The 128,115-nt window shown below is 43.5% G+C and overlaps 4 protein-coding genes across 5 annotated transcripts; 3 read left to right on the top strand and 1 right to left on the bottom strand.

Moving 5' to 3' along the window:
• Positions 1-2,728: 2,728 nt before the first annotated feature.
• On the top strand, positions 2,729-56,101 carry ELMO3 (engulfment and cell motility 3). The gene is made up of 21 exons (XM_067471044.1): positions 2,729-3,009; positions 6,384-6,498; positions 10,791-10,831; positions 13,135-13,207; positions 16,254-16,304; positions 18,254-18,423; positions 21,518-21,617; positions 23,924-24,075; positions 26,811-26,889; positions 27,551-27,601; positions 28,537-28,659; positions 28,800-28,931; positions 32,235-32,339; positions 34,916-35,024; positions 37,208-37,344; positions 41,601-41,764; positions 43,733-43,845; positions 45,492-45,596; positions 47,608-47,690; positions 48,935-49,012; positions 50,779-56,101. The coding sequence occupies exons 1-21, from the start codon at positions 2,744-2,746 to the stop codon at positions 50,989-50,991; spliced, it is 2,460 nt and encodes an 819-aa protein (XP_067327145.1). The 5' UTR covers positions 2,729-2,743; the 3' UTR covers positions 50,992-56,101.
• A 2,948-nt stretch (positions 56,102-59,049) lies between these two features.
• On the bottom strand, positions 59,050-82,273 carry LOC132783284 (uncharacterized). Its single transcript, XM_060788410.2, has 7 exons — positions 82,180-82,273; positions 69,914-70,015; positions 66,733-67,716; positions 65,029-65,244; positions 63,943-64,155; positions 60,788-61,005; positions 59,050-59,687 (listed from the first exon to the last, which is right to left on the bottom strand). Exons 1-7 carry the CDS (start codon positions 82,204-82,206, stop codon positions 59,513-59,515), a joined length of 1,935 nt encoding a protein of 644 aa, XP_060644393.2. The 5' UTR covers positions 82,207-82,273; the 3' UTR covers positions 59,050-59,512.
• Positions 82,274-82,338: 65 nt separating this feature from the next.
• TMEM208 (transmembrane protein 208) lies at positions 82,339-94,595 on the top strand. Of its 2 annotated transcripts, XM_060788346.2 has the most exons (6): positions 82,339-82,440; positions 85,120-85,215; positions 87,488-87,547; positions 89,364-89,500; positions 90,733-90,817; positions 94,149-94,595. In XM_060788346.2, exons 1-6 carry the CDS (start codon positions 82,435-82,437, stop codon positions 94,284-94,286), a joined length of 522 nt encoding a protein of 173 aa, XP_060644329.2. In that variant the 5' UTR covers positions 82,339-82,434; the 3' UTR covers positions 94,287-94,595. The 2 variants fall into 2 exon arrangements, with proteins under 2 accessions (XP_060644329.2, XP_060644330.1); XM_060788347.2 differs by lacking the exon at positions 82,339-82,440 and having other exon boundaries at positions 85,131-85,215; positions 89,381-89,500.
• A 3,979-nt stretch (positions 94,596-98,574) lies between these two features.
• Positions 98,575-126,931, top strand: ZDHHC1 (zinc finger DHHC-type containing 1). Its single transcript, XM_060788050.2, has 12 exons — positions 98,575-98,764; positions 102,627-102,726; positions 106,139-106,357; positions 108,079-108,254; positions 110,880-110,981; positions 114,299-114,423; positions 114,741-114,899; positions 118,288-118,400; positions 118,907-118,992; positions 120,775-120,868; positions 123,535-123,658; positions 126,305-126,931. Exons 3-12 carry the CDS (start codon positions 106,139-106,141, stop codon positions 126,841-126,843), a joined length of 1,737 nt encoding a protein of 578 aa, XP_060644033.2. The 5' UTR covers positions 98,575-98,764; positions 102,627-102,726; the 3' UTR covers positions 126,844-126,931.
• The last annotated feature ends 1,184 nt before the right edge of the window (positions 126,932-128,115 follow it).

Here is a 128,115-nt window from a genome sequence, read left to right as displayed (position 1 = left end):
AGCTCCCTGTTGGCCGTTACCACCCCCAGCTCCTTCAAGGTCAGTCCAGTCACTTCAAGGATGCCACCCATCCATCTTGCCCTTGGTCGACCCCTCTTCCTTTGCCTTCCACTTTCCCCAGCATAATTGTCTTCTCCAGGCTTTCCTGTCTCCTCATGATGTGGCCAAAGTACTTCAACTTTGTCTCTAGTCTCCTTCCCTCCAGTGAGCAGTCGGGCTTTATTTCCTGGAGGATGGACTGGTTGGATCTTCTCGCAGTCCAAGGCACTCTCAGAACTTTCCTCCAACACCACAGCTCAAAAGCATCGATCTTCCTTCGCTCAGCCTTCCCTGTGATTGTAGGTGAACTATAAATCCCAGCAACTACAACTCCCAAATGTCAAGATTCTATTTTCCCCCAAACTCCACCAGTGTTCACATTTGGGCATATGGAGTATTCGTGTAGAGTTTGGTCCAGATCCATCATTGTTTGAGTCCACAGTGCTCTCTGGATGTGGGTGAACTACACTTCCCAAACTCAAGGTCAGTGCTCACCAAACCCTTCCAGTATTTTCTGTTGGTGGGAGTCCAGTGTGCCAAGTTTGGTTCAATTCCATTGTTGATAGCGTTCAGAATGCTCTTTGATTGTAGGTAAACTATAAATCCCAGCAACGACAATTCCCAAATGACAAAATCATTTTTTTGAGTGGAGGACATACATTGGGTTGTTAGGTGTCTTGTGTCCAAATTTGGTGTCAATTCCCCCAGTGGTTTTTGAGTTCTGATGGTAGCACGAAGTAACATTACATTTTTATTTATATAGATGGTCACTCCTTGGATTAGTCCAAATTTGGTGTCAATTCCCCCAGTGGTTCCTGAGTTCTGTTAATCCCACAAACAAACATTACATTTTTATTTATACAGATTATTATTATCTAGAGTTTTATTATTATTATTATTTTATTATAACCCTGGTGGCGCAGTGGGTTAAACCCCTGTGCCGGCAGGACTGAAGACCGACAGGTCGCAGGTTTGAATCCGGGGAGAGGCGGATGAGCTCCCTCTATCAGCTCCAGCTCCTCATGCGGGGACATGAGAGAAGCCTCCCACAAGGATGATAAAACATCAAATCATCTGGGTGTCCCCTGGACAATGTCCTTGCAGATGGCCAATTCTCTCACACCAGAAGTGACTTGCAAATTCTCAAGTCTCTCCTGATGCGACAAAAAAATTATTAGGTTCTTGTGGGTTTTTTCGGGCTATAGAGCCATGTTCTAGAGGCATTTCTCCTGACGTTTCGCCTGCATCTATGGCAAGCATCCTCAGAGGTTGTGAGGTCTGTTGGAAGTAGGAAAAATGGGTTTATATATCTGTGGAATGGCTGGGGTGGGGCAAGGAGCTCTTCCCTGCTGCAGTTAGGTGTGAATGTTTAGCTGATCACCTTCATTAGCATTTGAAGGCCTGCCTGAGCCTGGGAAAACCTGTTGCTGGGAGGTGTTAATCTGTGCCCCAGCCATTCCACAGATATATAAACCCATTTTTCCTACTTCCAACAGACCTCACAACCTCTGAGGATACTTGCCATAGATGCAGGCGAAACGTCAGGAGAAATGCCTCTAGAACATGGCTCCATAGCCCGAAAAAACCCACAAGAACCTAGTGATTCCAGCCATGAAAGCCTTCGACAAAAAATTATTATTATTATTATTATTATTATTATTATTATCATCATCAAGCTGGCCCATTGCTGCATTCACACCTGCCTCCAACAGACAAGAGTTCTTTCTCCCACCCTGGACATTATTCCATATAGAGAAACCCCACTTGGGTTGTTTCCAACAGCTGTCACAACCTCTGAGGATGCTGGCCAGAGGTGCAGGCGAAATGTCAGGAGAGAGTGCTTCTGGGACATGGCCACACAGCCCGGAAAACTCACAGCCATCCAGAGATTCATTCCTTGCAGACGGCCAATTCTCTCACATCAGAAGTGACTTGCAAATTCTCAAGTCTCTCCTGATGCAACAAAAAAATATATTATTATTATTATTATTATTATTATTATTATCATCATCATCAAGCTGGCCCATTGCTGCATTCACACCTGCCTCCAACAGACAAGAGTTCTTTCTCCCACCCTGGGCATTATTCCAGATAGAGAAACCCCACTTGGGTAGTATCCAACAGCTGTCACAACCTCTGAGGATGCTGGCCAGAGGTGCAGGCGAAACGTCAGGAGAGAGTGCTTCTGGGACATGGCCACACAGCTAGGAAAACTCACCGACAGGTCGCAGGTTTGAATCTGGGGAGAGGCGGATGAGCTCCCTCTATCAGCTCCAGCTCCTCATGCGGGGACATGAGAGAAGCCTCCCACAAGGATGATAAAACATCAAATCATCTGGGCGTCCCCTGGACAATGTCCTTGCAGATGGCCAATTCTCTCACACCAGAAGTGACTTGCAAATTCTCAAGTCTCTCCTGACGCGACAAAAATTATTATTATTATTATTATTATTATTATTATTATTATTATTATTATCATCAAGCTGCCCCATTGCAGCATTCACACCTGCCTCCAACAGACAAGAGTTCTTTCTCCCACCCTGGGCATTATTCCATATAGAGAAACCCCACTTGGGTTGTTTCCAACAGCTGTCACAACCTTTGAGGATGCTGGCCAGAGGTGCAGGCGAAATGTCAGGAGAGAGTGCTTCTGGGACATGGCCACACAGCTAGGAAAACTCACAGCCAGCCAGAGATTCTGGCCATGAAAGCCTTGAACAACACAGTGCAGAGCCCTTTGAGTTTTGTGCAGAATTGTGGACAGGAATGCAAAGCAGATCCTGTTCCTGTTCTTCCTTCCTTCCTTCCTTGGGGCGGGGCGGGCCTCTTCCTCCGCGCCCTTCCCGGGAGAGGAAGCCCAGCAGAGCCCGCCGCCCCGGAACTGGCCTTGGAGGAAGAGGAGGAGGAGGAGGCGCAGAGGAAGCAAGCCTGGGCGGCCAGGTCCAGCCAGGAAGCCCACTCACTGGACAGGTAAGGCGCCCTCTCCTACTCCTCTGGTCCTGGAGGGAGGGAAGAAGGAAGGAAGAGGAGGAGAGAGGGAGCGGAAGGCCAGGAGAGAAAGTCGGATGGGGAGCGGGCTTTGGAGACCCCCAAAGGCCAGGCAGAGGCCAAGCCCACCCCCTTCCCAAAGAGTTCTCCTCCTTCTCCTCTTCTTCCTTGGAGAAGGACTCCTTCCACTTGCTTCCAGCTCCACCTCCACTTCCCCAAACTCCACCAGTGTTCACATTTGGGCATATTGATTGAGTATGAGTGCCAAGTCTGCTCCAGATCTATCATTGTTTGAGTCCAACAATGGAAGTGGAGGTGGAGCTCCACCACCCCCATTGCCAACCACAACCACCATCACCAACAGTGGTCACAACCACCACCACCATCAACACAATCACCTCCTCCTCTGCTTCTCCACTCTCCCAAATGCCCTGAGGCTGAGCTTCCTCTTTGAGGCCTGGGCTGCCCTGAATCATAGAGTCATGGAGTTGGAAAAGACGCTGTGAAGTTGGACGAGACCTTATCCTGCCATGCAGGAAAGGTGCAATCAAAGCACCCCCGACAGATGACCATCCAGCCTCTGTTTAAAAGTTTCCAAGGAAAGAGTTTCCACCACACTGCGAGGCAAACAGTTCACACTGCGAGGCAAACAGGTCATCCCTCCTCAGGCCCGTAGCCAGGATTTCGTTTCGTGGGGGCACAACCACCACCACCATCACCACCATCACCTCCTCCTCTGCTTCTCCATTCTCCCAACTGCCCTGAGGCTGAGCCTGGCACAGCTTCCTCTTTGAGGCCTGGGCTGCCCTGAATCATAGAGTCGTGGAGTTGCCTTGCAGGAAAAGCACAATCAAAGCACCCCCGACAGATGGCCATCCAGCCTCTGTTTGAAAGTTTCCAAGGAAAGAGTTTCCAAGGCAAGGCAAACAGTTCTGCTGCTGAACAGTCATAGAATCGTTGAGTTTGGAAGAGACTTCATGGGCCATCTAGTCCAGTCCTTTACTTACTTAGGCGATCCCTCGTTGGACAAGTAAGATGGTCTTCGGGTTGTTGTAGGTTTTTCCGGGCTATATGGCCATGTTCTGGAGGCAGTTTTTCTCCTGACGTTTTGCCTGCATCTATGGCAAGCATCCTCAGACCTGTAGCCAGGATTTCGTTTCGGGGGGGGGGGGGGGGGCACAACCACCACCACCATCACCACCATCACCTCCTCCTCTGCTTCTCCACTCTCCCAAATGCCCTGAGGCTGAGCCTGGCACATCTTCCTCTTTGAGGCCTGGGCTGCCCTGAATCATAGAGTCGTGGAGTTGCCATGCAGGAAAAGCACAATCAAAGCACCCCCGACAGATGGCCATCCAGCCTCTGTTTGAAAGTTTCCAAGGAAAGAGTTTCCAAGACAAGGCAAACAGTTCTGCTGCTGAACAGTCATAGAATCGTTGAGTTTGGAAGAGACTTCATGGGCCATCTAGTCCAATCCTTTACTTACTTAGGCGATCCCTCGTTGGACAAGTAAGATAGTCTTCGGGTTGTTGTAGGTTTTTCCGGGCTATATGGCCATGTTCTGGAGGCAATTTTTCTCCTGACGTTTCGCCTGCATCTATGGCAAGCATCCTCAGAGATGCAGGCGAAACGTCAGGAGAAAAATTGCCTCCAGAACATGGCCATATAGCCCGGAAAAACCTACAACAACCCATGGATTCCGGCCATGAAAGCCTTCAACAATACAAGATGGTCTTCCATGATGGGTTTCCTTGTGGATTTGTAGGTGGCTGTGGAGCCCTATTCTTGACCCGCATCTTCTCCCACAGTGAGGGCATTGGTTTCCAGGTGGAAGGAGGTCCCGGTCGGGGTTGGCTTGACGCGCCTTCCTCCTGGCACATTTCTCTCTTTAACCCTCCACTCGTGCCTCCTCGAATTCTGCAGCACTGCTGGTCACAGCTGACCTCTACCTGCAGCGCTCAAGGGCCAGGGCTTCCCAGTTCTCAGTGTCTATGCCAGAGATTTTAAGGTTGGCTTTGAGGCCATCTTTAAATCTCTTTTCCTGTCCACCAACGTTCCGTTTTCCGTTCTTAAGAAGAAGAAGTTCCAATCCCATGCCATGTAGGAAAAGTACTATCAAAGCACCCCCGACAGATGGCCATCCAGCCTCTGTTTAAAGGTTTCCAAGGAAAGAGTTTCCATCATGCTGCGAGGCAAACAGTTTTACTGCTGAATAGTCATAGAATCATTGAGTTGGAAGAGACTTCATGGGCCATCGAGTCCAATCCCATGCCATGTAGGAAAAGCACTATCAAAGCACCCCCGACAGATGACCATCCAGCCTCTGTTTAAAAGTTTCCAAGGAAAGCGTTTCCACCACACTGCGAGGCAAACAGTTCTACTGCTGAACAGTCATAGAATCATTGAGTTTGGAAGAGACTTCATGGGCCATCGAGTCCAATCCCATGCCATGTAGGAAAAGCACTATCAAAGCACCCCCGACAGATGACCATCCAGCCTCTGTTTAAAAGTTTCCAAGGAAAGAGTTTCCACCACACTGCGAGGCAAACAGTTCTACTGCTGAACAGTCATAGAATCATAGAGTTTGGAAGAGACTTCATGGGCCATCTAGTCCAATCCCATGCCATGTAGGAAAAGTACTATCAAAGCACCCCTGACAGATGGCCACCCAGCCTCTGTTTAAGAAGCTTCCAAGGAAGGCGCTTCCACCACACTCTGAGGCAGACAGTTCTACTGCTGAACAGTCATAGAATCATAGAGTTGGAAGAGACTTTGTGGGCCATCTAGTCCAACCTATACCATGCAGGTAAAGCATAATCAAAGCACCCCCGACAGATGGCCATCCAGCCTCTGTGTAAGAAGCATCCAAGGAAGGCGCTTCCACCACACACCGAGGCAGACAGTTCTACTGCTGAACAGTCATAGAATCATAGAGTTGGAAGAGACCTTGTGGGCCATCTAGTCCAACCCATACCATGCAGGTAAAGCATAATCAAAGCACCCCCGACAGATGGCCATCCAGCCTCTGTGTAAGAAGCATCCAAGGAAGGAGCTTCCACCACACTCCGAGGCAAACAGTTCTACTGCTGAACAGACATAGAATCATAGAGTTGGAATAATAATAATAATAATACACGAATGTATACCAACACCTTGCCTTCTACAAAGACTCCCCATTTCCGAACCCACTTTTATTATACATCATCATCATTCGTGTATTGGGTACTGTTTGGACTTGTTGCTACATCTGGAGGGCCGAAGTTTGCCCATGCCTGGTCTGTAAGGAAAGATAACCTCAACCGTACAGTTCTCATCCCTCTGTCTCACTTTGGTCTTTTTAATGTGTTCCATTTCAGGAGCTGCTCTCAAGTGGAAGCGCGAGGGGTGGGCACCATGCCTCCCTCAAAAGACGTTGTGAAAATTGCGGTCCAAATGATGGGAGCAATCCCTCAGCTCATAGAACTCAACCAGGTATGTGCCTTCTTCCACCTGCCCTCATCCTGTGCCTGATGCTTGGAAACGTTTACCTGCCGAACTCTTAGGTTGAATATACTTTGTGTAAGGGATTTTGTAATACCTTTGAGACTAATGGAGACAATGACGTTTGTAGCATAAGCTTTGGTAGATTGGTCCCACATCATCAGGCCTAGGGCCTGTCTATAGGGGCAAAATACGGTTTTGTCCAGATCCGTAATAGGTGGTGGTCACAGTGTCTCTGGATGTAAGTGAACGACAACTTCCAGAAACGAAGGCCAGTTCCCCCCTGTGCAGAAGTCATTGATACTATGTATGTGTTTAACTGTTAGAGTATATTTTTGTGTTTGTAACAGTAGCAAGACTAGAGTTATCTGGTTTGAATCTACAGTGAGCGTTGCCAAGGAGACCAGGCAGGCTAGCTCAGGAGAGTGAGAGGTGGGCGGAGCCAAGCAGGAAAAGTTTTGTGTGTTTTAAAGAGAACAGGTAGTTAGAGGCTTGAAGGGGCCTGACTGTGGAGGCTTGAAAAGCCTGGGAGAGAGGTGTGTGTGAGCAGCTGGAGGTTTTTCAGTCTAGAAGGGCTGAAGAGAGAAACCTGGCTAGTTTCTTTAGTCAAGGAAGACTCAAGGAAGCTTGTTGGGATCCCTAGTCAGGGAAGGACTAGAGATCGAAGATTTGATCAAGGAAGGATCAAATTGGAAGGCTAGTTATATTGGGAAACATTGTTCACTACACAGCCTCCCCTCAGTAAAGTTAGCCACGAGCTGTGTTATTTGGAAGAGTGGACTGTATTACAAACCAAGTGATATTCAAAGTTCTATAAGTTATTTAACAGCCTGCAACCATACGCTTTGTACACAAAAAACTTGTTATCTTTTGTTAAAAACCGTTTCATCTCATCTAACCTGCGTCTGTAGAGCCAGATCTCATCGGTGATAGCTCAAATACCTCACGTTGGTGGCAGTTACCTTAATTTGCAACTAATAATTGGCCTCCTCTATAATATATTCTTATACACAATTGAGGCCTGAGATTAATTCCCTCCATAATCATCCACACCTGCACAATTGGTTCGCGCATCTTCTCAATTGGTGGCAGCGGTGGGATTAAAAGGTGCCTGAGGTAAAGTACCTCCATTATTAGGCCCTGCCGTTGCCAACCTCAGCAACGCACCTTTGTACAATTGGCTCGCATCTTCTCACCCCCAAACCGCTCCAATATTTTCAGCTGGTCATCGTGGTTCTGTGTGCCAACTTAGGTCCAGGACCATCATCAGTGGAGTTCAGAGTGCTCTTTGATTGCAGGTGAACGATAAATCCCAGTACCTACAAAGGTGAATTCCCCTCCAAACATCTCCAGTATTTTTCTTAAGTCATGGGGCCAAATGTGATCCAGGTCCATGTGCCAAATGTGGTCTAGGTCCATTGTCAGTGGAGGACACAGTGCTCTGACTTGATGTAGGGTGAACTACAACTTTCATCATATGGAGTTAATCCCCCAAACGCCTCCAGTAGGTTTACTTTCTGATTAGTTCTGCTCTGTTTGTTGTGCAGGCAGAGTTGAAAAGAGTAGGAAAGGGTTAAAGGAGAGGCAGTGGGCGGGATCATGCAAATATAGTAATCTTAATGTGGAATTATGTGCAATTGATCATGGAATAGCTTTAGATCAGTGGTTCTCAACCTGTGAGTTCCCAGATGTTTTGGCCTTCAGCTCCCAGAAATCCTAACAGCTGGTAAACTGGCTGAGATTTCTGGGAGTTGTAGGCCAAAATATCTGGGGACCCACAGGTTGAGACCACTGCTTTAGACCTTGAACGCTGGATGGTGTGTTTTAACCTTGAATGTATTTTAATCATGTTTATTATATTGTAATTTTAATTCAAACCATTTTAGGTGAATTTTGTATGTGTTGAGGCATTGTGTAGGTGTCGGAATCACAGACGCATTAAGGGGCCAGACTCAGAGTTAGTTCCATTTGTTTATTAAAGCAAAGGAAAAAGATTCAGAGGCACTTAACTCAATGCCTCTGGTCAAAACTCAAAGCTAAAACCAGTCCTAGTTCAAAAGAGTGAACAAGAGTATAATCCGGGTTATCCGGACAAAAGAACCAAAACAAACACAGTACTCCAAAGTCACACAAAAAGGTTAACAAAGCAGAGAAGCCGCAGGGAGGAAAGTGTAGTCAAACGAAGTCCAGGGTCGTAGCAAGAGGAATCCAAAGTAGCAAAGTTCCAAAGTCCACAGAAGCAGCGTTGTAGTCAAACCGGTCCAAGGTCAAGGAAGGGAGAAATCCACACTCACGAGAATCCAAGTCGAAAGTACACACGGACAGGAGCTGCAACCTGCAGATCCCAAACCCAATGCCGAACACGAACAGGTAGCAACAAGTCCAAACAGTACCCAATACACGAATGTATACCAACACCTTGCCTTCTGCAAAGACTCCCCATTTCCAAACCCACTTTTATTATACATCATCATCATCATCAGAAGATGAACTGACCACCGCCCCATGATCATCCCTTGCAGCTGCTCCCAACTCTTCACGTGAGGTTCCACGCCCATCCCTCCATCTTCTCCATCTCCTGTCAAGACTTAGATCCCCCCAAGACTCAGCTGTATTCCCTGATTGCCAATCTTCACTTCCAGAGAATCCCATAAATGTATCACTAGATGTTGGCTCCGCACAAATAGCTTGCACTTCCTTTACCTTAGTCCAATCCACAGTGTCTTCCCCGTTTTCCCCACTCTGTGACCCATCATCCCCAGAGAAACCCTCAAATGATTCCTCATCCGTAGGTGCTGTAAGTATATCTCTGATCCTCTTCCTTTGTCACTCCTCATCCGATTCTTGCTCGCGAGTAACCCTCTTTGTTCCCCTATTCCCATCCATTGTGTCTCCCTCCTCTCCTTCACTCATTGACCCATCATTCCCAGAGAACCACTCAAATGAGCCCTCATCTGTAGGTGCCATAAGTATATCCCGAATCCTTTTCCTCTGTTGTTCCTCATCTGACTCCTGCTCGCGAGTAACCCTTTCCCCCCTTCTGGCACCCATACTACTGCTTGCAACGTTACTTACAGGCTCTACTACAACAGTAGGTGCCATTTGTAAGGCACCTCAAGCCCCCCCCCCCCCAGAGTAGAGAAAGTAAGGGTATAAATAAGGTAAATAAATGAAAAAATAAATAAATCATTCCACACCAATGGAGAGAGTAAGTAACACTGGGATGTCTGTGGTGGAGGAAAAATGTAAAATCTAGGATGAAATTGTCCCCAAATGAAAGCATCCCTTGGGTGGCGGGCAGTATTGTGTTTGGGGAGGACACTGGCAGGGATTGGGCTATATGTTTATGGCGCTCGCTATAACCTGAAATGTCATTGGAGGGAGGGCTTTTGGTGGCTCCTCAGCTGTTTGTGGAAGTGGGAGCCTGTCTGTGGAATTGGGCAGCCCAACCACATACACACATACATATTTTCACTTTTCTTAGGCATATATCTCACACCAGAAGCGGCTTGTTGCTCAAGTCGCTTCTGACACACACAAAAATTTATGCATATAGATATAGGTGAAATATAGATATAGATATAGATATAGATATAAATAAAACCTCATGAATGGGAAAATTACTTTTTTAGTTACTGGAGCCCCTGGTGGCTCAGTGGGTTAAACCCCTGTGCTGGCAGGACTGAAGACCGACAGGTCGCAGGTTCGAATCTGGGGAGAGGCAGATGAGCTCCCTCTATCAGCTCCAGCTTCTCATGCAGGGACATGAGAGAAGCCTCCCACAAGAATGATAAAAACATCAAATCATCCAGGCGTCCCCTGGGCAATGTCCTTGCAGACGGTTAATTCTCTCACACCAGAAGCGACTTGCAGTTTCTCAAGTCACTCCTGACACGACAAAAACAACTTTGTTAGTTAATGAAATATAAACAGTAAGGAAACCTGAAAAAAATGCATTCAAGCTTGTACCACTTAGCAATCATAAATTTATCCTGCTAATCATGAGAATTTTAAATAATTAGAGTTAGGAAATTCATACCCAGACAACACCGGGCACATAAGCATTGCCTATGGGCCTTCGCTTGGGGACTTCTGCTTTAATGTGATATACCACCTGTACTCATTTCTTGCCCTGACGTTTCCAGGAAAATCCGGTCTGTTGCTGTGTTTTGTGAGGTGTGTACAATTTCGGGGGCTGAAGTGGATTTGGCTCTCTCCTCTTCCCAGATCTGGTGCTCAACTCATTGTCGAAGTATCCACATGCTGTTTGCTTTTACTTGCAGGCCAAACCATTGTCTGCGGTTGTGAAAGAGGTGTGCGATGTGTGAGTAACTGTTCCTTTTCTCCATCTTTGGGCCTCAAAAGAATGATTCTCATTTCAGAAGCACTTTTAGATAGCATGTAATGTCCTGCACATATATGCAGAAATTTACCATAGTTGGAGTAGATGGGTACTTGATGTCTTCAGTCCTGTTGTAATATTTCTGAGACCATATGTATTTGCACCCATGGAAATTTTGCATAAGTGGTTTTGTAAAGCAATATGCTTCTTAGATTCATAAATGCAGAATTGAAAATTTACATTTAAATAGCAGGGACTTGCTCTGTTACCATAAATCCATTGCATAAATACCGTATATACTGGAGTATAAGCTGACCCGAATATAAGCCGAGGCAGCAAATTTTACCAAAAAACCTGGGAAATCGTATTGACTCGAGTATAAGCCGAGGGTGGGAAATGCAGCAGTTACTGGTAAATTTCAAAATAAAAATAGATACCAATAAAATTATATTAATTTAGGCATTAGTAGGTTAAATGTTTTTGAATATTTACATAAACTGTAATTCAAGGTAAGGCTGTCTAACTTTGATTAAACCATTATTCTAACCACCTTCAATGTAAATATGCTTACATGTCCTCCAATAATAATAAATAGAGTAAAATAATAATAACAATAGAGTAAAATAATAAATGTAACAATAACAATAATAAATAGAGTAAAATAATAAATGTAATAATAACAACAATAATAAAATAATAAATGTAACAACAACAACAACAAAGTAAAATAATAAATAATATTGACTCGAGTATAAGCTGGGGGAGACTTTTTCAGCCTAAAAAAAGGACTGAAAAACTAGGCTTATACTCGAGTATATACAGTAATTTTCTTTAACACGTATCAATAAATTCTTTAAATATATTTGAGCCCATAATTGTACCCAATCCGCTTCTTTTATTCCAATCCCTAGGTCTTCCTCCCATATCTCTCTTAATGTTACGTCCTTTATTCCCCCCCTCCCCTTAATATCAGTTATTATCTTATACAGTTTGCTGGTTATTCCTTTCAGTTTATGGTATCCTCCCGTAGCTCTTTCTTTTTGTATCATTTGTTCAACTTGCGTAAATTTGCCTCCTTTCCCATTATCTTAATCCAATTCTTGAACCATTGCTCTAACTGTAAAGTGCGTAAGTGGGTACGACAATTCAAAGATGGCCGTGACAATATCCATGATGAGGGCCGCTCCGGTCGCCCTTCTTACAGACGATTTGATTTGATCGCACACTCAAATCTTTGGTTTTTGTGGTCCTCTGTTAGGAGTTTCGGGACCCAACGGGAGCACAGTTTCCTAAACTTTAGGTGTTCAGAAACAATGTTGTAAAGCACTGATCTCGACACGTCAGGAAATTCGTTTGAGAGACCTGTTATTGTGAAGCGCCTGTTCTCACGGATCCTCACTTCAACTGAAGCCACCAAATCGTCTGTAATCAAAGAAGGGCGACCGGAGCGGTCCTCATCATGGACATTGTCATTGCCATCTTTGAATTGTCATACCCACTTACGCACTTTGCTTTCACTCATAAAAGTATCACCGTACACTTCACAAATCTGTCGATGAATTTCTGCAGCAGGCAGGTTCCTTGCTGACAAAAACCGTATCACTGAGCGAACCTCACATGCGAAGGGTGAGTTGATAGTCTTAAACATTTTTAAAGCACAGAACAGAACTGTACAGGTTAGCTACAGAGCGGAAACTGAGCACACGTTCATTGCGGTATGCACGTGAAGTACTATTGTCTATAACAAAACGGACCTTACTTAAAAAATACCCCTCGTAATTTTATTGGCATCTATTTTTATTTTGAAATTTACCAGTAGTCGCTGCATTTCCCACCCTCAGCTTATACTTGAGTCAATGTGTTTTCCCAGTTTTTTGTGGTAAAATTAGGTGCCTCGGCTTATAGTTGGGTCGGCTTTTATCCAATCTCCAATTTTATCTATATTCTTCTCTCTTAATTTTTTATCTAATATGTTTGTTTTTTTTTAATTTGGGGGGGGGGGGATTTTCTATCCATTATTATTGGTGTTAGAGTTGAACTTTCTGATAATAATATTTCCTTGTATCTATTCCAAATTTCTAGCACATTTCTCAACATTGGGTTTTTTATTCTCTTAATTTCTTTCCTTTTTATATCCTTAAAAATATATATTCCAAATTTGTTCCTCTACTTCTTCTGAATCTTCCTCCAACCATTGATTGTGCTTTCCCTTGCATGGCAGAAAGGGGTTGGACATGGATGGCTCATGAGGTCTTTTCCAACTCTATTATTCTATGATTCTATAGGTGGAACCTGAATAATTCCGAGCGTTATGCCCTTCAGTACGTGGACGGCCAGCAAGCATACATCACAGAATCGGTGTGTTTGGTATATTGTCTAGTGTTGTCTTGCTACCTTGCGCCTCTAGAGAGGCAAGGGTGGGCTGGTGGACGAGAAACTGAAACTTCTGTCACAGAGAGGAGGGAGCAAGCTTGTTTTCTGCTTCCTTGGAGACTAGGAGGCAGAACAATGGCTTCAAACTACAAGAGAGGAGATTCCATCTGAACATGAGGAAGAACTTCCTGACTGTGAGAGCCGTTCAGCAGTGGAACTCTCTGCCCCGGAGTGTGGTGGAGGCTCCTTCTTTGGAAGCTTTTAAACAGAGGCTGGATAGCCATCTGTCAGGGGTGATTTGAATGCAATCTTCCTGCTTCTTGGCAGGGGGTTGGACTGGATGGCCCATGAGGTCTCTTCCAACTCTTTGATTCTATGATTCTATGATCCTCACTGGCTATTAGTAGTAGTAGTAGTAGTAGTAGTAGTAGTAGTAGTATCCCACTCTGTCTCTAAAAAAGAGACTCAAAGTAGCTCATAATAAAACCAATACAATATAATTTCAAACCTAAAAATATACAAACATTTACTGATACCATTGACTGTGGTATCATTCTGAGCTGCATTTCTGGGATGGGAATTGGGGGCATGGCTATGAAGGGGTTTCAGGCCCCTTCTATACTGCCATGTAATCCAGATTATCAAAGCAGACAATCCACATTATCTGCTTTGATAATGCTTTTATATGAGTCTACACTGCCATATAATCCAGTTTAAAACAGATCAGCTGGATTTTATATTTATTTATTATTTATTTATTAATCAATTGTATATACCGCCACTCCCCAAAGGCTCGGGTTGGTTTACAATATACATATGTGATACATTACATTTAAAATCAAAGAAAATTTTCAATCAGCAAGATTCAAATGAATAAATAAGTTTTACAAGCTCCACGAAAAGATAGTAAATCTCAGAGAGCTCGTGTTTCCGCTGGCAAGGCATTCCACAGGTAAGGAGCCACTACTGTGAATGTTCTACGCCTAGTAGACATCAGGTGAAAGGTCCTAAAATTGGGAACTTCAAGGAGATCCTGATCGTCTGAACAGAGTGATCTCGGGGGTTGGTAGGGGGTGAGGCGGTACTCCGGCCCCAGGCCATATAAGGCCTTAAAGCTAAGAATCAGCACTTTGAAGGTAATCTGGTGCTCAGTTGGCAACCAGTGCAGTTGCTGCAAGATTGACATCTTGCTGGGACCCCTGCAAGAAGCCGAGCAGCAGCATTTTGCTCTAGTTTAAGTTTCCGGATCACCGATAGAGGCAGGCCTATGTAGAGGGCCTTACAGTAGTCCAACCTTGAGATGACCAAAGATCACAGTGGCCAGGTCGTCCCTGGACAGAGAGGGAGCCAGACGCCTAGCCTGACGCAGATGGAAAAATGCGTCTCTGCTCACAGCGGAGGCCTGGGCCTCCGTCAGCAGAGGGTCTAAAAGGACTCCCAGACTCTTTACCAAAGATGATGGGCATAATGTCACGCCATCCAGGGTAGGCAAACCGGATCACTCCTCTGTCCGGGTGACCCAACCAAAGGATCTCTGTCTTTGCTGGATTCACCCTAAACCTGCTGGCACGCAACCATCCAGTAATGGCCTCAAGGCATTGATGGAAATTATCGGGTATGGAGTCTGGTCGGCTTTCCATCCTCAGAATGAGTTGAGTGTCATCAGCATACTGATAGCACTCAAGCCCAAAGCCGCGCACCAGCTGGGCAAGTGGTAGCATCTAGATGTTAAACAACGGGGGAAAGGACAGCCCCCTGAGGGACCCCACATTCGAGAGGGGCCCTCTTAGAGACCGACCCTTCCCTCTCCACACGTTGGCCAAGAAACAGGAATATTGCATTTAAATCACCCCTGACAGATGGCCATCCAGCCTCTGTTTAAAAGCTTCCAAAGAAGGAGCCTCCACCACACTCCGGGGCAGAGAGTTCCACTGCTGAACGGCTCTCACAGTCAGGAAGTTCTTCCTCATGTTCAGATGGAATCTTCTTTCTTGTAGTTTGAAGCCATTGTTTTGCGCCCTAGTCTCCAGGGAAGCAGAAAACAAGCTTGCTCCCTCCTCCCTATGACTTCCTCTCACATATTTGTAAATGGCTATCATATCTCCTCTCAGCCTTCTCTTCTTCAAGCTAAACATGCCCAGCATGTTTTTAATGTCCTGTTTTCAGAAGGCACCTCGGGTCCAGTATTGGGAGAAAGGCAGCATAATGAATTAATAAATTAAATAAATAATAAATAAATCAATAATAATAATAATTCCTTTTTTTATTCATGAGTTGGTTACATTTCTTCTTAAGAGGTACTGTATATTCTGGGGTGCTAGGCGACTTTTTAGGCATGTAAAACCTTATAAAATTTTGGGGGTCGTCTAGTACCCCGGGTATAAAATTAAAATAATAATAAAATTACCGGTAGAGCCTCTTGGTGTGGATGGCCTTGGCCATGGGCTCCCCTCCTCCTCCTCCGCCTCCTCCTCTGCTGCCTTGGCTCATGGTAGCCTCCCAGGCAGGCTCCCCGTCCTTCCTCTCTTCTTGGCTGCCGCGCTGGTCAAGCCGCTCTCCTTCTTCCTGGCCAGGCCTCGCGAGAAGCACCTCTTCACCCGTGAGACAACTTTGTGTCGCAGGAGAAGAGGCGCTTCTCGCGAGGCTTGATGGGGCTGGAAGGCAGAGATGGAGAAGGAGAGCAGCCTGAGCAGCGTGGAAGGCCCTTCTGGAGGCGGCGCAGGAAGCAGCCCAGAGGCCCATGGTCAACCACACGCGAGGCGCAGAGGACAGAAACTACCTGGCGTAGAGGACTGAAATTGCGGAGTCGTCTTATCGCCCCAGTCATGTAATACCCCGGAATATATGGTAGATTAGATGGGAAAAAATAGTAACAGGACCAGGCTAACTCATTAGGTTTCATAGCTCATTGGGCACTAGAACCTTGGTTTTATCAAGTTAAACATTCTACCTATTATAGTACAATGGCTGTTTGCACACTATACCAGATGCAGAGTTTTAATAATGCTGTCATCATGTTTTATTTCTGTAGAATCGTGGAGAAATCAAGAATGGGAGCATCCTGCAACTGACCACTGCTCCAGTAAGTTACACTGTAGAGTTGTAAGAGCAAAAATTACTCCAATCTGTCACTACTCTGCTTAAAACCCATATCCATTCACATATTTTTCAATCCGTTTGAATTCTTTGTCCAGGTATTGTTGTTAAAGTAACAAAATTCTGCTACCTTACCTGATTATTATTTTATTACCTAATTATTATTTATTATTATTATTATTTGATACACAACATGATTTGAGTACCTAGTGGCGCAGTGAGACCGAGACTACCTTCCACCTGGAAACCAATGCCCTCACTGCGGAAGAAGATGCAGAGCAAGAATAGGGCTCCACAGCCACATACGGACCCACAAGAACACTGGAAGACAATCATCCTCGGAAAGCGAGGGATCGCCTAACGTAACGTCGCCTAACGGTGCAGTGGGTTAAAGCACTGAGCTTGTTGTGGATGAGCCTCTGAGTAGTAGTAACACTTCCCAGCGGAGTGGAAATCATCTATCTGACAGATGGCAAGCTGTTTAACCTCAGCAGACCGAAAGCCAAAACCAAGGTTACAACAACATCTGTTGTAGAACTCCAGTATGCTGATGACAACATCATCTGTGCGCATTCAGATGAAGATCTACAAGCCACTCTAAACACCTTTGCAGAAGCATACGAGAAGCTCGGCCTGTCATTGAACATCGAGAAAACCAAAGTGTTGTTCCAGTAGACACCAGCCAACCCCTCTCCAATGCCAGCGCTACAGCTTAATGGTGTAACATTAGAATATGTTGATCATTTCCACTACCTTGGCAGCCACCTCTCCACCAAAGTCAACATCAACACCGAAATACAATACTGCCTGAGCTCTGTGAGTGCAGCATTTTTCCGAATGAAGCAGAGAGTGTTTGAGGATCGGGACATCCATAGGAATACCAAGGTGCTTGTCTATAAAGCTATTGTCCTCCCAACCCTGCTCTATGCCTGCGAAGCATGGACTGTCTACAGGCGTCATATGCAACTCCTGGAACGATTCCATCAGCGCTGCCTCCGGAAAATCCTGCAAATCTCTTGGGAAGACAAGCGGACAAATGTCAGCGTGCTGGAAGAAGCAAAGACCACCAGCATCGAAGCAATGGTCCTCCATCATCAACTCCGCTGGACCGGCCACGTTGTCCGGATGCCCAACCACCGTCTCCCAAAGCAGTTGCTCTACTCCGAACTCTACTCCATTGGCAATACAAAGGCTTAAATGCAAAGACAAAGTTCCCAAGATCCAAAGGCAAAAACATGAAGCATAATCCCTTAGCAATGGTCAAACAAGAGTCTATGGAAAACAGTTGAGAACAAGATCCAAATCCTAGACTCAGGAAGCCAGAAGCGTGCTGCTAAATGCCAAAGTTAATCCAGAGAAGTTTGCATGGGAAGAGCTATGTTAGACTGACAACCCCTGCTTGTCAGCTACAAGGCTAAATTCCCTTTGCAGACATGAACACATTGCGTTGACCTTTGGCACCCTTGGCTTCTTGCTTGGTGTACTTCTCCGGAGCCTTAATTGCAGACTATCTTGTCTCCTCATTAATTCATTATCATCAAGGCTATGCAACCCCTTATCTTGGTCCAACTGGACCGGATCACTGTGGGAAGGCAAAGACGTCTCTACCTGGCCGTGTGGGATTTCACTCTCATTATCAGTCTCACTAACATTCCTTTCCCCTGGGAACTGACTTGCTGTTTCCCCTTCAGCAACCCTACTGTCAGCCCTGTCTGAAGCATGTACAGAAATCTGTAACCCATCATCCTCATCATCATCCTGTAGGAATTCCGGCTCAGAAGGCCCACAGAGCTCAGCTGAGTCACAACACTTTTCTTCTGTTTTAAAAATATCCTTTTCAGCTCTTTGAAATTGGCTTTGAAATGTAGGTGGTCAGGACTGTACACGGCGTTATTGTGAATGTGTAGGCTCATCTTTACGACTCTTCCTTCATAGGATCAAGAGGCTGCAAAGTTGCATGGTGGGATTCAAAGCAACAACTTCGATGTCAAATCCGACTCTCTGAAGAAGCTGTCGTTTCTCTCTCGGGATGTTGCCTTTGCTCAGGAGTTCATTAGCAGGAATGGTCTCAACCAGCTTTTTCTTATTGTGGAAGAGGATAAAATGTGAGTATTAGAGGAAAGGAAGCTTCAGAAGCACCAGTCTCTGGGAAGGAAGTGTTGGATTATGTCCTTTGTCTTCCAAAGGGATTGCCTACTCCATCCTATTGAGAGCCTATAGGGAATTGCCAGATAAGGTGGCCAAATATACTAGTCACTGGTGTAAATAAATAAATAAATAATAAATAAATAAATTAGCTGGCCTTGATTATTTCATGTCAGGAATTCCCCTGTTTTTGAGTGTTCCTCTTTATTTACTGTCCTGATTTTAGAGTTTGGTAGCCAGATTTTGTTCAAGGTTCACATGCTTGTGGATTTCAATGGCTTCTCTGTGTAGTTTGACATGGTGGTTCTTAGCGTGGTCCAGCATTTCTGTGTTCTCAAATAATATGCTGTGTCCAGGTTGGTTCATCAGGTGCTCTGCTATGGCTGACTTCTCTGGTTGAATTAGTCTGGCGTGCCTTTTATGTTCAGGACAGTAAATAATGAGGAACACTAAAAATATAGGGGAATTCCTGATATGAAACAATCAGGACCAGCTTACACCTCCCAACAAAGGATTCCTCCAGGCAGGAAGCAGCCAAGCTTTGAAGCTGCAAGGCCATTCAATGTTAATAATACAATATAATAATTATATATTTCATATTATGTGTAATATTACTCATAATATTACAGTGTAGTGGCATAGTACAGTATTGGAATGTATGGTACTAATATTGTTCTATGCTAACAATATATTGTGTTGTTGTAAGTTTTTCTGGGCTATATGGCCATGTTCTAGAGGCATTTTCTCCTGACGTTTTGCTGCATCTATGGCAAGCATCCTCACAGGTAGTGAGGTCCGTTGGAAGTAGGAAAATGGGTTTATATATCTGTGGAATGACCAGGGTGAGACAAATGACTTTTGTCTGCTGGAGCTAGGTGTGAATGTTTCAGCTGATCACCTTGATTAGCATTTAATGGCTTGGAAGTGCCTGGGGGGAATCTTTTGTTGAGAGTGATTTGATGTGCCTGATTGTTTCCCCTCTGTTGTTTTGCTGTTGTAATTTTTGAGTTTTTTAATACTGGTAGCCAGATTTTGTTCATTTTCATGGTTTCTTCCTTTCTATTGAAATTGTTCACATGCTTGTGGATTTCAATGGCATCTCTGTGTAGTCTGACATGGTGGTTGTGAGTAGTCTGCAGTGCCTTCCTTCATTTTCTTTTTCCATGGTGAATTGGATGTTTGGGTGGATGCTGTTAAGATGTTCCAGGAACCTATTTAGTTCTTCTTCTCCATGGCTCCAAATAGTGAAGGTGTCATCCACATATCTGAACCATATCGTGGGCTGTTTCAAGGGCTTGTTTTTCAAAGTGTTCCATGTAGAAATTAACTATGACCGGGCTGATAGGGCTCCCCATAGCTACTCCATCTTTCTGTTCGTAGAATTCATTGTTTCACCATTGCCTCACCACCAGCTACTTTCAGTGGGACAATGAAGTCTATGAAGGAAGACTGCCTTTTCTAGATGTCCTAGTCATCTGCAAGCCAGATCAACAATTGGGTCACACCGTTTACAGAAAACCCACACACACAGATAGATATCTACATAAAAACTCCAACCATCACCAAAGTCAAAAAAAGAAGCACAATTAAAGCCTTGTCAGACCGTGCAAGAAGAATCTGCGAACCCCACCTCCTTCAAGATGAACTGAACCACCTCAACTGGGCTCTACAGGCCAATGGAGGCTCCACCTCGGACATCAGAAGAGCTGCAAGACCGAGAACAAGCCATGAGAGTAAAGACGAAGATCCACCCAGAGGAAAAGTGTTCTTACCATACATCAAGGGAACCACTGACCGCAGAGGGAAGCAAAGGACAAGAGGAATCCTCACACTTCTGCAGGGGTCTACCATATACCATGCAGCTGTGGACAAGTCTACATAGGGACCACCAAACGCAGCAAGGCCCAAACACGAATCAAGGAACATGAAAGGCACTGCAGACTACTCCAACCAGAGAAGTCAGCCATAGCAGAGCACCTGATGAACCAGCCTGGACACAGCATATTATTTGAGAACACAGAAATGCTGGACCACTCTCACAACCACCATGTCAGACTACACAATGAAGCCATTGAAATACACAAGCATGTGGACAATTTCAACAGAAAGGAAGAAACCATGAAAATGAACAAAATCTGGCTACCAGTATTAAAAAACTCAGCAAAACAACAGAGAGTAAACAATCAGGCACATCAAATCACTCTCAACAAAAGATTCCCCCCAGGCACTTCCAAGCCATTAAATGCTAATCAAGGTGGTCAGCTGAAACATTCACACCTAGTTCCAGCAGACAAAGGTCCTTTGTCTCACCCTGGATATTCCACAGATATATAAACCCATTTTCCTACTTCCAACAGACCTCACTACCTCTGAGGATGCTTGCCATAGATGTAGGCAAAACGTCAGGAGAAAATGCCTCTAGAACATGGCCATATAGCCCGGAAAAACCTACAACAACCCAGTGATTCCGGCCATTAAAGCCTTCGACAATGCATAATATATTGTATTTACATATAACTTGTAAGCTGCTTTGAATCCCCTTTGAGGTAAGAAGGGCAGCATATAAATGTCATAAGCAAGCAAATAAATAAATAAATAATCAAGGTGGCCCATTGCAACATTCACACTTGCCTCAGATATATGGCACAATGTTTCCTATTGTATTGTTTATAACTTGTGGACTGCCTCTAAAATTGTGTAAATATATGGCACAATATTTCCTATTGTATTCACATGCCAAATGTAAAAAAAAAAAATTCTTACCAAGCAAAATTCTATGCCTTCTGTTTTTCTGAAACCTTTCTTTGTCTTTTCTGGGAATTTCAATTCATACAGAAACTTCCTTTTTCTCCACTGCTCTTCCTTTTCCTCCCTCCTTCTCTTTTTCTTTTCCTCTTTCCCCCTCTTCTTTCGTTCTCTTCCCCACTCTCTTTTCTAGGTATGTCTAATGCACCATCCCTGCGGTTTCTGGCTGTCTTGGTCAGAGCTGCATTTTGACCTTCAAGGGTGGCATGTTTGGGCCTCTCTTACTCTGTTTGCTGTCTGTTGCTCCAGGATAGGAGAGATTCTGGCCTATGCTTTGAAGGCCTTTGTGGAGCTGATGGAGCACGATTTTGTGTCCTGGGAGACTCTCAGTCCAGCTTTCATCAAAAAGGTAAACACTCCCTTGGGATACAGTTCTGAATAGACCGTACAGCATGCCTGGGCAAACTTGGGCCCTCCTTATGTTTTTTTAAATTATAATTTTTATTCTGAAGGGGAAAAAAATCTGTAGTGATGCATTAAAAGAAGGTAAACATTTCTGTGTGCCAAATTTGGTTCAATTCCATCCTTGCTGGTGTTCAGAATGCTCTTTGATTGTAGGTGGACTCTAAATCCCAGCAACTACAACTCACAAATGACAAAATCAACCCTCTCCTCAACCCCACCAGTATTCAAATTTGGGTGTATCAGGGCTTTGCTGAGCGGCAGAAACAGCCAGAGGGTGAAAACTCTACCTTAAAACTCTTGCCTTTCCAAACATACTGGGCGTGGCCCCAGAGGCGGCCCTAGGTAATTTTCAACGGTAAGCAAATAGTATTTTGGCGCCCCCCAACCAATCATTGATATATATTTTCTGTTCGTCGTGGGAGTTCTGTGTGCCATATTTGGTTCAATTCCATCATTGGTGGAGTTCAGAATGCTCTTTGATTGTAGGTGAACTATACATCCCAGTAACTACACTTGCCGCACTTGCTCCCTTGCCTGGCCCGTTTTGGGTCCGGAGGCGTGCCTGAAGACCCCAGCGTGTGCACCAAAAGTCACCTCTTCTCCTGACTTTCTCCTCAGCCATTGGGACCAAGAGAGAGAGAGAGAGAGGTGGAGATGCCCACCTTTCCTGAAGGTAGGCGCAAAAGCAAAGGAGGGAGCGGAGGTGGGAGATACCTCCAGCCAGAGGGGCACTCTCTCTCTCTCTCTCTCTCTCGGTCCCAATGGCTGAAGAGAAAGTCAGGAGAAGAGGCGACTTTTGGTGCGCACGCTGGGGTCTTTAGACACGTCTCCGGACCATGAAAATGAACAAAATCTGGCTACCAGTATTAAAAAACTCTAAAATTACAACAGCAAAACAGCAGAGAGGAAACAACCAGGCACATCTTAATACCTCTCAACAAAAGATTTTCCCAGACTCAGCCAGGCCTTCAAATGCTAATGAAGGTGGTCAGTTGAAACATTCTCACCTAGCTCCAGCAGAGAAGAGCTCTTTACCCCACCCCAGCCATTCCACAGATATATAAACCCATTGTCCTATTTCCAACAGACCTCACTACCTCTGAGGATGCTTGCCAAGCGAAACGTCAGGAGAAATGCCTCTAGAACATGGCCCCATAGCCCGAAAAAACCCACAAGAACCTAATTCTACAGCTGCTTGGCTGCTTGGCAGATATCAGATACTCCAGTGGTTCTCAACCTGGGGTCCCCAGATGTTTTTGGCCTTCAACTCCCAGAAATCCTAACAGCTGGTAAACTGGCTGGGATTTCTGGGAGTTGTAGGCCAAAAGCATCTGGGGACCCCAGGTTGAGAACCACTGGGATACTCCCTAATTTCTCTCACAACTCAGCTCAGAGAGTGTCTCAGGGCTACTATCTCACAGCCTCAAACATAAACATACATCATAGCAATACAGTCTTGTGGCATCCATATTACAACTACATGAAATTACATTTAAAACACATTACATACTTTAACATATTCTGACAATGGGCGGTATAGAAATAAAGGTTATTATTATTATTATTATTATTATTATTATTATTTGTGCCTAATTTGGTCCATTGAATGAAAATACATCCTGCATATCAGATATTGACATTACAATTCAAAACAGTAGCAAAACGACAATGATGAAGTAGCAACGAAAATAACGTTATGGTTGGGGGTCACCACAACATGAGGAACTGTATTAAGGGGTCAGGGCATTAGGAAGGTTGAGAAACACTGCTATAGAGTATCAGTGGCTTGAAGTAACTTTGGGCTATGGGTAGTTAGCAGCGAGGTCATGGCACGGTAGTGGGAAATGGTGGCGATGGTAGAGCGGCTCTGCCACACCAATCTCTCCATGTCGATGCTGGGCAGTGTAGGGAAGGCCGAGTGGAGCGCAGCTCGGGGAATTGAGTTGCTATCGCTGGTGGTCGGGTTTGTGTGTGGACCATAGGCGTCCTGATGGAATCAGGCCCTCAGTAGAATGCTAGTCAGCTGGGCAATCGATGGAAAAGGCCGCCCCGGAGCAGTTAAAGATGGTGGGAGGGCCTCTCAGCAGCTGCTGAAGAGTACCTGGTTGGTAGGCTGGCTCCTTCCCACTCAGCGGGTGGTGGAATGGCCTCTCAATGGTTGTTGGAGAGTGCCTGGTTGGTAGGCTGTAACTTTGGGCAATGCTTTGATCCCTTCTCCCTTTGTTTGTGAATTTGCGTCCCTTGTTACAGATTGTTGGCTATGTCAACGTGGTTCCAATGGATGCCTCCATCCAGCAGATTTCGCTGGCCATTTTGGAGAACATGGTGCCAACCAGCCATTCCCTCTTTGAACTGGTCAAGCAACAGGTGACCCTCGAGCGACTCATCTCCCTTCTGCAAGTGTAAGCACTCATCTGCAGTCCTTTTTCCAGATATCATGTTTGCTTCTATTTCTATCCTTATTATTATTATTATTATTATTATTATTATTATTTATGGCATTTATATGCTGCCCTTCTCACTCCGAAGGGGACTCAGAGCGGCTTACAATATATATTTTCATACAATATATTATATTATTAGCATAGTACAATATCAGTATATATTACTATATTGCACTATACCAGTGATGGGCAACCTTTTTGAGCTTGGCGTGTCAAAACTCGCCAAAAAACTGAGCATAACTCAGGCGAGGTGTCACTTCGAGAGAAAAAAGATATAACAAAAATATATTATTGTAATATATATCTGTATTTAATAAACCAAAAAACTAATTATTTAACTTACCTGCTTTTTCTATAATGTCATATATCTTGGCATTATAGAAAAATGCTGGTGCAGGAGCCGAGGATGAAATGTTCTTCTCGGGATGCGGCCCCATTCTTCTGTGTATGTGGCTGCATGTCATCGAAAATGGCTACGCGTGTCAGTGCTGACACACGTGTCATAGGTCCGCCATCATGGCACTATACCATTATATTGTAATATTATTAGTATTATTAGGATCCCCCAGTGGCGCAGTGGGTTAAAGCACTGAGCTGCTGAGCTTGTTGATCGAAAGGTTGCAGGTTCGATTCCGGGGAGCGGCGTGAGCTTCCGCTGTCAGCCCTAGCTTCTGCCAACCTAGCAGTTCGAAAACATGCAAATGTGAGTAGATCAATAGGTACCGCTCCGGCGGGAAGGTAACGGTGCTCCATGCAGTCATGCCGGCCACATGACCTTGGAGGTGTCTACGGACAACGCTGGCTCTTCGGCTTAGAAATGGAGATGAGCACCACACCCCAGAGTCAGACATGACTGGACTTAATGTCAGGGGACTACCTTTACCTTTACCTATTACATGTAATGTAAATATATAATTATAATTATAATATTGTATTATTATTACTAGTATTATATTGTGTTACATTATAATATTATAAATATTATATGTATATACAATATACTATATTATATTATTAGTAAAGACAAGATGGAAATGTCTTCTGCTCCCCTCTGTCTTCGCTCTGTCCAGAGCAGCAGTTGGTGCTACAGTGGGGAGGGGCCTCTCAACTGATAAGTTTAATTGCTTTAATTGATGTAGGAGTAAGCATAGGTGCCTTCACAGTGTCCAGGTCTGCAGTATCTATGTGTATGCCTCGATAGGGTGGAGGAACCTGTGGCCTTCCAGGTATGGAATCCAGACACTCCATTCTAGAACATAGTGCTCCGTCGTTCCCCTGCAATCTGTCAGTATTCTTTGGTGGTCCAAGACACTTTCAGTCATCTTTGGGCTGTTATAGCTCCCTTTAAGGCCACTTCTACACAACCATATAAAATCCGCACTGAACTGGGTTATATGGTAGTGTGGACTCAGATAATCCAGTTCAAAGCAGATATTATGGATTATCTGCCTTGATATTCTGAGTTATATGGCTGTGGAAGGGCCCGAAGGGTGTTTGTCCCACTAGGTTTGGGGACTTCTCCATACCTTCCAGAAGACTGCTGATAACCACCTTTTTGGTGGCAATGGACTAAAGCAGCTGTAACGCTATCTGAACACTTTAAACCAGGGGTCCTCAAACTTTTTAAACCGGGGGCCAGTTCATTGTCCCTCAGAACATTGGAGGGCCGGACTATAGTTTTTTTGAAAAAAAAATCAATTAAAAAATTCCTATGCACATTGCACATATCTTATTTTGCTGTGTGGAAGTGCCCTTAGAGGGGGTTCTTTCTAGCCCTCTTTAGGCAGTAATTCCAGGAGCAGAGAATGGGAAATCTTCCTATTTCTAGTCTGAACAAAATCTGGCTACCAGTATTTAAAAAACTCTGAAATTATAACTGTAAATAAAGAACAACACTCAAACACAGGGGAACTCCAGACAAGAAACAATCAGGGCCAGCTAATCACCTCTCCCTAAAAACTGTCAGGCTATGAAATGTTAATCAAGGTGGCCAATTGAAACATTCATACCTACCTCCAACAGACAAGGGTTCTTTCTCCCACCCTGGATCTTCCACAATTTTCCTGGTTAAAGGTTTTCCTCTGACATGAAGTCCAGTCGTGTCTGACTCTGGGGTGTTGTGCTCATCTGCATTTCTAAGTCGAAGAGCCGGCGTTGTCCGTAGACACCTCCAAGGTCATGTGGCCGGCATGACTGCATGGAGCGCCGGGGCAGCCTCCCCAATGGGCAGCGTGAACCTGCCAAGGGAGGAGCAACACCGCGCAGCCTACTTTTGCGATGGCCCGATGGGCAGCATGAGCCTGCCAAGGGAGGAGCAGCACCGCGCAGCCTCCTTGCGCCTAAAGCACCTCGCGAGGTGCTTTACGCGCGAGTAGGCCGCGTGGAGCAGCTGCCCTTGGCTGGTTCACACTGCCCATCGGGCCTGACGGATAGTGTGAGCCAGCCAAGGGAGGGGCACTGTGAGGGGGGGGCGCTCCTCCTCCGCGGGCCGGATAAGTGCCCTTGGTGGGCCAGAAGTGGCCCGCGGGTCGTAGTTAGGAGACCCCTACTTTAAACCAAGGAAATTACAATTGGCCTTGCAAACTTTGGTTCTATTTGGCTTTGACCTTCAGAATCCTGACTGAAGGGCAGAAGTGAGGCAACCCAACCTTTCTGATCATAATATGCTTCCCTGCTTTTTTCTTTCCTTATAGAATGAACCAGCAGCTGCAGCTAAAAGCGATGGCTCTTCTTATCGCTCTCCTTCTTAATGCCAGCGAGTCAGAAAGGAGGGTAAGGGGGATCTTTCGGGTGAAGCCTGGCTTGACAACATTTCCATGTAAAAGCAACCTTGGAGTCTTAGAGCACAACAAGTTGAACATGAGCCAACAATGTCATGTAACTTCTCAAGAAGCCAATGGAGCTTTGGGCTGCATCCAAAAGAGTCTAGTGTCAAGATCGAGGGAAGTCATGTTGCCTCTTTATTCTGCTTTGGTCAGACCTCACTTGGAGTCACACTGTGTCCAATTCTGGGCACCACAATTCAACAGAGATATTTCCTTACTGTTAGAGCTGTTCAACAATAGAACTCTCTGCCTCGTAGTGTGGTGGAAGCTCCTTCTTTGGAGGCTTTTAAACAGGGGCTGGATGGCCATCTGTCAAGGGGGCTTTGATTGTGCTTTTCCTGCCTTTCAGAAGGAGATTGGACTGGATGATCCATGTGGTCTCTTCCAACTCCTATTATGCTATTCTATTATGCTATGAATCAACTCCTATTATGCTATGGGCATCAAATTGTGCCGCTTTGGGCTGAGAATGGCGGTATAGAAGCATAGTAAATAAATAAATAAATTCTGTAATTCTATGATTGGCAGTATAGAAGCATAGTAAATAAATAAATAAATTCTGTAATTCTATGATTGGACCCATCTCATTGCCTCCTTCCAATTTCTAGGACATGATGGAGTATCTAGGGGAGAAGAACCTCAGGCAGTTTATCCACAAGGTGGGCATGAAGGTGGCATCGGGGGTGGGGGTGAGGGTCCTTGGCATGCATGTTGTGTCCCAGTGTCTTTATTACCTAATCCTGGGCCTTTGCTTCTAATGCTGTGAGTGGCTCCTCTAGCCTCAGTGTATCCTTCCATGACAAGGTGGAATGTGTCCAGAGGAGGGCGACTAAAATTATCAAGGGTCTGGAGAACAAGCCCTATGAGGAGCGGCTTAAAGAGCCGGGCATGTTTGGCCTGAAGAAGAGAAGACTGAGAGGAGATATGATAGCCATGTATAAATATGTGAGAGGAAGCCACAGGGAGGAGGGAGCAAGCTTGTTTTCTGCTTCCCTGGAGACTAGGATGTGAAACAATGGCTTCAAACTACAAGAAAGGAGATTCCATCTGAACATGAGAAAGAACTTCCTGACTGTGTGAGCCGTTCAGCAGTGGAACTCTCTGCCCCAATGTGTGGTGGAGGCGCCTTCTTTGGAAGCTTTTCAACAGAGGCTAGATGGCCATCTGTCGGGGCTGCTTTGAATGCAATATTACTGCTTCCTAGCAGGGGGTTGGACTGGATGGCCCATGAGGTCCCTTCCAACTCTAGGATTCTATGAGCACCGTTACCTTCCCACTGGAGCAGTACCTATTGATCTACTCATATTTGCATATTTTCAAAGTTCTAGGTTGGCAAAAACAGGGGCTAACAGTGGGAGCTCACCCCGTTCCCCTGATTCGAACCACCAGCTGTTTGGTCAGCAAGTTCAGCAGCTCAGTAGTTTAACCCACTGTGCTACCGAGGGGGGGGGGGGGGAGTTTTTGAGGAGACTAAAACTTCCTGAATTCCCCAGCCACATAGCAACTAGACAACATGCAACAGGGAGGGATATTCTGGATGCTATTATCTTTTTAAAAAAGTCAATTTTCTAAGCTGTGAAATGTGTGCTTCTAGAACATTGTCCATGCCTCAGAGCCGATTGGAGATGAGATGGCCCATTATCTCTATGTGCTGCAATCCCTCACATTGACCTTATTGGAGTGCAGGATGAGGACCCCAATGGATCCCTACTCACTGGTGAGTTTCCCCTTGACTCACTTTTCAATAGTTTTGTTACCTCTTAGCTCCATTTCCTTTCCCTTTTTATAAATGTATACGATGTGTGGGGTGGTTGTGTGTATGCACTAAGTTTTCTATATGTTGGTTTGTTTGCACAGGAACAAAGGGACCTGCTTCATTCCTTGCGCCACGCAGCCTTTGTGTCTGAGAATGAATCTTCACCTGGCAACTCAAACTCTGAACGCCGCCATTCCCTTTGCTCCAAGGAGTTCCGCAAGCTAGGCTTTATGGTGAGCTTTATACGGATTGCAATGTGCCTTGAGAAAACAGAGCAGCACGTTCAGCTGATAAGGGATGCTGGGGTCTTAGCATCTCAGCTGGATCTACACTGAGCCCTTAGTAATAATAATAATTTACAAAGTGTCTGGGTTAGTACTGTGAGTAGGTTGAAGAAGACTGATGTTGAGGGCAGAGAAGAGGTAAGTTACTTCAGTGGGTAGCCTTCATGGTAGATAAAGACACATGAGGTATAATAATGTCCAACTCTGTCACTCCTTCCCACCTGCTACTAAGGAGGCTGTCGAGGTCCTGAACCGGTGCCTGGCCGCTGTAACGGTCTGGATGAGGGCGAACAAACTGAAATTAAATCCAGACAAGACAGAGGTACTCCTGGTCAGTCGCAAGGCCGAACGGGGTATAGGGTTACAGCCTGTGCTGGATGGGGTCGCACTCCCCTTGAAGGCGCAGGTTCGCAGCTTGGGTGTGACCCTGGACTCATCGTTGAGCCTGGATCCCCAGGTGTCAGCGGTGACCAGGGGAGCATTTGCACAGCTCAGGCTCGTGCGCCAGCTGCGCCCGTATCTCGGGAAGTCTGACTTGGCCACGGTGGTACACGCTCTGGTCACATCCCTCCTTGACTACTGCAACGCTCTCTACGTGGGGCTGCCCTTGAAGACGGCCCGGAAGCTTCAGCTGGTTCAGCGTGCGGCAGCCATGTTACTAACTGGAGCGGGTGGCAGGGAGCGTACAACGCCCTTGTTGTCCCAGCTCCATTGGCTGCCGATTTGCTACCGGACCCAATTTAAGGTGCTGGTTTTGGCCTACAAAGCCCTAAACGGTTCCGGCCCAAAATACCTTTCGGACCGCATCTTGGCCTACGAGCCCACGAGGACCTTGAGATCGTCTGGGGAGGCCCTTCTCTCAATCCCGCCTGCCTCACAGGCACGTTTGGCGGGGACGAGGGAGAGGGCCTTCTCGGTGGTGGCCCCCCGGCTGTGGAACACTCTCCCTGCAGACATCAGACAGGCGCCCTCCCTCATGTCCTTCCGAAAAAGCCTCAAGACATGGCTGTTCGAGAAGGCATTTAATTAAGTGCTATAACAATGTGGTAAAGATGACTGGAATGGAACAAGGAATATGAGATTGGTTATGATTCCACTATGAGACGAAGCGGATTTTTAGTGTAGTTTTTGTAATTGTTATGTAGTTTATATGTTGTTGTAATTGCCTCTTTGTAAATTGTCTTTTATATGTGTGTACACCGCCATGAGTCGCCCTAAAGGGCTGAGAATGGCGGTTAATAAATGCATCAAATAAATAAATAAATAAATAAATAATAACTAGCCATCCCCTGCCACGCGTTGCTTTGGCACAGTCTGGGGATCTGGAAAATAAAGTAATGGTTTCTAATATATGTAATTCCTTTATGTATTCCTTGTTGTTTTTATGCCAGTGTTGATGTGGAGATTGCCTAGTTTGCCTACTCTGGAACATGCAACATATAATTGTCCTTCTTTAGGGGTCCCTTTCAGATCTATGAGGCTATATCTCTCTGTGTATGAATTATATCTCTATCTATATCTATATCTATCTATCCATCTATGGCTGGATGGCTCTTTGTCAGGAGGACTTTGATTACGTTTTTAATTGCGTCATTGTGTGTTGTTAATGTTATTGGATAATGGAGAAAGGCAGGGAGTTTCAGAAAAACATCTACTTCTGCTTCATTGACTATTCTAAAGCCTTTGACTGTGTGGATCATAATAAATTGCGGCAAGTTCTTGGTGGGATGGGCATACCAAGCCACCTTGTCTCTCTCCTGAGGAATCTGTACAAGGACCAAGTAGCAACAGTCAGAACTGACCACGGAACAACAGACTGGTTCAAGATTGGGAAAGGCGTACGGCAAGGCTGCATCCTCTCACCCAACCTTTTAAACTTGTATGCAGAACACATCATGCGATGTGCGGGGCTGGATGAATGCAAAGCTGGGGTGAAAATTGCTGGAAGAAACATTAACAACCTCAGATATGCAGATGACACCACTCTGATGGCCAAAAGCGAGGAGGAGCTGAGGAGCCTTCTAATCAAGGTGAAAGAAGAAAGCGCAAAAGCCGGGTTGCAGCTAAACGTCAAAAAAACCAAGATTATGGCAACAAGAATGATTGACAACTGGAAAATAGAGGGAGAAACCGTGGAGGCCGTGACAGACTTTGTATTTCTAGGTGCAAAGATTACTGCAGATGCAGACTGTGGCCAGGAAATCAGAAGACGCTTACTTCTTGGGAGGAGAGCAATGTCCAGTCTCGATAAAATAGTGAAGAGTAGAGACATCAGACTGGCAACAAAGATCCGCCTAGTCAAAGCCATGGTATTCCCTGTAGTCACCTACGGATGTGAGAGCTGGACCTTAGGGAAGGCTGAGTGAAGGAAGATAGATGCTTTTGAACTGTGGTGTTGGAGGAAAGTTCTGAGAGTGCCTTGGACTGCGAGAAGATCCAACCAGTCCATCCTCCAGGAAATAAAGCCCAACTGCTCATTGGAGGGAAAGATACTAGAGACAAAGTTGAAGTACTTTGGCCACATCATGAGGAGACAGCAAAGCCTAGAGAAGACAATTATGCTGGGGAAAGTGGAAGGCAAAAGGAAGAGGGGCCGACCAAGGGCAAGATGGATGGATGGCATCCTTGAAGTGACTGGACTGACCTTGAAGGAGCTGGGGGTGGTAACGGCCGACAGGGAGCTCTGGCGTAGGCTGGTCCATGAGGTCACGAAGAGTCGGAGATGACTGAACGAATGAACAACAACAACAACAATGTTATTGCTTTGTTTTTTATTTATTTTGCTGTATTATTGTTGTTGTTGAAGGGTCTATATTGCTGTTTTCAATCTGCTAGGTGAGCAAAAGTTTGGGCTGACAGCAGGAGCTCACCCTAACCTGGGCTTGAATTACCAAACTTTTGATTGGCAAGATTTTCTGCAGCTTAGCGGTTTAACCTGCTGTTCTAAGCCTGGCACCGATCTACATTTGCTCTTTAGTATTTCCTGTGTATATCTACAATTTTAAGGACTAGGAGCATTTCTTTCTAAAACAAACAAAATGCTCTTTTCAGGATTCTCTGTCATTTGTCAAGATCTGCAACATAACATGCAGGCAGAAGTGCATTAATTTTTTGTCCCTCAATGAGCTCAGCTAATGCTTCCAGATGCATTCTGTGATGTTGCTTTGAGGGGTTTTCTGCCCTTTGTTGTTTTGCTTCCTTTTTTGTTCTAAGCCCCAAAGACATAAAGATGCTTTTCTCTTTTCCTTTCAGAATAATAGTAATCCTGCAATGGATCTTCACCGGATTCCTCCTGGACTGCTCGCCTTAGACTGCATGGTCTATTTTTCCAGACACTTCCCCAGTGCCTACAGCAGGGTAACTCAAAGGCCTGTCTATATTCTTGTGAGGATGTATGTTCCCATTTCCCACTTATTGCAATCTGGGTTTATGCTTTGACAATCAGTTTCTTCCCATTAGAAAATCAGATTGTAATATTAACATGCTGGAATTTTTATTTCTGCTTGCCATTTAAAAGGAGTAGTCTACACTTGACAGAATAATAGTGTGACTGTTCATTTCCAACCATGGAAATGAACAAAATCTGGCTACCGGTATTAAAAAAAACTCTAAAATTACAACAGCAAAACAGCAGAGGGGAAACAATCAGGGAGAGCTAATCACCTCTCAACAAAAGATTGCTCCAGGCACTACCAGGCCATCAAATGCTAATCAAGGTGGTCAGTTGAAACATTCACACCTAGCTCCAACAGACAAGAGTTCTTTGTCCCACCCTGGTCATTCCACAGATATATAAACCCATTTTCCTAGTTCCAACAGACCTCACTACCTCTGAGGATGCTTGCCATAGATGCAGGCGAAACGTCAGAAGAAAATGCCTCTAGAAGATGGCCATATAGCCCGGAAAAAACCTACAACAACCCAGTGATTCCAACCATGAAAGCCTTCGACAATACATTGTGACTGTTATTAGTCCAAACTAGAGGAGAGTCATTGCACCAATAGAACATACATATATCATAGAATCATAGAATCAAAGAGTAGGAAGAGACCTCATGAGCCATGCAGTCCAACCCCCTGCCAAGAAGCAGGAATATTGCATTCAAAGCACCCCTGACAGATGGCCATCCAGCCTCTGTTTAAAAGCTTCCAAAGAAGGAGCCTCCACCACACTCCGGGGCAAAGAGTTCCACTGCTGAATGGCTCTCACAGTCAGGAAGTTCTTCCTCATGTTCAGATGGAATCTCCTTTCTTGTAGTTTGAAGCCATTGTTCTGCGTCCTAGTCTCCAGAGCAGCAGAAAACAAGCTTGCTCCCTCCTCCCTGTGGCTTCCTCTCACATATTTATACATGGCTATCCTATCTCCTCTCAGTCTTCTCTTCTTCAGGCTAAACATGCCCAGCTCCTTAAGCCGCTCCTCATAGGGCTTGTTCTCCAGAACCTTGATCATTTTACTCGCCCTCCTCTGGACACATTCCAGCTTGTCAATATCTCTATTGAATTGTGGTGCCCAGAATTGGACACAATATTCCAGGTGTGGTCTAACCGGAGCAGAATAGAAGGGTAGCATGACTTCCCTAGATCTAGACACTATGCTCCTATTGATGCAGGCCAAAATCCCATTGGCTTTTTTTGCCGCCACATCACATTGTTGGCTCATGTTTAACTTGTTGTCCACAAGGACTCCAAGATCTTTTTCACACATACTTTTTCACACGTATATACTTTAGCTTCTAGATGATACTATTTACGTTGGGGCTAATTCAAGCCTATATTCCTAATATTGTTGTATTTGTGCATACCAGTGAACACATTCTCCAAGTTTGGATTATTATGTAGCCAAAATGACAACATCCAAGTACATTTCTCTCTGAGAAATGTTAGAGAATATGAAACTAGTCCGAAGGCTTCCAATATGTAAGAGACAACAACAACAACAACAACAACAACAACAACAACAACAATATTTTATTTGTACCCCAAGGGACTCCGATCAGCTAACAAAGCACTCCAAAGTGCTGCACATAAAGTAAAACAATTACATAGACATAAAAGCAATAAAAACATGAGCACATATTCATAAAATATTACATAATGAAATTAAAATTTTAAATTAGCACAGCAGGTTAATTACAAACTGTAGCTGCAGTAAATCCTGCCAAAAGGTTGACAGTTGAAAGTCGGGTCAGGGTGAGCTCCTGACCTTCAGCCCAGCTCCCTCGCCCTCCTATCTTATGGAAGTAGATGTGAGTAGATGACTAGGAACAGCACTAAGCGGGGCGGCGTTTTAGGGAAGTCGTCAGGCTAACCTTGAGACAAGACTGGACAATGGCAACCTGTTCTCAAACATGTTGTTTCAAGCAGTTGCTGTTGTGACGCATCATGGTTGGGTCATTTTCTGAGGCTTCTGGTGGCCAGAGAATTTATTTATTTATTTATTTACTGTATTTATATTCCGCCCTTTTCACCCCGCAGGTGACTCAGGGCGGATTACAATGTACACATATATGGCAAACATTCAATGTCAAAGACACACAAGACAGACAGTCAGAGGCTATTTAACATTCCACTTTTCTGGCCGCCAGGGGAGTTGTCGCTTTCATCGTCCATTTGTGACACTGATGAAGTACTTCCGCATTTCCCGCATGCTTTTGCTGGAGTGCTTTTCTGGAGTCTTTTTTGTGGTCTTGTAAATTAGTTAAATTAGCTTCCTCACACATAGGTGGTACCTAATTTTCCTACTTGACAGATGCAACTGTCTTTCGGGTTGCAAAGGTCAACAACAAGCTACATAATTGGTCGGAAGCTCACTCTGACCCGGGCTGGCTTTGAACTCATAACCTTTTAGTCAGAAGTGATCTTAATGCAGCTGTCATCCAGCCAGCTGCGCCACAGTCCCGGTGAAGGCACTAATATTGATTTCTCTCTCTCAGTTCATTCTTGAGAATAGCAGCCGAGAAGATAAACACGAATGCCCATTTGCCCGGAGTAGCATCCAGCTTGCCTTCACACTCTGTGAGATCCTTCATGTGGGAGAGCCTTGTAAGTGTTTTCTGTTTCTCTGCAACCCATAATGCTTTGTTTCGCAGACTCAGCATTGTTGCGCACCGTGCACTATTGAGTCCTTCTTTTATGAGCAGAAGCCATGTGCTGTAGAGTAAGGCCCCATCTACACTACCATATCCAGTTTTTGATGCCAGATTATCTGCTTTGTGTTGGGTTTCAGCTCCACACTGCCCAAGTTTCAAGTCCTCAATGAGGAACAGTTTGGTTAGCTTAGGGCCTGAGGCTGTTAGAAATTGTGGGAGCTGAAGTCCAAAGGAGCTCCAATGGCTGCCGTTCATTTTCCGGTCCCAATTCAAGGTGCAGGTTCTTACCTTCAAAGCCCTGAACGGTTTGGGACCCGCCTACTTGTGTGACCGCATTTCTGTGTATGAACCCACATGATCTCTTCAATCATCTTAAGAGGCCCTGCTCACGCTCCCACCTCCTTTGCAAGCATGATTGGTGGGGACGAGGGAGATGGCCTTCTCTGTGGTGGCCCCCCGACTCTGGAACTCACTTCCCAGGGACATCAGACATGCCCCAACATTGGCAGTCTTTAGGAGGAGCCTGAAAACGTGGTTGTTCCAGTGTGCTTTCCCAGAATAAGGAGAACTCTCAGCGATATGTCCTCACAATGCACTTTAATACTGACTTAGGATAGACTGTGCTCCCTCATTTCTCTCCAAAAAATCCTATCCTAGTTATATTTTACCTTGTTCACATCAGCATAATTTCAATTTTAATCTATTACATTTGGCACAGCCATTTTAAAAAATTGTTTAAGTCACTATTGATTTTTTTTGTTTATAATTTATATGATTTGTATTTTATTGATTGTTTATTGATGTTGTGTTTATTGATGTTTTGTTTGATGTACTTTGGGCTTGGCCTCATGTAAGCCGCACCGAGTCCCTTGGGGAGATGGTAGCGGGGTACAAATAAAGATTATTATTATTATTTGTGCTGTCGCACGCTGGGCCTGTGCATAAGACTGTAGACAGGACATAAATTCTGTGTGCCCAATGGGACGCCGGGGCTGCCTCAGATTAAAGGCCCTTGGATTTCCTTAAAACAGAGTCTTTAGATTGCTTAAAGGTTCAACAAAGTTCTTTATTATTGAAAACAAACAGGTACTTTAAGGCTTTCTTAATAGTCTATTGGCTCTCTCAGTCTTGTCCACAGGGAACAGGCACTATCTTCATAAACTGTATTTCAACTAATGGGGAAATCCTTAACCTCTAATTTGGACAGTCTGTCTTCGCCTCTCTTGGCGTGGAGCCCCTACACCCGGTACCAACTGCTTCTGGCTTCCGCGAGTGACCCTTACCAAGCAGAGCTTTGTAGACTTCCAGGGGAAAAGAAGGAGTTCAGGTTTCAGTGATGGCTGGCTGAAGTGCTGTGGGACCGGATTCCCTCAGCAAAGGAGCTGTAAGGCTGTAAAAGCCTCAGCCAAGCAGTGAGGCCTTTTCTCCCCAGCCAAGCTGTGGGTTGCATATCTCCCCGGCCAAGCCGTAGAAGACGAAGCTTTCTACAGGAGCTCTTGGTATTATGTCCTGCATGAAAGGCTTCTCTGTGTGGACTGAACCCAAACTGGCTCCTATTCCCTCCAAAACCCCAAAAGGGGACGGGACCAGGGAACCTAACTATAATTGACAGGTGGCTTGCCCTATGATTGCAGCCAAAAGAAGCCACCTATCAGCAGAGTCCCTGAAACTTAGGACTACAACAAACATTCAGTGCAAAGCAAACAAAATTGGAGCTCCTGGTACAGTTGTACCTGCATATTATTATTATTATTATTATTATTATTATTATAAAACACCTGGAGGGCCAAAGTTTGCCCATGCCTGATTAAAAGCCTCAAGATTGTGCAGGAGACAGCCACAGGATTTCATATGGGTTTTATAAGCTATGGAGGCTAGAAAAATATTCCCTCTGACTTTCCAGGAAGTTAAGATTCAAATACACGGTTCACTACAAAGGAGCCATCTAATATTCTCATCTTCAGTCATGAAAACTTCAAGTGTCTGATTTTCTAAATACTATGGGGTTTATTGAAGAGCAGAGTCATCTGGGCTGTTTGCTTTACTTTTATACTTGGAAGTGTAGAAATGAATTGCGGAGGAAGAAGAAAGAAAAGGCACGTCATGTTCAGGCGTCATGTTGCTCTTTTACTCCAGGCTCTGAGACCGCCCAGGCCTTCTACCCCATGTTCTTTGGACAAGAACATTTTTTTGAGGAACTGTTCTGCATCTGCATCCAGCTGTTAAACAAGACCTGGAAGGAGATGCGTGCTACACAGGAGGATTTTGACAAGGTGAGGCCCAGCCATTAATGTCAGTATGTTTTTTAAAAAGTGTAGATGGTTATTTTGTCTTATATCTGTAAAGCTGTCAAATATGTCAGATAACTGATGTTTTACTGGCCTCCTTAGATTTCACTGGCCAACACAAATTTTGGTGCCTCAGATGTTAGCCCTGTTTTGGGGTATATTTCACCTGCTGATTCCAAAAATAACACCAGTTTTCTTCCATCACTTTTCCTCCATGTGGTGCTCCATTTACAGGGGAAAAGTGCAGACCTGGCCCCCTTAACTACAGGTTTTAGAAGGCTTGTGCCATCACACCCAGACACTATAAAGTTAAAACTAAGATATGCTTCTCTCTTTATCTGGGTGAACTGCGAGTGCCTTACTTAGAAGCTCAGAATTCCCAGCAACTGAGGCCAGTCCAGATTTGAACATCAAACAGAACATTTATTTCTCAAAGTCCTTGACAGACTTGGCACAGCTTGATGGAGTTACAAACACAAACAGTCAACTTGTGAAACCATATAGATGTTCTTTCCTTCCCTTTTTCTTCAGCTGCTGAATTAACTTTCCCCAACGGTAGAAAAATCCTGGGATCTTTTACCCTAACCCTGAACTGCTATCTTTTAGAAAGAGTAGGTCTTCCCCTATCCAAGCTCAAGGTTAGTTTGGGGATGAAACTAGATGAAATGAGCCTCTCCCAATGGCAGAGAAATCCTGAGATATTATCTGCCCCAGCACTGAGCTACTATCTTTTAGAAAGAGCAGGTCTTCCCCTATCTGAGCTCAGCACCAGTTTCTAAGGCAAGAGGGTAACCGTACTCACAATGGCCTGTCCAAGCTGCCTAGCTTGGCCACCAGCACATCTGAGGCTTTTTGTATACTAAAGAAGGCAAGAGAGCTTCTCCAAAATGGAGATCTGATCCCCAGGAAAAAGGGCGGTCTCTGGACCAAGGAGATACTTTATTAAGCCAATAGCTGCAAAAGGCTTGCAGGCTGGCTTCCAGCCTCTGTTAATGTTTGACTATTAGGGTGTTGCTCAGACTGTAGCAACCCTGGGGGAAATGCAAAGGGATACTATTCCAAGCAACTAAGGGGCAATGCAAACCAAGCTCCTGGAAGACAGAACAGGGCTAAAGTCTGACACAACGTAGTCCAAACTGGAGTAAAGCAAGAATAAGGCATGTAGTTACAGAGCCTCACTTTTCTGGGTTGGCTTTCAAGGATGATGAGGAGATGCTGGTGGATAACTCAGCAGTCAAGCTGAAGCCCAGCAGAGTCCAGCAGCTCTCCCATCCAAGAAGAACCCATAGAAGGAACTACTAATCTGAGGATCAATCCTGACAAGACAGAGGTCCTCCAGGTCAATTGTAGACCGGATCGAGGTATAGGGTGCCAACCTGTGCTTGATGGCGTTGCACTCCCCCTGAAATCGCAGGTCCGCAGCTTGGGTGTCCTCCTAGATTTGGTGCTGACGCTTGAAGCTCAGGCGTTGGCTGTGGCTGGGAGGGCATTCGCACAATTGAAGCTCGTGCACCAGCTGTGACCGTACTTCGTGAAGTCGGATTTGGCCATGGTGGTCCACGCCTTAGTTACCTCTAGATTGGACTATTGCAATGCTCTCTACGTGGGGCTGCCCTTGAAGACAGCCCAGAAACTCCAACTGGTCCAACGGGCAGCAGCCAGACTATTAAGTGGAGCGAATTACAGAGAGCGGTCAACCCTCCTGTTTAAGGAGCTCCATTGGCTGCCGTTTATCTACCAGGCCCAATTCAAGGTGCAGGCCTTGACCTATAAAGCCCTGAATGGTTTGGGACCCTCCTACCTGCGAGACCGTATTTCCATCTATGAACCCACGCGATCCCTTCGATCCTCTGGAGAGGCCCTTTAGGAGGAATTTGAAATCCTCGTTATCCAATGTGTCTTCAGTGATTGAATGTAAGATTCTCCCTGACCACACTTTGCACAAAATGTCCTTAGACGCACCTTATTTTATGGTTTGTGCAGTGAAATCCTTCCTCATTCTTGGAGCTTCATCCTTATAAGTTACACTGTCCTATCTCCCAGTGTTTTTTAAAAAAATTATAATTTTATCCATGCATCTGGCCCTGCTTAGTGAAATTCCCTGTGTTTTTAATGTTGGATTTTATATTGTTGTGTTGTATATTATTTTGATTTTGCATTTTATGTATTTTGCTCATTTTATTGTGTTTTGTGTTATATTGTTTGTATTGTATTGATGGTCGTGGCCTCATGTAAGCCGCACCGAGTCCCCTTGGGGGAAATGGAGCGGGGTATAAATAAAGTTTTATTATTATTATTATTATTTATTACTACTTCTCAGCCTGCAAAGCAAGTGCAAGCGAGTTCCTTTGAGCCAGCTGAGGTAGACCACCACACAACACAAGAGTCCAGGAATATAAGCAAACAGTTTATTGTAAAAACATATAAAAAGCATATGAAAAATCAGGAATAAACAGAAGATATATAATCCAAAAAGGTTTAGAAACAGGTGATAACCAGACAATAATTCAAATGTCTCATAAAGTTCCAGAGGTGACAAAGTCCAAGAACAGCCAGAAATCACAGATACAGCATAAGTCCACAATCCAGAAGGTATAACTAGTAAAACTTGAACAGGAGTACATGAACAGGAACATTAAAAACTTCCAGGATATATTAAATCCGAAATCAAAGCTTGACTTGAACCAGGAACAAGAGAACTCAGGCTTAGAACTGACCTTATGGTAAACAACTTTTAGTCTAATAGACATCCATGAAATCATTCCGTTTCCTGTGAATTTCCTTTGCAACTTTCCCACATAATCTCTCTGAACAATGCAAATTATTTTTGGCTCGAATTTATAAACAAAAACTTTGGTTGATCTCCGTAGCTACAGGTGGGTTCTCATGGGAACTCTCTTTATCACTCAGCTCTTCACTTGATTTCTTATCTGCTGTTGCTACTTCTGACTCCGCTGAATGCTCTTGAGGCCCTGCATTTTCTGAGCCAGTTTCCTCACAGAAAGAACAATTATTTCCCAGACTTACCATATATACTCGAATATAAACCAACCCGAATATAAGCTGAGGCACCTAATTTTACCACAAAAAACAGAGAAAACGGATTGACTTGAGTATAAGCCGAGGGTGGGAAATGCAGCAGCTACTGGTAAATTGCAAAATAAAAATAAATGCCAATTACATTACATTAATTGAGGAATCAGTAGGTTATTTGTTTTTGAATACTTACAAAAATGTTAATTTAAGATAAGACTGTCGAACTCTGATTAAATTATTATTTACCTTCTTCAATGTAAATGTGCTTAAGCATCCTTCCAATAATAATAAAGAGAGCAACATAACAAATGTAATAATAACAATAATAAAAAGAGTAAAATAATAAATGTAGCAATAACAACAATTATACAGTAAAATAATAAATGTATAATAATAGAGTAAAATTATAAATGTAATAATAATAAATAGAATAAAATAATAAATGAGATGATGATGATGATGATGATGATGATAATAATAATAATAATAATAATAATAATAATAATAATAGAGTAAAATTATAAATAACCTTGACTCGAGTATAAGCCGAGGGGGACTTTTTCAACCTAAAAAAGGGCTGAAAAACTAGGCTTATATTCGAGTATATACAATATATTTTCCAGACATGAGAGCCCATCACTTTATGCCACAGGAAAGCTCACAATCCTTTCTAAATCATCAGTTAAACCATCAGCCTCTGGTTGATCTACAACAGAACTTCTGACTCTTGCTATCTTATATTCCTGAATTCCGGATTTTGGCTTATGGATCTTGATATAACCTTGTTCTTTGGACTCTAGTATTTGGCTTATAACCCTGGAATGGATACTCGCCTTCTCTGTTGTGTTTTCCTGCTATTGTTTGCCTCTTGGTTGGACTATTGGCTTGACCTCAGACTTAACGCTTTGTTGGTATTTTGGGGACAAGTCTTTTGACACCAGTTTTAGGACTGAGCTTAAGCTGCCAATGTGCATGTTGACATAGAAGTGTTTACCATAGTTCACCGCATAATGGTTGCATTTTTATTTATTTTTTTCAAAAAGAGGATGGTGCGACCATTATACAAAAATACCACCCCCGTTTCCCGAGTCTGTACCCAGAGTCATGATTGTATTAGTGCTGAAAAAAGGTCTTTGGGGCATGTGGTGTGGGCAGAGGAGGAGACCCTGGTATCTCCTGATGGGATGACCCTGTGACTCCTGCAGGTGATGCAAGTGGTCCGTGAACAGATTACCAGAACCCTGGCTTTAAGGCCCACTTCGCTGGAGCTCTTCAAAAGCCGAGTGAATGCCCTCAATTACAGTGAGATCCTGCGTCTCCGGCAGACAGAACGGATGCACCAGGAGGAGATCCTTGCAGCGCCAGTCCTGTGAGTAAGGAAGGAGACTTGCAGTTTTGTGAATACATGTGTGACAAGAGCAAATGCTGAACTCTTGTGCAGTGAGTGTTTACTCTATTCAGGCATTCACTGCAGGTACGGGACCAGAAAGTGGGTGTCAATTCGTCCAGTGGTTTTTGACGAAGTTTGCCCCAATTCTGTCGTTAGTGGGGTTCAGAATGCTCTTTGATTGTAGGTGAACTATAAATCCCAGTATGTTTGTGGAGATCTGTCCACACTTGTGTACCCCTCTAGAATTCTTTCAGTGAAGATATTTATGTAATATTTTAAATGAAAATATACATTAATGTCTGTTTATAAATCAGAGCAGAAAATAAATCCCTCAAGTCACTCCTGACAACAACAAAAAATTAAAATATTAATGGTATAGTTGGAGCAAATGCCAAAATCCTCTTCCAGCTCTATGAGTTTATTATTTGACTAGCCGTCCCCTGCCATGCGTTGCTGTGGCCCACAGGGGGGTTGTGTGTGGGAGGTTTGGCCCAATTCTATTGTTGGTCGGGTTCAGAATGCTCTGTGATTGCAGGTGAACTACAAATCCCAGGAACTACAACTCCCAAATGTCAAGATTCTATTTTCCCCAAACTCCACCAGTGTTCACATTTGGGCATATTGAGTATTCATGTAGAGTTTGGTCCAGATCCATCATTTTTGGAGTCCACAGTGCTCTCTGGATGTAGGTGAACTACAACTCCAAAACCAAAGAATACTGCCCACCACACCCTTTCAGTATTTTCTGTTGGTCATGGGAGAACTGTGTGCCAAGTTTGGTTCAATTCCATCGTTGGTGGGGTTCAGAATGCTCTTTGATTGTAGGTGAATTACAAATCCCAGCAACTACAACTCCCAAATGACAAAATCAATTTTTTTTAGTGAAGAACATACATTGGGTTGTTAGGTGTATCGTGTCCAAATTTGGTGCCAATTGCCCCAGTGGTTTTTGAGTTCTATTAATACCACAAACGAACATTACATTTTTATTTATATAGATTGGCCTAAATTGACACATTTTGGTAACTTTGCTGTGTGAGTCTTTCCCTCAACTATAGAAAATCCAAAACCATTTGGAACAGGTCCTAATTACTAGAGGTTTGTGTCCAATTGGATTTTATAGTTTTTAAAAAATGTCTGGTCAAAGTCCCTTTTTTTGGTCAAAACCTTTTATTATTTAAAAATTCCAACACATTTCAGCCTTTATCACAAGGGCTAATCTAAAAATAAAGGGAAACACATTTAATATTTGTACAGTATTTACAACATCTTATAAACAACTCTTAAGATGTTGGTCAAAGTCTTAACATCCTTCATTTTTTACACAAAACTGCACTTACTGTATACATTAATTACTTAAATTTACCTGGTTTGTCAATGGTGCCCATTTTGCCTCCTTGAAAGCGTAGCCTTGGCTCCAAAGTGTTATGCTATGGGTTAACAGGCATGAGCAACCTTTGGCCCTCCAGGTATTTTGGACTTTGACTCCCACAATTCCCAACAGTTGGTAGGATGTTAGGAATTGTGGGAGCTAAAGTCCAAAATACCTAGAGGGCTGAAGTTTGCCAATACCTGGGTTATTCTATATGTCACTTTGAGTTTTTTCTATACAGTGATGGTAAGGCAGGAAAAGGGAAATTCCAGCACATTATTGTAACAGGATGAAACAGAGGAGAATCCATTCCTTACGGTGGGTTCACCTTCCCCCATTTTTATCTATGTATTAGTCACTTTTGTATCCTGCATTTTATCCAGTGAGCTCAAGGCAGCATACATGGTTTTCATCCTCTCCTCTTTGTCAACGCAAAAACCCTGTGAAGCGGGTCAGTGGCCAAAGATCACTCAGTTTTATGGGCTTCAATTTGCAGTGTAGCCCAACACTCTTAACTAGTTCACACCACTATACAACATACTGTCTCTTTTTTTTCTATTGTGTTTTTGACCTAGGGAACTCAGAGAGCGGCTGAAACCCGAGCTCCTCAAGCTAATCCAACAGCAGAGGCTCCTGCACCTCTGCGAAGGGACGCTGTTCCGCAAGATTAGCAGCCGGCGCAGACAGGGTACGTTGCAGCCTTTGTGGCAGTATTTACATTCCTACAACAAAAAATACCACTTATACGTAAAGTAAACAATAATAGAATTCAGCAAGCAGTTATATAGACATGTTGTACTGTTCAACTTTACAGTGATGTCAAACAATATTTGTGCAGAAGTTATTAATACTTTGCATGTTTTAAACTGTATATATATGTGTTTGGGTTAGCTACAGTAACACTGGAGCAGCCTATTTCAGAGATCCTCAGTCAGCGTTACCATGGAGACCAAGGCAAGCTGGCAAAAGGAGGAGTGGGAGGAGCCAAGTTGAGAGAGTTTTGAAAACAGACAGTTGGAGAGTCAGTTAGAAGTTGATTTTGTATCTGAGAGGAGTAAAAGAGTGGAAGTGAAGAGTAGAGTGGAAGATTGAAGTGTGAAGCAAAGAATTGTGGCCTTGGGGAAGCCTGAATAGCTACTGGAGGTTTCTCAGTCTAAGAAGGTTGAAAGGAGAAACATAGCCAGTTTTCTTTAGCCAAGGGAAAGGCTAAAGGATAAGCTTGTTAATTTATTTGATCAAGGAAAGATCAAATAGGGAAGATATTCCTGTACTGAAACATTGTTTAGTAACAAGAGCTTCACCTCAGTAAGATACTGTGTAACCTGGAAGAGTGAAATGTTTAACTAACCAAGTATTATTCAAAGTTCTATAAAATAAGTTACAACGCTTTGTACTCAATAAACCAGTTATCTTTCGTTGAAGACAGTCTAATTTCCATCCATTCTGCGTCTGTATTGCCATATCTCACAGTAATACCTCATATCTCACGTTGGTGGCAGTTACCATAGATTACATATAACAATTGGCCTCCACTATACCAGTTGGTGGCAGAATTCAGAGAAATAAACAATAAACCTCCTTCTACTCTCCTGTCACACGACAGCACATGTGCTTTCTCCCCTCTCTGAATCACCTCCTTGCAATATTATATAAATTTTGGTACAGTCTCTTTAGAATAATATCAATGTCATATCTTCTTATGTTGAGTAGCTTATAAATCAGTCGCCCACGACCGGTTTCAGCCTTACTTCAGGCCTTCTTCTGGTGGACTGAAATTAATGTATAAATCAATATTTTGCTACAGTTACATACATATTAAATATCTTATACTAGAATGCATTCAAAGAAACTTGCTAAGTCTTCACACTTGTTATTACAACAATATTTGTTGAACATATCCATTAAACACACATTTAAGTTACTTACAAAGTTATACACTTGAGAATTTGTTCTCCTTGGGAGATACAGGTTTTTGGCTCAGTGGTATCTAAATCAAAGGAACGAAATGTGGCTATGAGTGTTTGAAAATTACTATGTTAAAAATGATTATTTTGTAAAAATATTAAAGTGTTTTACAAATTAGGAGGGTACTCACATGATACTCTGCTCTGTGTTGAGTTCTGGTTGTAATAACAAGTGTGAAGACTTAGCAAGTTTCTTTGAATGCATTCAAGAACTTGCTCCTCACACTTTGTTCTTGGAGTGCAGAATCTGATGAAAGTTTTATAAAGTCAGCCGTACAAGATGCAGGCAAGGAATGCAGTTTGGATTTCCCGTTAGAGAAGCTGTTGTGTCCATAACCTTTATGACGGTGGTCTTGTTTTGCTTTGGCAGATAAGCTCTGGTACTGCCGCCTTTCACCTAACCACAAATTTCTGCATTATGGAGATGTCGAAGAAGGCATAGAAAGCGTGCCCATTGAGAACCTGCCTGAGAAAGGTACATGACCCCATCCCTTGTGTTTTCAGGAAGTGGAGCCATAGAAGATGTTCCCAAGTGAATTTACAGTTGTTAGAGTCCTCTTTTCATCTTGAAATTTAAAAATATCGTAATAACAGATTAAGTAACTAAGAAATTTCTGCCCTATCATTACATCCCAAACTCACTGCCTCATGCAGCCATATTGTTGTTGTTATTATTACCAATATTATTATGTTTATTTATATGCCACGTTTTCTCTCCAAAAAGGAGACACCAAGCGACTTCCTTTAAAAACATTTCAATACAATTTAAAATCCAAAATATACAAACATTAAAACAGAATTTAACATTATTGGTATTTGTGGTGAAGTGTAAATTTTTAACTTGCAGTTATGTATAATTATAGATAGATGTTTTAAAGGGTAAGTATTTAAAGTTGCATGACTAAGGGGGATGGTAGCCAGCTCAGCTCATGTTGAGCTGGGTTACCATGGAAACAGGGCGGAGCCAACTGCCACTTGGCAGGGCAGCCATTTTAAAATAGTCAGTCTACAGTCTGTGAACTGTAGGAGTGGCTGGTTCTGTTGAGTAGTGAGAACCAGGAAAGTAATCTGTAGTTTAAAAACTACAGGTAAAGGCTGATTCTATAGTAGAGAGAATCAGGAAGGTTTTGGCTTTTAGCCTGAGTAGTTTAAATAAGTCGAGTTGACTTAATTATATTAATAGTTAGTGTATGGGAGAAAGGGTGAGAGAAACCCAGTGAGGATCTCTATTGCAACAGAAACATCACAAAGGAAGAATAAGTTTGTAACTGAAGTAACCTATTAAGGAAAGAAACACAGTTTAAAGACAAATAAGTTTGAAACCTGTTTAGTGGAAGGAAGAGTCCTTCCCAGAGTTGTTTAAGGAATGTTATAAATGTAACCTTTGAAGATTTGTGCCTGTAAGAGTTAAGTTACATTGAAACCATCATGCTCCTTCTACATTTCAATAAATTTGTTACTGTTTTTCCTAAAGCCTTGTCTCTGATACAATTCCTTTCCAAGTTAAGTCACACTACATAGAAGAAAGACCAAATCAATATTATTGTTAAATAATATGCTATCAATTTAATAAGCACTTACAGAGTGGTGGCTCCTTTACAAACGTTTACAAATTGGTGGCCTCATCACAAATTAGTGGCATCTTCGCGAATCATCGCAGTATTAATTTTAAAATATTGTTCTGCCTTATGACAGAGCCGGTCTTGTTAGCTTTACCACTTCTGGAACAATTGTCAAGATTGCTTTTATCCTCTGGGGTTCCAATTGCAAGAAAAAAGCCAAAAGAAGGGAGATACATCAATGTAGGAATGGAAAGAGAATCTGCAAAGGGGGTTAAAATGATAATTTCTTAAATCTGGAAGGTTTTAATTAAAATCTTTATTCAGTTAGTAAAGACTGTATGTAGAGCAAATAGTGCTTGTTCAGGTTGGTGTGAATAAATTATAATTAGAAATTATGAGTACTTCCCAAAAGTGTCGAAATGTATCTCATTATTGGTGAACCGAATAAGGGACTTTGACTAGTAACTCTTGTCCCAAAGAAAATTTGCCACCTTCTTGAACTAAATGGACCATAGCTGCTGCAGCACCCTTAATCTCAGGGTTGTGGGTTCATGCCCCATGTTGGGGACCAGTGGCACATGTCCTGCTCTTAACAACATCACTTTGGTACGGGGCTTGGAAAATTGCATTTTATAGCAAAAGGATGCATTTCCTCAATTCTTGTAAAATGTATTCATGTGGCTTTGGCACCTTTTGGAAACAAGCTCCACATATATTCTCTGACAAGCACACATCCTGTTTCAGCTATTTGTGGAGGCTCGAGGCAGAAATAAAATCAGTCAGACCCTTTTGTCTCCTTGTGAAACCAGCCTAGGTTTCTTTGGGTTCCTTTTTTAGGATTTAGTGCAGGAAGAAGCATATATGCCAGTTCTGTATTTGTTTCTCAGAAGAGTATTAATAATATAGGCACTTCTTTGTCCGTAGTTCCTGTGACAGACATGAAAGCGCTGCTCGTTGGCCGGGAATGTCCACACACAAAGGAGAAGAGCTCCGGGAAGCAGAACAAGGTCAGGCTCTGTTCTCTCCAGCCCAACCCTATCCTCCCTCATGCTCCAAACTCGCATTTCCCAGCTAGTTAAAATGGTGTCAAAATTAATTCTATATAGGTGCACTCCCCCAAGTCTGATATAGCAACTGCTACATTGCAATAGTCATCATGGCTAGTACAAAATTGTAACTTTATCCTCCATGGGTTTGTCTAATTGGGAGTGATCCTGGACTCATCGCTGAGACTGGAACCCCAGGTCTCAGCGGTGGCCAGGAGAGCTTTTGCGCAATTAAAACTTGTGCACCAGTTGCGCCCGTACCTCGGGAAGTCTGATCTGGCCACGGTGGTCCACGCTCTTGTCACATCCCGAATAGACTACTGCAACGCGCTCTACGTGGGGTTGCCCTTGAAGACTGTTCGGAAACTTCAATTAGTCCAGCGAGCGGCAGCCAGACTGTTCACCGGAGCGACATACAGGGAGCATACCACCCCCCTGCTGTGCCAGCTCCACTGGCTGCCGATTCAGTTCCGAGCACAATTCAAGGTGCTGGTTTTGACCTACAAAACCCTATACGGTTCCGGTCCAGTGTATCTGTCCGAACGTATCTCCCTCTACGTCCCACCCCGAACTCTGAGATCATCTGGGGAGGCCCTGCTCTCGACCCCACCACTCTCACAAGTGAGGTTGGTGGGAACGAGGAGCAGGGCTTTCTCAGTGGTGGCTCCACACCTGTGGAACTCACTCCTGGGGGAAATCAGGGCAGCACCATCCCTCCTCGCATTCAGGAGGAGGGTGAAGACGTGGTTATGGGACCAGGCCTTTGGGCACTCCGGCAATTAAATCAGACCATCAGGCGAGTAAGACCAGCAGGATTGATGAAGTGGAACATAAAACTAGATCTATGAGTTAGCGAACGCTGACCAGGTAAAAGGAGAAATTGGGTTTGTATTGGTTTTTATTGATTTTATTGATTTTATGTTAATAATGTATGAATTTTTGTTAACTGTGTTCTGATGTAATTTTGTGTATTTTGTGTATGATTGTTTTATGATGCAGGCATCGAATTGTGCCTTTGCTTTTGTAAGCCGCCCTGAGTCCCCCTCCGGGGTGAGAAGGGCGGGGTATAAGAACCCCAAATAAATAAATAATAAATAATATCCTGTTGAAGTTAGCAGCCACCGCTACATCTTGTGCCTGTCAATGCCACTTGCTAATGTACATATGCTATCCTTTCCCACATATCTTTCTTCCCTTCCCTCCAGGATCTCCTGGACCTTGCCTTTTCCATAAGCTATGATGTTGGGGAGTATCTGAATTTCATTGCTCCCACCAGGTATGAGGTGAGTAGCTGCCTTGGAACTTTTCTTTCTGGAGCACATGGAGGACTTTTTTAATTGGAAAAAATATGGCCATGCTTGGTAACACCAAAGTTGAGACAGAGAGGAGTAAGAGCAGTGGCTAGCCCAGGCCTGGGCAAAATTGGGCCCTCCAGGTAATTTGGACTTCAACTCCCACCATTCCTAACAGCCTCAGGTGCCTTCCTTTTCCCCTTCAGCCGCTTAACCTGAGGAGGAAATTTTATTTTATTTATTATTATATTATTATATATAATATTAATAATGTTGTGATATAATATATTATATAGTACTAGCGGTCCCCTGCCACGCGTTGCTGTGGACTAGTCTGGTGATATGGAAAATAAAGTAATTAGAAAGTGCTGGTTTCTAATATATGAAATGTATGTGGGTACATTACAATATATTACATTACAATATATGTAATGTATGTGGGTAAACAGTATTTCTTGATGTTTCTTTGACAGTGTTGACGTAGAGATTGTCCCTTTCAAATCTATAATACTTTATCTCTGTGTGTGTGAATCATATATATCTATCTATATCTATTAGGGCTGGGCGGTTTCGTTTTGTAATTTCGTAATTCGTTAAAAATTCGTTATTTTTTTTTTGTTACGAAGCGATAACGAACCATTCAGGAGCATCTAAAAAATGAAACGAATTTTTCAATTCGTTTCGTTATTGCTTCGTATTCGTTTCGTATTTGTTTCGAAATCGTTTCAAAATTGTTTCGTTATTATTTCCGCATGTCTGGGGCAAGTTTTATAGCTGTTGTTAGTGAAAAAAATTATAAATATCACACCAACAGTCAACAACAGAGGGAGAGGGAAGCTTCAGAAGTTCCCCCTGTCCCATTTGGAGGTTTTTTAGTGTATTGTGCGGTCGCGTCCGCCATTAACGAATCGATTCGTATTCGTTTCGTATTCATTTCGTATTGGTTCGTAATTTTACGAAATTTCGTAAATATCGAACTTTTTTAAAGAAAAATTTCGGAATTCATTTAAATATCAAAACGCAAAAACCCCAAAAAACGAATCGAGTTTAGAAACAAATTTTTCCGTGGTTGCCCAGCCCTAATATCTATGGCTGGATGGCTCTCTGGCAGGAGGGCTTTAAGTTTTTCTTGCCCTGGTGAAGGGAGTTGGACTGGATGGCCTTAAGTATTTTCTGTTGGTCATGGGGGTTCTGTATGGGAAGTTTACCCCAGTTCTGTCATTCGTGGGGTTCATTCAGAATGGTCTTTGATTGTAGGTGAACTATAAATCCCAGTAACTACAACTCCCAAATGCCAATGTCTATTTCCCCCAAACCCCATCTGTGTTCATATTTGGGCATATGGAATATCCGTGCCAAGTTTTGTCCAGATCCATCATTGTTTGAGTCCACAGTGCTCTCTGGATTTAGGTGAACTACAACTTTCAAACTCAACTTCCCACCAAACCCTTCCAGTATTTTCTGTTGGTCATGGGAGTTCTGTGTGCCAAGTTTGGTTCAGTTCCATCGTTGATGGAGATCAGAATGCTCTTTGATTGTAGGTGAATTATAAATCCCAGCAACTATAACTCCCAAATGACAAAATCATATTTTTTTGAGTGATGGTCACTCCTTGTGTTGTGAGACGTTTTGTTGCCAAATTTGGTGTGATTTCCTTTTTAAGGTACTCATTATGCACAGAGCATTTATATATATATAGATTACATGTTCTTGTGAATTATTGACAAGACCATATTCATTTTCTTCTTGTTCTTCAGTTCTGCTTGTGGACTGACGGCTTGAATGTGCTGCTGGGCCAAGACATGGGGAGTGAGCGGACACAGAGCGACCTGGACATCTTGCTGTCAATGGAGCTCAAGTTGCGGCTGCTGGATCTGGAGAACATCCCCATCCCGGATGCCCCGCCTGTCATCCCAAAGCCCCCCAGCAACTTAAACTTCTGTTATGATTTCACCCATATAGAACAGTAAGGGCTGCCTCGGCCTAGTGTCCCCTGACAAAACAGAGGCGTCTTGAGCATGCGGTGCACTGCTTCTGCAAACCAGATCACAAATGTGTCATGAGCTTCCCGCTCTCCTTTTGTCTAGCAATGGGTTTATGCATTTCCAAATTTCCTCTAAATAATTTTTGCCAAGGATGACAAAACTCTTACCTGCAAACAATTTCAAACTGGTTTCAGATCAGTTTTGAGATTTATTTCATATATAGATTTTCTAGTACAGGCATTGCAGCAGAATAAATTGTAGCAAACCACACTTATCAAGAAATGGGAGAGGAAGAAGGGAACTGACTCATGGCATGTTTTTAGGTCTTCCGTTTTAGCTTCGATATGGGAAGTGAGTCTGTTGGTAATTCAGAAATCAAAAGATTGGATTCTCTTTTTTTTAAATGGCCAAACTTCCATGTCTGCCTATAGGTTCAATTTCCCCCCTTTTAACTGTACCATTTCAGATATCTCAGAATTTTGAATTTCCCTCCAATTTTATTTTTTTAACTGTTTGGGAACACATTGAGAGATGGAGAAAATAATTTAATTGCTATCATCTATCCACTGTTCTCTGCAAAGCTGTAACTATAACAAGCACTAGGAGGTTAAGGAGAGCGGGAGGCGCTTGCCTTCTGCAGATTCTGGGTTGCACTCTTTGAGACTTTATTCCAAGACCTCCAATGTCATAGGCAAACACACAGTTGTTCCAACCTGATAGGGAAAGATAATGCTTTTAGGAGTTGTCTGTATGTCACTGTTAGTTCTTTAAGGAGGTTTTTTCAATCATGCAGCTCATGTCGAGACACAGGCACCTTAAAGGGCCACACACAGTATAAGTCCCAAAGTAAAGTTTATTGCAACAAAGAACAGCAGCTCATAGAGACTTAAACCTCAGTGCCTCTGGCTAAAACGCAAAAAACTAACCAAACTTGGTTCAAAAAGCAAACAGAATATAATTCGGATTAACCAGAAAAAAGAACCGGATTAAACTGCAGTACTTAGCGGCACTTACAGTACTTAGCGGAAGGATACTAGAGACAAAGTTGAAGTACTTTGGCCACATCATGAGGAGACAGCAAAGCCTAGAGAAGACAATTATGCTGGGGAAAGTGGAAGGCAAAAGGAAGAGGGGCCGACCAAGGGCAAGATGGATGGATGGCATCCTTGAAGTGACTGGACTGACCTTGAAGGAGCTGGGGGTGGTGACAGCCGACAGGGAGCTCTGGCGTGGGCTGGTCCATGAGGTCATGAAGAGTCGGAGATGACTGAACAACAACAACAACTTAGTGGCAAACAAACAGCGCGTGCACACAAACAGTTAACAACAGGAAGAAGCTGCCGAAAGAGAAACCGAAGCCAGCCGAAGTCCAGAAGTCGTCATAGAGGTAATCCGAAGAAGCGTCGTTCCCAAGTCCGTCAAGCAGCGGCGGCGTCAAGCCAGTCCGAGATCCAGGAAGGGAGAAAGCCACACTCACGAGAAGTCAATCCAAGTTGAAACCCAAGTCGAACTCCAGACTGCAGAACCCGGACCAAAACCCAACACGAAAACAGGCAGCAACAAGTCCACACGTAACCAACACCTTGCCTTCTGCAAAGGTTTCCCATTTCAGAGCCTACTTTTATCTTACACATCATCATCCGAACATGAGCTGACCTCCGCCCTGTCATTATCTCTTACAGCTGTTCTTGACTCCACACGTGAACTCCTGTTCCCATCCCTCCAACTTTTCCATCTTCTGTCAAGACTTAGATCCCCCCAAGACTCAGATGTATTTCCCGTTTGCCAATCCTCATTAACAGAGAAGCCCATAAATGTGTCACTAGACATTGGCTCTGCACATATATCTTGTACGTCTTTCACCTTAGTCCAGTCCAATGTGTCATTCCCATCCTCATCACTCCCAGACCCATCGCTCCCAGAGAAACCCATAAATGGTTCATCATCTGTGGAAGCAGTAAGCATATCCCGGATCCTCTTCCTCTCATGCTCCTCATCCGATTCCTGCTCCCGAGTAACCCTCTTTGTTCCCCTATTCCCATCCAGTGTATCTCCTTCCTCCTCCTCACTCATTGATCCTTCATCCCCAGAAAACCCTTCGAATGAGTCTTCATCAGTAGGTGCCATAAGTATATCCCAGATCCTTTTCCTTTGCTGTTCCTCATCTGACTCCTGCTCACGAGTACTCCTTTTCCCCCTTCTGGCACCCATACCACTGCTTGCAACATTACTAACAGACTCTACTACAACAGCTCGCCTATTTACAGTACTTGTATTCCACCCTTCTCACTCCGAAGGGGACTCAGGGCAGATCACAGAACACATATACGCCAAACATTCAATGCCGATTATACAATGACAAGACAGACAACAGATAGAGGTATATATAGTTTTTTCTCATCATTTGGCATCTTTGGAGGCTGCACTCGGTTCCGGCCACAGGGGGGGTGCTGTTGCTTCATCTCCTTGCCGAAGAGATTCTTTGTTTGTAAACTTTCCTCCAAAACACCGTGCCTCCCTGCTTAATGCAGTTCCTATTCATCTACTCACATTGCTGTTTTGATCCACTAGGGGAGCTGGGCTGAAGGTCAGGAGCTCACTGACCTACCTTTGAATTGTCAACCTTTCGACTGGTAAAATTTACTGCGGCTACATCTGTGCTAAAGCCGGCCCCAAGTAAGGGAGCTTAAAATGCCTCTATTCATTTGTACACTAGACATTTATCATCCCACATTTTGTTAACCTTTGACTGAAGAGTCAGCAATATTTGGGGGACAGACCTGTCCCTGTGCTTTTCCCAGGAAAAAAATAGGCAGACCTTCCACTCTCTTTGTCTTTTTTTCCCTACCATTTCTTTGGCTTTATTTAGCCTAAAATTTTGTTGAAATTTGTTCTACCTTTTGCTACGTTATGCGAAGCAGAAACTAGCTCTTTGCACAACTGGCTGCTTGGGAACACTGAGCTTCATGGGTATAAGGAACAGGAGGCATGACACTTCATTCAAAAATCATAGCACCACTTTCCGGGACTTTTCTTTCCACAAGCACTGCAAGGAGTGTATGGCATGGGGAGAGGTTTCTAATGGCTCCTCTTTCAAGAATGTTTCTCTTAAGATGCTCTTAAAAGCATGTGTCTAAGGGGACAAATATCTGAAAATGAATCCAACATTTTCTAAAAAACTTTCAGGACTTGTTACATGCCATTTAATAGCCGAGGCAATGTGCATTCCCTGAACCATTTTCTAAATTTTATGCCTGCAGAAGTTGGATTCTGTGGCTGTGCAAATAATTCTGTGGTTCCCAACCTGTGCTCTGTGGTCTGCAAAAAGTAAAATATGGTCTACGGCCTCACTGTTACTACACCGTTGCAACTAGAGAGACTGGTCTCGCTAAACCCCCTTATAGTGCCGAGGCTTATTAAATATGGTTTTCTGTGGGTGAGCAGATTGGCGACTACTGGATGGCATATGTTCTGTATCAGAAACTAGAGCTGATGTGGTCTATCCAATGCAATTTTCGGAGTCAGCACCCCAAATAACCAAACCGAATCTAAAGTTGACCAAAGACTGATTCGTAACCCTTTTGGTACTAATGTTGGAGAGTGGTCCCTGGTAAAAAAAAAAAAAGGTTGGGAACCGCTGAAATATTTGGTCTTTCTGTCACATTTCATTGTGTTTTTGCCAGGTATAGGGGAGTAGCAAGAAACTCGAATGTAGTGAAGCTACAGCCTTGACTGGCCACTGGCTACCTTATTGGGTTGACTTTACTGGATAGTTGGAGCCCCCGGTGGCGCAGTGGGACTGGTCGCAGGTTCAAATCCGGGGAGAGGCGGATGAGCTCCCTCTATCAGCTCCAGCTGCTCATGTGGGGACATGAGAGAAGCCTCCCACAAGGATGATAAAAACATCAAATCATCCAGGCGTCCCCTGGGCAACATCCTTGCAGACGGCCAATTCTCTCACACCAGGAGCAACTTGCAGTCACTCCTGACACGACAAAAAAAACCTGGATAGTTCACTGGAGCCCCCGGTGGCGCAGTGGGTTAAACCCCTGTGCTGGCAGGACTGAAGACCGACAGGTCGCAGATTCAAATCCGGGGAGAGGTGGATGAGCTCCCTCTATCAGTTCCAGCTCCTCATACGGGGACATGAGAGAAGCCTCCCACAAGGATGATAAAAACATCAAATCATCCGGGTGTCCCTGGGCAACGTCCATGCAGACGGTCAATTCTCTCACACCAGAAGCGACTTGCAGTTTCTCAAGTCGCTCCTGACACAACAAAAAACCCCAAACTGGATAGTTTACTGGTCCTCCTCTAAAAAGGTAAATGTTTCTCCTGACATTGTGTCTGACTCTGAGAGTTGGTGCTCATCTGCATTTCTAAGCCAAAGAGCTGGCATTGTCCATAGACACCTCCAAGATCATGTGGCCAGCATGACTGCATGGAGTGCCGTTACCTTCCCGCAGAAGCAGTACCTATTGATCTACTCACATTTGCATGTTTTCAAACTGCTAGGTTGACAGAAGCTGGGCCTACCCCGCTCCCCAGATTCAAACCGTCAACCTGTCGGTCAGCAAGTTCTGCAGCTCAGTGGTTTAACCCACTGCACCACTGGTGCCCCCTCTAAATGTGTGCTTTTCATTAGAGAAAAATGACAGACCACCACCAAAATGTGGCTACTCCAGCTAACCTTTTGCAACATGGGTTTCCAGAAGCACTTCTGTGGTCATTTGGGAGCTATGACAATATCAGGAGATACTCTCATTGAGAGTCATTGGACAACCATTCTGAAAAAAAATGTGATGGTTCTTATTGTTTTTTCATGTGAATTCTGTAAATATCTATATCGATCACCTTTTTATACTCTTGGCAGTATTGCCTCTTTGGAAAGTTCATTGCACTGGATCAACCATTTCTCAATCACTTTTGTCCCATTGTGCATGTCCACTGACTTAAAAGGAAAGGAACCTTCCCTCACTCACTGTCTTTTGTAAAGGGACTTCCTGCTCAGGTGCTTCTACTGTAACTTGTTCACTGTGGTACTGCCTTTGGGAAGGAGGCCTTAATAAAATAAAAGCAAAGCTAAAGGGAACAATCTTAGTTGTGGTGTTGCATTGAATGGTGGAATCTTTGGAATGGCTGCAGCTGTCCTTCAGGAAGGAGATGTCTTAGCTTGCTGTGGTCTTCCCATAACAGTAGTTGCTCTTGGAAATATACTGTATATACTCAAGTATAAGCCAACCTAAATATAAGCAGAGGCTGGGAAACTGGGAAAACGTATTAACTCGAGTATAAGCCGAGAGTGGGAAATGCACCAGCTACTGGTAAATTTCAAAATAAAAATAGATACCAGCAAAATTACATTAATTGAGGCATCAGTAGGTTAAATGTTTTTGAATGATCTGGCCGGGGTGGTCCATGCCTTGGTCACCTCCAGATTGGACTACTGCAATGCGCTCTACGTGGGGCTGCCCTTGAAAACGGCTCGGAAGTTCCAACTGGTCCAACGAGCAGCGGCCAGGATGTTAACCGGGGCCCCTTACAGAGAGAGGTCAACCCTTCTGTTCAAGGAGCTCCACTGGCTGCCGTTTATTTTCCGAGCCCAATTTAAGGTGCAGGTGCTTACCTACAAAGCCCTGAACGGTTTGGGACCATCCTACCTGCGTGACCGCATCTTCGTCTATGAACCCACGCGTTCACTTCGGTCATCTGGAGAGGCCCTGCTCGTGATCCCGCCTGCGTCACAAGCACGTTTGGTGGGGACACAAGACAGGGCCTTTTCTGTGGTGGCCCCCCGACTCTGGAACACCCTTCTCAAAGATCTTAGACAGGCCCCTACCCTGGCAGTCTTTAGAAAGAACTTGAAGACCTGGCTGTTCCAATGTGCCTTCCCAGAATAGGAAATCTCCAATACCAAGTCCCAGAAGCACTTTATTAAAACTAAGATTGCTGCACGCTGCACACTGCACTTGCCCTATAATCCTTTATATTCCACCTGTCACATCAGCACTTTTAATCCTGTACCCTTTACTCTGGCCAGGCCCAGTTTCATTGTGTCTTAGTGTATTGTTTATTGTTATATTGCTTTAATTGTTTTTAATTTGGCTTGGATTTTGTATTGTTATGTTGTGTGTTGAGGCCTTGGCCTTTGCAAGCCGCATCGAGTCCTTCGGGAGATGCTAGCGGGGTACAAATAAAGTTTAATAATGATAATAATAGTAATAGTAATAATAATAATAATGTTTACATAAAATTGTAATTTAAGATAAGACTGTCCAACTCTGATTAAGCCATTATTCTAACCTTCAGTGTAAATGTGCTTACATATCCTTCCAATAACAGAGTAAAATAATAAAGGTAATAATAATAAAAAGAGTAAAATAATAAATGTAATAATAATGGAGTAAAATAATAAATGGAATACAAATAATAATAACAAAGTAAAATGATAAATAACTTTGACTCAAGTATAAGCCGGGGGTGTGTGTGTCAGCCTTTAAAAATGGCCGATAACTGACTCAAATGGTAAATAACTTGGTAAATAACTTTGACTCAAGTATAAGGCGGGGGGGGGGGGTATAATCTCCCAGCTTATACTCAAGTATATACAGTACTTTGATTTTAGAAGAAGCATCTTATTGGACTGTTAGATTTGAAATTGACAATGTCGAACTTAGAGATTAGTTCCTTATCCGTATTCATACTTGAAATATTTTAGATAAATAACAATGAACTGAGCATTTCAGACATTCGATTAGGAACACTACATGAAAATGATATGGAGGTCTCTCAACTCTAGGGTCCCATCTGTCATAGATCCCATTCAATGGGCTTTTAAAAATCCTTTCAAAATTCCCTTTAAAAAAAGGTAAAGGTAGTCCCCCTGACATTAAGTCCAGTCATGTCTGACTCTGGGGTGTGGTGCTCATCTCCATTTCTAAGCCAAAGAGCCAGCGTTGTCCGTAGACACCTCCAAGGTCATGTGGCCAGCATGACTGCATGGAGCGCCGTTACCTTCCCGCCGGAGCGGTACCTATTGATCTACTCACATTTGCATGTTTTCGAACTGCTAGGTTGGCAGAAGCTAGGGCTGACAGCGGAAGCTCACGCCGCTCCCCGGAATTGAACCTGCAACCTTTCGATCAACAAGCTCAGCAGCTCAGTGCTTTAACCCACTGCGCCACCGGGGGCTCCCAATTTTTTACTATTAGGATTAGTCTATGAGCAGATGTGGACATTTCAAACCGAATCGCCATTCACTTTCTGTCCTTCTGCTCCTAGTCAAGATGTGTCTTCCACAAAAGTCAGTGCTAGATCAGGAGCCCCCGGTAGCGCAATGGGTTAAACCAGTGGTTCTCAATCTGGGATCCCTAGATGTTTTTGGCCTACAAGTCCCAGAAATCCCAGCCAGTTTACCAGCTGTTAGGATTTCTGGGAGTTGAAGGCCAAAAACATCTGGGGACCCGAGGTTGAGAACCACTGGGTTAAACCCTTGTGCCAGCAGGACTGCTGACTGACATGTTGGCAGTTCGAATCCGGGGAGCGTGGTGAGCTCTCATCTGTCAACACCAGCTTTCCATGAAGGAACATGAGAGAATCCTCCCATAAGATGGAAACATCCCCTGGGCCTGGCCCGTAGCCAGGATTTCGTTTCGGGGGGGGGGGGGGCTGAATTCTTTTTCAGGAGGAGTTTCGGGGGGGGGGCTGAGTTTCGGGGTGGCTGAGTCTGAGTGAAAGAGGGTCTAGCCTAGCAAACCTTTTGTATCATTACCCCAATACCCCCATGCATATGGGATATATTGAGTATGGTGATCAGATCATGATATGAATAAACATAACAGTTTAAATAATGCACCAGTAAGGCCTTTTCGCGAACCACCATGAGAATTTCGAGGGGAGGGGGGCTGAAGCCCCTCAACCCCCCCCCCCCCCGGCTACATGCCTGCCCTGGGCAACGTCCTTGCAGACGGCCAATTCTCTCACACCAGAAGCAACTTACAATTTCTCAAGTCACTCCTGACACAAAAAAAGTGCTAGATCACATTTTGGATGGAGGAGCCTGGGACCCAAATTTACTTTTCGGTTTTAATGATCAGAAGGGGCACTGATCTTAAAATTCAGACCTTTTAAAAACATTATGAATATAAAATATCTCTTCTTTGCTTCCTGAACAGGCCAGCATAAATATTTCTTACTGGCTGTGTCCATTTTACACTAATACCAGCCAACATCTTTCCTTTTTGCTGATGGTGTTTGCCTTGCACCAGATACCTCCTTTCAGGGTCAAGATCAATTTCCCCGTTGAACTTGCAGCACTGGGGTGACGGTAGCCATACTAGGAAGGCAAATGCACAAAGATCGTTTGAGAACTGAACCATCTCCTGGTCAAGGGACCACCAAGGCAGCAGGAGTTTCCCAAGGATACTTTGTCCTTCCTAGCAGAAGCTGCCGAGGAAATTCGAAGCCAGCCGATGATCTTGAACTCTTTGTCTTTGTGCTCTCTGCCTCAAAGACTAATGGAAAGATCTGCTCCGCCCACAAAACGGGACTGGATGCTAGCCTGACTCTGTAGTGGGAAGTAGGATTGGAAGTGTTCGACATCTGCCATGCTAATCTGGCTGCACATGGAGACGTCCAAGGTTTTTAGTTGCCGACACTCTTGACCAATAGCCTTCAGAGTCCTGCCAAAACAAAACAATCTAGTCAATTGTTATTTACTGACCATTTGTCCTCAAGAAAAGCCTGGCATTGTAAGAAATACCTGGCCTCCAAGGAAGGAGCTTCCATCACACTCCGAGGCAGAGGGTTCCACTGCTGAACAACTCTTACGGGTCAGGAAGTTCTTCCTAATCTTCAGGTGGAATATCTTCCCCTGTCACTTGAACCCATTGTTCCACTGAGTCCTAGTCTCCAGGGCAACAGAAAGGAAGCCTCCTCTCCTTATGACAGCCTTTCAGATATTGATACATGGTGATCTCCTCTCAACCTTCCCTCACAGGTGCCAAATGTCAAACATCAATTGCACATAATACCTGATCATTCCCTGTATTGCTTATTGCCCAAAGACTTGGACCCATAGCCAAGTTTTTACTTCTTTCTGAAAGCCAGGAGAGCTGGTGCTGATCTAATTTTGTTGGGGAGGGAGTTCCATAGTTGAGGAGCCACCACTGAGAAGACCCTGTCTCTTGTTCCCACCAGTGGCACCTGTGAGGGAGGTGGGACCGAGAGAAGGGCTTTTCCAGATTATCTTAACCTCTGAGATGGTTCATAGAGAGAGAGATATTGGGACAGGTAAGCTGGACTGGAACCGTTTAGGGCTTTATAAGCTGAAGCCAGCACTTTGAATTGTGCTTTGGAGCAGACTGGTAGCCAGTGGAGCTGGCGTAACAGAGGGGTTGTGTGCTCCCTGTACCCAGCTCCAGTGAGCAGTCTGGCTGCTGCCTGTTGGACCAATTGGAGCTTTAAACTGGATTATACGAGTCCACACTGCCATCTAGGAAAAATAGAAAACCTGAGATCAGATCCTGGGATATAATGCCTGTCTGGAAGGACCCTATGACTCCAAGATGCTGGACTCCAATGGACTGTTAGTGAATCGAGTGTCACCCATCCTGTATCTGTGCATTTCATTTTCTACCTGAGTGTAATATCCTATATTTCTCCCTATTGAAATCATTTTGTTAATTTTGGTCTCCAAAGGTCTAATTGCTACTCATATCACTTCCTCCATCTGCTAACAACATCCATGGTGGTAACCTTTGGATTCTGCAGAGCTCCTTACCAGGTTGTTAACTGGTTGCAGCCAGAAAGAATGAGATGCTGAAGCCTGGGCAGAGAGCCAGCCGCCTCTACAAAGCCTTTATCCGTCAGGTTCACACAATGGTTCAGGGACAGATGTTCCAAGCTCCGGCAGTGGCGAGCAATGGCTAGAAGGCTATTGTCTGTTATGTTGGGCACGAGGCTGAGGGACAGGCGACGGAGCTCAGGGAATCTAATCACCTGGAAGGAAAGATAGAATAATACCAGAAAAAACAAGGTGAATGTTAGGAATTTTTTTGGCTGAACACAGGGCACTCATAGTTCGCATAGCATTGGGTTGTTGTAGGGTTTTTTTGGCTATATGACCATGTTCTAGAGGCATTCTCTTCTGACATTTCGCCTGCATCTATGGCAAGCATCCTCAGAGGTAGTGAGGTCTGTTGGAACTAGGAAAATTGGTTTATATATCTGTGGAATGACGAGGGTGGGACAATGAACTGTTGTCTGTTGGAGCTGGGTGTGAATGTTTCAACTGACCACCTTGATTAGCATTTGATGGCCTGGCAGTGCCTGGGGCAATCTTTTGTTGAGAGGTGATTAGATGTCCCAGATTGTTTCCTCTCTGTTGTTTTGCTGTTGTAATTTTAGAGTTGTTCAGAACAGTTGAACCCACACCTTCTGCTGTCATTATGCAAGGGGAGCCCATCCCACAAAGTGTGGCACTGTTGCACATCACAGCTACTGCCCAAGAGCCATGCTGGTTAATTCCCTTGCACAATTAATCCAGCTTTGACAATACTCCTTTTCTAGGAATATTACAGTTGTGTAAAGCCATAGTTCTAAACTGCACTTTTAAGTTTGTTTATGACTAGTCATCCCCTCCCACGTGTTGCTGTGGCCCAGTCTGATGATCTGGAAAATAAATGAGAAAGTGTTGGTTTCTAATATATGTAATTTCTTTATGCTTGTGGGTAAACAGTATTTCTTGTTTCTTTTTCAGTGTTGATGTAGCAATTGTCTGGTTTGCCTACTCTAATACATTCAACATATAATCGTCCTTCTTTAGGGGTCCTTTTTCAAATCTATGATACTATATCTGTCGTGTGTGTGTGTGTGTGTGTGTCATATATATCTATCTATATCTATGGCTGGATGGCTCTTTGTCAGGAGGGTTTGAATATGTTTTCTTGCTCTGGTGAAGGTAGGTGGACTTGATGTCCTTAAGGCAGCATTTCCCAACCTGGGGGTCGGGACCCCTGGGGTGGGTCGCAAGGGGGTGTCAGAAGCATTGTCAAAGACCATCAGAAAAAACAGTATTTTCTGTCGGTTATGAGGGTTCTGTGTGGGAGGTTTGGCCCAATTCTATCGTTGGTGGGGCCCAGAATGCTCTTTGATTGTTGGTGTAGATGTACTACAACTCCAAAACTCAAGGTCAATGCCCACCAAACCTTTCTAGTATTTTCTGTTGGTTGTGGGCAGGCCCGTAGCCAGGATTTTGATTCGGGGGGGGGGGGGGGGGGACGGGAGGGACAGACTCTGAGTAAAAGAGGGCCTACCCTAGCAAACCTTTTGTATCGTTACCCCAATACCCTCGTGCATATGAGATATATTGAGCATGGTGATCAGATAATGATATGAATAAACATAACAGTTTAAATAATGTACCAGTAAGGCCTTTTCGCAGACCACCATGAGAATTTCAGGGGGGGGGGCTGAAGCCCCCAAAGCCAACCCCCCCCCCCCCCGGTCATGGGAGAAATATACGCCAAGTTTGGGTCAATTCCATCATTGGTGGCATTCAGAATGCTCTTTGATTGTATGTGAACTATTAATCCCAGCAACTACAACTCCCAAATGAAAAAAAAATCATTTATTTTAGTGATGGTCACTCATTGGTCTGATACGTGCATTGTGTCCAAATTTGGTGTCAATTCATCCAGTGGTTTTTGAATTCTGTTAATCCCACAAACGAACATTACATTTTTATTTATATAGATGTTAAAGTCCCAATGAGAATCTAGCCAACAAAACAAAACTTTGCCATGAAGATGATTCTGCCAAACATGGGAGAAATTACTTTTTGCACTAGAGCTCAAAAATAGGGAAAACCAGCTGATTCCTAATCCATTATAAAACACATTTTCATCAATGACCAGCTCAAAGAACAGACAAGCATCTCCAGCTCTGAGGATTACCTGGGAAGGGATCCCGCTGGAGCATTGCAGCACACCCAAATACCTGGGAGTCACTCTGGACTGTGCTCTGACTTAGAAGTACTGCCTGAATATCAAGGAAAAAGTGGGTGCTAGAAATAATATCATACGAAAGCTGACTGGCACAACCTGGGAATCACAACCAGACACAGTGAAGACATCTGCCCTTACGCTTTGCCGTGATAATGCGGCATGTCTTATTAAGAGCCACATCCACTGTTTTAGTGTGGTGAGATGTGTTCCACACTGGGCATGCATACTCAGCAGCAGAGTAGCATAACGCACGGGTAGATGTCTTCACTGTGTCTGGTTGTGATCCCCAGGTTGTGCCAGTCAGCTTTGGTATGATATTATTTCTAGTGCCCACTTTTTGATTGATATTCAGGTAGTGCTTCTTGTAGGTCAGAGCATGGTCCAGGGTGACTCCCAGGTATTTGGGTGCGCTGCAATGCTCCAGTAGGATTCCTTCCCAGGTAATCCTCGGAGCTTGGGATGCTTGCCTGTTCTTACGGTGAAAAACGCATGTCTGTGTTTTAGACGGATTATGGATCAGCTGATTTTCCCTGTAATAGGCAGTAAGAGCACCTAGAGCTTCTGTTCAACCATCTCAAAGCTCCCTGCTTGAGTGGTGATGGCATGATCATCTGCATAGATGAAACTCTCTCTCCCTTCTGGCAGTGGCTGGTCATTTGTGTAAATGTTGAACATGGATGGAGCAAGCACGCTCCCCTGAGGCAGGCCGTTCTTCTGTTTCCGCCATCTTCTTCTCTGGCCCTGGAACTCAACAAAGAAACTCCTGTTTTGTAGCAGGTTTCCTATGAGGCGGGTGAGGTGGTAGTCCTTTGTGATATTATACATTTTTCTCAGGAGGAGGTGGTGGTTTACAGTATCATAAGCCACTGACAGGTCTATGAAGACAGATAATGGATAATGTGATAATGGAAGGCAAATGTAGTATGCAAACCTTGGCGATGCTCTTGTCCGTCAGCTTCCCACAAGCCGTAAGGTCAAGCTCTTGCAAATGGGTTAAGGCACTCAAAGAGGCATGGCGTTTTTCTTGGACAGTGTGCTTGGCAAAGTCAACGAGAATCTGGTCATCCTGCTCCAGATCTTGTGGAGGTGGCTGGAAGAAGCCCAGGTTGCCAAAGTTTCTGCTGAATTTAGGGCCTGCATCCTTCTGTCAAGGCAATAGAATTTTTTTAACATTTTGGAAAAGAAATATAATTCTGCATTTCATCTAAAAACAAGAGCATGGCCCAATTTCCCCACAATAATCATAACTGAGTCAATTTCTTGTTCCAGAAAAGTCTTTGGAAACCACATAGTTGACAAAGGCCAACTGCATAAGGGCCAGCTTTAGCACAGCAGGTTAATTGCCAACTGCAGCTGAAGTAAATCTTGCCAACCAAAAGGCTGACAGTTTGAAGCTGGGTCAGGGTGAGCTCCTGACCTTCAGCCCAGCTCCCTGCCCACCTATTTGATGGAAAATGGCAATGTGAGTAGATGAATAGAAATCAAATTAAGCGGAGAGGCATTTTAGGCACAGCATTCAGAGGAAAGTTTACAAGCAAAGAAAGCTCTTCGGCAAGGAGATGGAGCAACAGTACCTCCTATGGCCAGAACCCAGCACAGCCTCCCAAAATGCCAAATGATGAGAAAAAACTTATATATATATCTATCTGTTGTCTGTCATGTCATTGTATAATCAGCATTGAATGTTTGCCGTACATGTGTTCTGTGAGTCCCCTTCAGTCTGAGAAGGGTGGAATATAAGTACTGTAAATAAATATTTGAGCTTATCTTGCACAAGATTCATACATCAATCCCACCCAAAATTCATTTGCAAATTTTGCAAAGACTAAGTCCTGAACTGACTTTCATCAGTCCAGGATTCTTCTTGCCAGAGTTTCTCAACACACTGAAAACATATTTTTTCTGCAAGTTTTTGAACATTTTCAAACATTATTTCCATCTCTAACTGTGAGTCCATAGCATCCTTTCTCCCCACTAACTTACAGTTGTCACAAAACCACATGTGTATATTTCGCACCTTTGCAACATGTTCACGCTCCTCTTGAGATTCCTCAACACCCAATAAGCCCCAATCTGTCAGTTCTTTGCACCAGGCCAAACGCAGGACTCTCAAGAGCAAGAGGTGGGAAGCAATGGCTTGGATGCTTCTGTTGCCAAGTGACACACAGGATGAGAGATCCAGAACCCGAAGGCTCTTGCTCAGGGTTTCAGCCAGTGAGAGGATTGAACTTTCCTGTGGAAGGGAGAAAAACAGGCTCTTTTATTTATTATGCGTAGTTAAGGGGTCCTGAGATCTTGTGTTACATCAAGTCAGAATGCTAACACATCTAAGACCAATACTGTACACCTGGAATGAGAAAAGTGTGTACAGTATTGGAAAGGGAGAGTAATCTGTGTTCCTCCAGATTTTACTGGAGAGCAACTCTTATCACTCCATAATAACTGGTTCAATTTAATGAGAGCTGCAGACCAAGAGTATCTGGGGTATTCACAAAGTATTCTCCAAAGGATGAGGTAGCCATTTTGCCCAATTCTGTTATTCAACCAGAAAAGAGAGGGATTGTGGTTAGAGGGCCAAATATTTAGCTATCTAAATTAGTGTTTCTCAACCTGGGGTCAGGACACCCGGGGGGAGGGTCGCTAGGGGGGTGTCAGAGGGGTTGCCAAAGACCATCAGAAAACACAATATTTTCTGTTGGTCATGGTGGTTCTGTGTGGGAAGTTTGGCCAAATTCTATCATTGGTGGGGTTCAGAATGCTCTTTAGATTGTAGGTGAACTAGCAATCCCAGCAACTACAATGCCCAAATATCAAGGTCTATTTTCCCCAAACTCCACCAGTGTTCACATTTGGGCATATTGACGATTCTTGTCAAGTTTGGTCTAGATCCATCATTTGAGTCCACAGTGCTCTGTGGATGTAGGTGAACTACAAATCCAAAACTCAAGGTCAGTGCCCACCAAACCCTTCCAGTATTTTCTGTTGGTCATGGGAGTTCTGTGTGCCAAGTTTGGTTCAATTCCATCATTGGTGTATTATAGAGTTAATCTTTGATTGTAGGTTAACTATAAATCCCAGCAATCGCAACTCCCAAATGACAAAATAAATTTCCCCAATCCCACCAGTATTCAAATTTGGGCTTATCGAGTATTTGTGCCAAATTTGGTCCAGTGAATGAAAATACATTCTGCATATCAGATATTTACATAACGATTCATAACAGTAGCAAAATGACAGTAGCAATGAAAATAATGTTATGGTTGGGGGTCACCACAACATGAGGAACTGTATTAAGGGGTCACGGCATTAAGAAGGTTGAGAAACACTGCTCTAAATCATATTTTCCACCAGCCTCAACCAGAATGGATCAATGATCAGAGATGAAGGGAACTAGAGCCCATGAACATCTGGAAAGTCACAAGCTATTAGTCCCAGATTAGAAGTCTAACTAAATCATGGCTCATTGGTGGCCTTGGGCTATTGTTGCCTCTGAGGGTTGCCGTGAGGATAAAATTGGAGGGGTCAGAGAATTAAGGACATCACCATGAGCTCTATTGTCAAAAGGTATGATATGGTCACTCACGCTCCCTTTCAGACCTAAACCTGAGCTGGGGAAATTGCAATTCTCCACGTGTTTTTGAACTGCAAATTCTATCATCTCTCACCATTGGCCATACTGGTTGAGACTGACGGGAATGGGAATCTCACATTTGGAATTTACCTGTAGTAAAGAGCAGAAGGCAGCATTTAGGGAAACCAGTTTGGGCCGTCCCTTGGCAGTACTAAGAGCTTTTGCCAGTTCACCACAGCTCACAAGACTGCATTCAGATACATCCAATTTTTGGAGATGCTTCAATTGTGAGATCTTTTGGAAACCACCTTCAGTTACACGCGGGAGCTTCCCTAAACACAGGCACCGGAGGCCTGGTAGCCGGGAGCAGACAGTCAGGATGGCCTGGTCAGACAGCTCAGAACAACCGCTTAGATCCAAGGTGGTTATGTGGGGCTGGTGCTGGCACAGGATGCTCACAGTTTCGTTGGTCAGATCATGGCAGGCTTGCAGCACCATCCCTTCCAGATGCAGATTTTCAACTTGGGCCAGGGACTTCATTGCCTGGCTTGAGATGTTGGTTCCACTCAAGTCCAAAGTTTTCATGCTGCTGGCTCGCTTCCGCAGGAACTGCAGGAGGTTGCGGAAAGATAACAGAGCTGAGGAGTTGTAGTTGGTGGAGCCATGGTAAGTATCAAATTCAAAGGTGATGTGGCAGCGAGCAAGGGAGAGCTTGGCCAGACGCGGAGACCAGTTGGTTAAGCGATTGAAGGAAATGTCAGACAAGTATCGTAAGCCAGACAAGTTCAGCTGCTGCAAGTTCACTAGAGCCTCCTGGGCTTTCAGGTAACTCTCTTCTTTGGAAAGCAGGGTCCCGGACATAAAGAGGCTGTTGCAGCCACTTAGATCCAAGGTTGTGAGGCACGGGCAGGCCAGGAGGAGCTCCTCAAAGCTTGTCTCTGTCAGGCTACTCCCATGGAGGCACAAGCTGAGCAGGTGTGGCCCCAGGTAGCTGGCAACGTGCCTGACAACATCGCGAGATGTGGCAGATCCATCCAGGTTCGTCATCTTGACATTGCCCACATGCCTATGGGCCAAACTCTTAATGGTACTCAGTGAGGCAGAGCTAGCAGGAATGTTGTACAAGAGGTTCTCCTAGGATTGAACAGGAGTGGGAATATAATAATAAATAAACACATTGGGTGCAGTGCCTAAAGACCTTGGCCTGCACTTAAAAACAATCGGCGCTGAGAAAATCACCACCTGTCAGCTGCCATTACTGCTCAAGCAGGGAGCTTTGAGACTGTAGAACAGAAGCTCTCCGAAGCTCTAGGTGCTCTTACTGCCTACTACAGGGAAAACCAGCTGATCCCTAACCCATCTAAAACACAGACATGTGCCTTTCATCTCAAGAACAGAGAAGCATCCCGAGCTCTGAAGATCACCTGGGAAGGAATCCCACTGGAGCATTGCAGCGCACCCAAATACCTGGGAGTCACTCTGGACCGTGCTCTTACCTACAAGAAGCACTGCCTGAACTTCAAGCAAAAAGTGGGTGCTAGAAACAATATCATACGAAAGCTGACTGGCACAACCTGGGGATCACAACCAGATACAGTGAAGACATCTGCCCTTGCGCTGTGCTACTCTGCTGCTGAGTATGTATGCCCAGTGTGGAACACATCTCACCATACTAAAACAGTGGATGTGGCTCTTAATGAGACATGCCGCATTATCACGGGGTAGGTGAACTACACCACTGCGCCCCACACCACTGGAGAAATTACACTGCTTAGCCGGTATTGCACCACCTGGCATCTGCCGGGAAGTAGCAGCCAATAGTGAAAGGACCAAGGCAGAGACATCTCCAGCTCATCCCCTGTTTGGGTATCAGCCAGCATGCCAACGACTTAAATCTAGACATAGTTTTCTAAGATCTACAGAGACACTCGCTGGAACACCTCAGCAAGCGAGAGTCCAAAAGTGGCAGGCTCAAACCCAGCACCTCAACCAATGGCTGATACCAAATGAGAGACTCCCTCCTGGGCACACAGAAGACTGGGCGACTTGGAAGGCATTGAACAGACTGCGCTCTGGCACCACGAGATGCAGGGCCAACCTTCAGAAATGGAGCTACAAAGTAGAATCCTCGACATGCGAGTGTGGAGAAGAACAAACCACTGACCACCTGCTGCAATGCAACCTGAGCCCTGCCACATGCACAATGGAGGACCTTCTTGCAGCAACACCGGAAGCACTCCAAGTGGCCAGATACTGGTCAAAGGACATCTAACCAGCTACCAAACTCACAAGTTGTGTATCTTTCTGTTTGTTTGCTTTGTTCTGTTAGACTGGTTGTTCTGACACGACAAATAAAAAAAAATAGCTGCAAAAGGCCACGCTACTTGAATCTTTGCGCATTATTCGCCAATGCATCACACAGTCCTAGATACTTGAGAAGTGTCCGACATGTGATCAAATACAAAAGCTAGCATAGTGATCTAGTTTACTGTGTACTAATCTTGTTGTGTATCTAATAATAATAATAATAATTTCATTTGTTACCCATCTCTCCTTGTGGCTCAAGGTGGGATACAACACAGTCAAAATGTATCAACATAAAATACATACAGAAATACATATGTCAAAGCACAAGGTATGAAGATCAACATACAGGGGCAACAGAATGGAAATCCAAAACACATGATTCAAAGTTGACTGGGTAGGTAGGTCTCCTGGAAGAGATGTGTCTTAAATTCCAATAGCTTATTTAGCTGTCTTTTCTGACAGGCCATTCCATAGTCTTTGTGGGGCAGCCAATGAATCCAGTCCCTTCCCTAATAATGGGACTCAGGATGATTTGCAAATTATTAAAATCTATTTTCTCATAATCATCCCCCCAAAAAGAGTAGATTATGTAACACCCTTGAAGGCCAGCGATTGAAAAGTTACATTTTTGAACCCCCTTTTCAGAATTCCCTTGTCACCACAGCTCCTGAGAAATTATGCGAATTGTAATCCAAAATATAATCTTCCTAATCTCTTGCCAATATTCCCTACTTTCCATACATATAAATTTAAGTATGCTTTAGCTTTATGTCTGAAAGAGATCCACAACTTCCCAGAAGAGTAAAAAAGGTAAAGGTAGGTAAAGGTAGTCCCCTGACATTAAGTCCAGTCATGTCTGACTCTGGGGTGTGGTGCTCATCTCCATTTCTAAGCTGAAGAGCCAGCGTTGTCCGTAAACACCTCCAAGGTCATGTGGCCGGCATGACTGCATGGAGTGCCAGAAGAGTACCACCAAATAAATACAGAAATAATGATTAAATTGGCTAAAATAAAAGATTGCTACCTGACGAAGGGACTCTTGAGCGGCCGAATACCAGATCCGGTTTACCAGAGATGCCTCCTTCCTGTCGGGGATGGGCAGAAAGCTTAAAATATAAGCAATAATCTGGAAAAAGAAAACATTTGTTTCAAAAGTATAACCTTTATTCAGCAGTGGGAGGCAGTGATTTATATCAAGGACTTTACACTCATGTGACTCTTAGGGCCTGTCCAGACAGTACGTTTATGCCAGGAGCTTCTGCAGCAAACAGAGGGTAGAGGCAGAAGCTGTTCCCTGTAAACACTTTAACAATCACTACAAAAAGCAAAACAAACAAAAAAACACCCTAAAACAAACAAAACAAAAAACAGGCGTGGGAATATTTATGTGTGTGAATATTGTTTTGTTGTGTTTCCTCATCAGCTTCCCTATGCGGTCAGTGGTTCCCTTGATGTATGGCAGGAACACTTTTCCTCTGGGTGGATCTTCATCTTGACTCTCGTGGCTTGTTCTTGGTCTTGCAGCTTTTCTGATGTCTGAGGTGGAGTATCCATTGGCCTGGAGAGCCCAGTTGAGGTGGTTCAGTTCATCTTGGAGGAGGTGGGGTTCGCAGATTCTTTTTGCACGGTCTGCCAAGGCTTTAATGGTGCTTCTTTTTTGACTTGGGTGATGGTTGGAGTTTTTATGTAGATATCTATCTGTGTGTGTGGGTTTTCTGGACTCCAAAAATCAGGACTCTGCAGTTTCTCAGTTTTAAAATAACACAAAGTTTACTAAGTACTTCTACACACGTCCATTCTAAGCGGGCAAAAATCAGGAACTACAAAGCATAGCACAAACAGTTTTCTGAACATCTGCTTATCTCACTTCTCTGGCCGGATCCTCCCTATTTCTTCCCAGCCAGAGAACGTGTTATCTTACTTCTGTCAAGGTTACTCTTTCTCTGCTTCTTTGCTTCTCACAGTATTTCTCATGCACAATTTAACATAACAGAATCCATATTGAATTACATCTTAACCCATTCTTAATTACATAGAAACACATTGAAAAAACATACATGCATACCTTCACTAATTCTGACAACACACACATATAGGAATTAGCCAATTGTAAGATATCGAGCTGGCCAATTAGCAGAATGCATGTGCTAAACAAAAGAGTATTAAAAAGTCTTACATAAAAAGTTCGGTAGAACTTGTTAGCTTTGTTACTAGCACAACGTGACTCCTTTTTGCACAAATCAGAAGTAAAGTTCATATTTCTGAATCTTGGCAGTGACTACAGAGACCTATTCTAGATCCGCATGGTCTTTCACAAGGAGGACATTGATTTTCAGATGGAACGGTTTCCTGACATGCCTTTCTCTCGCCACACTTCTCCCTCCATTCGTGCCTGTTCAAAATCCACAACACTGTTGGTACCAAAGTGCTGGTTTTAACCTACAAAACCCTATACGGTTCTGGCCCGCTTTACCTGTCTGAATGTATTCTCCCCTATGAACCATCAAGACAATTAAGATCTTCTGGTGGGGCCCTGTTCTCGGTCCCACCACTTTTTTCCCTCCTTTATAGATAACAATAGTTGCCGGAAAGGCCCAGGGGTTCTTAATCTTTTGTGTTCTGAGTCTGTCTGTGACGACCTTGAGCGAAGCTCTTTCTTCTCTAGTTGATTTTGCCAAGTCCTGAAAGACTATTACCTTATTTCCATTATATTTTAAGTCCTGTACTTTCCTCAGGGTTTTTTTGTAGACTTTTAAACAAGTGGATTCTCTGGCAAAAGCAATTATCACTGTCCTTGGTCTTTGTTTTCACTGGTTTTTATCTTTTTAAACATCTGAGGATATTCTGTGTGCACGCTCAGTGTCATCTGGCATAGCTGGTACTTCAAATTCCTCCCACCATTCAGTCAAGGATTTGATCAGGTCTTTATCACTTAAGTACTCTGGAATGCCTGATAGAATAATGTTTCTATGCCTCTGACGGTTCTCCAAATCTGCTACTTTCTGATTCAAAAATTGCATATTTTGTTCTAGGGATTTTATTTTGGCTTCAGACTTTGACTGCTTCTGAAGTAAGAGCTGTACCTGCTCTTTAGTCTCTCTGACCTCAAGAGCAAGATGTCCCATTCAGTTTTGTAGCCCTTGGACCATTTCCATCCATTTATCCAGTTTGGAATCAGTGGAATTAAGGGTCTCTGAAGCCATATCGAACTACTCCCTGTCTTGTGATCTGTTTCCCGACAGGGCCTTTTCTGTGGTGGCCCCTTGGCTGTGGAACTCCCTCCCAAGCGAAATTAGATCTGCTCCATCTCTCCTGACCTTTCAGAAACAAGTGAAATCCTGGCTATGGGATCAAGCATTCACAGACTAGGCTGCCTTGCTGGCAAAGTGACGGCTTCAATGGACTTGACGGACTGCCTTTAGGATGAGGACTTAATTGGCGATTGATTGAATGTTTTTATACTGTTGCTATATTGTTGTTATTTAAATTGTATGCTTTTGGTTGTGGGCATCATGGTGTGCTGGTTGTTCACCGCCTTGAGTCCCTCAGCGGAGATCGAGATAGGACGGGATATAAATGTCCGAAATAAATAAATAAATAAATAATGTTGGCGGTCTTTGCTTCCTCTTCCAGAACGCTGACATTGGTCCATCTGTCTTCTTCCCAAGAGATTTGCAGAATTTTTTTGAAGCCTACGCCAATGGAATCTTTCCAGAAGTCAAGAGTGACATCTGAAAGGGTCCATGTTCCACAGACATACAACAGAGTTGGAGGACAATAGCTTCATAAACAAGCATCTTAGTATCCCTACAAATGTCCCAGTCCTCAATCATTTAAGAAAATACTGCACTTGCAGAGCTCAGACAATGTTATATTTTGGAGTTAGTCGGTTTTTGAGGAAAGGTGGCTGCCTAGGTAGCTGAAATGGTCAACATTTTCTAGCATTACACCATTGAGATTTATTTCTGGTATTTTGGTGCCTTTGGCTGGTTTTCTCTTTTGTTTTCTCAATGTTCAGTGAGAGGACAAGCTTTTCATATACTTTTGCAAAGGTGGGTTTAAAATGGCTTGGAGGTCTTCCTCTGAATAAGCACAGACTATATTATCATCAGCATATGGGGTTTCTATAACAGATGTTGTTGTGATCTTACTTTTGGCTTTCAGCCTGCAGAAGTTGAAGAGCTTGAAGTTCAACGAAACCTAGAGGGTGATGTCATCCCCACCCCTGGCCTAAACAAAGGTCATTTAGACACACACAGACTTCCAAGGTAAGTTTACACCAAATAAAAAAACCTTATGCACTGTTGTGTTTACAAAATCTGTTCCATCCCAGGTACCATATTTGCTTCTGTGTACATGGGTTATATTTTTAACATTGTCTAATTACCCTCTTAAAGTCTTTCTAAGTCTTAACAAACTAAGATCGCAGGAAGCATGATGAGACCTCAGACAAGTGAGTCCCATAAAAAACTATGTTTATTTTCTCGTGGTCCCCAACAGGCCTGGCATAGCTCCCCTATTCTGCAATTTAAACACACCAGTACTACATAATAAATGCTCCAAAGTTATTGATGATGGTGGATATTTTCAGTCTGTACTCTTAACCCTCCCTCTAGGCAAGTAGGGAAGACCATGTAAAGCAACAACTCCCACAATTCTGTAAATATTGAGCTATGGCAGCTAAAGTGTAGATGTATTGTTGTGTTCAGTGGTGAACTTGGCTTTCATGCATATTCCAGTTAAGAATACTGTTGTGGGGAGTGGTGGTGGCAGTGCTAATTTCCATTTCTAAGCCGAAGAGCCGGCATCGTCCGTAAACACCCTCAAGGTCATGTGGCCGGCATGACTCTATGCCCGCTTGATGGACTATCTCACCTTGTTGTGGTGAGGCGGCTTGCATGTTCCAATGAACCTGTGCGCGCAACGACTGGAGTCGTGCACTCCCAGGAGTGGCCGCGGGGGAGGTTCTCGACCAAGCACAGCCCGAAGACCCAAACATCTCAATGGCAGAGCAGGTGGAGGATAACATGGTACATGTTACAATGCCCGTGAAGGCGGAGGAAGGCTGCAACAGACTGAGAAGCCACGGTCATCGTTTTAAACTATGCCACCCATGGAACCTCACTCTGTGAAGACTGTGTGTTGATCAGTTGTGCACTGACCTCCACACATTACAAAAACTCACACACAGGCGTCTTCCAAGGAAAATTAAAACAAACCAACAGAAGTCCCATGGCGATCAGCGAGTGGTGACGGGGGCAGGACTGTGAAATCTGGAAGCCCCTAGTCACAGACTGGCACATGGGTGGTGGGTACAGACTCAGTCGTTCTACCTCAAGGTCCGAGGCAGTTGAGTAGTTCGGCAGCTGTATCCATGACTGAGCAGTCCTTTTGAGGATCCATTCTGCTCACCCCACATGGGGAAGGGGCTAGAAAAGGTGCCCTAAACATAGTCTGCTTCTCTTACTCCTGACTGGACTGCTGTGTCCTGTGGGGTCACCATCCTGCGGCTAAAAAAGAAAAATGAACTTCAGAACATGGAACGTACGGACACTAATGGACAACACTGACGGTGAACGCCCCGAACTGCCATCATTGCAAGGGAGCTGGGACGCTTTAACATCGACATAGCAGCACTTCAGGAGACCCGGAGAGCAGGAGAGGGACAGCTGAAGGAAGAAAAGGGAGGCTACACCTTCTTCTGGAAGGGACTGCCCGAAGAAGACCAAAGAATGCACTGAGTTGGCTTTGCTATCAGAAATTATCTGGTGAAGCATCTGACCGAAGCACCCACTGGCAACAATGAACGACTCTCAACTCTTCAAATTGAACTTGCCAAAAACCAACAGGCAACTATCATAAGTGCCTATGCACCAACACTAGATGCTGATGAATACATCAAGGAAAAAAATTACTGTCAGCTGGACACCATCCTATCGGGATACCTAAGGAGGACAAAATCATCCTCCTGGGGGACTTCGATGCAAGAGTCGGGCGAGACTTCGACCTGTGGCCAGGGACCATAGGAAAAGACGGGGTTGGAAACAGCAACTTGAATGGCATCCTGCTTCTCACCAAATGTGCGGAACACAACCTTGTCATCACCAACACACTCTTCCGCCAGAAAAACAAGCTCAAGACATCATGGAAGCACCCCCGGTCAAAGCATTGGCACCTCTTAGACTACGTAATCACATGTGTCAGAGGCCGCTGTGATGTGCTTCTCACCAGAGCCATGACAGGTGCTGATGACTGCTGGACTGACCACAGGCTAATCCGATCCACAATGGCTATCAAGATCACCCCCAAGCATCAAAACATCTCCATCTTGGGCAGAATTGCAACAATCAAATTGAATATACTCCCCAAGCTTCTCTTTCTTTTCCAAGCTTTACCAATCATAAGGAATGATTATCTCTTCAAAAAGTGAAACACAGACATAATAAAATTTATATGGAAAAACAAAAAAAAGCCAGAATAAATTATAAAATACTTACCGACGGAAAAAAAACAAAGAGGGGGTTTAGGCCTACCAAATTTTAAAGCTTATTGTGAAGCATGTAACCTAGTGGGATTTAAAGAATGGGCAACTCTAAAAAATCAGAAACTATTAGCATTGGAAGGATTTGACCTTAAATCAGGCTGGCATGGATATATCTGGTACAATAAGAGGAAGGTGGAAAAAGATTTCAACAATCATTACATAAGGGCCGCACTAATTAAAACTTGGGAAAAGTACAAGCCAAGATTATACAACAAAACACCATTGTGGATATCTCCAGCAGAAGTAAAACATAAAAGAGAATTAGGCAGAGAAAATTGGCTAACATATAAACAAATTCTAAAAACCACAGACGGGAAAAACTTCGCTATAAAATCATTAGAGGAGATTAAACAATTAAATGCCAACCTTACATGGATGCAATACCATCAGCTGCATCAAAGCTTTATAGAAGATAAAAAACAAGGTTTTTGCCCGCAACAAGATACATGGGATATAATTATGCAAAAGGAAAAGAAACTAATTAAGATATTATACAAACAAATTCTATCTTGGGCAACCGAGGAAGAACAAATAAAGGAATGCCAAATCAAATGGGCAAAAGATATTGGGCATAGTATTCTCTTAAAGCAATGGGAGGAAATTTGGAATACTAAATTAAAATATACAATAGCCAACGGCTTCTGCATCACTTCTTCTTCTTCTCCTACTACTACTAGTAGTAGGTATGGTGCCAGAATGCTGAGTCTCAACAAAACTGGTTTAAAATGTTTTTTAAGTGGTACTACTCCCCTGATAAAATTGCGAAATTCAGCAAAACAGCTTCAAATAAGTGCTGGAAATGTCAAAAAGAGATAGGGACTTTCTACCACCAATGGTGGGAGTGTAAAAAAATTAAGAAATATTGGAGAGAAATACATTCATCAACCCAAAAAATACTAAAAATCAATTTCGCGCAGCTCCCAGAAATGTATCTTTTAGGCATATCTTACCCAAAATTTAATAGCAACCATGAAAAAATCTTCTTTCTATTAAGTACTGCGGCAAGGATGTTGCTGGCCAAAAGATGCAAACAGAAGGAAACTCCAACAATTGAGGACTGGATAACGAAAACATTCGACATAATCCAAATGGATTGTTTATCTCAGCGTCTAAACAATTCAACAAAAAAGACGAACTGGGAAGGATTCAAAGATTTCATTAAAGATGACATTGATAATAGACCTGTCCAGCATTTGAAAAAGACTCATATACCCAAGCTACGCCGGAAATGCAACGGAAGAAAGCACTATATTAACTCCAACTACTAACTGACTCTTTGAAGACTTTGGGAAGTCAAAGCACGGCGGGCAGGGTGATTTATGGACACTATATGATTTTGTATCCTTTTTTTTCTTTCTCTTTTTCTCTTCTCTTTCTCTACCCTCGCCCCCTTTCCCCCAATTCTCCTCTCTTATGTTTATGTCCACGTCTATGCTTTACATGTATTTTATGCTATTATGTCACTTGAAAATTTGCACAATAAAAAGTATTTTTTTTAAAAAAAGATCACCCCCAAGCGCAGACTCCAAAGAAGAAAGACAAGGCGCAAAATGAACATCCAAGCCGTTCAGGAGCCCTCCAGACGAGCCCTCCTCCAAACAGCACTCAAGGACCATCTACCCCTAGAACACCCCGAAAATGTTGAGGAACATTGGAACAAACTGAAGACCTCCATCATCTCAGCCTGCGAAGAAACTATTGGATACCAAACCAAGAAACATCCCACTTCCCTTGTATAATAACAAAACGTTTTTTTTTCTTCCTTTTTGGAATAATAAAAAATCTATTAAAAAAAAGATTGGTTTGACGAAAATGACAACGAGATCCAACAGCTAATTGACAAGAAAAGGAAAGCCTTCCAAACATGGCAGTGATGTCAGAGTATAATGAAGTTTTGTAATATGTTTTAAATGTAATTCATGTATTGCCAATATGGATGCCACATAGAGTGTAATGCTGTACTGAACTGTTTATTTTTTAGGCTGTGATTGAGTAGTCATGAGATAAGCTTTCTGCTGAGTTGTGTGAGAAATTTAAGGAGTTTCCCTTTTGCAGCAGAAGAGCCAAGCAGCTGCAAGAACTGTTTTGACTGTGGTTTCCTGTGTGTTTTTTCCATGATTAGACGCTCACTGTAGATGGACGTGCTTTTGCTCTGTGCTTAGTAAACTTGAACTTGCTTGTAACCTGATGTCTCCAGAGTCCATGTTTTTCAGAGCTGTATCTGGTGAACCTGGAAGAGCTTCTGTGAAAGGCGATTAAGCCTGACAAGAGAGACGTCAACTGTGCTGCTAAGAAAAAGATCTATGCCAGTTCAAAAGCTGAGGTCCAAAGAACTCCGCCGGACTGTCCACATTGTCTGGATGCCGACCACTGTCTCCCAAAGCAGTTGCTCTAATCTGAACTCAAGAACGGAAAACGGAATGTTGGAGGACAAGAAAAGAGATTTAAAGATGGGCTCAAAGCCAACCTTAAAAACTCTGGCATAGACACTGAGAACTGGGAAGCCCTGGCCCTTGAGCGCTCCAGCTAGAGGTCAGCTGTGACCAGTAGCGCTGTAGAATTTGAAGAGGCATGGATGGAGGGTGAAAGAGAGAACTGTGCCAAGAGGAAGGCGCATCAAGCCAACCCCAACTGGGACCGCCTTCCACCTGGAAATCGATGCCCTCACTGCGGGAGAACATGGAGGTCAAGAATAGGGCTCCACAGTCACCTACTGACTCACCGCCAGAACACTGATCCTGGAAGACTATCCTACTCGGACAACGAGGGATCGCCTAAGTAAGTAAATTACTGTACAGAGCACCCTTACTTTCCCGCAGAAGCGGTACCTATTGATCTACTCACATTTGCATGTTTTCAAACTGCTAGGTTGGCAGAAGCTGGGGCTACCAGTGGGAGCTCACCCCCGCTCCCAGGATTCGAACCGGCAACCTTTTTGTCATCAAGTTATTATATCAGGGGTCCTCGAAGTTTTTTTAACAGAGGGCTAGATCACAGTCCTTCAAACTGTTGGAGGGCCAAATTATAATTTGACCAAAAAAAGACCATGAATGAGTTCCTATGCACACTGCACATATCTTATTTGTAGTGCAAAGAACACTTAAAAACAATACAATAATTAAAATGAAGAACAATTTTAACAAATATAAACTTATTAGTATTTCAATGGGAGGTGTGAGCCTGCTGTTGGCTTATTTATTTCTCGTGTCAGGGTCACCAGTCAATTATATTACATTTTTTACAGAACAAAGCAAACAAACAGACAAAATACAACTTTTGTGAGTTTGGTAGTTGATTAAATGTCCTTTGACCAGTATCTGGCCACTTGGAGTGCTTCTGGTGTTGCCGCAAGAAGGTCCTCCATTGTGCATGTGGCAGGGCTCAGGTTGCATTGCAGCAGGTGGTCAGCGGTTTGTTCTTCTCCGCACTTGCATGTCGAGGATTCCACTTTGTAGCCCCATTTCTGAAAGTTGGCTCTGCATCTCGTGGTGCCAGAGCGCAGTCTGTTCAGCGCCTTCCAAGTCGCCCAGTCCTCTGTGTGCCCAGGGGGGAGTCTCTCATTTGGTATCAGCCATTGGTTGAGGTTCTGGGTTTGAGCCTACCACTTTTGGACTCTCGCTTGCTGAGGTGTTCCAGCGAGTGTCTGTGTAGATCTTAGAAAACTATTTCTAGATTTAAGTCATTGATGTGCTGGCTGATACCCAAACAAGGGATGAGCTGGAGATGTTTCTGCCTTGGTCCTTTCACTATTGGCTGCTACTTCCCGGCGGATGTCAGGTGGTGCAATACCGGCTAAACAGTGTAATTTCTCCAGTGGTGTAGGGCACAGACACCCCATGATAATGCGGCATGTCTCATTAAGAGCCACACCCACTGTTTTAGCGTGGTGAGATGTGTTCCACGCTGGGCATGCATACTCAGCAGCAGAGTAGCAAAGCACAAGGGCAGATGCCTTCACTGTATCTGGTTGTGATCCCCAGGTTGTGCCAGTCAGCTTTCATATGATATTGTTTCTAGCACCCACTTTTTGCTTGATATTCAGCCAGTGCTTCTTGTAGGTAAGAGCACGGTCCAGAGTGACTCCCAGGTATTTGGGTGCGCTGCAATGCTCCAGTGGGATTCCTTCCCAGGTAATCCTCGGGGCTCAGGATGCTTGTCTGTTCTTAAGGTGGAAAGCACATATCTGTGTTTTAGATGGATTAGGGATCAGCTGGTTTTCTTTGTAGTAGGTGGTAAGAGCACCTAGAGCTTCGGAAAGCTTCTGTTCAACCTTCTCAAAGCTCCCTGCTTGAGCGGTAGTGGCACGATCATCAGCATAGATGAAGTTCTCTGTCCCTTCTGGCAGTGGCTGGTCATTTGTGTAGATGTTGAACATGGTTGGAGCAAGCACGCTCCCCTGAGGCAGGCCGTTCTTCTGGTTCAGCCATCTGCTTCTCTGGAACTCAACAAAAAAGCTCCTGTTTTGTAGCAGGTATCCTATTTATTTATTTACTTTGCTTATATACCGCTGTATCTCAAGCCCGAAGGCGACTCACAGCGGTTCACAAACAGTAAAAACAGTAGAAACAGCAGTGGTTTCATACAACATATAACAATTGACTTAACACATTATCCATAAATTACCAATAAGCAATTACAATGCACAATTATTACAAAAAACAACCGTACTCAATCTTCTTATCATCCAAGCGTAGTCCAGGTTCGTCGTCCATTGTTCCATTCCTATGTTCCATTACCAGATTGCACTAAATTACTCAAACGCCTGCACAAACATCCAGGTCTTCACCTTTTTGCGGAATACCATTAGAGATGGTGCTAGTCTAATGTCCGTAGGAAGGGCGTTCCACAGCCGAGGAGCCACCACCGAGAAGGCCCTATCTCTCATCCCCGCCAGCCGAGCTTGAGAAGCAGGCGGGATCGAGAGCAGGGTCTCCCCGGAAGATCTCAAAGTCCTGGTGGGTTCATAGGCAGAGATGCGGTCAGATAGGTAGCTTGGGCCGGAACCGTTTAGGGCTTTAAAGGCCAACGCCAGCACTTTGAATTCAGCCCGGTAGCAGATCGGTAGCCAGTGGAGTTGGCGCAACAGGGGGGTTGTATGCTCCCTGCGCTCCGCTCCTGTTAGTAACATGGCTGCCGAGCATTGGACTAGTTGGAGCTTCCGAGCTGTCTTCAAAGGCAACCCCACGTAGAGAGCGTTGCAGTAGTCTAAATGGGATGTAACCAGAGCGTGGACTACCGTGGCCAAGTCAGACTTCCCAAGGTACGGGCGCAGCTGCCGCACAAGCTTTAGCTGTGCAAATGCTCCCCTGGTCACCGCCGAAACCTGGGGTTCCAGGCTCAGCGATGAGTCCAGGGTCACACCCAAGCTGCGAACCTTCAGGGGGAGTGCGACCCCATCCAACACAGGTTGTAACCCTATGCCCTGTTCGGCCTTGCGACTGACCAGGAGTACCTCTGTCTTGTCTGGATTCAATTTCAATTTGTTCGCCCTCATCCAGACCGTCACAGCGGCCAAGCACCGGTTCAGGACCTGGACAGCCTATTTATTTATTTATTTATTTATTTACTGCATTTGTTGACCGCCGTTCTCAGCCCTAGGGCGACTCACGGCGGTGTACAACATATAAAAACAGTTTACAATGAAGCAATAACACAACAGCATATCAACATATCCATCAGCAATACAACAATAATAAATTACACTAAATCATCCGCGTCGTCTCGTCGTAGAATCATAAGCCAATCTCGTAATCCATATTCCGTTCCAGTTGTCATTGCCAATTGTTATAGCACTTAGTTAAACGCCTTCTCAAATAACCATGTCTTTAGGCTCTTGCAGAATGACATAAGGGAGGGTGCCTGTCTGATGTCTACAGGGAGGGTGTTCCACAGCCGGGGGGCCACCACCGAGAAGGCCCTATCCCTCGTCCCCGCCAAGCGTGCCTGTGAGGCAGTCGGGATCGAGAGAAGGGCCTCCCCGGACGATCTCAAGGCCCTCATGGGCTCATAGGCCGAGATGCGGTCAGCAAGGTATTTTGGGCCGGAACCGTTTAGGGCTTTGTAGGCCAACACCAGCACCTTAAATTGGGCCCGGTAGCAGATCGGCAGCCAGTGGAGCTGGGACAGCAAGGGCGTTGTATGCTCCCTGCGTCCCGCTCCTGTTAGTAAAGAGGCTGCCGCGCGCTGGACTAGCTGAAGCTTCCGGGCCATCTTCAAGGGCAGCCCCACGTAGAGAGCGTTGCAGTAGTCAAGGCGGGATGTGACCAGAGCGTGTACCACCGTGGCCAAGTCAGACTTCCCGAGGTACGGGCGCAGCTGGCGCACGAGCCTAAGCTGTGCAAATGCTCCCCTGGTCACCGCTGAGACCTGGGGATCCAGGCTCAACGATGAATCCAGGATCACACCCAAGCTGCGAACCTGCACCTTCAAGTGGAGTGCGACTCCGTCCAGCACAGGCTGTAACCCTATACCCTGTTCAGCCTATGAGGCAGTAATGGCACGATCATCAGCATAGACCCGCTTCTGGCTGAAGAGATAGGATTGTTGTTGTTGTGTGCGTTGAAGTCGTTTCAGACTTAGGTTGACCCTGAGCGAGGGCCAGGTACATGACTTTGGAGGGCCGTATCCGGCCCCTGGGCCTTAGTTTGAGGACCCCTGTATTATATAATACATAATATTATAATAATAATATAATGATAATGATAACAGAGAATCAGGGTGACTCGTCCTCTGCAAAGCAGACTCACCTCGACAGGTAACCTCGAACTCTCCATCGCTGCCAAAAGCAAAACCGCTTTTCTGCCTCCAGGGCTCGGCCACGCCCCCTTCCCGGCCACGCCCCCTCAGCCCGGGTCCCCATGGCGACGGCGCCGAGCTTGCTGGGAATTACAGTTCGCGAGAAGGCTGCGGCGCCCTTGATGGCGTCATCACCTCTGCGCCGGAAGTCTGGATGTGCTGAGTTGGTGGAGGGTTTTTCGCTGGCTTCCTGAGGAAGGCTCGTCATGGCGGTGAGTCAGGGGCCAGCAGGGCCGCTTCAGGATCCCTCAAGACTGTTGTTGTTGTTGTGCTGTCACGTCTTTCCGAAGGCAACTCTCTCCCAGAGTTTCCTTGTCAACATTTGTCCAAAGCGGGTTTGCCTGTGTGTTTCCTCAGAGGCTGAAAGAGCGTGGCTTGCCATGCTTAAAGGCACCCACCGGGTTCAGAGCCACAATCCCAAGGCTTAAACTACAAGGCCACGCTTTCTGAATTCCGCATTCCTTCTCTCTCTTTCCTACCTCCTTTTTCTTTCTTTCTATCCTCAACTCCGTTTTAGAGGGAGCAAGAAGCGGATGGAAAGGATTCTCTTCATTGTATTGTTGAAGGCTTTCATGGCCGGAATAACTGGGTTGTTGTAGGTTTTTTCGGGCTATATGGCCATGTTCTACAAGCATTTTCTCCTGACGTTTCGCCTGCATCTGTGGCAAGCATCCTCAGAGGTAGTGAGGTCTGTTGGAACTAGGAAAGTGGGTTTATATATAACTAGCCGCCCACTGCCACGCATTGCTATGGCCCAGTCTGGTGATCTGGAAAATAAAGTAACGAGAAAGTGTTGGTTTCTAATATATGTAATTCTTGTATGCTTGTGAGTAAACAATATTTCTTGTTATTGTCGAAGGCTTTCATGGCTGGAATCACTCAGTTCTTGTGGGTTGAGGATGCTTGCCATAGATGCAGGCGAAACGTCAGGAGAAATGCCTCTAGAACATGGCCACATAGCCCGAAAAAACCCACAAGAACTGAATATTTCTTGTTGTTTCTTTGTCAGTGTTGATGTGGAGAGTGTCTGGTTTGCCCACTCTGGAATATGCAACATATCATAGTCCTTCTTTAGGGGTCTCTTTCAAATCTATGAAACTATATCTGTGTGTGAGAGAGAGAATCATATCTATCTATCTATATTTATGACTGGATGGCTCTTTGTCAGGAGGGCTCTGATTACATTTTCTTGCCCTGGTGAAGAGAGTTGGACTGGATGGCCTTAAGTATTTTCTGTTAGTCATGGGGGTTCTGTGTGGGAAGTTTGCCCAATTTATGTCATTTGTGGGTTTCAGAATGCTCTTTAATTGTAGTGAACTGTAAATCCCAGTAACTACAAATCCCAAATGTCAAGGTTTCCTCCAAACTCCATCTGTGTTCATATTTAGGCATATGGAATTTTTGTGTCAAGTTTGGTCCAGATCCATCATTGTTTGAGTCCACAGTGCTCTCTGGATGTAGGTGAACTACAACTCCCAAACTCAAGGTCAATGCCCACCAGTGTGTTCTATTGGTCATGGAAGTCCTGTATACCATGTTTGGTTGAATTCCATCATTGGTGGAGTTCAGAATGCTCTTTGATTGTAGGTGAACTATTGGTTCATCAGGTGCTTTGCTATGGCTGACTTCTCTGGTTGAAGTAGTCTGCAGTGCCTTTCATGTTCCTTGATTCATGTTTGGGCAATGCTGCGTTTGGTGGTCCCTATGTAGACTTGTCCACAGCTGCATGGTATACGAACCCCACCTCCTCCAAAATGAACCGAACCACCTAAACTGGGCTCTACAGGCCAATGGACACTCCACCTCAGAGATCAAAAGACCGAGAACAAGCCACGAGAGTCAAGACAAAGATCCAACCAGAGGAAAAGTGTTCTTGCCATACATCAAGGGAACCACTGACCGCATAGGAAAGCTGATGAGGAAACACAACATACAAACTATCTACAGATCCACCAAGAAAATCCAACAAGTGCTACGTTCAGCAAAAGACAAGAGGGATCCTCTCACTTCTGCAGGAGTCTACTGTATACTATGGCAGTATACTTCTATACTGCCATACAATCCAGATTATTAAAGCAGATAATCTGCATTATCTGCTTTGAACTGGATTATCTGAGTCTATACTGCCATATAATCCAGTTCAAAGATGATAATCTGGATTTTATCTGGCAGTGTAGAAGGGACTATAGAGTCTCAACCAATTCAACACAGTTTGTGGCAGCCACAAAAATTAGGTTTCTGGAGTATAACGACTACCCCAAAATTAAACAGGAAATAACATTTTCAAACCAGGAACATATTTTTTTCAAATTTTGTTACATAGTATTATTATTATTAATATTATTATTATTATTATTACACAGATCTGTCTACCAAGCGCCTTCTAAATACATTTAGTTGAATGCAGATACAGAACTCCATGATGAAGAACTCTGGCTAGGCCTAATTCCTGATCATAAAGGCTTTATAGCTGTATCCAAGCAAATGGAGTAATGAAGTTCTATGAAGACCTTTGTGCTCTGAGCAGGAAGGCCTCTGACATTGCTGGGTATGTGATCATATTCAAGATGTGGGGCTTGTGCACATGCTGAAGTCCCCATTTAGTTCCCCATATGGTCACCCAAATACTAAGAAGGAAGTTGTGATGACAGGTACAGTGTTTACAAGAGATGAGAAATCCAGGTTAAAAGCTAATTTGTGAGATATTGGCTTGCATATAAAGTTAGGTCTGTTGCTGCTAGCAATGTATTAGTTCTAGTTGTTTAATGTAAAATACAGTTTAATAGTGAATTTGGGATATGAACAAAACATATAAGCCAGCAGGGCTTTCTCTTTCTTCAGACTTTTATCCTGTTATTTACTTGGCTGCATTTTCTTATTTTATTTTCCAGCCAAAGGGAAAGGTGGGAACCAAAGGTAAAAAGCAGATATTTGAAGAAAACAAAGACACCCTCAAGTTCTACCTGCGGATCATTCTAGGTGCAAATGTGAGTGTATCATGTTCTGCATTAATACTGTTTGGATATTTTGAACAGAAATCACTTGCAGTTGTGAAAACATTTTTGGTCTGAATAACTTGCCTGCTGAATAGTTTGCCTGATGTTTGGTCTTGTTTTTAATCAGAAGACAGCCTGTGTCTCTGGGTTTGGGCACAGATGGAGAGATAATAGATCTTCCCAGGCTGAAGTATTTGAGAGCCAGTTCCCAGTAGTTGTAGCATTGTGGCTAGGAAGAGAAGGGCTTTATTTTTGCCAGGAAGGCTATCTTCAGTTTCTAGCTTGCAGTGCATTCCCCATTAAATGTCAGAATGCCTTCAAAGACTGCTACTCTTTTCAAGATGCAAGGAAAGTGAAGTATTTATTTCTACCTGACTCTGTTCCTCACCACATGACAGGTGTGAAAAGGTAAGGCGAGAATAATAATAATAATAATAATAATAATAATAATAATAATCACTTTTAATCTGTACCCATTACTCTGGCCCGGCCCAGTTTTATTGTGTATTGGTGTATTGTTTTATTGCTTGTTGTTTAATATTGCTTTAACGGTTTTTAATTTGCTTTAGGTTGTGTATTGTTATGTTGTGTTTTGAGGCCTTGGCTTTTGTAAGCCGCATCGAGTCCTTTGGGAGATGCTAGTGGGGTACAAATAAAGTTAACAATAAAATAATAATAATAATAATAGTAATAATAATAATCTTTATTTATATCCCGCCACCATCTCCACAAAGGGGATTCGGGGCGACTAACATGAGGCCAAGCCCAAAGGTACAATACAGCAAAATAAAATACAGACTGCAGACAACAACAATTACATCAGAATAAAATACACACAGTAGTAAAATAAAATAAATAAAGCACATTGACACAATATAAAATCGAATAGAATGGGCAAGCCGAATGGACGAGGTAAAATGATAAAACCCTGGATGAGGTAGGAATAGAAAATATGTAATTGAGGGGAGCCCAAAAAGGATAAACAGTGAGGTAGGCTTTCAGTTTAGGACGGGGGAAAGTGCATCATAGGGACATGGCACACACACATGTCCCTATGATGCGAGAAATCTGGCTTTGGGGTTGAAAGTCTTGAAAAGGCATTTGTAAGATGATTGTCTTTTCCTCTTGACTGACTGTTCAGTTTCTGTGGCACAACATGAAAAATTAAATACAAAAATATTTTTTTACTTTGAATGCTTTGGTAATAAAGCTTGTATGTGGTGGATGCTTCCTTGATGGAATGTGAGGCCTTATCTACACTGCTATATAATCCCATTTCTGAATCTAAATTATCTGCTTTAAACTGGTTTATATGGCAGTGTAGACTCATATGATTCAGTTCAAAGCAGATAATCTGGATTCAGAAACTGGATTATGTGGCATTGTAGATCCAGCCCGAGTCTAACTAATGACCAGAGTCAGTGTCATGTGCTTGACAGAATACCAGCCTTGGAATCTCAAATATCAGATTCTCCATGGGATCAAACATAGGATGCCTACGTTCTTTGTTTTTCCTCAGTTGTTTGCTAGTTCAGGAATGCTCTCACTGATGTCAGTGGGAGCTTCTTTTCCAGAAAAAATAATAGCTTTGGGAGACTGTTCTTTGGTGGTACTAAAACATGGGGGTGATTATATAATCATTTCAAATCTCTCTGTACATTTTAATCCCAGCCCTGCTTGTGCTGCCCCATGGCTGCAAGTTAGTGTTGTCATTGTTTTTTAAAACAACTTTAAATATATGCAACATTTAAGTTATGTAACTCATCTGTAGTTTGGCCTTCTGTCATAAAAATCACATTAGGCTTCGAGATGGCCCCAGTCTTAGAATTTTTGTAGAGTTAAAATGGGAAAGGAGATGTAATCAATATACATGCATTTTAACTCTGGAAAAAAGGACAGAATAACAAAAAATAAATCCCAACTAGATACAGTGAAATAGTCACTTCATATGTCTTCGCTGATCTTTCTTGCTTTTTACAAAAACCACTAGCTATCAATAACAACATGAACAACTTGTGTTCTCATGTGTAAGCTTGGTATGAACTTGCCATTTCTTAAGCTTTGTGTTTGAAGATGAGAAGGTGGCTTTGGGTTTCAATGGACTAACTCTTTCATTTTGATTGTGACTAGACTTTACAGAGATTTGCAGTATTACTAAAAGAGATTCAAAGGAGCATGTCTCTTTTCTTCCTTGGTTTTTCTTGGTTTGTGTCCTCATCTTCCTTTTTTACTAGGTTTTGACTTTTGTTTCCTTTGGTTTCAGGCGATTTATGGAATTGTAAACCTTGTGGTTTTCTATGTATCAGCCACTTTCTGGACATGGGTGAGTCCTACATCGCCTTAGATTTTAATCTAAAGGCTTGTAATGTCCTTATTATGCTTCACACTGACATGTAAATAGTAATCCACTCCAGGGCCAACCAATATATCCCACCATCTCTGCAAGTCTTCTAAGCAAAGGTGATGTCACAACTACTCTATGGAGCATCCATTTGGTTAACCCCTGGTAACAGTGCCATCAGATCTTTCCACTCAAAATTCCTCCACAAATTATTTGGTGTCCCAAACTGTGTCCCATATGCAGTTCTATGTCTAGAATCTGGCCAATACTTTAGAGAGGCCACTATCTGGCTAAACATCATTAAATTTTGGTTATCTATCCACTACAAAAGTCCCAGCAACACTCTGACCCAACTCACCTTGAGCGAACTCCACCATTCAAAATGGTGCTCAACAGCTCTAGCAAAGATTGAGGAATTGGGCTATGATAGCGACTTCCTGAACTTGCTAACTTTCAATGAGATTTTTACTCTTATTAAAAAGAGCCTGCTAGAAAGGGACTATAACCAACTGTTGAGTTTGGCCAATAAATCCTGTTCACATATGAACATGGCAATTCCATTCATACAGGGAAACCCAGCCTTTTATATTGCAGTGCTCACTAACCCCTCTTACAGGAGAGTCTACATGCTGGCTAGATTTAATATTATGCCATCTCTTCACCATAGAGGAAGACTCAACGGTCTATCAAGCAATAAGAGGCTTTGTCCCTGTAACACATGACAGCTGGATTCCATCCTGCATATTCTTCTGCACTGCCCACTTTACCAGGATCTAAGATTTAGCTTAATACCACATGTTATAGATTCCTTGAAAAACTATAGTGATTCAGACAAAGTAATTATGCTTTTAAATTGTCAAGATTTTAACTGCTGCCTTTCAGTGGCAAGATTCCTGAATGAAGTCTGTAAACGGAATGTGTAGCAAATGTGAAGTTCCCTTTCCCATGATTTGTGCTGTATTTTATACCTCCTTGCTATGTATATGCCAATAAAGGCTTATTGGATTGGATATCTGTGGAGTGTCCAGAATGGGGGAGAGAACTCTTGTCTGCTTGAGGCAAGTGTGAATGTTGCAACTGGCCACCTTGATTAACATTTGATGGCCTTGTAGCTTCAAGGTCTAGCTGCTTGCTGCATGAGGCAATCCTTTGTTTGGAGTGATTAGCTGGCCCTGATTGTTTATTGTCTGAAATTCCTCTGTTTTTGAGTGTATAAAGAACAACACTCAAAAACGGGAATTCCAGACAAGAAACAATTCAAGCCAGGCCTTGAAGCTGCAAGGCTAATCAAGGTAGCCAATGCCTGGTAGGCTGTTAGGAATTCTGGGAGTTGAAGTCCAAAACACCTGGAGGGCTGAAGTTTGTCCATGCCTGCATTAGAGCAACTGAGACACATTAATTTGTCAACAGCAGACACCCTGTCCGTGTTGTAAATAGGTAGCAGGAGTGGGAAAGTCACAGCGCTCCAGATGTAGAACTACAGTCATGTCATTGTTCACAAATAGCTATGCTGGTTCAGCCTGGTGGGAATTCAATTCTAACAACAAATGGAGGTCCACAAGTTTCCCTCCCATTAAGTGTTTTATACTAAGTTCAACTTTTATATTAAGTTTCTAAGTGTTGGGAAAGTTAATTTAAATACAACATCTCCCATCAGCCCTTGCTGGGCATGATGGCTGGGAGAGTTTGGGGGTTGCAGCCAAATATATTTGTTCCTGGTTTTGTGCTTAAGTGCTCTCTGAGAGTTGGGCTAGGGCTCAGCTGCGTTTCCTGGCTGATCTCCATGTTCTTATTGTAGATTGCATTTGTGTTCAGCTTGATTGTCTATCTGGCCAGTTACCGCTCCATGAGCTCCATGGCGAAGGCTACTTTTGCGGAGGATGGCAGTCTTGCCGACGGCGGCGTTGACCTGAATATGGAGCAGGGGATGGCAGAGTGAGTGTCTACCCCACACAAGTCCAGGTGAGCAGGACCTGCTGCCTGAGCACAAACACATCTCCCACCTCCTTCCCATGACGTAGGGGAACATTAAAAGGCCGCAGCATTTATTGGGAACCTGGCTTTCCCAACTGCTTGCTCTACTCAATGGAATACTATCCTTCCTTCTTGTGCTCTCAGGGCCCTTCCACACTGCCATATAACCCAGAATATCAAGGCAGAAAATCCCACAATATCTGCTTTGAACTGGGTTATCTGAATCCACACTGCTATATATTCCAGGTCAAAGCAGATGATGTGGGGTTTTATTCAGCTGTGTGCCACAAAAACCCTGTCCAGGGCTCCTTATTAACATGGAGCGAATGCCTCCTTTATTACACTCCTTACAAATTGGTGGCTCCTTTACAAACTCTTTATAAATTAGTGACCACGTTACACTCAAGATTTCACTAATTCTGAGAAGTTTAACTCTCCATCTGCAGAAGAGTAGTGAGTGTAAAGACAAGGCTTAAGATACCACATGTGATGCTTTCCCCTCAGTCTGCAGAGTGGTGGTGGGTGAAATGAGGCAAGGCGGGCAGCAGGTGAAGCAGATGGCGTTCTTCTCCACTACTTGGCCTGACAGGCAGGGCTCAGTGGTCTGAAAAGCAGGCATCCAAATGGTTTCTGTTCCTACTTTCCTTTTCGTTTTACTGTTTTTTCCCGTACCAGAAAGGGGTGTACTGTTTCGTGCCATCCGAATGAACGTTATGAAACAAAAATACGAAAGAAACAAATGAAACAAATACAAATGAGACAAATAAGGGACTAGAAAAGAGAAGAGTGAATAAATTTCATTGCATAAACAGTGGCTTAAATGCTGTTCTGTAAGCCACCCAAGTCCCTTTTTGGGAGTTGATGGTGGGATATAAATAAAATTATTATTATTATTAAACTCCTTAGAGATTCAAACATTTTGGAATTATTGTTCATATAATCATATAATATGAGAGAATCTTGAAAGTCTTCTAATCCAACTTCCCTAAAGTTTCCTAAACGTCTCTTTGAGTTTCCCAAAAGTCCCCCTCAAGGCAAATGAGCTACTGAGGACCAGCGTAACCTGGATGTGAAGTTCCAACAGGAGGAAGGGGGTGAGGAGGACATTTCACATGCGGCCTGCTTTAAAAGGGCAAGTCAAGTTTTTCTGCTGAGTTCTGTACCCGTAGAATTGTTTTCATGTTTGTCTTTAGGCATCTGAAGGATGTGATCTTGCTCACGGCCATAATCCAGGTCCTCAGCTGTTTTTCCCTCTATGTGTGGTACTTTTGGCTCTTGGTAAGTCTCTCCCTCCAATTTATTAATACAGTATATAATGAAAACCTAACTAAATATATGTTACTTATAGTATTTGCAAGCCAATACTTGTTAGTGTTACTTGTTATTCCATTTATATGCATTCTTGGGGTCTTATTTTTTCTTCTTCTTAATAGATAGAAAGAAGAGGTTTGTAAAATTGTTCAAATAAAGCTTCTATCTTCTTTTTGATTCCAAAGATAGAGAATACAGTATGTTGGAGTAACTGATCCTCCAATAGTTTCTTTAAAAAGAACAAGAGATTGATAACAAAAAATAAATAAAGAGAATCTGTGCACAACTTCTGTGATACAGAAAGAGCTAGATGCAGGCTGTCCCCAAGTTACAAACGAGATAGGTTCTATGTATTGTCAAAGGCTTTCATGGTCAGAATCACTGGGTTGTTGTAAGTTTTTTGGGCTGAATGACCATGTTCCAGAAGCATTGTGTCCTGATGTTTCACCTGTTTCATCTATGGCAGGCATCTTTAGAGGTTGTGAGGTCTTTACAACCTCTGAGGATGCTTGCCATAGATGTGGGCAAAACATCAGGAGAGAATGCTTCTGGAACATGGCCATACAGCCCAAAAAACTTACAACAACCCAAGATAGGTTCTGTAGGTTTGTCCTTAAGTTGTATTTGTATGGAATTCGGGACAGTTATATTTTTAAAGTGTGACTCCAGTCATATAAAGTCATATGTTTGTAACTTGAGGATTGCCTGTGCTCCCCCCCCCCTTTTTTTTTTCTTTTTTGTAGAAAGGATTTCATTTGGGGACGACGACTGGAATAAGACTCGAGTAAAATGGTCTTCGGGGAAGAAGGGTGGGGTAGAAATGCAAGAAATAAATAAATATACAATTTACATTCTCTACATATTCATATTCTCCAGCAATACGTGAGTCACCAATTGGCTGCAAAAGGCGATATACAAATACAGTAAATAAATATAAATAAATAAAATACATGGAGCAAGAGTTGCTAGATGCTGGGTTTAGAAAAGGCTTTGGAATGAGAAACCAAATTGCCAATACCTGTCAGATAATGGAGGAAGGCAGGGAGTTTCAGAAAAACATCTATTTCTGTTTTATTGATTATTCTAACCTTTGACTGTGTGGATCATAATAAATTATGGCAGGTTTTTGGTGGTATGGGCATACCAAATCACCTTGTCTCTCTCCTGAGGAATCTGTATAAGGACCAAGGAACAACAGTAAGAACTGGTTCAAGATTGGGAAAGGCGTACGACAAGGTTGTATACTCTCACCCAACCTTTTTAACTTGTATGCAGAACACATCATGCAATGTGCAGGGCTTGATGAAGCCAAGGCTGGAGTTAAAATTGCTGGAAGAAACATTAACAACCTTATATATGCAGATGATACCACTTTGATGGCTGAAAGCGAGGAGGAGCTGAGGAGCCTTCTAATCAAGGTGAAAGAAGAACGTGCAAAAGCTGGGTTGCAGTTAAACATAAAAAAACCAAGATTATGGCAACCAGAATGATTGATAACAGGCAAATAGACAGAGAAAACATGGAGGCAGTGATAGACTTTGTAATTCTAGGCGTGAAGATGTCTGCAGACATAGACTGCAGCCAGGAAATCAGAAGACGTTTCCCTCTTAATAGGAAAGCAATGACCAGTCTCAATAAAATAGTGAAGAGTTGAGTCATCACGATGGCAATGAAGGTCCACATAGTTAAAGCAGTGGCATTCCACTGTAGTAACCTATGGATGCAAGAACTGGACCATAAGGAAGGCTGAGTGAAGGAAGTTAGAGGCTTTTGAACTGTGGTGCTGGAGGAAAATTCTGAGAGTGCCTTGGACCCCAAGAAGATCAAACCAGTCCATACTCCAGGAAATAAAGCCAAACTGCAAAGAGGCAAAGATGAAGTCTTTTGGCTACATAATAAGAAGACAGGAAAGCTTGGAGAAGAGAATGATGCTGAGGAAAATGGAAGGAAAAAGGAAGAGGGGCCAACCAAGGGCAAGATGGATGGATGTTACCCTTGAAGTGACTGGCTTGACATTGAAGGAGCTAGGGGTGGCCATGGCCAACAAGGAGCTCTGGCATGGGCTGGTCCAGGAGGTCACGAAGAGTCAGGAGCGACTGAACAAATAAACAACAAATATATTCATTAGTATAAGCTTCAATTTAGTGTTCTCCCCCAAATCCTCCAAGCCTTTTGCTGATGTTCAGGGATGGTTTTCTGTAACAAGATTGCTGTATAATTAGAGAAATTACACTGTTACACAATTTTTCAGTTTTTCTCAGTTACGGAAACGAAATGTGCTGTTTCTTAATAAATTTAACATGCTGAATTCAAATATAATAATTAAATGTGTTAATTGGCTCTGGTTTTTATGCAACAGCTATTTCAATTTTCTCCACAATAGGTAATTCGTTAATATTATGATAATGCGCCTAATCTTACTGCATGTATATAAACCGTGAATATTTACTAAATTTTAGTCAAATTATATTGCCAATAGTTTATACATGAGAAATATTTATTTAATTAGTCTATTGTTTATGTTTGTGCAGCAAGAAACTATATTAGTAGGCCTAATGCAGTTGAAAAGTCTGAAAGTTTAAATGTCGCTTTAATCATGACTTTAGTTTATATCCTGTTTGCTTCTCTTGACTTTTCTTTTGTATTCAAAGAAAGGATTGTCTCTTACAATGCTCCAGCAGTAGTCTGACAGCATTGACGGAGTCCATTTACCTTGATATCTTTTTTCCATAGTGCTTTATTTACACACGTGCGAGGCATAACTACAGTAAAAAGAACAATGTAAAACGATGTTTAACTATACTGTCTCAGTCTTCAACTGACTGACCCTCACCGTACAAAAGTCTGGCCTTATATAGGGCTTTCTGGCTTTTGCACACGGCACTAATACTGCATCATCAAACTTTCTAGAATATTCTAGAATCTTCTATAGTGTAAGTCGCAACATGCATTTTTTCAACCATATGTGATCACGTGATTGTTTATATCATAAAAACTAGAGCCAATATACATTTTAAAATGTCATTTTTGTTTTCGGCACCCCAAAATCATAAAAGAACAACTATTTTCAGGCCCGCAACTTTCTAGAACCTTCCATAGTGTAAGTCGCAACATGCATTTTTTCAACCATACGTGATCATGTGATTGCTTATATCATAAAAACTAGAGCCAATATACATTTTTAAATGTCATTTTCATTTTCAGCACCCCAAAATCATAAAAGAACAACTATTTTCGGGCCCACAACTTTTTCTCAGTTGAATTAGAGAAATTACCAGATCTTGTTTGTCTCTTGCAGGCTCCAGGACGGGCGCTCTACCTCCTATGGATTAACATCTTGGGACCGTGGCTGACCACAGATCCTTCAGCCACCAACCAGGAGCCCAACGAGAAGAAGCAGCGTCGCCAAGAACGCCGACAGATGAAGCGTTTCTAGCAGAGTTTACGGGTGTGGATGTTGTGCCATGTTTAGTCTCCATGTGGCTGTTTATCAGGGATGATTTTTTAAAACCTGGTAAAAAAAATCAGGGGCTTCTCTCCCCAGAACGCAACTCCATAAATAATATTTTGCCCAAGACCTCATTTCACCAGGCAAATACTAGGCCTTCCATTACTTTTGAAAAGGGGCGTGGACTCTGGGAGACCGAAGGTGTGTAAATATCTATTTGAAGAGGCAATATAATATGAGTTTGGAAGTTCTGGGGGTTTGAAGATATGACAATTAAAAACAACAACAAATCAACAATCTGTGTAAAGTGCTTTTGGATAGTACTGAATTTATATTAGCAGCATATTTGCCGAATCACATTCTATTTATTTATTTATTTAGTACACTTGTATACCGCTAATATCTCAGCCTGTGCGGCGACTCATTGCGGTTTACAACATATTTAAAAATACAATATTCACTTTAAAAATATAAAATAAAATATAAAAATACATACATATACATACATAGTATTGGGCCACCAATACAGACCGGAACATCTCATAGTTAAAGTTCTAGGAAGTGATATATGTATAACCAAAATACAAAACAAGTAGCAAGCCAAAACAGTGATTGAAGCCAACAGTCATAAAACAACAGTCACTTCAGGGAAAGGAAAAATGGAAGGATGTTCAAAGTTCATGCTGAAAGTCTGGATGTTCTTTGAGGGGATGGCAAATGCCTAGTGCAGCGTTTTTCAACCTGGGGGTCACAATGGGGTTTTCAGAGGGGTCGCCGAAGAACACCAGAAAACTTATTTTTGATGGTCTTAGGAACCCCTTTGGCAGAGAAGGCAGAAGATCTCTCTGCCTGTCCTTCACTTCCTTTTTGGAAACAGATTGGGAATCCTCCCACCAAGTTCTCAGCCAGCTTCTCAGCCAAGGGGAGGGCTGATTCTGAGACCCAAGCAGGGAGGGGAGAGCACGCACACTAGGCGCATGGCAGTGTACTGCACATGTGTAGGTGGAGGAGACCATATGAGACCAGCGAGTTCCTCCAAGGCATGGGGGTTCTGTGTGGGAAGTCTGGCTGAATTCTATTGTTGGTGGGGTTCAGAATGCTCTTTGATTGTAGATGAACTATAAGTCCCAGCAACTAGAACTCCCAAATGTCAAGGTCTATTTTCCCCAAACCCCCCAGTGTTTACATTGGGGCATATTGAGTATCTGTGCCAAGTTTGGTCCATATCCATCATTGTTTGAGTCCACAGTGCTCCCTGGATGTAGGTGAACCACAACTCCCAAACTCAAGGTCAGTGCCCACCAAACCCAATATTTTCTGTTGGTCGAGGGATCTCTGTGTGCCTAGTTTGGTTCAATTCCATCATTGGTGGAGTTTAGAATGCTCTCTGATTGTTGGTGAAGTATAAATCCCAACAACCACAACTCCGAAATGACAAAATCAACCCCCGCACCTGGAAGACCTAACCCTTATCTTCAAATGGAAAAGATGTAATTGCAGGGAACAAAACACAATATGGCAGGGCAGAGAGAATCATAGAATCATAGAATCAAAGAGTTAGAAGAGACCTCATGGGCCATCCAGTCCAACCCCATTCTGCCAAGAAGCAGGAATGTTGCATTCAAATCACCCCTGACAGATGGCCATCTGTTTAAAAGCTTCCAAAGAGGGAGCCTCCACCACACTCCGGGGCAGAGAGTTCCACTGCTGAACGGCTCTCACAGTCAGGAAGACCACCAAGACACCAGTCTTCTACAGTAAAAGGATTTAGGTGTCAAATTATACAGTCCAGCTCCTTCCTCTTCTTTCTGCCTCCTCGAATGTTGCCCTCCACACATGGAACCTGTGATGATGGCTCTGAAGAGAATCCACAAGGAACTGAATGACCTGGCACATGACCCTCCTGCCTAAATTTGAGCAGGGCCTGTTGGAGATAACATGTTCCATTGGCAAGCAACAATAATGAGACCAAATGACAGTCCCTATCAAGGTGGGGTTTTGTTCTTGACAATTCACTTCCCAACAGATTAGCCCAGGGGTCCTCAAACTATGGCCCGAGGGCCGGATACGGCCCTCCAAGGTCATTTACACGGCCCTCGCTCAGGGTCAACCTAAGTCTGAAATGACTTGAAAGCACACAACAACAACAATCCTATCTCATCAGCCAAAAGTAGGTCCACACTTCCCATTGAAATACTAAATAAGTTTATATTTGTTAAAATTGTTCTTCATTTTAATTATTGTATTGTTTTTAAAGTGTTTTTTGCACTACAAATAATATACGTGCATGTTTTTTTTTCAAATTATAATCCGGCCCTCCAACATTTTGAGGGACTGTGACCTGGCCCTCTGTTTAAAAAGTTTGAGGACCCCTGGATTAGCCCATCAAACCACCTAAGTTTGCATTTACAACAAGAATTTACCATCCAAATATTAACTGTAATGGCAGTATTTGTCTTGATATTCTACGGTCACAGTGGTCTCCAGAGTTAACAATTTCAAAAGTACTTTTGTCCATCTGTTCTCTATCGTGCAATCACAATCCAGACGATCCTTTAGTGCCTGCGATTGCACGAGGGAGATTGCACTGCTTGGGAGAATCCTTTGTTGGGAAATGTTAGCTGGCCCTGATTGTTGTTGTTTGTTTGTTTATTTATTTCATATACTTTTACCCCACCCTTCTCACTCCCGAAGGGGGACTCAGGGCAGCCTCATAGCAAACACCATTCGGTGCCATCATAATGATAAGAACAATTAACAGGTCACTCTTCGTGACCTCATGGACCAGCCCACACCAGAAATGGCGAATCCAAGACTGAAGTTAAAATTGCTGGAAGAAACGTTAACAACCTTAGATATGTAGATGATATCACTTTGATGCCCTGATTGGGTAACAGTAAAGGTTTTCCCCTGCCAAAGAGCTGGCGTTTTCTGCAGACACCTCCAAGGTCATGTGGCTGGCTTTACTTACTTAGGATAATCTTCCAGGATCAGTATTCCGTAGGTGGCTGTGGAGCCCTATTCTTGACCTGCATCTTCTCCCGCAGTGAGGGCATTGGTTTCCAGGTGGAAGGCGGTCTTGGTCGGGGTTGGCTTGACACGCCTTCCTATTGGCATGTTTCTCTCTTTCACCCTCCATTCGTACCTCTTCAAATACTGCAGCACTGCTGGTCACAGCTGACCTCCAGCTGGAGCACTCAAGGGCCAGGGCTTCCCAGTTCTCGGTGTCTATGCCAGAGATTTTAAGGTTGGCTTTGAGCCCATCCTTAAATCTCTTTTCCTGTCCACTAATATTCCGTTTTCCGTTCTTGAGTTCAGAGTACAGCAACTGCTTTGGGAGACGGTGGTCGGGCATCCAGACAACGTGGCCAGTCCAATGGAGTTGATGGCAGAGGACCATTGCTTCAATGCTGGTGGTCTTTGCTTCTTCCAGCACACTGATGTTTGTCCGCTTGTCTTCCCAAGAGATTTGCAGGATTTTCTGGCGGCAGCACTGATGGAATCGTTCCAGGAGTTGCATGTGACGTCTGTAGACTGTCCACGTCTTACAGGCGTATAGCAGGGTTGATAGGACAATAGCTCTATAAACAAACACCTTGGTGTCCCTATGGATGTCCCAGTCCTGAAACACTCTGCTTTATTCGGAAGAATGCTGCACTCAAAGAGCTCAGGCGGTGTTGTATTTCGGTGTTGATTGTGACTTTGGTGGAGAGGTGGCTGCCAAGGTAGTGGAAATGGTCAACATTTTTTAATGTTACACCATTAAGCTGTATCAGTGGCATTGGGGAGGGGATGGCTGGTGACTGCTGGAAGAGCACTTTGGTTTTCTTGATGTTCAGTGACAGGCCAAGCTTCGTGTATGCTTCTGCAAAGGTGTTTAGAGTGGCTTGTAGATCTTCTGAATGCGCACAGTCAACATTGTCATCCGCATACTGGAGTTCCATAACAGATGTTGTAACAGGCAGTAAGCGCACCTAGAGCTTCGGAAAGCTTCTGTTCAACCATCTCAAAGCTCCCTGCTTGAGCGGTGATGGCGCGATCATCAGCATAGATGAAACTCTCTGTCACTTCTGGCAGTGGCTGGTCATTTGTGTAGATGTTGAACATGGATGGAGCAAGTTTTTTTCCCTGATTGATTCTGTTCTCTTGGAGGGAAGGCCTGTCTTTTGTGGTCAGAGACGCTATGCCGGCCGCCTGCCAGCAGGGGGCAGCTGTCTCCCGGCTGAGTTTTTTTCTCTGGGAAGGAAGGGGCGTGGCTTGGAGGGAGGAGGCGTGGCTCGGAGGCGGAAGGAGGAGCGTGGCTGTGGGCCTGGCTGTCGCCATGGAGACGGGCCCGCGGCCTGACCCGCGCCCCGGGGCCTCCGCTCCGCTCGGGCCGCCGTGAAGAAGGGCAGCCGCCATCGCCCTCCCGCTCTCGGGCATGAGGCGGAACGTGGCCGCAGGGAGACACCGCAAGCTGTGGGAAGGTGAGGAGGGGCCTCCGGGAAGTGGGCCTCGGCCTCCAAGCCAGACCCTCCCTAGAGTGAAGAGCGGGGGGAGACAACAGGAAGTTGGAGGAGGCTCCCTCACAGAAGGAAGGAAGGGAACCCAACTCCTGGAAGAGTTATTATTTGGGGGGGGGGGGGGGGGGGGGCGCAACTAAAGTATGATCCTCAATCCTTGTTTCTTTCCCAAAATCCCATTCTCACAGGGACAGGAAGGGAGGGAGAGGAAATCTCCTGAATAAGAACACAGAAAAATAAACACACGAATGTTCCCTCATCCCTATGCTATCCAAAGCTAACGCGCGTATATATACTAGCCGTTCCCCTGCCACGCGTTGCTGTGGCCCACATGGGGATTCTGTGTGGGAAGTTCAGCCCAATTCTATCGTTGCTGGGGTTCAGAATGCTGTGTGATTGAAGGGGAACTGTAAATCCCAACAACTACAACTCCCAAATGTCAAGAATCTATTTTCCCCAAACTCCACCAGTGTTTACATTTATTTATTTATTTATTTATTTTATTTAAAAGTTTTATATACCGGCCTTCTCACCTCTCTCGAGGGACTCAGACCGGTTTCCAACCATAATATCACATACAGTCAATAAAACATCATACTTCATATTACAATAAAACATTAAAACAGCAATTACATTCAATAACTGCAACAGTCAGTCGTCCCACTAAAATCGGTGTTCATCATCCTCCATCCATATCTCAGGGTGTTTGCTCACTTGTCGAATGCCTGTCTCCATTACCACGTTTTCACCTGTTTCCTAAATGTCAGGATAGAAGGGGCAGTTCTGATCCTTGGTGGGAGAGAGTTCGAGAGTCGAGGGGCCACCACCAAGAAGGCCCTGTCCCTCGTCCCCACCAGACGCGCTTGCGATGCCAGTGGGACCGAGAGCAGGGCCCCTCCAGACGATCTTAATAGTCTTGATGGTTGATAGGGGGGAATACGTTCGAAGAGGTAAACAGGCCGGAGTCGTTTAGGGCTTTATAGGTTAACACCAGCACTTTGAATTGTGCTCAGAAGCTAATTGGCAGCCAGTGGAGCTGGTGTAACAGCGGAGTGGTGTGCTCCCTGTACCCAGCACTCGTTAGTAGTCTGGCTGCCGAGCGTTGGACTAACTGCAGCTTCCGGGCAGTCTTCAGAGGCAACCCCACGTAGAGAGCGTTGAAGTAGTCTAAACGAGATGTAACCAAAGCGTGGACCACTGTGGCCAAGTCAGACTTCCCAAGGTACGGGCACAGCTGGCGCACAAGTTTTAATTGTGCAAAAGCTCCCCTGACCACCGCCGAAACCTGGGGCTCCAGGCTCAGCAATGAATCTAGGAGAACTCCCAAACTGCGAACCTGCGCCTTCAGGGGGAGTGTAACCCTGTCCAGCACAGGCTGTAACCCTATACCCTGTTCGGCATTTCGGGCATATTGAGTATTCGTGTAGAGTTTGGTCCAGATCCATCATTGTTTGAGTCCACAGTGCTCTCTGGATGTAGGTGAACTACAACTCCAAAACCAAAGGACACTGCCCACCAAACCTTTCCAGTATTTTCTGTTGGTCAAGGGGGAACTGTGTGCCAAGTTTGGTTCAATTCCATCGTTGGTGGTGTTCAGAATGCTCTTTGATTGTAGGTGAACTATAAATCCCAGCAACTACAACTCCCAAATGACAAAATCAATTTTTTTGAGTGAAGGACATACATTGGATTGTTAGGTGTCTTGTATCCAAATTTGGTGTCAATTCCTCCAGTGGTTTTTGAGTTCTGTTAATCCCACAAACAAACATTTTATATATATTAGGCTTGGGCAATCCATGGTTCTAAATGGTTCTAAAGTACTTACAAAACTAAAGTTCTGGTGGTGAAAATTTCAGAACTCTAACAAAACTTTCAAAATTTAATTATTATTTCATTATTGGTGATTTTAATGACAGAACCAATTAGGAACTGCCATTTATTATGAAATTTTGAGAGTTTTGTTAGAGTTCTGAAATTTTCACCACCAGAACTTTAGTTTTGTAAGTACTTTAGAACCATTTAGAACCATGGATTGCCCAAGCCTAATATATATATATATAGAGAGAGAGAGAGAGAGTTGAAGTCCAGAACCCCTGGAGGGCGGGCCCAAGTTTGCCCATGCCTGAGACAGTGTGCAGGTTGGTTCTTAAGTGAATATCTCATACGCATTCAACTTAAGAACTAACCTGCACACTGTCTCAGGCATGGGCAAACTTGGGCCCTCTCTCCAGGGGTTCTGGACTTCAACTCCCACAATTCCTAACAGCCTCATGCTCTTTCCAAGCGGCTGAACGGGGAAAGGATAGGGCCTAAGGCTTTTAGGAATTGTGGAAGTCGAAAACTCCTGGAGGGAGGGCCCAAGTTTATTATTTATTTATTTAAACATAAATATTCCGCCTACTCCTCAGGCGGCTCTGGCTTCGGGCATCCTGTCCTAGTGGCCCATGTCTCTCTTTCCCTTCCTCCACAACTTTTTCTTTCATTCTTTGCAAAGGAAGGATCCCCAATTGCCCTGCTTGCCCCAGGCACATATATTGCTTACATTGTATTGTCGAAGGCTTTCATGGCCAGAATCACTGGGTTGTTGTAGGTTTTTCCGGGCTATATGGCCATGTTCTAGAGGCAACTTTTCTCCTGACGTTTCGCCTGCATCTGTGGCAAGCATCCTCAGAGGTAGTGAGGTCTGTTGGAAGTAGGAAAATGGGTTTATATATCTGTGGAATGACCAGGGTGAGACAAAGGACCCCTGTCTGCTGGGGCTAGCTGTGAATGTTTCAGCTGATCACCTTGATTAGCATTTAATGGCTTGGAAGTGCCTGGGGGGAATCTTTTGTTGAGAGTGATTTGATGTGCCTGATTGTTACCCCTCTGTTGTTTTGCTGTTGTAATTTTTGAGTTTTTTAATATTGGTAGCCAGATTTTGTTCATTTTCATAGTTTCTTCCTTTCTGTTGAAATTGTCCACGTGCTTTTTGAGTGTTGCTCTTTATTTCCTGTCCTCATTTTAGACTTTTTTAAATACCGGTAGCCAGATTTTGTTCATTTTCATAGTTTCTTCCTTTCTGTTGAAATTGTCCACGTGCTTGTGGATTTCAATGGCTTCTCTGTGTAGTCTGACATGGTGGTTGTGAGAGTGGTCCAGCACTTCTGTGTTCTAGACAATATGCTGTGTCCAGGTTGGTTCATCAGGTGCTCTGCTATGGCTGGTTTCTCTGGTTGAAGTAGTCTGCAGTGCCTTTCATGTTCCTTGATTCGTGTTTGGGCGCTGCGTTTGGTGGTCCCTATGTACACTTGTCCACAGTTGCATGGTGGTCAGTTGAAACATTCACATCTAGCTCCAGCAGACAAAAGTCCTTTGTCTCACCCTGGTCATTCCACAGATATATAAACCCATTTTCCTACTTCCAACACACCTCACTCCCTCTGAGGATGCTTGCCTCTAGAACACGGCCATATAGCCCGGAAAAACCTACAACAACCCATTCTTACATTGTTCCTGTGGCAGCTCCGTCCATATCAGCTTGCAATAGCACATATCTGTTTCCATTTGAATTAATTGTAGTTAATTTGGGGGGAGAAGGGCGGGGTATAAATATAGGAAATAAATAGTTTGAGGGAAAGCCTTAGAGCTTACTTGACCTTCATAGGTAGGGCACAACAGTATACCATTCTAAGAAAAGGAAATATAACATTTCTAATAATCACGCTTTCTTTCCAATGACTGGTTTTATTGAAAGCATTTAAACTTTAAAAAAAACCCACTCTCTTAATGTTATTTTCAGTATGTTATAATCCTTTTAATATTTGTTGAATGCATTCATGGACAGAAGAGAAAACTGTTGGACTTATGAAAACACTTTAAGAGCTTCATGATTGGATTAAAGGGTGCCTGAGCTGTGAAACCGAGGCTATCGTCTTGAGGTTGGGGTAAGAGAAACTTATGTGATTTCCAGAACTTTTATAATATAATAATAATACTTTATTTGCACCCCACCCTATCTCCCCAGGAGGACTCAAGGTAATTTTTCTTGACTTTCAGCTGACTTGAAGTCATTTAGATCTAAATGTTACATTCATCTCATGTTTTAAAATGACGAGCCCCCGGTGGCGCAGTGGGTTAAACCCCTGTGCCGGCAGGACTGAAGACCGACAGGTTGCAGGTTCAAATCCGGGGAGAGGCGTATGAGCTCCCTCTGTCAGCTCCAGCTCCCCAAGCGGGGACATGAGAGATGCCTCCCACAAGGATGATAAAAACATCAAATCATCCGGGTGTCCCCTGGGCAATGTCCTTGCAGACAGCCAATTATCTCACACCAGAAGCAACTTGCAGTTTCTCAAGTTGTTCCTGACATGACACAAAAACAAATGTATTAAAATTTTCTTGTGAGGTTTTTGTTGATTTGCCATGTGCATTCATCCATGTCGTGAATCTTCCACTGTTTATTTCAGGAATTCTTTGATGTATCATGTGCCATAATATTGCATTGTGAGTGGAATATTTAAATTATGTTTTCATGGCAGTTATTTTATCTGTTTAAACTGCTTGTATTAATATTATCTATGGACAGGTGGAACATTTAAAATGATACTCTGTTAAAAAGTTGGAATACAGTAATATTTAGTTAGATTCATATGCGGAATATTTAAACTCTTTGTATTAATATCAGTTGTGGTCAGGTGGAATAATTAAGTGGGGAAAAAACAATATAATAAGAAATTATATTTAAAAGTGTAAGATCATGTTTAATCAAAAAGTCAAATCTGGGGAATCATAGAGTTGGATGAGACCTTGTGGGCCTTCCAGGCCAACCCCCTGCCAAGAAGCAGGAAAATCTCATTCACAGCACCCCTGACAGATGTCCATCTAGCCTCTGTTTAAAAGCCCCCAAAGAAGGAGCCTCCACCACACTCCGGGGCAGAGAGTTCCACTGCTGAACAGCTCTCCCAGTCAGGAAGTTTTTCCTTTTGTTCAGATGGAATCTACTTTCTTGTAGTTTGAAGCCATTGCTCTGCGTCCTAGTCTTCAAGGCAACAGAAAACAAGCTTGCTCCCTCCTCCCTATTGTTTCCTCGCACATATTTATACATGGCTATCGTGTCTCCTCTCAGCCTTCTCTTCTTCAGGCTAAACATGCCCAACTCTTTAAGCCGCTCCTCATAGGGCTTGTTCTCCAGATCATTGATCATCTTAGTCACCCTCCTCTGGACGCATTCCAGCTTGTCAACATCTCCCTTCAATTGTTATTATTATTATTATTATTATTATTATTATTATTATTATTATTAATTGTGGTGCCCAGAATTGGATACAGTGGTCTAACCAAGGCAGAATAGAGGGGTAGCATGACTTCCTTGGATCTAGACACTATACTTCTATTTATGCAGGCCAAAATCCCATTGGCTTTTTTGTCGCCGCATCACATTGTTGGCTCATGCTTAACTTGTTGTCCATGAGGACTCCAAGATCTTTTTCACACGTACTGCTGTTGAGCCAGGAGTCCCCCATTCTGTACCTTGGCATTTCCTTTTTTCTGCCTATGTAGAGTATCTTGCATTTGTCCATACTGAACTTCATTTTGTTAGTTTTGGCCAATCTCTCTAATCTGTTAAAATCGTTTTGAATTCTGCTCCTGTTTTCCGGAGTATTGGCTATCCCTCCCAATTTGGTGTCATCTGCAAACTTGAGGATCCTGCCTTCTAACCCTTCATCTAAGTCATTAATAAAGATGTTGAACAGGACTGGGCCCAGGACGGAACCCTGCTCATGGCACTCTGCTTGTCACTTCTTTCCAGGATGAAGAGGAAGCATTGGTGAGCACCCTCTGGGTTCGTTCGCTTAACCAGTTACAGATCCAGCTAACCGTAGTTTTGCCTAGCCCACATTGGACTAGTTTCCTTGCCAGAAGGTCATGGGGGACCTTGTCGAAAGCTTTATTGAAGTCCAGATATGCTACATCCACAGCATTCCCTGCATCTACTCAGCTTGTAACTCTATCAAAAAAAGAGATCAGATTAGTCTCGCATGACTTGTTTTTGATAAAACCGTGTTAATTATTAGCGATGACCACATTAGTTTCTAAGTATTTACAGACCACTTCCTTAACAAACTTTTCCAGAATCTTGCCTGGTATCGACGTGAGGCTAACCGGACGGTAATTGTCTAGGTCATCCTTTTTTCTCTTCTTGAAGACTGGGATCACATTGGCCCTCCTCCAATCTGCTGGGACTTCTCTCGTTCTCCAAGAACTCTCAAAGATGATTGCCAATGGTTCCGAGATGACCTCTGCTAGTTCCTTTGATACTCTTGGGTGTAGTTGATCTGGCCCTGGTATTCCTGGACAACTTGTTTACCAATTTGGGATTGGATGTCCTCTAATCCCTCATCCACTCCATCTTGCTGAGGTTGAAGATGACTTTCTTTTTGTGAGAAGACCAATGCAAAGAAGGCATTAAGTAGTTCTGTCTTTTCCCTATCCCCTGTCAGCATTGCCCCATCTTCTCCTCAAAGAGGCCCTATCACCTCCTTCTTCTTTCTTTTTCTACTGATGTAAGAAAAGAAGCCCTTTTTATTGTTTCTAATGTCCCTGGCAAGCCTGAGCTGGTTTTGTGCTTTAGCTTTGCGAACCTTTTCCCTACAGGAGTTGGCTATTTGTTTGAATTCTTCTTTGGTGATTTCTCCCTTTTTCCACTTCTTGTTCATGTCTCTTTTGAGTCTTAGCACAGTTAGAAGTTCTTTGGACATCCAGATAAGATATAATTAATTTCATTCGAATAAGATAAGATAAAATTAATTTCCTTTGAAAGGGGCTGAAATTGGGGAAGACTAAGATAATAATTTAAAGACTTGAAAATCTATAAGACTTGAAAATTTAGTAAAAGTGCATAACATTTTGATATGAATATTACTCGTGGTTGTGTATTTATGTTAAATATGTTTTATGATTAGCAGAAAAGTAATCAAACGCAAAAAAAAGTATGTGCAATAATTTGATATTTGCCTTGGGTTGATGAAGAGAAAATCCATTGTGTTTTTAATGATTTTTGTTTTGTTTTGTTTTTTAATTTTTGTTCTATCTAGGTAGGGACAGTGGGTTGGCATATTTTGATTTGGAATTATGTGTCATTTTGGTGGTTGTCTTTTTAGCATATAATAAAATGAAATAAAAAAATACAAGTATGCAATTCAGATATGTGACATTGCTATTTGTGTGATTTTTACAGATTTTTCTTTTATTGTAGAAGATTTGCTACTGTAACTTTGCCTTCTGAAATTCTTTAAAATTGGCATTTTCAGCAACTTATTTTAATCGAGGGCTCTTTTTCTTTTCTTCTTATGGCAGATGAACATCTGCAGGAAACCACCCAACAAAACAGCCCCAGAGAAGAGTGACGAAGCGGCTCTTGAGGTCTATCCGCAGGAAGCCCGGAGAAATGGCTGGAGCTGGCCTCCCCATCCCTTCCAATTCCTTGCATGGCTGCTGTACTTCTTTTTTGCCCTCGTGGGCTTTGGCATCCTTGTGCCGCTCCTGCCTGTTCACTGGGTCCCTGCTGGATATATTGTATCCTTGTGTCCTCAATTGTCAGTGTTCGTTTGTAAGCACGTTCCTCAGGGATGTGATGATCAGTCATATGCAAATGATATTGTCAAATGTGTTTATTTTGATATAATTGTCTGTATGGTTTCTTTCCGGCAATTGAATGTTTGCCTACGTGTTGGAAACCCATCCTGAGTCCCTTTGGGGAGATAGGGCTGTATACAAATGATGATGATGATGATGATGATGATTATTATTATTATGGAGCCCCCGGTAGCGCAGTGGGTTAAACCCTGTGCTGGTAGGACTGAAGACCGACAGGTCGCAGGTTCGAATCCGGGGAGAGGTGGAGGAGCTCCCTCTATCAGCTCCAGCTCCTCATACAGAGACATGAGAGAAGCCTCCCACAAGGATGATGAAAACATCAAATCATCCAGGCATCCCCTGGGCAACGTCCTTGCAGACGGCCAATTCTCTCACACCAGAAGTGACTTGCAGTTTCTCAAGTCGCTCCTGACACGACAATAATAATAATAATTGTTGTTGTTGTTGTTGTTGTTGTTACTAAATGATGGAGAACATGTAGTAATATATCTGTCATTGCAGACTGCTTTTCCTGACTATAGGATTGTTAACATTTGAAGCATTATGTTATGCTTCTATAACTAATATATTTATGCTTAGAATAATAGAATTGGAAGAGACCACATGGGTCATCTAGTCCAACCCCTGCCATGCAGGAAAAGCACTCCCGACAGATGTCCATCCAAGGAAGGAGGCTCCATCACACTCTAAGGCAGAGTTACACTGCTGAACAGCTCTTATAGTCAGGACGTTCTTCCTAATGTTCATGTGGAATCTCATTTCTTGTAATTTGAATCCATTGCTCCATATCCTAGTCTCCAGGGCAGCAAAAAGCAAGCCTGCTCGCTCTTACTTGTGACATCCTTTCACCTATTGATACATGGCTCTCATGTCTCCTCTTGCCCTTTTCTTCTGAGGCTACATATCCCCAGGTCTTTAAGCCACTCCTCAGAGGAATTAATGGTCTCGAGACCTTTGGTAATTTTAATCACCCAGCTCTGGACACCTCCCAGCTTGTCAGTATAATAATAATAATAATAATAATAATAATCTTTATTTCTATACCGTCCTATCTCCCCGAGGGGACTCAGTGCGGTTTACAACAGAAAACTGGCAAACATTCAATGCTGGCATAACATAACAAACAAATCAAATCATAAACAATAAAATAAACAACATCAGGTGTACTTATAGAACAACTCAAAAATAACAAACTTAGATATTTAAATATATAAATCAAACATTTAGAACATGTTTAGTACTAGATCTAATGATAGCAAACACTCAAAACATTAAAAGTAAAAAGGCATTTACAAGTCAACAGGGCTGAGGTGGTGTCCCAAGTCAGAGTGATTAAGGTGCTGGCCGAAAAAAATTATATTGCACAATTCCACAAGTTAAAGAGGACCTATAAGGGTCTAGTTCTTGGCTCATGTTCAACCTGTTGTCCGTTAAGACATGGTACTTGTGCCGTATTGATGTCTGTTTTACTTTTTTACATGAATAGTTATTTTTACCTGTAGAGCTAGTTGGTGAAAAAAGCCTTTGGAATTTTTTTAACTGAAATTATTTAGAATTGATGTTGTGTTCTTGTGAAGAGGAGCTTAAAAGGTAGCAATCAGTAAATTCACAGAAAGAGTCCTTAACTGTGCCTATATCAGTGTCCTGGAATTTTTTTTCTCTGCCATCTAATTGTTCATCTTACAGCTGTTTCTATTGACCCAGCCGATGACAGCGTGCGGCAGAAGAATTACAAGGGGCCACTGGCTGCATTCAGTCGGAGCCAGCATTCTCATGTCATTGAAAACCGTCACTGTCACATCTGTGATGTTGATGTGCAAGTATTTTTTAAGTCATACCCTTGTTTGCCCTATGAGCTTAAAGGACAGTTAGTATTGAAAATATCAGGTGAAGCATGCAAGAACCATAATAGTTGTGCAATAAGATCTTATCATTGTTTACTTGCACCTTGAGCAGTTAGGGAACTAGGAATTTCCTGAGCTGATGCTATAAACATGTTGACTATATATGTCATAAAGAAATCCATTTTCTGTTAACTTCTCCAATTATAGTTATTCAAAGAATATAACTATGTGTTGTCGAAGGCTTTCGTGGCAGAAATCACTGGGTTGCTGTGAGTTTTCTGGGCTTTGTGGCCATGGTCCAGAAGCATTCTCTCCTGATGTTTCGCCCACATCTATGGCAGGCATCCTCAGAAATTGTGAGGTCTGTTGGAAGCTAGGCAAGTGGTTTATATATCTGTGGAATGTCCAGGGTGGGAGAAAGAACACTTGTCTGCTTGAGGCAAGTTTGAATGTTGCAAATGGCCACCTTGATTAGCATTTAATGGCCTTGCAGCTTCAAAGCCTGGCTGGGTGATGCCTGGGGTAATCGTTTATTGGGAGGTGTTAGATCCCAATAAGGCCGCCCTGAGTCCCCCCTCAGGGGTGAGAAGGGTGGGGTAAAAATATAAGAAATAAATAATAAATAAAATTAACGGACCCTGATTGATTCTTGCGTGGATTTCCCCTGCTTTTTGAATGTTGCTCTTTATTTCCTGTCCTCATTTTAGACTTTTTTAATACTGGTAGCCAGATTTTGTTCATTTTCATGGTTTCCTCCTTTCTGTTGAAATTGTCCACACGCTTATGGATTTCAATGGCTTCTCTATGTAGTCTGACATGGTGATTGTTCGAGCGGTCTAGCATTTCTGTGTTCTCAAATAATATGCTGTGTCCAGGTTGGTTCATCAGGTGCTCTGCTATGGCTGACTTCTCTGGTTAAATTAGTCTGCAATGCTTTTCATGTTCCTTAATTCGTATTTGGGCAATGCTTCTGCGTTTGGTGGTCCCTATGTAGACTTCTCCACAGCTGCATGGTATATGGTAGACTCCTGCAGAGGTGAGAGAATCCCTCTTGTCCTTTGCTGAACGTAGCATTTGGGGAATTCCAGACAAGAATCAATCAGGGGCAGCTAACACCTCCCAATAAATGATCCCCCCCAGGCAGCAAACAGCCATGCATTAATGCTGCAAGGCCATTAAATGCTAATTGAGGTTGCTGGTTTTTTTTGTCATGTCAGGAGTGACTTGAGAAACTGCAAGTCGCTTCTGGTGTGAGAGAATTGGCCATCTGCAAGGACGTTGCCCAGGGGACGCCTGGATGTTTTGATGTTTTATCATCCTTGTGGTAGGCTTCTCTCTCTTTGAACCTGCGATCTGTTGGTCTTCAGTCCTGCCAGCAGAGGGGTTTAACCCACTGTGCCACCGGGGGCTCAGCTAATCGAGGTGACCAATTAAAACATTCACACTTGCCTCAAGGAGACAAGAGTTCTTTCTCCCACCCAGATATATAAACTTCACTTGTCTAATTTCCAGCAGATCCCTCAACCTTTGAAGATGCCTGCCATAGATGTGGGCAAAATGTCAGGAAAGAGTGCTTCTGGAACATGGCCATACAGTCTGGAAAACTCACAGCAGCCCAATATCACTATCGCAGTGATTCTTTTCGTGTTGGCATAGTTCTGTGTTACTTCTTTTCTTCAATACAGAAGCTTTCCCCAAATTTTATGACAGTGGCACCACTATCTTGTACTGGTAGCATCGATAATACTGAGAAGGGACACTTCTTTTTGTTTACAAGGCATGTGCAATCCATGCTTCAAAATGGTTCTAAAGTACTTACAAAACTAAAGTTCTGGTGATGAAAACTAGGGGGCGCTGATGCATTTCTTCTACAGTGTTGCTAAAGTTCTGGTGGTGAAAATTTCAGAACTCTAACAAAACTTTCAAAATTTCATTATAAATGGCAGTTCCTAATTGGTTCCTAATCATCAATAATGAAATAATAATGAAATTTTGCAAGTTTTGTTAAAGTTCTGAAATTTTCACCACCAGAACTTTAGCAACACTGCAGAAGCAAAGCACCAGCGCCCCCTAGTTTTCACCACCAGAATTTTAGTTTTGTAAGTACTTTAGACCCATTTAGAAGCATGGATTGCGCATGCCTATTGTTTACCCAGTGAACTGCCCTGTGCTAATGATTCTGTTATTGCCTAAAATGAAGTTTTGCAAATACGCTGGCCTCAACCAAAGAAGGCAACATTAGTTAAGAGTGCAACTATAGTGCAATCCTCTACCTTTTGTTGGGATGTGGATTATACCAAATATATGAATAGGCTTAATTGAAAGAGAAAGTGAATATATGGAATCTGTCTTCAATTCCAGCATGCTACACTGACATACATTTTTCATCGTGTTGTAAGCATATAATGTAGCTGGGGTTTATGAAAGTTACTTTTTGGGTTGTAAACCCCAGAATCTCCAACCAAAATGGCTTGTGGTAGTTATAGCCCCCAAAATTGTGTTTCTGTACTGGGGTTTAGGACACATGTAGACTGTCATTTGCTCTGATCTCTTTCTTAAAGTCTAAATTAACATGAACCTTTCATTCTTACTGTTAGGAGCTCTAGATCAAAGCACTGTGGGACCTGCAACAAATGTGTGTGTGGATTTGACCATCACTGCATGTGGCTCAACAATTGTGTGGGACAGAGGAACTATTGGTATGGATTGTTGACATCTCCTTATTGACTCACACAGGCAAAGTTACTATGGAATAGAATCATCTATGTGCTTTATTTTACTGTGTACTTCAGCTACTTCAAGACTTGTTATTGGCTTTTTGCCTTAATAAACTACACTCAGGAAATACATTTATCTATATAAATAAAAATGTAATGTTCGTTTGTGGGATTAACAGAATTCAAAAACCAGTGTGCGAATTGGCACCAAATTTGGACAGCATACACCTTACAACCCAATGTATGTCCTTCACTCAATTTTTTTTGATTTTGTCATTTGGGAGTTGTAGTTCTTGGGATTTATAGTTCACCTACAATCAAAGAGCATTCTGAACTCCACCAATGATGGAATTCAACCAAAGGTGACACACAGGACTCCCATGATCAACAGAAAAGACTAGAAGGGTTTGGTGGGCATTGACCTTGAGTTTGGGAGTTGTAGTTGACCTACATCCAGAGACCACTGTGGACTCAAACAATGATGGATCTGGACCAAACTCGGCACAAATATTCCACATGCCCAAATATCAACACAGATGGAGTTTGGGGAAATAGACCTTGACATTTGGGAGTTGTAGTTATTGGGATTTATAGTTCACCTACAACCAAAGAGCATTCTGAATACCACAAACGACAGAATTGGGGCAAATTTTCCTCGCTGAACCCCATCACCAACAGAAAATAATTAAGGCCATCCAGTCCAACTCTCTTCACCAGGGCAAGAAAATCTAATCAAATCCCTCCTGACAAAGAGCCATCCAGCCATAGATATAGATATATATGATTCACACACATAGAGATATAATATCATAGATTTGAAAGGGACCCCTAAAGAAGGAAAATGATATATTGCATATTCCAGAGTAGGCAAACCAGACAATCTCCACATTAACACTGACAAAGAGACAACAAGAAATACTGTTTACCCACAAGCATAAAGAAATTACATAGATTAGAAACCAATACTTTATTTTCCAGATCAACAGACTGGGTCACAGCAATGCGTGGCAGCGGACTGCTAGTAATAAAATAAAATTCAAAAAGAGATTGCGATTACATCAAAATTAGCATTATTACTTATACATGATAATGTAATTCCCTTACAAGAAGAGAAAGAATTGGTTTCTAATTTAATAACAGCAGCTAAATTGTTAATAGCAAAAAACTGGCAAGAAAAAAAAATTCAATTAGAAGAATGGTATAGGGAAATTTGGAATATAGTGATTAATGATAAGCTAACTTGCAATATTATAATTAAAAGGAGAATATGTAAACAAACAGACTTTTGTAAAATATGGGGGAAATTTATTGAGTATGTGTTTAATGAGGGAAAGGGGTATAAGCCAGCAAGAGAAACGTGAAACAACATGAGTTGGTTGGTCCTGGTGAAGGAGGCACAAACTAAGGGGAAGAGGGAAAAAAAGTATAATAATAATGATAAAGAAATACAATATGTATAAGTTGATAAAAGGTATGTGATAGAATTATATGTAGCATAAGTTGTAATGGAAATTTAAAAATGATAAGAAATATGATTAAAGATGTTTTTGATGTTTATTTACTGTTAGATTGTATATAATATGACATACTCTTTTGTCTAAGATACTGTAAAAAGAGAGAAAAATGTATGCTTATACATTTTGTTGGACAAATTTATAAATAAAATCTTTTTAAAAAATAAAATAACATTTGTATTTAGTTAAGAGAAGCACAGATTAGAATTTAAAGAGCCAAACAATGGGGACCTTTGACTCTGGCTAGGACAAGTGGACATTCAATTGATTTTCTTGGTCTATTATATTTGGCTTTTGAAAACTAAGTTTTGTGTTTGTTTAATAATCCTGGAATAAATTATGTCTGTTGTAATTCATCTTGACTTAAGTGTCCCAGGTCAAATACAATATTTGAGAAAGTGTTACTCCAGTGTTGTTGCACACACTGTGTTTCCCTTGAAAATAAAACAGAGTCTTAATATTAATTTTTGCTCTAGAAGACGCTTTAGGGCTTATTTTCAGGGGATGTATTATATTTTCAACTTTCATTTATTCATGTGCAAAAATGTACATTTATTCAAATAGAGTCATGTCTTCTGGGACATCATAATAATATTATATCATTTTTTTCATGTCAAGGGTGATATGAGAAACTGCAAGTCGCTTCTGATGTGAGATAATTGGCCATCTACAAAGATGTTGTTTAGGGGGCGTTTTACCATCCTGTGGGAGGCTTCTCTCATGTCCCTGCATGAGAAGCTGGAGCTGACAAACGGGAGCTAACCCCACCTCCGGATTCTAACCGCCGACCTTTGGTCAGCAGTCCTACCAGCACAAGGGCTTAACCCATTGTGTCACTGGGGGCACCATTAGATCAATAATATTATTTATTTATATTTTATTATATCTTAATACTATTTTATAATTCAATATACGTTTGGCGGGGACGAGGGTCAGGGGCCTTCTCGTTGGTAGCCCCCCGCCTGTGGAATTCGCTTCCCGTGGAAATTAGGTCATCGTCATCCCTCCTCACCTTTAGAAAGAAGATAAAAACGTGGCTGTGGGATGAGGCCTTCAGGCAATTAGGTTAAAGGACAATTGATGATGTTTGTCTATGGCTTGGAAGTGGATTCGGATAAGTTTTTTAATTGTTATATTTGCTATTTTGTATTTTATGATGCGGCATTGAATTATTGCCAATTGGAAGTCGCCCTGAGTTCCCCCTAGGGGTTGAGAAGGGCGCGGTAAAAATGTTCAAAATAAATAAATACATACATACATCCGTCATGTGTTAAAACAGATGTACTACCGGTAAATACGTCCTTCTGGCTGACGATTTTAGCTGGGCTTGTTCTGGGAGGTAGAGCTTATATTGTGAGCATCCTGAAAATTCATGCTAGGGCTTACTTTCCAGTTAGATTTTATTTCCAGGAGTATGTGTTCCTCTGAGCTTTGTGCTCATTCCTTTTGCTCCTGAGCCTAACCAGCAATATAATACTCAAATCAGGCAGGAGCATAGCCATGATAGCATTCTTTAAGCCAGGCATGGGCAAACTTTGGCCCTCTAGGTGTTGTGGGCTTCAACTCCCACAATTCCTAACAGCTGGTAAACAGGCTATGATTTCTGGGAATTGAAGTCCAAAACAAGGAGGACTGAAGTTTGCCCATGCTTGCTTTAGGCAGTCATGTGGTCCTATAGATATAGCACATAGATTATAATCCTGTATCAGTTTTCCTAACATCCAAACTTTTTCTGTTAAGCATTTTGCTAAAACGGAACTAAGGATTCTTCTGCTTTTTTGGCAGGCTCTTTCTGAACAGTGTGATATCTGCCATCCTTGGCCTTCTCCTAATCCTGCTAGTCGCTTTCTACGTCTTTGTGGAGTTTTTCCTTAACCCTATGAGGTTGCGCACAGACCAGCACTTTGAAGGTATCAGACTGCAATCTGTCAGGGGATATATGCAATTGTGGCCATGATTTTCTTGGGTACTTGCAGGCAAGCGGACACCTCAACTAACAAGCGTTCTGACAATCATGTACTGTTATGGTCCTCTCTAGGACCAATAGAGCACTGTGTTGTGTATGCTCAAAAAATCTTGGATGTTACCCGCTATAACCTGTAAACCTGCTTACGTTTATTTTTTAGAGAAAGCACTTTCCACATCCTCTCTCCCATTGCCTTACTTCAGATGTTCCGCTGGAGACACATGGCCTACATTACGGTTGTTTGATCTTTCTGTTTTCTAGGCTTGCAGAACCAAACAGATGTATGGTTTGTGTTCCTCCCTGCTGCCCCCATTGAAACCCAGGGACCAGCAATTTTGGCTTTGGCTGGAGTGCTGATTCTCCTGGGATTGCTGACTCTGTTTTTATTGGGCCACTTGCTGATCTTCCACATTTATCTCAGTACGTATCACATTATTGCTCATTAATTGTATTCCTGACCCATTGCACGCTATAGAAGCAACTGGAAATGTTATCTCTCATTTCAAATTCCTTGTTTTCTCTATTATTTATTTATTTATTTATTTATTTTTACTAGTTTGGGGACCCGGTGCTGCCTGGGTTATTTGAGAAAGGAATTGTGTATCAAGGTTGGTCATATGGCTCCCAGTGGTCTCAGGAAGTTAGTGAAGGTACTGCGAGTCCCATGATCTGTGGTCCATCCTCCTACAAACTGCACCAGGATGGAGAGTGGGTCATGGGGGCTCTGTGTGCCAAGTTTGGTCTTGATTGGTCATTAGATGAGGGTTGCAGCAGTCTTGGGAAGTGAGTGGAGGTACTGCATCATCCATGGTCTGTCCTCAAAAGTGCACCAGGAAGTAGAGTGGGTCATGGGGGCTCTGTGTGCCAAGTTTGGTCTTGATTAGTCATTGGATGAGGGTTGCAGTGGTCTCGGGAAGTGAGTGGATGTACTGCAAGTCCCATCATCCATTGCCCATCCTCCCCTAACCCTTACCAGATCGCAAAGAGGTCATGGGGGTTATGTGTGCCAAGTTTGGTCTTGATTAGTCATTGGATGAGGGTCGCAGTGGTCTCGGGAATTGAGTGGGGGTATTTCAAGTCCCATCATCCATTGTCAGCCCTCCTCCAAAGTGCAGTAGGATGTAGAGTGGGTCATGGGGGCTCTGTGTGCCAAGGTTGGTCTTTATCAGTCTTTTGTTGGGGGCCACAGTGGTCTGTGGGAACCGAAGGGTTTGAAAGTACTATAAATCCCATCATCTTTTGTCCGCCCTTCCCCAAACTTAACCAAGATGTAAAGCGGGTCATGGGAGTTATGTGTGCCAAGTTTGGTTCAGGTCCATCACCCGTGCTTGTCACAGTGGCCTGTGAAAGTGGCATTCAATCAGAAAGCTGCCACATACACCGCCCTCCCTCCGCATACAAACACTGACTTTTATTATATACATAGATTTACAGTATTTATATTCCGCCCTTCTCACCCCGCTGGGGACTCAGGGCAGATCACAATGCACATATAAATGGCAGACTAGGGCCTCTTCCACACAGCAGTATGAAACCCACATTGAACTGGGTTATATGTTGGTGTGGACTCAAGACAACCCAGTTCAAAGCAAATGTTGTGGATTATCTGCCTTGATATTTTGTATTATACGGCTGTGTGGAAGGGCCCTGGGACACAATGGACCAGTTGATTCAAATTGCAGAAAGAAAGATTCCACTTTATCAAAGACTGCTTACTTAAAGATTGTTTTTATACTGTGATAGGATGCAGATTTGTGCTGACTTTCAAACAATGAGATATTCGCAAGTAGCATAGACCTGCCCACTCCTGCATTGTGACAATATTAAATATCACATTATCTTGCCTTTGAATTTATGTATTTATTGTTTTCAGTGGCAGACCAAACAGTTGCATTGCATTTTTTAACAAACAAACAAACCACAAAGTTTGCAAGCTTGGTAGTTGATTAAATGTCCTTTGACCAGTAGCTGGCCACTTGGAGTGCCTCTGGTGTTGCCGCAAGAAGGTCCTCCATGGTGCATGTGGCAGGGCTCAGGAAGCATTGCATCAGGTGGTCAGCGGTTTGCTCTTCTCCACACTCGCATGTCATGGATTCCACTTTGTAGCCCCATTTCTGAAAGTTGGCTCTGCATCTCGTGGTGCCAGAGCGCAATCTGTTCAGCGCCTTCCAAGTCGCCCAGTTTTCTGTGTGCCCAGGAGGGAGTCTCTCATTTGGTATCAGCCATTGGTTGAGGTTCTTGGTTTGAGCCTACCACTTTTGGACACTCACTTGCTGAGGTGTTCCAGTGAGTGTCTCTGTAGATCTTAGAAAACTATTTGTTGATTTAAGTCATTGGCATGCTGGCTGATATCCAAACAGGGGATGAGCTGGAGACGTCACTGCCTTGGTCCTTTCACTATTGGCTGCTACTTCCCGACGGATGTCAGGTGGTGCAGTACTGGCTAGACAGTGTAATTTCTGCAGTGGTGTAGGGCGCAGACACCCCGTGATAATGCGGCATGTCTCATTAAGAGCCACATCCACTGTTTTAGCGTGGTGAGATGTGTTCCACACTGGGCATGCATACTCAGCAGCAGAGTAGCATAGCGCAAGGGCTATGCTACTCTATGCTACTTCACTGTGTCTGGTTGTGATCCCCAGGTTGTGCCAGTCAGCTTTCGTATGATATCATTTCTAGCGCCCACTTTTTGCTTGATATTCAAGCAGTGCTTCTTGTAGGTCAGAGCACGGTCCAGAGTGACTCCCAGATATTTGGGTGTGCTGCAATGCTCCAGTGGGATTCCTTCCCAGGTAATCCTCAGAGTTCGGGATGCTTGTCTGTTTTTGAGGTGAAAAACACATGTCTATGTTTTCGATAGATTAGGGATCAGCTGGTTTTCCCTGTAATAGGCAGTAAGAGCACCTAGAGCAGGGGTCCTTAAACGTTTTAGACAGAGGGCCAGGTCAGAGTCCCTCAAACTGTTGGAAGGCCGGATTATAATTTGAAAAAAATATGAATGAATTCCTGTGTACACTCCACATATCTTATTTGTTGTGCAAATAAAACACTTTAAAACAATACAATAATTAAAATGAAGAACAATTTTAACAAAAATAAGCTTATTAGTATTTCAGTAGGAAGTGTGTGCCTGCTTTTGGCTGATGAGATAGGATTGTTGTTGTTATGTGCTTTCAAATCATTTCAGACTTAGGTTGATCCTGAGCGAGGGCCAGGTAAATGAGCTTGGAGGGCCGTATCCTGCCCCCGGGCCTTAGTTTGAGGACCCCTGACCTAGAGCTTCAGAGAACTTCTGTTCAACCATCTCAAAGCTCCCTGCTTGAGCAATGATGGCATGATCATCTGCATAGATGAAATTCTCTGTCCCTTCTGGCAGTGGCTGGTCATTTGTGTAAATGTTGTACATGGATTGAGCAAGCACGCTCCCCTGAGGCAGGCTGTTCTTCTGTTTTCGCCATCTGCTTCTCTGGCCCTGGAACTCAACAAAAAAGCTCCTGTTTTGTAGCAGATTTGTAGCACCTTATATATAACTATGAAGTGAAATCTAAGATGTTATATCTATATAACATCTTATCTATATATTATATAGATAATTGTTCCTTATATATAACTATAAAGTGAAATCTAAGATGTGACTGAGACAAGTGTTCAGTGATTGTTTTAAACTAGTTTTAGGCTGGAGTTATAAAGGCTGTGGGAACAACTTACAGATATCCTCGATGTTGAATGCTTTAATCATAGCAGCTTTGTTCACCTGACAAATGAACTGGCAGAATATCTGTCCTTTTGCCCCTTTTCCCCTCTTTAGTGTGCCATCGAATGACCACCTATGAATACATTGTGCAGCAACGTCCCTCACAGGAGATGAAGGACCCAGACAAGCAGCTAGAATCCTGTCCTCCCCAAGTGAAGCCCATTCAGGTAATGGCTCCTTTCAGAACTTTATGTGTTTGATGCTTTGCCATTGTTTTGGTCTGCGCAGTAACTAATAAGCATTAGCCATGGTGCCATGGCCATTGTCTCTGATTGAGAGGTCCTTTGCCAGTGTCGCATCCCACTACTGATGCTTCCCAAATGGTAGGAAATAGAGTGATGGTTATTTAGTAATTGAGGGAGTTCTAGCACTGGAACTTCTAAAATTCTAAACTCATTCAAGCATTTCATAATCTTAAACTGTTGCCAGCCAACTCTTTCACTTTTATCAACTCAAAATTGCAATCTGGGGGAATGGATGAGGGTTTTCCATTGTCCTTGAAATGAGTTGTGCTGACATCATTTAGTATCTGTGCTAAACAATCCAAACATTTCTTCGTTGTCCTGAGTTGTGGAGGTAGTTTGCAGAAGCAGGTTTTGCAATAATTCTGCGTTGTGAAAAATTTAGGATCATGCCATGTCTGTTTACTTAAAATTTCTCTTCTTTGTTTCAGGAAATGCAGTTTTATACAAGAAGCTTTGGCTATACCAATCCTGAGATTCAGATAGAAGACTCTTCTGGATTGGCATCTGGAAAAGAGTGAGTAGGCCCAATGCTAAACTGAGGTTTCCTGTCATTTAGTTTAATCCAGAAGTTACTGCAATGCAGTGGTTCTCAACCTGAGGGTCCCCAAATGTTTTGGCCTCCAACTCCCAGAAATCCTAACAGCTGGTAAACTAGCTGGGATTTCTGGGAGTTGTAGGCCAAAGCACCTGGGGACCCACAGGTTGAGAACTACTGTTGTGATACCACATTTAACTGTGAAATAAGTTTCTATGTGATCTGTTCAGTATAATAGTGTCAATAAAAGCATTTCGAATGACAGTCTGACATTATAGTCAAACTAGAACTGATGAAGTAAGGCAGGTATGGGCAAACCCAGGCCCACGGCCCAGATGCAGGCCCTTTTCTCAAACCCTTCTCTCTCTCACCATCCTATCTTTCCTTCCTTCTCTTCCCTTCCTCCTTCCCTCCCTTCTTTCCTTCCCTTCCACTCTTTCGTCCTTCCTTCTTTCTTTCATCCCTCCTTACCTGTCTCTTTCTCCTTCCTTCCTTCCTTCCTTCCTTCCTTCCTTCCTTCCTTCCTTCCTTCCTTCCTTCCTCCCTCCCTCCCTCCCTCCCTCCCTCCCTCCTTCCCTCCTTCCCTCCTTCGCTTCCTCCCTCCCTTCCCTCCCTCCTCTCCTCCCTCCCTTCCCTTCCACCCTTCCTTGCTTCCATCCTTCTTTTCCTCCCATCCATCCATCCTTCTCTTCCTCCCTCCCTTCTCTCTTTCCTTCCACCTTTCCTCCCCCTCCCTTCCTTCCCTCCCTCTTTCCCCCTCCATCCTTTCTTCCCTTCCACCCTTTTGTCCTTCCTTCGTTCATTTTTTTCTATCTCCTTCCCTCTCTTTCTCCTTCCTTCCTTCCTTCCTTCCTTCCTTCCTTCCTTCCTTCCTTCTCCCTCTCTTCCTCCCTTCCTTCCCTCCCTCCTCTCTTTCCTCCCTCCCTGCCCTTCCACCCTTCCTTGCTTCCATCCTTCTCTTCCTTCCTCCCTTTCATCCATCCATCCTTCTCTTCCTCCCTCCCTTCTCTTTCCTTCCACCTTCCATCTCCCCTCCCTTCCCTCCCTCTTTCTCCCCCTTTCTTCCCTTTCGCCCTGTCTTCCTTCCTTCCTTTGCTTTTTTCTACCACCTTTCCTCTCTTTCTCCTTCCATCCTTCCTTCCTTCCCTCTTTCCTCCCTCCCTTATCTCTTCCCCTCCCTTCCCCTCCACTCTTCCTTCCATCCACCCCTCTTTTCCTCCCTCCCTTTTGTCCTTCCTTCCTTTTCTTTTTCCTTCCTCCTTTCCTCCTGGGGGATGTTTACCTGATGTTGCCTTCTTTAGATGCAAATGCTTAGTCTTTAAAACATAGTCCTCAAGGATTATTCTCACCTACATCTATGGCAGGCATCCTCAGAGGTTGTGAGACCTCACAACCTCTGAGGATGCCTGCCATAGATGCAGGCAAAACATCAGGATAGAATGCTTATGGAACAGGAGCATACAGCCCAGAAAACTCACAGCAATTCAGTGATTCCAGCCATGAAAGGCTTTGACAATACATAGTCCTCGTGGCTAAATAGATTCATCCCATTTTGTAAGTCAATCAAGTGGCTCTCAACTCCTCACAGAAAAAGGCTCAAATATCCACTCCCTTTATAAGGTATGTGTTTTGCAGGTGAGACCCTGTCTGACTTGGGCATGTAATTAAATTTGGTATAATAAGGTGTGTTCTTATGGTAGTATGTACAAGTCCATGGCTGATTGGTACGTGAGCCACTGACATCTTATTTTCTGCTTTTAGCTTATCCACATTCTGCATCCACAGTGATGGAACAGAGTCCAAAACCATCCTATTCTCTGAACAGTTCGAAGCACAGACTAGAGACCAGCCACAGGTGGGTGGAAGTAGTTCCTTACTATATACCTTACTGTGCTCCTATGTCTCCAGCTCCTGAACTGTTACACTTTTCACATACTGAATTCATAATCATCTGAACTTTGTATTTGCTCTTCATCTCTTCCCTGTTGGGTAATCATGCCCACTCTGCCTCAGTTAGAGGGCATTTTAAATGGTTCATTATGAAATTATGTCTTTGGTCCAAAAGCAAGGGGCTGGCTGCTGGAGCTGATGAACAACTACACTGCATCCTGTCAGATCCCCAAAATCTGGAGGAAAGCAAGAGTCATAGCCATCTTGAAACCAGGCAAAGACCGTAATGATCCAAAAAGCTATAGACCAATCTCCCTGTTGTGCCACCTCTACAAAGTTCTGGAGAGACTTATTTTGCACAGAATTATGGAAAAATAGACCCATGTCTGATTCCACAGCAAGCTGGCTTCAGGAAAGGCAAAAGCTGCACATCACAAGTGCTGAACCTGACTCAGCACGTAGAAGATGGCTTTGAAAGGCAGCAGATCACAGGATTATTTATTTATCGTGTCATCAGCAACCATTGTATTACAATTCTAACAGAGCAAAACAAACACAGAGATTAAAAAGAAAAAAAAGGGAAAAAATAAAAAAAGGAAAAAAAACACACACAGATTTTGCAAATTTGGTATTTGGTTAAATGTCCTTTGACCAGTATCTGGCCACTTGGAGTGCCTCTGGTGTTGCCACAAGAAGGTCCTCCATTGTGCATGTGGCAGGGCCCAGGCTGCATTACAGCAGGTGGTCAGTGGTTTGCTCTTTTCCACACTCGCATGCCGAGGATTCCACCCTGTATCCCCATTTCTTAAGATTGGCTCTGCGTCTCGTGGTGCCAGAGCGCAGTCTGTTCAGCGCCTTCCAAGTCACCCAGTCTTCTGAGTGCCCAGGGGGGAGTCTCTCATCTGGTATCACCCATGAATTGAGGTGCTGGGTTTGGGCCTGCCACTTTTGGACTCTCGCTTGCTGGGGTGTTCCAGCGAGTGTCTCTGTAGATCTAAGAAAACTATGTCTTGATTTAAGTCGTTGACGTGCTGGCTGATACCCAAACAGGATATCAGCCATCTTCATAGACCTGTCAGCAGCTTATGATACTGTGAACCACCGCCTCCTCCTGAGAAAAATGTATAATATCACAAAGGATTACCACCTCACCCGCCTCATAGGAAACCTGCTACAAAACAGGAGCTTTTTTGTTGAATTCCAGGGCCAGAGAAGCAGATGGCGGAAACAGAAGAACAGCCTGCTTCAGGGGAGCGTGCTTGCTCCATCCATGTTCAACATTTACACAAATGACCAGCCACTGCCAGAAGGGACAGAGAGCTTCATCTATGCTGATGATCATGCCATTACCGCTCAAGCAGGGAGCTTTGAGATGGTTGAACAGAAGCTCTCCAAAGCTCTAGGTGCTCTTACCGCCTACTACAGGGAAAACCAGCTGATCCCTAATCCATCTAAAACACAGACATGTGCTTTTCACCTCAAGAATAGACAAGCATCCCGAGCTCTGAGGATTACCTGGGAAGGAATCCCACTGGAGCATTGCAGCGCACCCAAATACCTGGGAGTCACTCTGGACTGTGCTTTCACCTACAAGAAGCACTGCCCGAATATCAAGCAAAAAGTGGGCGCTAGAAATAATATCATATGAAAGCAGACTGGCACAATCTGAGGATCACAACCAGACACAGTGAAGACATCTGCCCTTGCGCTATGCTTCTCTGCTGCTGAGTATGCATGCCCAGTGTGGAACACATCTCACCACACTAAAACAGTAGATGTGGCTTTAATGAGACATGCCTCATTATCACAGGGTGTCTGCGCCCTACACCACTGGAGAAATTACACTGTTTAGCCAGTATTGCACCACCTGACATCCGCTGGGAAGTAGCAGCCAGTAGTGAAAGGAGCAAGGCAATGACATCTCCAGCTCATCCCCTGTTTGGATATCAGCAAGCACATCAACGATTTAAATCAAGAAATAGTTTTCTAAGATCTACAGAGTCACTCGCTGGAACACCTCAGCAAGCGAGAGTCCAAAAGTGGCAGGCTCAAACCCAGAACCTCAATCAATGTCTGATACCAAATGAGAGACTCCCTCCTGGGCACACAAAAAACTGGGCGACTTGGAAGGCGCTGAACAGACTGCGCTCTGGCACCACGAGATGCAGAGCCAACGTTAAGAAATGGGGCTACAAAGTGGAATCCTTGACATGCGAGTGTGGAGAAGAGCAAACCACTGACCATCTGCTGCAATGCAACCTGAGTCCTGCCACATGCACAATGGAGGACCTTCTTGCAGCAACAGCAGAGGCACTCCAAGTGGCCAGATACTGGTCAAAGGAAATTTAATAGACTATCAAGTCTGCAAACTTTGTGTTTTGTCTGTTTGTTAAAAAAATGAAATGCAACTGTTTGGTCTGCCCCTGACATGATAAATAAATGAAATTAGAGCACACATGACTGTTAACATTTCAGCTCATAGCTAATAGCATGGCATCCTCTTGGTTTTATATGGCTGTAGTTGTATTTTTATTCCTTTATGCTTTACTTTTCCTCCATGAAGTTCAAGGTGAAGTACATAGCCATATTGGCACTGCCTCTAAATTGAAACTACTTTGTCTTGATGTGTAGCTGCAGAAAAAGAAGAAAAGGAAAAAGAGAAAAAAGTTGCATAAGACACCTTCTTCATTGCGGAAAGAGAGATTGAAGATGAGCGCAGTTCCATGGTCTGCTCCTCTTCCAGCTTTACAGTCAGGTAAGATGAGAAGGAGGAATGTCTTCTGTGGAGTGTCTTCCTTTATCTTCTTGAAACATTTCCTCTTAGGAGAGCAAAATGCCTCCTCAGCATTACAGAGGATACAAATCGTATAATCACATTCGAAGGGAAGGAAGAGAGAAAGAAATAAAGACAAGGGAAGGAAGGAAGGAGAAAGAGAGAGGGGGAAGGAGGGCAGAAAAATATACATGTCATTAATTAATGAATTAAAAGCTTCTGTGTGTCTTTTAAATGATTTTATCATTTAAAATCAGAATTTTTGATTATTTTAATTGTTTTAAATTATTATTATTATTATTATTATTATTTATTAACTTTATTTGTACCCCGCTAGCATCTCCCGTAGAACTCGATGCGGCTTACAAAGGCCAAGGCCTCAAACACAACATAACAATACACAACCTAAAGCAATTAAAAAATTAAAACAATTAAAGCAAAATTAAATAACGAGCAATAAACAATACACCAGGACACAATAAAACTGGGCCGGGCCAGAGTAATGGGTACAGGATTAAAAGTGCTGATGTGACAGGTGATATGTAAGGATTATAGGGTAAGTGCAGTGTGCGGTGTACGGCAATCTTAATTCTAATAAAGTGCTTCTGGGACTTGATATTGGAGATTTCCTATTCTGGGAAGGCATATCAGAACAGCTAGGTCTTCAAGTTCTTTCTAAACACTGCCAACGTAGGGGCCTGTCTAAGATCTTTGGGGAGGGTGTTCCAGAGTCGGGAGCCACCACAGAGAAGGCCCTGTCTTGTGTCCCCACAGAGAAGGCCCTGTCTCATGTTCGGGGTTTTTATAACTGATCCTTTCTGGAAGCCACCTTTAGGACCCACACTGGGAGAAGGGCAACATACAAATTACATAATAATAATAATAATAATAATAATAATAATAGTAATAGTAATCTTTATTTATACCCCACCACCATCTCCCCAGTGGGGACTCAAAGCGGCTTACATGGGGCCAAGCCCGAACAACAAATTACAATAAAAATAAAACCAAAACACAAACGAAAACGTAAACAGCAACATAATAATACAATAAAACATGTAAATACATAACAATATAAAGTTACAATAGACGCAATCACAATGACAATGGGCAGGCTGCATGTCATGATTAAAAGAGAGACTAATTAAAACTACCGTATATATTTGAGTATAAGCTGACCCGAATATAAGCGAGGCACCTAATTTTACCACAAAATACTGGGAAAATGGATTGACTTGAATATAAGCTGAGGGTGGGAAATGCAGCAGCTACTGGTAAATTTCAAAATAAAAATAGATACCCATAAAATTATATTAATTTAGGCATCAGTAGGTTAAGTATTTTTGAATATTTACATTAAACTGTAATTCAAGATAAGACTGTCCAACTCCGATTAAACCATTATTCTAACCTTCTTCAATGTAAATATGCTTACATGTCCTCAAATAATAATAGAGTAAAATAAAATAATAATAATAATAATAATAATAATAATAATAATAATAAAGTAAAATAATAAATGTAATAATAACAACAACAACAAAGTAAAATAATAAATAACATTGTCTCGAGTATAAGCCGGGGGAGACTGAAAAACTAGGCTTATACTCGAGTATATACAGTAATTTAAAACTCGGGCGAGATTTATTTATCGTGTCATCAGCAACCATACCATTGTATTACATTTCTAACAGAACAAAAAAAATACACAGATTTAAAAAAAAAACACATATTTTGCAAACTTGGTAGTTGGTTAAATATCCTTTGACCAGTATCTGGCCACTTGGAGTGCCTCTGGTGTTGCCGCAAGAAGGTCCTCCATTGTGCATGTGGCAGGGCTCAGGTTGCATTGCAGCAGGTGGTCAGTGGTGTGCTCTTCTCCGCACTCACATGCCGTGGATTTTACCCTGTAGCCCCATTTCTTAAGATTGGCTCTGCATCTCGTGGTGCCAGAGCACAGTCTGTTCAGCGCCTTCCAAGTCGCCCAGTCTTCTGTGTGCCCAGGGGGGAGTCTCTCATCTGGTATCACCCACGGATTGAGGTGGTGGGTTTGGGCCAGCCACTTTTGGACTCTCGCTTGCTGAGGTGTTCCAGCGAGTGTCTCTGTAGATCTAAGAAAACTATGTATTGATTTAAGTCGTTGACGTGCTGGCTGATACCCAAACGGGATGAGCTGGAGATGTCTCTGCCTTGGTCCTTTCACTATTGGCTGCTACTTCCCGGCGGATGTCAGGTGGTGCAATACCGGCTAAGCACTGTAATTTCTCCAGTGGTGTGGGGCGCAGACACCCTGTGATAATGCGGCATGTCTCATTAAGAGCCACATCTACTGTTTTAGTGTGGTGAGATGTGTTCCACACTGGGCATGCGTACTCAGCAGCAGAGTAGCATAGAGAGACAGATTATTTGCGGAGAAGAGCTCATTATAGCGGGGGTTGAGGAATCAAGCTTTCCCACAGAGGGGGGACGACATATACTCCAATGACAGAACATTGAGGCTAAGCAGTAGTGTGGGATTGTATACCTACTCTCCAAAGGCGCAGTGGAAGAGCCAGGTTTTAAGATCCTTTTTAAAGGTTTCTAGGCTATAAATAACATGCTGTTCCTGCTTTTAAAATGTATTTCCAGAGTTGTCCTTCTCTGCTGCCACCTCTTCAGCCTCCTCCTCCTCCAGCCTCTGCCTCTCGGTGCCGCCCATCCTTCCTAAAGCTGTCACACCTCCAGGCAGCAACGCTCCTGTCCAGGCTGCGGGTCCCCCTGCTGATTACCATTCGGAGTCTGCTGAGTCCATGGAAGAAATCCCTGTGGCTCAGACACGTCTGGGGAGCAGTGCATCTAATGCAGCTCCCAAGGGAAGTTCTCGGCATCTCCCTTTGCCTGCAGTCCACTTCCGAGGGGAAGGGCAGATGCACCCGAACGCTGGGCCCAGCACAGAAAGCAAGAACTGCCAGATGCCACCAGGGAAGCAGGTGGAAGAGCTACAAGCCTCTCCTCAGACCCCAGCTGTGTTTGTGAGCAGAAGCAGCGGGGAGCCACCTGTCCTCAGCCCCTGGTCCGAAGACATGTCGTCTGAACCCTCTCACAGAAAACACTCCAGCAAACGGCACAAAGCAGGCCACCAGGACAGCCAGCTTTGGGACTCAAGTGCCAGCTCAACAGCAGCTTAAAGATCTGTTGTCCTAGAAGCCATAACATCCAAGGAGAAACAGGGGCATGGGGATTGCTCACTTTCCAAATATATTTCTGTTCAAGGAATTAATCTGGAGTGATCTTTCTTGCTCTCTGGAGCTGACTGGTCTTGGCTCCTGGCTCCTTGCCTTTTTTGTGTGTTATGGGAAATAGGTTTATTCACTAGCTTTGAAAACTCCTGCAACCAGGTCTGTAGTCTTCCTTCAAAGTTTGATCAGAAGCCTGAAGATTTCCCAGCTGACTGGGAGATTTATTTACTTATCGCGTCAGGAGCAACCAGACAGTTGTATTACATTTTTAACAAAACAAACAGACAGACAAAACACAAAGTTTGCCAGCTTGGTAATTGATTAAATGTCCTTTGACCAGTATCTGGCCACTTGGAGTGCCTCTGGTGTTACTCTAAGAAGGTCCTCCATTGTGCATGGGGCAGGGCTCAGGTTGCATTGCAGCAGGTGGTCAGTGGTTTGCTCTTCTCCACACTCGCATGTCGTGGATTCCACTTTGTAGCCCCATTTCTTGAGGTTGGCTCTGCATCTCGTGGTGCCAGAGCGCAGTCTGTTCAGTGCCTTCCAAGTCACCCAGTCTTCTGTGTGCCCAGGAGGGAGTCTCTCATTTGGTATCAGCCATTGATTGGGGTTCTGGGTTTGAGCCTGCCACTTTTGGACTCTCACTTGCTGGGATGTTCCAGCGAGTGTCTCTGTAGATCTTAGAAAACTATTTCTTGATTTAAGTCATTGACGTGCTGGCTGATACCCAAAAAAGGGATGAGCTGGAGATGTCACTGCCTTAGTCCTTTCATTATTGGCTGCTACTTCCTGGCAGATGTCAGGTGGTGCAATACCGGCTAGACAGTGCAATTTATCCAGTGGTGTAGGGCGCAGACACCCCGTGATAATGCGGCATGTCTCATTAACAGCCATGTCCACTGTTTTAGTGTGGTGAGATGTGTTCCACACTGGGCATGCGTACTCAGCAGCAGAGTAGCATAGCGCAAGGGCAGATGTCTTCACTGTGTCTGGTTGTGATCCCCAGGTTGTGCCAGTCAGCTTTTGTATGATATTGTTTCTAACACCCACGTTTCGCTTGATATTCTGGCAGTGCTTCTTGTAGGTCAGAGCACGGTCCAGAGTGAGTCCCAGATATTTGGGTGCGCTGCAATGCTCCAGTGGGATTCCTTCCCAGGTAATCCTCAGGGCTCGGAATGCTTGTCTGTTCTTAAGCTGGAAAGCACATGTCTGTATTTTAGA

The sequence above is a fragment of the Anolis sagrei genome, chromosome 8, assembly GCF_037176765.1.
Source record: "Anolis sagrei isolate rAnoSag1 chromosome 8, rAnoSag1.mat, whole genome shotgun sequence".
NCBI lineage: Eukaryota > Metazoa > Chordata > Lepidosauria > Squamata > Dactyloidae > Anolis > Anolis sagrei.
This window is presented reverse-complemented; position numbering and strand designations above follow the sequence as displayed.

Excerpts from the sequence above, each read along its gene's own strand:
- ZDHHC1 (XM_060788050.2), top strand. The coding sequence starts at position 106,139 with ATGAACATCTGCAGGAAACCACCCAACAAAACAGCCCCAGAGAAGAGT. Across the intron at positions 118,401-118,906 it reads CCCAAGTGAAGCCCATTCAG|GAAATGCAGTTTTATACAAG; the intron begins GTAATGGCTCCT and ends TCTTTGTTTCAG. Across the intron at positions 120,869-123,534 it reads AGACTAGAGACCAGCCACAG|CTGCAGAAAAAGAAGAAAAG; the intron begins GTGGGTGGAAGT and ends CTTGATGTGTAG.
- LOC132783284 (XM_060788410.2), bottom strand. The coding sequence starts at position 82,206 with ATGGAGAGTTCGAGGTTACCTGTCGAG. Across the intron at positions 64,156-65,028 it reads AGCGTGAACATGTTGCAAAG|AAGGATGCAGGCCCTAAATT; the intron begins GTGCGAAATATA and ends TTGCCTTGACAG. Across the intron at positions 59,688-60,787 it reads TGCAACCAGTTAACAACCTG|GACTCTGAAGGCTATTGGTC; the intron begins GTAAGGAGCTCT and ends TTGTTTTGGCAG.
- TMEM208 (XM_060788346.2), top strand. Across the intron at positions 89,501-90,732 it reads ATGGAGCAGGGGATGGCAGA|GCATCTGAAGGATGTGATCT; the intron begins GTGAGTGTCTAC and ends GTTTGTCTTTAG. Across the intron at positions 90,818-94,148 it reads TGTGGTACTTTTGGCTCTTG|GCTCCAGGACGGGCGCTCTA; the intron begins GTAAGTCTCTCC and ends TGTCTCTTGCAG.
- ELMO3 (XM_067471044.1), top strand. The coding sequence starts at position 2,744 with ATGAAAGCCTTGAACAACACAGTGCAGAGCCCTTTGAGTTTTGTGCAG. Across the intron at positions 28,932-32,234 it reads TCCGCAAGCTAGGCTTTATG|AATAATAGTAATCCTGCAAT; the intron begins GTGAGCTTTATA and ends TTTTCCTTTCAG. Across the intron at positions 35,025-37,207 it reads CCTTCATGTGGGAGAGCCTT|GCTCTGAGACCGCCCAGGCC; the intron begins GTAAGTGTTTTC and ends CTTTTACTCCAG.